This window comes from Xiphophorus couchianus, chromosome 23, assembly GCF_001444195.1.
Source record: "Xiphophorus couchianus chromosome 23, X_couchianus-1.0, whole genome shotgun sequence".
NCBI lineage: Eukaryota > Metazoa > Chordata > Actinopteri > Cyprinodontiformes > Poeciliidae > Xiphophorus > Xiphophorus couchianus.
The window spans coordinates 14,788,549-14,918,774 of record NC_040250.1 but is presented as its reverse complement, the minus strand read 5'-3'; the positions used below and the strand labels follow the sequence as shown (position 1 = coordinate 14,918,774).

The following is a 130,226-nucleotide window of genomic DNA, read 5'->3' as shown; positions in this document are numbered from 1 at the left end:
ATGGTTTACCTAATTTGACAAGAAGAAAATTCACTTATTAGTGCTAATCAGATTTAGTTAAATTAAATCAGGAGCCCTGTGTAGCCCTGGCAGCCTGTCCAGAGTGCTTAATGTGATTCCGTAAAGGGTGGATGGATGTAAAGATGCATCAAACTGGGACAACAACATATATTTAGACAGGAAAATGAGTTATACTTTAAACTTATATGTCACATTTAGCTTTAAAGTCAAACAAACTTTGCATTCAATTCAAAGCAGATATTTACCTAAGCTGCAAAAATAAAACAATAATTTATCCCTCATCACGTTAAATCAGACATAATTTATCTTAATTTAGATAACAAAAATCATAAGTTTACATAAACTATTATTACTACGCCTATAAACAATTTGGTCAAGAGTCAAGATGATGTCATGCCATTGTAAGCTTTCTATGCAATCATTACCATTATCTAAGTTAAATTGAGCTGCACTCAACGATGCATTTTAAGGCACTCTTCAAACAAAATAAATGTCAAGGTATCAGGAAATGAATTGCTGATCACCACAAGTCTCGTTAATCCGGTTCTGGAACATTAAATTGCCAGATGCTTGAAGGTGTAACGTTCATCTGTTTAAACAATCCTACGCAACTAAACACTGTGAGGTTGGCCTAGAGCTGCACATGTCTTGGAGCGAAAGATGTTGGTTATAGCAACTAAGAGACTCTTGTTATCCACAGCGAAAAGAGATCTGTGCTGACATGAGGATAAAACAATAGATTATAGTTTCAAATGCACTTAGGCACAAAGACCTTAATTTTTAAGGACATGTTCTGTAGATTGATAAAAGTACTGTTAAAATATTTTGCAGGGATCATCATTACGTTTGAGGAAAAAAACTGTGGGTTCCCTATAAACCGGTTCTGTCAGGAGGAATGGGACAAAATTCTAGCAAAGTTTTGCTAGGAGCTTGGGAACCCAAGTTAAATTAAATTTTTAACCCTCCCACAATCTTAAGACATGGGGGTCGTTTGAACCCCACAAGATTTTTACTCTGTGAGCATCCGGCATTTACTTTTACACATTCCTTTTTGTTTGGTATCAGAAACTGACAGTTTAACAGGACAACCCCCGCGTCCCAGCTGTCCGACCGCAATATTTTCTGCACTCCTTCTGAGTGTCGTGGTTAAAGAAAGACAACATTGTCTTTTCCTTTCTGACACTTACCAAATATAATTTTAAAAAATCCTATTTGACTTCAAACAGGAAACATTTAGTTTGATTATATGTCAAAACGATTGTCTTTTTTTTTTTAAGAAGACGTAAATTTCTTGCTTTTGTAGTTCAACCACAATAGAAAATGCCAGAGTCAGTCTTTAATTTTATTGAATTGTTTGTCAATATTTAACTAATGTGTAGAGTTTACCCATCCAACACACTGACATCTGTATTTCTATGTCACTGGACATCACAGAGGTGTTAAGGTGTTGCACTTTTTAGATGTATGCATTATGTGTTTTTGCACTGTTTGTGAACTTTTGTGTTTGCAAACAGCAAAACACAAAAGTTCTACTCTTTGTGTTTTGTGTTTCATTCATTTTTGTTTGTTCTTCAGTAGGTTTACTTCTATTCTGAACTGTTGCTGCAAAACTCTTGAGCTGTATGGAGTGAAACCCCATGATGGAAGTCAAGTGCAAACTGGAGTTATTCGATTTAATTTTTAAGTACAAATTATATAATCCTGCTTGCAAAACTGATGCATCATCTGTTACAACTGCCAAAAAGATCACCACACAGACTGAAACATGTAGCATGCACAGAACTTAGACAAAATGAATCTAAACAAATTTGTACAAGTTTAAGAATGTTATCCTCATCGTTTGCTTCATCCTCGGTATCTGCGTTTTCATCCACAATGGCTTAAGGATAATCAATTATATTCTCAAGTAGAAATGATTAAGCTGAACCTCTTGCAGCTGAGACATGTCTGATCATCATCATAATAATCTCACAGATTGACTTAGTCATGTACAAAATTCATAACAACAAACTCATCATGTTCATAGTGTTTTTAAAAAGAAACAAATCACTTTAAAATGTTCATGTTTGTGCTCCACCCAGTTGTTTGTTACTATTCTTGTCACATAGCCTCGGTCCATATGAACCCATATGACATCAGGAGACATGGATGCAGAAATAAGAGCGTTGTTATTATCTTACTGTTGTTTTATAATTATATATATCTTCCAGGTTTCAGTATAAGAATGTCACAGAACAGGCCAGTTCTTCTTTTTGATTTACCTTAACTATCTTTTTAGTGACTGTAAAAACAAATGAATTATTGTTTTGATGTTAGCAGGAAGAGGGCAAAGTCTATTTTTTTTAATGATGTAACATACTTAAAGAAAATCATTATGTCAATTTGTCTGAGTCTCCCCTCTTTCCTTTAAGACAAAACTAAATTGCTCTAAAACTCCACAATTTTGCTGTTCATGGTGGATTTTTTTTGTGCTATTCCCAAGGTTCTAATTCTGCCTGAGGTCTTTTATGGGTTTGCTCACTGGGTACTCTTGTTCTTCTCAAGGTCCCATTACAAGCCTGTTAAATTAATTGGTCACTACAAATTGCTCTTAGGTGTGAGTGTCTGAGCATGGTTGGCTGTTCTATGTTCCACTGTGAAGAATTGGTGACTTGTCCAGGTTCTACAGAGAGTTTTCACAAATTGTAAAGTCAATATAATGTATAAATCAGCAGTCATGAGCTTCGTAGCTTTATGTTTGAAAATATTACACCATAAATCCACCACAGATTATGCTCCTTGTACACTGACAACAGTACAAAACTATGTAGTTTCCTGCACAATGATGCCAGGTAAAAGTAATAATTTTATATGTGCATAAACAATGTAATACGCTATACTGAAGCTACACAGTTGCACTGAAAACAAAACAAAAAAAAGTTTTAGTTTGACCAGTTACATCTAGTTTCAATTCAGTTTATTTATTTGGTGCCAATTTGCAACGAAAGTCATTTCAGGACATGATATAAAACAGAAACAGATGGAGTTCTGCAGAGGAAAACAACAATCTGTTTAGTTAGTTATTTGATGAGATTAACAGTTTAAAACACATAGAGGGAGGGGGGGGGAACATGAAAATTTACAACATTCTTCTAAAATATACTTCTGTTTTTTCACAGTCCACAGCCCATAAATGTGGAGACCATTTCCTTTTGTGGTTTTCATTTCTTCCTTTCATGAGCCGTGTCCTCAGGGAACACAATGCAGTGCAAAATGGAAACTCAATAGGCACTAACAGTGATAAAAGGAAAAATAATAAAAACTACATTTAGTGTTATTTGCATTGGAAAAAGTAGCAAGATCATATACAGAAATGGATTAGTACTTGATCTGTGGCTTTAAAAAAACCACAATAGTCCATTCATTAATCAAACACATGAGAGCTACTGTAGAAAATACCCTTTGACATTTCTTCAACACAACAAGGCCTTTTTGACCGTCCTCCACATTGGCCTGACAAACACTCAACATAAAATAAACAATGTTACACAATGTAAAAAAGAAACACACGGAGAAGCATTATAAATGTTTTTTTCTAGATGAAAAGTCTATTTCAATATTTAATGGAATGTCTAAAACTGCAAACGTATCCAGTGTTGAGGAATGCTCTCAGTATCTTTTAAAGCACTTTCTCCTCTTTCATTTTTGCTGTATATCTTAACGACACAGTAATATGTGCTGCAGACAGAATAAAAGGGAAGCCAATGACAGTTTTTTTCAGTCTCTGCATTGCATTCATTTTTGAGGAGAGGTGGCAAAGACATGTGTCAGTTTATCATTCCAAATTTATGAGACAAGTTTTTACAGATGTCATCAGTTCACCCAGAAACATATCTCAAACATACAGAGAGATCATGAAAAAATAAGAAAGAAGAAAAAAAAGGAGGATCTACTATTGACTTACTTTCTTAAATATGTTTTGAAATAAATTCTTCCACTGGATCTCGTGTTCTTTCAAATTATCTCAGTGACTCACACAAGCAAGCCTTTTTGCTCAGCACACTGCTTTCATTGTCTGAATTTAGGAAGGAATTTTAGTTGAAGATTGTGACATTTTATAACACAAGATAATTTTTTCTCATACATACAAACAGTCAACTACTTATTATTACTAATTTAAGTGGTTAAAGCCTAGAAGGCGATTCCACCACACCAGATTGAATCAGTTCTCCGTGTATTAATTAACTTACTTTTCACAATCTAATGTGTCAGCCCATATCCGTATGTGCTGCACCTACAGGAAATGCCAAACTGTTGCTTAAGGAGTTTTGATCAAATCAAAATAGTCATCAGGTCCAGGTGCTGTGCCAAGTCTCTGCTTTGCTCAGGCCACAGAGATGCAACTTCCTTTATCCTGCGGGAGACAATAATCATACTCTTGCGCATGCACGCCACCAGTCATACCTCCAACGGTCCATCCCCATTTAATCCTCTGATTTTAGGCCTTACTGCAGTTTGAGTTGCCATGTTTTCATTGTTGTTATGGGCTGTGACTCATCTCGCGTCTGTTCTCACTGGCTGCCACACCTAAGGCTAGGAAACACACCCATTCCCACATATCTTTTTACCCAGCCGGAGCTATAAGCCACAAAGCAGTGACAGAGAGGATTTGGTTATAAAAACATGCAAAAAAATCAATTTATGTCCTTAATGGTGCACTTTATTTCCCATACAATGCCTTGAAAAGGGGTTATTACACCTTAAACTTTATAATGTTGCGACTTCGTGCTTCAAAGTATGTTAGTGGGATTTTAAATAATGCGACAACACAAAGTAGTGCACAATTATGAAGTGTAAGATAAAAATGCATTTCAATAGAAAAAAAAACTGTAAAAAATCTGAAAAGTGTGGTGTGCATTTGCACTTAGTCTTTCTGTGTTAATACTTTGCAGAACCACTTTTCCATTACAATTACAGCAGCAAGTCTATTGGGGTGTGTCTGTGCCAGCTCAGCACATTTACGGATTGAAAAGTCCAACCTCTTCTGACTAAGCTCAAGCTTAGTCAGACTGGATGAAAAGTATTTAGTAACAGTAACTATCAAGTCTTGCGACAGATTCTTAATTGGATTTAATTCAGGACTTTGCATGAATATTAATGTATTTTCATCTTAGTCATCTCATTGTAGCTCTAGCTGCATACTAAATCTATCGTTCTGGTGAAAAGGAAACATCCTCCCCAGTTTCACAACTTTTGCAGCCTCTAATATTTAATGTTTTTCCTGAGAATTGCCCTGCATTTATCTCCATCCATTGTTCCGACAGCTTGGTCATTATTACAAAAAAGTATTCCTAATGCATTGTGTTTTATGGAGGGGATTGTGTTCAGGTTGCAGTGCTACTTTTCTGCCAAATGTAGCATCTCTTATACAGCCTTCAGAATGGAACAGATATAAGATATGTTGTGATCTTTATGAGGGTTCATCACAGCAGCTTAGAATAGCATTTGGCCATACAAATAAGCTTTGATCTAAATCTTTCGATCATAGCTCTGACTCTATATTTAGGGTTGCTGTGGTACTTGAAAGTAAACTTCTGCTCTGCAAGTTTGTTGCTTCCTGAAACATTTTTTTATTTTTCCACTGTTGCCATGTATTTATGTCAATTAAGATTCCAACCAATTCTAATTCCCTTCTCGGTCTCCACAGCATGATACTGCCACCATCATGTTTGTTTGTGGTGTTATTGTTCTGCGAAGCATACAGTAGTGTTTTGCATTAAGGTGAAAATTTTAAACCTTGGTCTCATCTTCTTTTATGTTTTGCTTTGCCTAATAAATTATGTGTGGCAAACTGCAAACATCTTCCAGTAGACATTTTTTTCCTGTCACTTTTCCACAATGGCTAGATTTCTGAAGCACTTGACTAATAGTTGTCATGGTAACGGATTGTCTCATGTGATCTGTGACTCTGCAGCTCGTTCAGAGTTATCATGCCCGCTTTGGCTGCTCTCCTGATTGTTGCTCTCGTTCCCAGGTCCGATAAATTAGGTGGAAGGCCATGTCTAGGTAGGTTTACTGCTGGATCATGTTCTACCAATTTCCAGACGATTGATTGAAGATTGTCTCAGTGAGACATTCAAAACCTGTGATGTTTTATAACCAAAAACCAGCTTTAAACATCTTCACAGCTAAATTTTAGTCAATAAAAATGAGTGCATACATGTGCAAGCCACACGTGTATGATTTTTGTTTTCAAAAACCGTGACAACCATGCATTGTTTTTTCACAATTATGCAAAATTTTGTTTTGGTCTAGCACAATTACACTAAAATAAATTGAAATTTGTGGTTGCTAAAGAAAAAAAATGTGAATGAGCTACGGTATGAATAACTTCTGTAAGGCAGTTTAAAGATTAAAGTTGCTTTAATCTTTTGTTAGAGTTGTTTTCCAGCAGTTCTCGCTGTAACCTGCTTTAGATTTAATCCAGATAAGGAAATGAATAACAAAGGCTGCCATCAAATTTGTCCTCATATCAGTGTAGGAATTTGTTGTCAAGGAAAACTTCATTTACAAGCATAAATGCCACATTTACTGTTTGGCTATTATGGGACCATAAACAGTCACTGTTGAACAGTTGTTGAGTGGAAAACGGCTTTAAGGAGATCCCTGCTGTTTACATGATGTCACAGGAGTTTTGGTTCAGAAAGCAAAAAGGTGACACCCATCTTCAAAGGTGATGGGGCCCTAATCTCAGTTTATAAAGGGTCACACACACTCAGAGCTCAGCAGGCACTTGCATTAGAAGAACAGTTAGGAAAATAGTCACTGATTAAAATCTGAACTTATGCGTTAAAGAATGATTGTAAGTTACCACAGGTATAAGTCTATCATATAACACACTCCTTGATATCGGAGTTCAACAATAACTATTTTTATGTATGATTCTTTTGTAAAAAACAGTTAAAGTTCAAACTCTAAAGAAATACTACACTTCTCCGAGTTAATGTTACATACTGTATGTTGGGAATTGCTCTCTTTTATCACAAAGTACATACAGCAATAGAGCTCCATTTCCGCATACACACAAGAAGTCACTCTTGTTTTTGTGGAAGATCCTCACAGTGTTTTTTTGAGGGGGGACAAAACAAACCCCAAGCTGTCTTGATATGCAGCGTTGTAAAGCCGTAGGTTTTAAATATGAGCATGCACACGTCCAAGCGTCTGTACCACACCCTGTTCGTCTACCACAAAGCAGCGCGGCAACTTCCTCTGTTCCTGCCTCTTGCACGCTGTTTGCTCGTAGAGCACGAGTGTGTAGAGAGGAGATCGGCGAGAGGGCTATTTCAGATATGGTTAAAATTAGGAGAAGCAGTTATCTGGCACAACCGTTGAGTGACTGCATCTAAGAACAACATGAAATTTTCTATCCACAACTGGAAGTGTACATAAATACTCGAGTGAACTAACTGGCTGGGAAAACTTGAGCTGGGAAAGTTTCCAGAGAAGCTCGAGTAATTTTAAATAAAAACTATAAAACGAATAACATAAGGAGTACATTTTTCAATAAAAATTAGAAAAATTATTTACATGGGAAATAACATACAGTGCCCTACTCATTTCTTGAAATTGTGAAAAATCTTAGAATAAATGAATCTTTATTGCACAATCTCAAATTTCAGTACATTTGTTATTAGAAACATAAAAATTATTGGGAGCCTCTAAAAATACCAACGAACCAGATGAAACTACAGCTTTTTGTAATGCATATGTTACTCCATGTTTTACAGGTTTACATGTAAAGCAACTTTTAATAGAAATAAATTATGCCTATTTCTCATAGATACTCTTTAAAACTGGAAATATAACAGAACACTACTCAGACAGAAAATGAGAACACCATGAGCAACTTTATTTGTTTCAGTAATTCAGATAAAAAATGTAACCATTAAAAGTTATACAGGTGTATATTCGAAGTGTTAATTTTTGTACATTTTTATTATTGAAAACCCACAAGTCCGTTTTTTTTTAGAAATATTAATTACACAGAATCTATTAAAGTTTTGTTTTTAAATATAAAAATGTCGGCCTATTGAAACATATTTTCACATACTGTACCAGACAGTATATGCACTCAACAATTGGTCGGGATTTCTTTTGCATGAAATTAAGATAAGGTGTAAATTCAAACTGTGAGAATCTTTAGCTTTACCCGCATCATCCAATCACTACGTTACACATCTCCGCTGCTACCACCGGTCCTCTCTCCACCTCAGCCAATCGTAGATCAAGAATCCCTCTATAAGACTCATCTTCCATGGATCAACCTGTTTCCCAGCCGTGCTTCGACCCGTCTCCACCCTCGTCCTCCCAGGCTCCTTCAGCCTCCCCTTCTTTCCGGTCTCCACTCCACCACCAGTGTCCGGGCCCCAGGCAGGACAAAGACCCTAATCCCGACCCTAAACTGTCCATTCAAGCTGATGGCAATTCTCAGCCTGCATGTCTTCTACTGGCATCCGAGCGCTAAAGCACTTTCAAATAAAACCTTCTAATTGCTGCTTCCTCAATCTGTGAGTCTCCCAAGCAGAATTACTGCATCACTGCAACGTGAAGCCCATGCCGTGGCTTTGCCGAGGTGTGACCACATGATGTGTGAAGCATCTTTGAGGGACATGAAAAATGGGTTCTTTAACTCTGTCACTTTATTTCATTTAATGGAAGCCTTCAAGTACAGTTTGCTGTCAATAAAATGTTTATGTTGTGTGTTTTAAGGTATTTTGTGATATCTACAGTCTTCCTTATTTCTGCTCCTGGGGGTACAGCCAATCAGTGCCAATGAAAATAAATGACCCTCTTGGATTGGCTGCTTTGCAAACGCCAGCCAATAACATGTCAATTGCAACTCAATATTTCAGGTCACCCTTGCTTCATTCAATATTTTAGTTATTCTTTACAAAAAATGTATGGATTTTTCTGCGAATAATTTGGAGCAAAGTCCCAGAGAAAAATCCACAAATAGGAGGGAGTTGACTGTATTTCATGGATTCCAGGTCAGTGGTAAATTAAGCAAATGTGATTCTTTGGTCATGAAAGCAGGTATTAATATTGTGGGCAATGTGAAAAGGGTGTAAGTCATGGATTTGATGCAGCACAACTGACCAACACCAGCAGATGATTTTCTCCTGAAATTAAAAACATGTCTATATTTATTGTGAGACTAAAAATTAAAATGATAATTTGTCCTTGATAAGATGTGGAAATCTCCAAAGAGTGGTTTTAATAGTTTATTTTTCAGTTTTTTTATTACTGAAAAACTGGGAAAAACAATAAAAAAAAATAAATTGTTAAGTATTCTTCTTTGAATACCTAACAATTGTGGGAGAAGCTGTAATTTCTGAAAGTAAGTTAAAAATCTGGGTATTATAGTATGATGTTTCTGACATCGGCTTAAATGAAAGCAACACAACGGGTGGTGTTAGAAAAAAGGGCACTTAAGTTCATATGACATGGCCACTGGGAACATCAGAAAGAAAGGTTGGGTTACTCTGTTTTAGTTACTGAACTCCTTTAACCAGATATTTTAATATATACCCCAGCTGCTGATCCAAATACTCTCATATAACTCTAGGCAGATTTTTCTGCTGGGGTTGTTATTGAGCAGCAACTCTGTTAATGTCGTATAATGCCTTCCTTTATTTTTCCAACACATGGAAAACTGTGCAGCTTTGACCAATTTCCAAGTGTTTAATTTAACACTTGGTGTTATTTTCTTTGGCTGCTCTTGCATAAGAGCTTGAAGCAAAACTGTGCTTTTAAAGAGCTTTAAGCTTATTTCAAATGACAGTAGGCTGGAAGAGGAGGAGCGCCTACCTCATTAAAGTGTTTGACAGTGTATTTCACTGTGACTATTACAGAGCCATGCTGCAGTCACATGAGAATTTTTGGCACATTAACTACCATTACAAAGGGCAATTTATGCTAGAAAACATCTGCAAAAAAGAATGTAAAACCTGCATTTATTATAGTTTTTACGAGTCAAACAGCTCAAACTGAAATAAAAATATTTTCGTTTTTTCAAGTCAGTCATCCTGGGTGGCACTGCTCCAATGAAAAACTTTTACATAAACAGTTTTGCTTTCGAGTACAGGAAAGCTATTCATTTATGAGTCACTCAGTTAATGATAAGTTTGTATTAGTTTGTGTACAGTGAATTCAGTGCTGTTATAACAGGGTTGTGCTATTGTCTGTCATATGATACCCACATTGTGATGTGTTACACTGTGTCAGCATGAGATAAATACTAAACACGAGTATCACATTTAAGTACTTATACATTGATGGCAATGAAAATGTACACAAATATGTTTGAGAACCGTTTCAAAACTGTTGTTCAACCAGTTTCCATACTGAACCAGAACTCAGTCTTCTTGTTATATGTCTCTGCAGCCCTCTATGTGGAACAGTGGGTGGTCCCACTGCAAAGGACCACTCCCTCCAACAGGTCTCCTCCCTTGTATTCTCCTCCCTCTGCAAACCAGGAGCCCTACCCAGCTCCTGGTCCAACCACTCGGCTTAGCCCAGAGTAGAAGCCACACAGAGGAGGGGGGAAAAAACAAAAAAACAAAACAAAACAAGAGGCTTAAATCAACTCAGAGAAGGGAGGGAGGGAAAGAGGAGGGGGGAGAAAACGCCCTGCAAGTCTAAGTGGTCGAGAAATAGGAAAACAGAGACATACTTCTGACAGACTGCAAACTTGTGACAGTGTGAAAAGTGCTCTCTTTATGCTAGGGTGAAGGAGAGAAGACACGTTTTCAAGGATGCTCAGGCGGGTGTGAGGCTTCTTTGGCGCAACGATTGCGCACAGGTAAAGATGAACTTTTTCGCTTTTTTTTCTGTTTTACAGTATAGTTAATGTTTGCTTTTTGACTGCTGAAATTTGACAAACTGTTCTTTGTTTCATGCTTATCTGCCCATCAGATTTAGGTGTTCAGTCAATTTGAACAACACAATTGCAAAAGAGTCACTGTTATCAGTTTGCAGTCCTTTATTGTACTGTTAAAGGGCACTTGTTATGTCTGTGTGTAAGTTTACAATGACAGTGTCCTGCTTTATTACATGTGCTTATCTATTCTGATGTTGTCTGCTTCTTCCAAAAGAAAAAAAGTTGGGGTGGGGAGTTTCCAATAGAAAGTTCTGGGAAGTTTAGAATATTATTTTTTTGTTCAGTATATTTCTGTAAAGTGACAATCTGTATGGATCTCATTGCACATTCAAAACCTCATTTAAAGAAAAGCACGGCATGAGAAGTGGGTGTGTACCCACAGCCACATGAATGCTGAGTGTTTAACTGCAGTGGCGCACTTTATTTTCCCCTAACAGAAGAAGTTGAACAGGCATGAAAGTGTTTGATAAACTTTTTCAAAAGTGGTTTGATAATTTGATGCCTCTTTGCATTCATGCTATTCTGTATCTTGTTCCGGAAAGAGAACCTTTAAAGAGTAATTTGTGGATGGAATGACGTGGCAGCGGCTGGATAAAAGAAATCAGGTTGTGTTGATGTTATGGTTGATGCCTTTCTCCACCTTTTGTTAGATAGCAAGTGAAGATACTTCCCTGTTAGAGCCTGCAGCAACAAGTTTGGGTGTGGATCTCTCTCCTTCACCTCCTTTCTCCTGTTTCCTTTTTCTTCCCTCTCTTCTTGCTCTGCTGTCTCCTCAGACAGGCACACCCTTTTACAGCCAGAAAAAAAGGAACCCATACACACCATAGACAGTTGTCACAGTCGAGCTCTTTAAACATCCTGACTGGATAGTGAAGGGCACATGTTGAATGTTGTTAACTTTTATCTGTTGGTGTTTTATGTAAGCTTTCAGTTCAAAATGTTTTTTATGAAATGTTGAACCTCTGTGTAGAGTTTTTTTTTTCTTGACCAAATATGTACTTTATTTCATACGGTAGAAACGTTAAACCCCTGCAGCCGTGACGCATGTAAATCTTTTATGACTTACTCGTTTGTAAGTATTGGACAGAGGACGATTTCTCCTTATTTTCCCCATACCTTGGGTTACTTAACCTGGGCTCCATGCCAGGGTATGTGGGGGGAAAAGATGGTAGGAAGACAGGGAAAGAGAGTCAGTAAGCGTGTTGGTGAGAGGGGGATGGGTGGTTCTGGGGTGAGGAGGGGAGTTATGGAATGTAGTGGTTTGGAAAGACAAGCTAATTGAAACCAGGTTTGAGGCATAGAAAGGGGGAGCAGAGGCTTAGCACGTTGGAAGAATGAGGGAAAACGGTTTTTTTTCTCAGAAATCCAAAAACTGACAGAAGTTTTCAAACATCATTATGTTATCACCTTATATTTTGTGCTTTTCAAAACATGTATTGCCACTTAATGTTTCAATCATGAATATAATGAAACACTGTTTGAGTTGTGAAAAAAGGACAGAAAAAATAACACATAATTGTTTGCTGAACCTTAGTTAGAAGTTAGATTTGGCAAAGTACAGTCGCCTGTCCTCCGCAACTCCCTCCTGCCACACCCAAAACTCTGAGCTGCTTTTCGCACCACCCTGTACACTGTTTTCTACCACGTACGTCGAACCAACGTTTAGTGCCCCGCAGCAGTAAATGTCTGGCATGTTTTTAATTGCTCTTGTCAAGTTGATTGATTGTAACATGCACTGCTTATAGAGCCAAATTGAGCTAAAATGTATTTTTAGGCATTGTGTTGCGTAAGGGTACTCCTTTTAATCAAATAAAAAATTATTAGATTGGTTAGGAAATAACTGTGAAGGTGTGAACTTTAAATTAACATAATAATTCACTTATCAGGTCGTAATATGTTTTGTTCCCAGCTGTTAGATGCTGAAATGCTTGTCAGTTAAAACGGCCTCTTTGTGGCCTTGGGTGGGTACTGTTTGTCTCCATATGCGCTTGTCTGCCTTTCTAATGCTGAGTTGGTTTAATGTGACATCTGCATGGAAAAAATAGTCTTTAGTGAGCCATGTCTCATGACTGCTGGGAACCTTGACTTATGTCAAGATATTGGTCTACGCGCTACATCAGATACAGCTGCACGCACTCTTTGGGTGCTGCTGATTGACAGCAGCAATGAGAGCAGTGCTGTTTTTAATACTCTTCAGTGTGAAATTAAAGGAAACTGGTCTTCAGCACACTTCCTTTGCCGTTTCCTTGAGATTTCGTTACGTGGGTGGCTGCAAGAAGTCACAGTGTGTGTTGACCATACAAGAGGGTGGTGAATGTTCTGAAAAAGATGAAAGAAGAAACTGTAGATTATTTGTCTCTAAACTGGCTTTCTGTTAGATTTACAAAGCTCCAGCAATATCCACTTTTGAGGCTTGTTAAGGTTTTGTTCTCTTTCAGCTGCAAATAACACACATAAGAGTATAGTACACTTTTAGAAAGTTTTTTTAGGCAATCCACACAGAAGCCACTCCCTTTTCACCCATCCAGCGCTGCTTTGGATTGTTTCACCGTGCGCTCAAAACTCTCTGAGGAGCTTTTATCATTACTCTTGCATGGTCTATTGCTGCAAAATAGTGTTTTGAGAGTTATGATGATCTCGCCAGAAAAGTCCCACCCATCCATGTAGATTCGATTCAGATTTGTTTATTGTAGCTTTTCATTTGGCTGAACCTTTGCAAGCATAGAATTCAAAAAGGGTGTGAATGCTTTCCCATTTTTTTATTTTTTTTTTTAGCCCTCATAAGCTAATAACTTACACTACCGTTCATCCAAACATCTGCTTCACAGAACCACCCAGAACAATAAATCTTCCACAAGTGTTGCTTCACTGTACAATTTCACCTTGCTCCTCACGTTAAAACCTGCCATGTTTCCCCATGCAAGGAGTAACACGCTGCATCTGTTAGCAAATCTTTTAGCAGGGAGGGGTTGGGACCAGAATTTCAGGGAGCAGTGCCCGGAATGCAACGTTGGGAAAGCATTTGTTGTTTAGGTTTTTCTTATCTGGCGGATGATAGTCAAGGTTGGCATGGCTCGCTGTCTAAAATGCTCCAACAAATCTCACTTCTGTGCTTTATATACAAATGCATATTGTTGGCTCGAGTCATGATGTAAATTCTGTAGCTAAGGAACGTAGCTAGAGAATTATGTCTATAAATATATACATTCTGCTGCCAACTAGCTGTATTTGTAATTGCCTTGTCCCCTCCACTGTAAACGGCTTTAGATTACTTTTACTTTAAACATCAGCTGTAGCAAATTAAACAGTTTGACAAACTGTTTTGAAGCTGAAAAACAGCATGTTATGACATACGGAGATTTTCTTTTACAATATCTGTACGATTCAGTTTCAAAATTTATTCTCCTCTTACCAGTGTTACCAGAACAATAGTCAGTTAAAATTTTGCATCATGTCTTTATATACATATGTCTCCACATTAAGGAAATGGGTCTATGCTTTTTTATTATTTATGCTTTCATTTGTTGCTCAATGTTCTTGGCTGTGAAACAGTGTGCTGGCTTCAGCCCAGCATCACTTCTCATTTTAGAAAAGAGCAACTAAAGTGAAATTCTGTAAAATAACGGCACAGCTTCGTTTTTTCAATTCCAGTCTGTATTTTTTTTTTTTTATGGCTACAACGAAAGAACTCGTTGACTTTCAGAGTGTGGTAATCCCAGTCTTGTGTGCACAACTGATTTTGATGCTTTTCTTTGAAAGGATAGGAAAAACTTCCTGAAAACTCTTTGCACATATGGAAAAAGTTGTAAACCTTGGTGAGAGGAAATTCAAAGCGAGATCCTCCCCTCTTTGTTGTCTGCTGGTGGGACACAGAACAAAGTTTGAAGAAGGAGCCATGAACTGTCTCATACCTTTACCATTTTAAGACATATAAGTCAACGTTTTCCCTATGTCATGAAGTTTGAATGGTGGTGAAGGCATAGTTGCAGTTTACATTAGGAGGTGGTTGGTCTTGTTTGTGATCTTGTAAAAGAAGGAGAAGAACTTCTCAGTTTTTCCATTTGCTGTCGGATTCCTGCCAAAGTCCCAATGGTTTAATCAGCAGCCGACCGAGCTGGCGTCAGCAGACAGGCTTTGGTCGTATTCAGGACTTGTGGTTTCCTTCAGGGGTATGTGAACACTGAGAGGAGAAAGGAACAATTTAGTTTGATGCTCGTTCCTTTTATGTGTGTCATACATGCACAGGCTATCTGCTTCTTTGGGGAATAACCAGAGGCTGTGTCTCTCTTTGTGTTTGCTTTACGTGCTGCGTCAAACTCCAACGCGGCAAGGGGAAACAGGGAGCCCATTCTGTTTTGACAACAAGACTGATTTGCTCACTTCTCCTTGTCCTCTTTTTGCCTCACTGCACAGAGGTCTTTTTCTACTTGCTCATAATCAAATCTTATCTTTGCCCAGCATCACTGTTTGATATACTAAGCAGTGAGATGTAATCATTGTCACACTGCTTCCCTTCTCTGCACACCAAATTGATTAGATTTGGCAATCAAAGGAGTGGAGTAACTTCAACTCTCTTCATATGTTTCCATCACATTGTGACCTACTTACAGGGAAATTATGATGGCAAAACTGATATGTGCCTGCAGGAATTGGGAAAACCGGTACAAATGAAATTCAAAGCATCTAAAAGATTCTCACAGCGTCAACCAGGTGGGGAGAAAGATTTAAGTGAAATGATAACCATCACATCTGTGAAACAAGTTCACAGTTTTTTTTTAAAATGGTATGCTTTGCCTTGCTATTGCACTCACATATCTGGATGGATGTAGGGCTCTTATTCATCAGCACATAACCTAGAGTTTTAGGGGATATAGAGGGCTGACTTGCAGAGGTGTGAGCGACTGAGTAGGGTAGGGGGCAGGAATCAGTGTGAGAGAGAAAGAGGGACATTTCTCTGCAGTTAGTCACTGTAGGGAGAGGCTGGGCTCCCTTCCAGTTGGCCTGACAGCTCTATCAAGGAATGTGTGTGACTGGAGGCCTGGGTGGGGTTGCACACAGCGAGTACCTCACTCTATCAGCAAGACATATAGGCAAAGCAACCTGTTCTTCATCCCACATGTGTAATGTACTATTTGTATGTGTAGTTGCATTAGTATTCATGAGACTATTCTCACTACTGAGGACCACATCAGTAGTTATCTCTAGAGTGCTACCAAAGCTAAGAAGGTGTGGCAACCTCTTTGCACATTAGTTATCCAGCTTGCTTCTGTCTCATCTTATGTGCCAGATTGCTTCTATGACCATTAAAAGATTTGAGTCAGGAGGTACCTGAATGTTTTATGACAAGGCAGTCTGATTAATACCTAGCAGTAACAAGAGGATGGACTGTAAAGTGTACACAGCTGCCGTGCTGCCAGTCTCCCAACACAAACTGAGAACTCGATGTGTTGATTCCAGTATGAGTCACATTCAAAAACAAACAAGAAAAAAACTATATATGTAATCTTAATTTTAAACAACACTTTTACTTTCCTTATCTTTATTGCTGTATATTACACACATAAGTAATACACAGACTACTGAGAAAATGCTTCTATCTGATAAACCCTGTTATTAAATAGTTTTGCACTAAAGTGATGAGGACTTTAGTGCATATTAAAAACAGGGTGTTGTGCAGGAGGAAGTTAATGAGAGGGCTAGGGAGCTATTTGTCCTGATCGACATGTTCCCACTGGTAGATGCCTTTCTACACTCACATCAAGTCTGGTTCTGTTTGTTCTCTGACTGACAAAATGGAGGCTTTGTTTCACAATATGCCACTAGTTTGACACAATAATCCACACAAGACCTTTAAAACGTCCGGCCAGTTGCAGTGGGTAGAAGTAAGACAGACTAGGCCTGCCTACGGAAGATCAGGATCCGAATGATAAATGCAACTCCTACAACAATTGCTTTTTTCACTAGCATTGGGAGTCTGTCACTGGCCCTTGGTGGTTTTCTACTTTGTAGTCACAACCCAAGAGAAAGAACAGAACTGAAAATGTTAAGTTTAGTTTCAAACTTTACCTTAGTTATTAGGTGGAAAGGGTACAAAACATGTCCATTTGTCTACCCTTTCCTTTAAAGTGAGGCCATACCATGCAGATATTTAGATTTATTTACTTATAGAAATTTTTACATGATTACTTATATGGGTGAACATTGCTGTCACTGATTGGTAAACTATGAAAGTCTGAAGAGTCTGATTGGAGATGAAGCATTTGATTAATTTAGTACGAATAATTAACTAATGAGTAATTAACAATGAACTTAAACATTTGTGTCTGTTACCGAGACATATCTTGGTAGACTGACAATTTTTAACAGTTTAACTGAAAAAAGGCATCTCACTGTATAAAAGAAAACACAGATGGGTTTTTCTCTGTAGCCTTAACTTTATCTAGAAGTATATTCACAAATTACATATTAAATCCCAATTCTGTTTTTGTATTGCTCTCAACAGAAGTCAAAAAAGAAGAACACAAGAAGCAGACTGAAGCCCTTGGATTAGCTTGAGCAATCCAAGGTAAGTGTTCTAACACACCACACAATAAAGACAGCTAACTTACATATTGCACATCACACCACTCCAACAATACGTCATGTGACTGGACTCAAAACTGCTTCTGGAGTATCAGTTGCAAGGCTGCATTTGAACCTTAGTGGTCATGCCCGATCTGTTCAGCTGTGCAGAATCTTGCAGCCTGACATTTGGCTCCTCTGCAAGAGACCACCTGTTCTACTCTAAGCCTTCTTATGAAACAGTTCACTTAAAAGCCCGCCAAGCTTGTACTGTTTACTTGGTAGAAAAAAAAAGTCAAAATCAAAATATCCGCAACATCTTGTGGGTCAGCGAGAAGGCATGGACACCCAGAAATGTTTTGTGGTTATGCTTTATTATAAGAGGCTTTAGTCTGCCGTGTTCTCCACACCCCCTTTTCCCAACACACATACCAGACTGTAATAAAACATGACAGACAAGCTTGTCTGACTCCCTCTGTCCTTATTTTCACATCCTTCATGGTTTACTTCAAAGTTCCAAATTGAAAAACATATATCTACTTTTAAGTACAGAACGTAAAGTTGATTGTCATGTTGTCTGAGCTGTTTGAGTCATCCACTGCAGGCTTGTCTTATGATTTTGAGAACAAAGTCATATTTATTCAGCAGCTGTTTGCTGCACAGTCTATAACTAGTCATGTGATTTTGCTGCATCAATTTTATTGCTTATTGTCATTTTCAAACCATTTGATGAAATATTTAAAAGGTGGGCAAAGTTAGGACACCTGAGACTAAATTAAAGAAAGAAACATAGAAGGGGACTCAATTCCACTTGGCCCTTTGCATTTTGGTGTTGTTTTAAAGGAAACAAGTTGTTGCATTCAATTTAAGCAGATATGCTTCACTAAAATTCATTAGCTAAAATTGTACATAAGGCTGTTACTCCTCTTCATAGTCATTCGACACAGAGATAAATTCCTGCTTCCTAAGTTGTAGTTTGAAGTCTTCACTAATTAGCATTTCAAGCTTTAAATGGGTCACACTGAAACATTAAGTGAGATAAACAGCATGAAGAGGAAAGAAAAGTTGAAGTTTTAGTTACCTGCATTTGGTTGTCCGGATCTTTGCCAAAAACTCTAACCCACTCTTCACTAACATACAGTAAGTTACAATGCTCAGTGTGTTGTGCAGCCTAGAGTATTGGGGAAAAGCTATTCCAGATAGAGAGGTTAAGAGGGTTTAATATTACCTCATAGTGTTGCACACATCCCCGTGTGTCCTCAATTACATAGAACAAGTCTATTTATTGACTTGTTACGTTATGTCTTGAACAGGACTTTAAAAGCTAGAAAACCAAGGTTACACATTAGATTTGATTATTACATCTTTCTCATAAGCCTACAATCTTTAAGATTAAAAAGCAATTTAATATCAGTTAAAGATTCAGGTCAAAATGATGTTTTCAGATGATAAATGTACCGTACTTATGAAATGAAAAAGCAATTCAAACTAAACAGACTCTATGTGAAAACATAATTATGCCCGATATCTAATAACTGATTGGGCCATTATTGGCAGCAACAACTTTTATTAAGAATTTTTAATAACTGGCAATGAGTCTTTTACATTGATGTGAAATAACTTTGGCCCACTCTTCTTTTAATTATGCCATACTGGAATGTTTTCTAAAGTGACAGACTTGTTTAGGGTCATGGGATAGGACCCAAAAGATACAAGTCTAGAATTTGGCTAGGTCACTTCAAAGCCCTTAAATCAGAAATAGACTTACTGGTGTGTTTCTAATCACCACACAAGCTCCTTTGGGATATTTTAGGAGAGAGTACAATTCATGGCTTAACAGATACGACTTGTCATTAAAGTCCTGCAGGACCCAAGCAGCTAATAGCTAATATTGTTAGCTATACACCAGATGTCAAAGGATGCACCCACTGCAAGAAGTTCCACTTTTGTCTCATCAACCTAGAAAATATTTTCTTAAGAATGTTGAGATATGGAAGATGTTTTTGGCAAATGCATGATCTTACTTTAGCTCAGTAGTGGGTTCACCTTCAAAATCTCCCCTCGTCTGACATATCAAAAAGGTGGACCATTATTCAATTTACTTGAAAAGAACAACATCGTCTCTCTAAATATCCTGCCATTTACTTGAATGACCTTGGATTTAGGAAACACAAATTGGATGTTAAGACAGAAATACAGAGAACAGTGTTAGTTGATGTTTACTGAAAGACTGGAAGACGGTCTTTATAAAGAAACTCTTAGTAAAGACACTGAGACAATTTCCTATTTGCAGTACTTTTGAATTTATAGTAGTTTTCCACTTTGTCATTTGTCAATGTGAATATTTACTTTTAATAACAATAGCTTGCAACCTAAAAATGCATGTGTTTTCTGTTCAGCTTTCTGCAGCATATGTTTTCATAAAGCTGGACACCATCATTGTTTCTTCTATTGACTTTGAAGCTCAAAGGGTGTATTCACAGGATTTGCCTGCTTTCCTCAGGGCAGGGTGTGGTCTAACTGCACCCACATTTACAAAACATACCCTAACACTATTCTAAAAAGAGGGAGTTGTCAATATGGTTTTTGGAGGTAGTGGAAGCTATGTTGTCAATTGAGTTTTATCACCATCTAGTGTTCATACATGGGTCTCATATATTATTATCTTCAGTCATGATGAATTATTTTCATAAAGAAATTGTTTTAATTCTTTATTGTGGTTTTGTTTTGTTTTTGTTATATAGGAAAACAACAACAGCATTTTCCTCACACCAGGACTGGTTTAGAGGAAAACAAAATCAAGGTAACACGCGTTGGCTTTTGTTGCAATTGTCTTAAAGGCCATTTTGAAAAAAAGTGTTGTCCTCCGTTGAGTTTATTTTGATATGTAGTCACAGCCTAGAATGTCAGCTTGAAATCGAGTACCTTTACACTTAAGATAAACTCGTTCAAAAGATCAGGACATAACTTCAATAAATTGTATTTATTTCCTTCAAACAATGGGTGAGGAACTTCAGCTTCCATGTCCCTAGTTTGGTCTGAAATAACTCAAATAAATATATCTAATTTTAAAGATGAAATCAATATACTGAATTTTGGCACATATGATTAATTTTACACTTATTTGATTATTATCAATTGTTTCTGTATTTATTTCTAGTTAATTAGTTCCAATTAATGACTTATTTAAGAGGTTGTGCAAGCAGGACATTTAGACAGTGTTTCATCATTAAGCTGAATACATTTAACATTTTCTCTGTAGTAACAAAGTTTTGAAACATTTCACCAACTGAAGTGATCAAAAGTTGGCTAGACTCTGAATATTACTTAATTCTGCACACATTCCCCTCAGTGGGATTCAGCTGCATTTGATGCGCTCCAAAGCCTCTTGTCCAAAACTCTTCAATGTGCCACCGTCAGTTCTCAGAAAAAGTCAAGATCAGACATGATACTCTGGAGTAAGTTTATCGTAGAGCCTATTGATTGGGTTAGTGACTACAATTTATCTCTGTCTGAAACTGTCTGTGCATCTGCACCAAGTGGTCAGGTGTGTAATCTGTCAAAATAATGGATTGCCATCAGATTTTTCCATCATCGTTTAAAAAACCCCATCAAAGATGGAAAATACTCATTAACTTACAAATTTAGTATGGATTTTCATTAACTGAAATATCTGATTAGGTCATGATGTATACTACTTGCTGATTTTCCTTCTCTTCGTGACAACCAAACAATTTCTGATAGATCTTGCAGGTAGCAATAGACAAATGTCCTCTCCTGGAGCCTCTCGTGGACTAATTGTAATGCAGTATTTTAACAATGTTCAATAACTGATGTGAAACTCTTAAGCATGGTCAAATCAAGTCAAACTATCGATGCACCATCAGGCGGTTTTTGGTTGTTTGTTTTCACACAGCCCCTTACAGTTTGCAAGACACTTTGAGCCGAGCTTCTGTGAAACCCATCCTGCTGCAGTAACGTTATAGTGTTTTGCTATGTGTCTGGTTTACAAAGGTAGCCTACTGTATAAACAGCAATCATGGGAGAGAGCATCAATTCTTACACAAATTCAGAGGAGGAAATAATGATTGATACGCTGGAAAATCTCATTTTACTTTCCATGTTAGAAAAAAGAACGTCTGTAAGTTGTTCGCCCACTACATTGGATCAGAAACAAGCATGGGGCATTTAATGCTTCAGTATGCACTTCCAGGAGTTAGCCAGGGCAGTTGTGACAAGAAAGGGGGGACAACATGAGGCTGAGAACAAAATGATGTGATTTTGGTCACACAGCTGCAACAATGAGAACCGATTTCAACAGTTTGCCTCAACCATGCAGCCTTTTAGCCTACAACCATTTTAAGTCATCAGCATCACCTACCACCACAACCCCCAAGTGAATGTGATCTATTTTCTTGCAGCTAAACTCTCCTTCTATACTTCTAAATCCTAATAAATATTTCATTAAAAATAAAACTTAGTTCGTAAAAGTCATAGAGGAGGAACACAGACAACCTGAAAAATTACATTCCAGGTTTTCTTTGTTCCTGAAAACACAATCAAAAAATTTAATTTTACATACATTTTTTAATGTAAAAATTCTAAAACTTCAGTGTGCACTGTGGAACACCTGATATTATTATGTAGATAATTTCTGCCTGTTTTGGAAATTTCACCTGCAATATGTTATAACTGTATCCCACAGGAAGTTAGTTACCAAATGTGACAACCAAACGCATTTTGCCCCACTTTTTTTCTGTCTAAATAAATGTTTACTTTTATAGATGGCTGACGAAGAGGACACCAGGGAAGTGCTCTTTCAAGACTGGGAGGGCCCAGACAAAACTGGCTTGACCATTGAACACACAAGTGGAGGAGAGCTCCTCGTCAAAGAGGTGAAAGGGGAGTCACCTGCAGCACGATCTGGAAAAGTATATGAAGGTAGTACATTATCTTGATATCTTTAATAAACTGTGAAATATTTTTTCACCATCTATTTTGTTTTTAAGATTAATTCATAACAAACATTTAAACTTGCAGGCGATCAGATTGTGGGTGCAACTATCTACTTTGAAAATATGAGCTCCGAAGAGACAGCAGAGTTACTGAAAACATTGAACAAACACAAAGTTGGACTGAAACTACAAAACAAAGGAGACAAATCCCCGTGCTACTCACCCTTGAGCACACCATGTCGTTCTCCAATGGGCACCCTCACATGGGAAGGGAAGTCACAGTTTGGAGCATCAAGTCCAGAAATCATTCTCGTAAGTTATCTAAAACCAAAAGTTTGAGTTTGCTTAGAGATTACTACGATTATCAAATGGATAAAATATACAGTATACAGTATATACTATTTCTTAATATTTTAACAAACATGATATTGTATGTTGATACAGAGTGGAGATGATGAGGACTACAAGAGAATATACACAAAGAAGATTAAACCAAGGCTGAAGTCTGAAGATCTTGCAGAAGGAGTGGATGTTCGTACAGAGCGACACAGCAGCACTAGCAGTGATGGCAGTACTATTACAACCATCACTCGCCGCATCACTACTTACACAGTGGATATGCCAAGTGGGATAGGTGAGAAACTAGAACTTTCAAGCCCAGACTTCAAGGGACAACGGCATGAATCTGGAGATGGCTCTCCTCGTGTCAGAATATTGCATGGCAGTCCTACAGTTAAAGGGGTGGGAGAAGAGGGTGTTTTTGAGTCATGCAATGTAACCTATACTGGTCTAAAAGGTAGCTCAACAGAAACACATACAAGTGGAGATCAGTCAAAGACAATTATAAGAGAGGGAACAGAAAGAAGTAAGGACCTCAGATTCAAAGGACCTAAGTTTGGAGTTATAGGTCACGAGGGCACTAAAATCTTAAGAGAAAGTGAAGAACAGACAGCTGGAAGCACAGATGAGTCTGAAAAACAGACTACATCCGGTGAAAGTAAAAGCACTTTTATAAAGGTTGTTACAGTAGGAGGGTCAGCAGATGCAGAATTAACCACAAATGATGAAAACAAAAGATCAGCTAGTCTGTCTGTGTCACAAGAAGACATTAAGTTCCAGAGACCATCTGGAGACACATCCCTCCACCTGAACAAGGGATCAAGTTATTTTGATGTTAAAACGATTGGAAATTCTGCTGATTCTGGAACGGTATCACTTGTTACAGAAACTAATGCCAACACTGGTTATTCTTCACATCCAGACAGAAATTTATTGACAAGTAGCCAAACTAGTCTTCCAAGTGCAAAGCCAGAAAGTGGAGAAAAAGATGAGGGAGTTCCAGCAGCAACGAAAGTAGGGTTTAGATGTCCTGATATAAACACTGAAAGAAAAGAAGGTGATTTAAAATTACCACTTATAAACACATCATCATTAAAGACCACTAGTCAAGGCAGCTCAGAAGAGGCCATTAAATATCAAAAAATGGATTCAGACATTGATAGATCTCAGGTAACTGACAGTGATGGCTTTCATTACAAAACACGAATCATAACAGAGATAGACACGAGAAGTAAAGGTAAAGCCGACATGTCAGATTCAAAGGTAGGAGTTGATGTAAGAATGCCTGAGATGAATCTGAACTTGAAAGGTTCAACAATCAAAGGTAATGTGGATGTAGAAAGTGTAAGGATAGCAGAAGCCGACAAAAAAGAGTTTGAGTCAAAGCACGGATTTCCATTATCCCAAATTGAAACGCTATCAGTTAACAACAAAGACCAAAAAGTTGATGTGAGAGGGAAAAGTTGTAAAACTGAAAACGATATGTACATTACAGAGCAAAACATAAACAAAGATGTAAAAAAATATGCGGAAGTGGAGGCATCAGTCCAAACAATACCCAGCAAATCGGGAACAAAAATGTCCATGCCAGACGTAGATATCAACTTGAAAGGCTCAAAACAAAAAGGTCACATGGATGTTTCGCTCCCAAAGATAAAAACAGATATCAAATCACATAAAATTGACATCAAGGGCCCAGAAGTTGAAGTTGAAGGACGAAAGGGAGAAATTAAAATGCCTGAAATAAAAATGCCCACAGTAAATTTGAAAGATCCAAAGGTTGTTAACATTGACTTCCTTAAGGCACATACAAATGTGAAAGGACCTGATGTTGATATTAAAGGACCAGATGCAAATCTGAAAGGGTCCAAATTCAACATGCCAAGAATAACTGGACCAGAAAAATCCATGCAAGATGTGGATTTCACCTTGAAAGGCGCAAAAGTCAAAGGTGACGTGGATGTATCCAGTCCAAAAATGAAAGGGAATATCAAATCACCTGAAATTGACATCAAAGGTCCAGAAGTTGATATTGAACGGACAAAGGGAGGACTTGAAATGCCAAAAATAAAAATGTCTTCACTGAATTTGAAAGGTCCAGAGGTTGATGTGTCAGATGCTAATCTAAATCTGAAAGGACCTAAAGTAACAGGAGATGTAGATGTTAAGTTGCCAACGATTAAAGGAGACCTTAAAGGTCCAGATGTGGACATTGAAGGCCCAGATGTTGACATAGAGGGTCACAAAGGTGGACTGAAAATGCATAAGTTCAAGATGCCCTCATTCGGGAATAAAGGACCCAAAGACAAAGATCCAGATGTCGACATCAACCTCCCAAAAGCAGATATTGATGTGAAAGCACCGGATGTTGAAATTGAAGGAGCAGATCTTGACATTAAGGGACCAGATGCAAATCTCAAAGGGTCCAAATTCAACATGCCCACCATATCTGGACCGAAAATATCCATGCCAGATGTGGATTTCAACTTGAAAGGCTCAAAACTCAAGGGTGACATGGATGTTTCAGGTCCAAAGATCAAAGGAGATATCAAATCACCTAGAATTGACATCAAAGGTTCAGAAGTTGATGTTGAACGACCAAAGGGAGGATTTGAAATGCCAAAAATAAAAATGCCTTCACTGAATTTGAAAGGTTCAAAGGTTGATGTTCCAGATGTTAATCGTAATCTGAAAGGCCCTAAAGTTCAAGCGGATGTGGATGTTAATCTGACAAACATTGAAGGAGATCTAAAAGGTCCAGAGGTGGAGATTGAAGGCGCAGACATTGACATGGAAGGTCAAAAAGGTGGGCTAAGAATGCCTAAATTTAAGATACCTTCATTTGGATTGAGAGGCCCCAATGTGGAAGGTCCAGATGTTGACATCAACCTCCCCAAGGCAGACATTAATGTGAAAGCACCGGATGTTGAAATTGAAGGAGCAGATCTTGACATTAAGGGACCAGATGCAAATCTCAAAGGGTCCAAATTCAACATGCCCACCATATCTGGACCGAAAATATCCATGCCAGATGTGGATTTCAACTTGAAAGGCTCAAAACTCAAGGGTGACATGGATGTTTCAGGTCCAAAGATCAAAGGAGATATCAAATCACCTCAAATAGACATCAAAGGTCCAGAAGTTGATATTGAAGGACCAAAGGGAGGATTTGAAATGCCTAAAACAAAAATGCCATCACTAAATTTGAAAGGTCCAAAAGTTGATATGCCAGATGTTGACATAAATCTAAAAGGTCCCAAGGTTGAAGGGGATCTGGATGTTAATCTGCCAAAGATTAAAGGAGATCTGAAAGGACCAGAGGTGGATATTGAAGGCCCAGATTTTGACATTGAGGGTCACAAAGGTGGTTTCAAAATGCCTAAATTCAAGATGCCGTCATTTGGCTTAAAAGGTCCGAAAGCGGAAGGTCCAGATGTTGACATCAACCTCCCCAAGGCAGATATTGATGTAAAAGCACCTGAGGTTGATATTGAAGGAGCAGACCTTGACATTAAGGGACCAAATGCCAAACTGAAAGGTCCCAAATTCAACATGCCAAGCATATCTGGACCAAAAATAACCATGCCAGATGTGGATTTTAATTTGAAAGGCCCCAAACTCAAAGGTGATATGGATGTTTCAGGTCCTAAGATCAAAGGAGATATCAAATCACCACAAATAGACATCAAAGGTCCAGAAGTTGATATTGAAGGACCAAAGGGAGGATTTGAAATGCCTAAAATAAAAATGCCTTCACTAAATTTGAAAGGTCCAAAGGTTGATATCCCAGATGTTGACATTAATCTGAAAGGTCCTAAGGTTGAAGGGGAAGTGGATGTTAATCTGCCAAAGATTAAAGGAGATCTGAAAGGACCAGAGGTGGATATTGAAGGCCCAGATTTTGACATTGAGGGTCACAAAGGTGGATTGAAAATGCCTAAATTCAAGATGCCCTCATTTGGCTTAAAAGGTCCCAAAGGGGAAGGTCCAGATGTTGACATCAACATCCCCAAGGCAGATATTAATTTTAAAGCGCCAGATGTTGATATCGAAGGAGCAGACCTTGACATTAAGGGCCCAAATGCCAAACTGAAAGGGCCCAAATTCAACATGCCAAGCATATCTGGACCAAAAATATCCATGCCAGATGTGGATTTCAATTTGAAAGGCCCCAAACTCAAAGGTGACATGGATGTTTCAGGTCCAAAGATCAAAGGAGATATCAAATCACCTCAAATAGACATCAAAGGTCCAGAAGTTGATATTGAAGGACCAAAGGGAGGATTTGAAATGCCTAAAATAAAAATGCCATCACTAAATTTGAAAGGTCCAAAAGTTGACATGCCAGATGTTGACATAAATCTGAAAGGTCCTAAGGTTGAAGGGGACGTGGATGTTAATCTGCCAAAGATTAAAGGAGATCTGAAAGGTCCAGAGGTGGATATTGAAGGCCCAGATTTTGACATTGAGGGTCACAAAGGTGGATTGAAAATGCCTAAATTCAAGATGCCCTCATTTGGCTTAAAAGGTCCCAAAGGGGAAGGTCCAGATGTTGACATCAACATCCCCAAGGCAGATATTGATGTGAAAGCACCAGATGTTGATATCGAAGGAGCAGACCTTGACATTAAGGGACCAAATGCCAAACTGAAAGGGCCCAAATTCAACATGCCAAGCATATCTGGACCAAAAATATCCATGCCAGATGTGGATTTCAATTTGAAAGGCCCCAAACTCAAAGGTGACATGGATGTTTCAGGTCCAAAGATCAAAGGAGATATCAAATCACCTCAAATAGACATCAAAGGTCCAGAAGTTGATATTGAAGGACCAAAGGGAGGATTTGAAATGCCTAAAATAAAAATGCCTTCACTAAATTTGAAAGGTCCAAAAGTTGACATGCCAGATGTTGACATAAATCTGAAAGGTCCTAAGGTTGAAGGGGACGTGGATGTTAATCTGCCAAAGATTAAAGGAGATCTGAAAGGTCCAGAGGTGGATTTTGAAGGCCCAGATTTTGACATGGAGGGTCACAAAGGTGGTTTCAAAATGCCTAAATTCAAGATGCCGTCATTTGGTATGAAAGGTACCAAAGGGGAAGTTCCAGATGTTGACATCAACATCCCCAAGGCAGATATTGTTGTGAAAGCACCAGATGTTGATATTGAAGGGGCAGACCTTGACATTAAGGGACCAAATGCCAAACTGAAAGGTCCCAAATTCAACATGCCAAGCATATCTGGACCAAAGATATCCATGCCAGATGTGGATTTAAACTTGAAAGGCCAAAAACTCAAAGGTGACATGGATGTTTCAGGTCCAAAGATCAAAGGAGATATCAAATCACCTCAAATAGACATCAAAGGTCCAGAAGTTGATATTGAAGGACCAAAGGGAGGATTTGAAATGCCTAAAATAAAAATGCCATCACTAAATTTGAAAGGTCCAAAAGTTGATATCCCAGATGTTGACATAAATCTAAAAGGTCCCAAGGTTGAAGGGGACGTGGATATTAAAATGCCAAAGATTAAAGGAGATCTAAAAGGTCCAGAGGTGGACATTGAAGGCCCAGATGTTGAAATTGAAGGTCCTAAGGGTGGACTAAAAATGCCTAAATTCAAGATGCCGTCATTTGGTTCAAAGGGTGCCAAACTAGAAGGTCCAGATGTTGACATCAACCTCCCTAAGGCAGATGTTGATGTGAAAGCACCAGATGTTGATATCGAAGGAGCAGACCTTGACATTAAGGGACCAAATGCTAAACTGAAAGGGCCCAAATTCAACATGCCAAGCATATCTGGACCAAAAATATCCATGCCAGATGTGGATTTCAATTTGAAAGGCCCCAAACTCAAAGGTGACATGGATGTTTCAGGTCCAAAGATCAAAGGAGATATCAAATCACCTCAAATAGACATCAAAGGTCCAGAAGTTGATATTGAAGGACCAAAGGGAGGATTTGAAATGCCTAAAATAAAAATGCCTTCACTAAATTTGAAAGGTCCAAAAGTTGACATGCCAGATGTTGACATAAATCTGAAAGGTCCTAAGGTTGAAGGGGACGTGGATGTTAATCTGCCAAAGATTAAAGGAGATCTGAAAGGTCCAGAGGTGGATTTTGAAGGCCCAGATTTTGACATGGAGGGTCACAAAGGTGGTTTCAAAATGCCTAAATTCAAGATGCCGTCATTTGGTATGAAAGGTACCAAAGGGGAAGGTCCAGATGTTGACATCAACATCCCCAAGGCAGATATTGATGTGAAAGCACCAGATGTTGATATTGAAGGGGCAGACCTTGACATTAAGGGACCAAATGCCAAACTGAAAGGTCCCAAATTCAACATGCCAAGCATATCTGGACCAAAGATATCCATGCCAGATGTGGATTTAAACTTGAAAGGCCAAAAACTCAAAGGTGACATGGATGTTTCAGGTCCAAAGATCAAAGGAGATATCAAATCACCTCAAATAGACATCAAAGGTCCAGAAGTTGATATTGAAGGACCAAAGGGAGGATTTGAAATGCCTAAAATAAAAATGCCATCACTAAATTTGAAAGGTCCAAAAGTTGATATCCCAGATGTTGACATAAATCTAAAAGGTCCCAAGGTTGAAGGGGACGTGGATATTAAAATGCCAAAGATTAAAGGAGATCTAAAAGGTCCAGAGGTGGACATTGAAGGCCCAGATGTTGAAATTGAAGGTCCTAAGGGTGGACTAAAAATGCCTAAATTTAAGATGCCGTCATTTGGTTCAAAGGGTGCCAAACTAGAAGGTCCAGATGTTGACATCAACCTCCCTAAGGCAGATGTTGATGTGAAAGCACCAGATGTTGATATCGAAGGAGCAGACCTTGACATTAAGGGACCAAATGCCAAACTGAAAGGGCCCAAATTCAACATGCCAAGCATATCTGGACCAAAAATATCCATGCCAGATGTGGATTTCAATTTGAAAGGCCCCAAACTCAAAGGTGACATGGATGTTTCAGGTCCAAAGATCAAAGGAGATATCAAATCACCTCAAATAGACATCAAAGGTCCAGAAGTTGATATTGAAGGACCAAAGGGAGGATTTGAAATGCCTAAAATAAAAATACCTTCACTAAATTTGAAAGGTCCAAAAGTTGACATGCCAGATGTTGACATAAATCTGAAAGGTCCTAAGGTTGAAGGGGACGTGGATGTTAATCTGCCAAAGATTAAAGGAGATCTGAAAGGTCCAGAGGTGGATTTTGAAGGCCCAGATTTTGACATGGAGGGTCACAAAGGTGGTTTCAAAATGCCTAAATTCAAGATGCCGTCATTTGGTATGAAAGGTACCAAAGGGGAAGGTCCAGATGTTGACATCAACATCCCCAAGGCAGATATTGATGTGAAAGCACCAGATGTTGATATTGAAGGGGCAGACCTTGACATTAAGGGACCAAATGCCAAACTGAAAGGTCCCAAATTCAACATGCCAAGCATATCTGGACCAAAGATATCCATGCCAGATGTGGATTTAAACTTGAAAGGCCAAAAACTCAAAGGTGACATGGATGTTTCAGGTCCAAAGATCAAAGGAGATATCAAATCACCTCAAATAGACATCAAAGGTCCAGAAGTTGATATTGAAGGACCAAAGGGAGGATTTGAAATGCCTAAAATAAAAATGCCATCACTAAATTTGAAAGGTCCAAAAGTTGATATCCCAGATGTTGACATAAATCTAAAAGGTCCCAAGGTTGAAGGGGACGTGGATATTAAAATGCCAAAGATTAAAGGAGATCTAAAAGGTCCAGAGGTGGACATTGAAGGCCCAGATGTTGAAATTGAAGGTCCTAAGGGTGGACTAAAAATGCCTAAATTCAAGATGCCGTCATTTGGTTCAAAGGGTGCCAAACTAGAAGGTCCAGATGTTGACATCAACCTCCCTAAGGCAGATGTTGATGTGAAAGCACCAGATGTTGATATCGAAGGAGCAGACCTTGACATTAAGGGACCAAATGCCAAACTGAAAGGGCCCAAATTCAACATGCCAAGCATATCTGGACCAAAAATATCCATGCCAGATGTGGATTTCAATTTGAAAGGCCCCAAACTCAAAGGTGACATGGATGTTTCAGGTCCAAAGATCAAAGGAGATATCAAATCACCTCAAATAGACATCAAAGGTCCAGAAGTTGATATTGAAGGACCAAAGGGAGGATTTGAAATGCCTAAAATAAAAATGCCTTCACTAAATTTGAAAGGTCCAAAAGTTGACATGCCAGATGTTGACATAAATCTGAAAGGTCCTAAGGTTGAAGGGGACGTGGATGTTAATCTGCCAAAGATTAAAGGAGATCTGAAAGGTCCAGAGGTGGATTTTGAAGGCCCAGATTTTGACATGGAGGGTCACAAAGGTGGTTTCAAAATGCCTAAATTCAAGATGCCGTCATTTGGTATGAAAGGTACCAAAGGGGAAGGTCCAGATGTTGACATCAACATCCCCAAGGCAGATATTGATGTGAAAGCACCAGATGTTGATATTGAAGGGGCAGACCTTGACATTAAGGGACCAAATGCCAAACTGAAAGGTCCCAAATTCAACATGCCAAGCATATCTGGACCAAAGATATCCATGCCAGATGTGGATTTAAACTTGAAAGGCCAAAAACTCAAAGGTGACATGGATGTTTCAGGTCCAAAGATCAAAGGAGATATCAAATCACCTCAAATAGACATCAAAGGTCCAGAAGTTGATATTGAAGGACCAAAGGGAGGATTTGAAATGCCTAAAATAAAAATGCCATCACTAAATTTGAAAGGTCCAAAAGTTGATATCCCAGATGTTGACATAAATCTAAAAGGTCCCAAGGTTGAAGGGGACGTGGATATTAAAATGCCAAAGATTAAAGGAGATCTAAAAGGTCCAGAGGTGGACATTGAAGGCCCAGATGTTGAAATTGAAGGTCCTAAGGGTGGACTAAAAATGCCTAAATTCAAGATGCCGTCATTTGGTTCAAAGGGTGCCAAACTAGAAGGTCCAGATGTTGACATCAACCTCCCTAAGGCAGATGTTGATGTGAAAGCACCAGATGTTGATATCGAAGGAGCAGACCTTGACATTAAGGGACCAAATGCCAAACTGAAAGGGCCCAAATTCAACATGCCAAGCATATCTGGACCAAAAATATCCATGCCAGATGTGGATTTCAATTTGAAAGGCCCCAAACTCAAAGGTGACATGGATGTTTCAGGTCCAAAGATCAAAGGAGATATCAAATCACCTCAAATAGACATCAAAGGTCCAGAAGTTGATATTGAAGGACCAAAGGGAGGATTTGAAATGCCTAAAATAAAAATGCCTTCACTAAATTTGAAAGGTCCAAAAGTTGACATGCCAGATGTTGACATAAATCTGAAAGGTCCTAAGGTTGAAGGGGACGTGGATGTTAATCTGCCAAAGATTAAAGGAGATCTGAAAGGTCCAGAGGTGGATTTTGAAGGCCCAGATTTTGACATGGAGGGTCACAAAGGTGGTTTCAAAATGCCTAAATTCAAGATGCCGTCATTTGGTATGAAAGGTACCAAAGGGGAAGGTCCAGATGTTGACATCAACATCCCCAAGGCAGATATTGATGTGAAAGCACCAGATGTTGATATTGAAGGGGCAGACCTTGACATTAAGGGACCAAATGCCAAACTGAAAGGTCCCAAATTCAACATGCCAAGCATATCTGGACCAAAGATATCCATGCCAGATGTGGATTTAAACTTGAAAGGCCAAAAACTCAAAGGTGACATGGATGTTTCAGGTCCAAAGATCAAAGGAGATATCAAATCACCTCAAATAGACATCAAAGGTCCAGAAGTTGATATTGAAGGACCAAAGGGAGGATTTGAAATGCCTAAAATAAAAATGCCATCACTAAATTTGAAAGGTCCAAAAGTTGATATCCCAGATGTTGACATAAATCTAAAAGGTCCCAAGGTTGAAGGGGATCTGGATATTAAAATGCCAAAGATTAAAGGAGATCTAAAAGGTCCAGAGGTGGACATTGAAGGCCCAGATGTTGAAATTGAAGGTCCTAAGGGTGGACTAAAAATGCCTAAATTCAAGATGCCGTCATTTGGTTCAAAGGGTGCCAAACTAGAAGGTCCAGATGTTGACATCAACCTCCCTAAGGCAGATGTTGATGTGAAAGCACCAGATATTGATATCGAAGGAGCAGACCTTGACATTAAGGGACCAAATGCCAAACTGAAAGGTCCCAAATTCAACATGCCAAGCATATCTGGACCGAAAATATCCATGCCAGATTTGGATTTCAACTTGAAAGGCCCTAAACTCAAAGGTGACATGGATGTTTCAGGTCCAAAGATCAAAGGAGATATCAAATCACCTCAAATAGACATCAAAGGTCCAGACGTTGATATTGAAGCACCAAAGGGAGGATTTGAAATGCCTAAAATAAAAATGCCATCACTAAATTTGAAAGGTCCAAAAGTTGATATGCCAGATGTTGACATTAATCTGAAAGGTCCTAAGGTTGAAGAGGACGTGGATGTTAATCTGCCAAAGATTAAAGGAGATCTAAAAGGTCCAGAGGTGGACATTGAAGGCCCAGATTTTGACATTGAAGGTCACAAAGGTGGTTTCAAAATGCCTAAATTCAAGATGCCGTCATTTGGAATGAAAGGTCCCAAAGGGGAAGGTCCAGATGTTGACATCAACATCCCCAAGGCAGATATTGATGTGAAAGCACCAGATGTTGATATTGAAGGAGCAGACCTTGACATTAAGGGACCAAATGCCAAACTGAAAGGTCCCAAATTCAACATGCCAAGCATATCTGGACCAAAAATATCCATGCCAGATGTGGATTTCAACTTGAAAGGCCCAAAACTCAAAGGTGACATGGATGTTTCAGGTCCAAAGATCAAAGGAGATATCAAATCACCTCAAATAGACATCAAAGGTCCAGACGTTGATATTGAAGGACCAAAGGGAGGATTTGAAATGCCTAAAATAAAAATGCCATCACTAAATTTGAAAGGTCCAAAAGTTGATATGCCAGATGTTGACATTAATCTGAAAGGTCCTAAGGCTGAAGAGGATCTGGATGTTAATCTGCCAAAGATTAAAGGAGATCTAAAAGGTCCCGAGTTGGATATTGAAGGCCCAGACGTTGACATTGAGGTGCACAAAAGTGGGTTCAAGATGCCTAAATTCAAGATGCCATCATTTGGTTTTAAAGGATCTAAAGCAGATGCTGCTGATGTTGATGTCAATCTCCCTAAATCAAATATTGACATAAAAGCTGCAGATTTAAACATAAAAGGAAAAGGAAAGAAATTCAGAATGCCAAAGATTACAAGTCCAAAGGTTTCTATGCCAGATATTGATATGAAAACACCTGAGGTTAATATAGAAAAAGCAGACGTTGACATCAAGGGACCAAATGCCAAACTGAAAGGTCCCAAATTCAACATGCCAAGCATATCTGGACCAAAAATATCCATGCCAGATGTGGATTTCAACTTGAAAGACCCAAAACTCAAAGGTGACATGGATGTTTCAGGTCCAAAGATCAAAGGAGATATCAAATCACCTCAAATAGACATCAAAGGTCCAGAAGTTGATATTGAAGGACCAAAGGGAGGATTTGAAATGCCTAAAATAAATATGCCTTCACTAAATTTGAAAGGTCCAAAAGTTGACATGCCAGATGTTGACATAAATCTGAAAGGTCCTAAGGTTGAAGGGGACGTGGATGTTAATCTGCCAAAGGTTAAAGGAGATCTGAAAGGTCCAGAGGTGGATATTGAAGGCCCAGATTTTGACATTGAGGGTCACAAAGGTGGTTTCAAAATGCCTAAATTCAAGATGCCGTCATTTGGTATGAAAGGTCCCAAAGGGGAAGGTCCAGATGTTGACATCAACATCCCCAAGGCAGATATTGATGTTAAAGCACCAGATGTTGATATTGAAGGAGCAGACCTTGACATTAAGGGACCAAATGCCAAACTGAAAGGTCCCAAATTCAACATGCCAAGCATATCTGGACCAAAAATATCCATGCCAGATGTGGATTTCAACTTGAAAAGCCCCAAACTCAAAGGTGACATGGATGTTTCAGGTCCAAAGATCAAAGGAGATATCAAATCACCTCAAATAGACATCAAAGGTCCAGAAGTTGATATTGAAGGACCAAAGGGAGGATTTGAAATGCCTAAAATAAAAATGCCATCACTAAATTTGAAAGGTCCAAAAGTTGATATGCCAGATGTTGACATTAATCTGAAAGGTCCTAAGGTTGAAGGGGACGTGGATGTTAACCTGCCAAAGATTAAAGGGGATCTAAAAGGACCAGAGGTGGACATTGAAGGCCCAGATTTTGACATTGAGAGTCACAACAGTGGTTTCAAAATGCCTAAATTCAAGATGCCGTCATTTGGAATGAAAGGTCCCAAAGGGGAAGGTCCAGATGTTGACATCAACATCCCCAAGGCAGATATTGATGTTAAAGCACCAGATGTTGATATTGAAGGAGCAGACCTTGACATTAAGGGACCAAATGCCAAACTGAAAGGTCCCAAATTCAACATGCCAAGCATATCTGGACCAAAAATATCCATGCCAGATGTGGATTTCAACTTGAAAAGCCCCAAACTCAAAGGTGACATGGATGTTTCAGGTCCAAAGATCAAAGGAGATATCAAAACACCTCAAATAGACATCAAAGGTCCAGACGTTGATATTGAAGGACCAAAGGGAGGATTTGAAATGCCTAAAATAAAAATGCCATCACTAAATTTGAAAGGTCCAAAAGTTGATATGCCAGATGTTGACATTAATCTGAAAGGTCCTAAGGTTGAAGGGGACGTGGATGTTAATCTGCCAATGATTAAAGGAGATCTAAAAGGTCCAGAGGTGGACATTGAAGGCCCAGATTTTGACATTGAAGGTCACAAAGGTGGTTTCAAAATGCCTAAATTCAAGATGCCGTCATTTGGAATGAAAGGTCCCAAAGGGGAAGGTCCAGATGTTGACATCAACATCCCCAAGGCAGATATTGATGTGAAAGCACCAGATGTTGATATTGAAGGAGCAGACCTTGACATTAAGGGACCAAATGCCAAACTGAAAGGTCCCAAATTCAACATGCCAAGCATATCTGGACCAAAAATATCCATGCCAGATGTGGATTTCAACTTGAAAGGCCCAAAACTCAAAGGTGACATGGATGTTTCAGGTCCAAAGATCAAAGGAGATATCAAATCACCTCAAATAGACATCAAAGGTCCAGACGTTGATATTGAAGGACCAAAGGGAGGATTTGAAATGCCTAAAATAAAAATGCCATCACTAAATTTGAAAGGTCCAAAAGTTGATATGCCAGATGTTGACATTAATCTGAAAGGTCCTAAGGTTGAAGGGGACGTGGATGTTAATCTGCCAAAGATTAAAGGAGATCTAAAAGGACCAGAGGTGGACATTGAAGGCCCAGATTTTGACATTGAGGGTCACAAAGGTGGTTTCAAAATGCCTAAATTCAAGATGCCGTCATTTGGAATGAAAGGTCCCAAAGGGGAAGGTCCAGATGTTGACATCAACATCCCCAAGGCAGATATTGATGTGAAAGCACCAGATGTTGATATTGAAGGAGCAGACCTTGACATTAAGGGACCAAATGCCAAACTGAAAGGTCCAAAATTCAACATGCCAAGCATATCTGGACCAAAAATATCCATGCCAGACGTGGATTTCAATTTGAAAGGCCCAAAACTCAAAGGTGACATGGATGTTTCAGGTCCAAAAATCAAAGGAGATATCAAATCACCTGAAATAGACATCAAAGGTCCAGAAGTTGATATTGAAGGACCAAAGGGAGGATTTGAAATGCCTAAAATAAAAATGCCATCACTAAATTTGAAAGGTCCAAAAGTTGATATGCCAGATGTTGACATTAATCTGAAAGGTCCTAAGGTTGAAGGGGACGTGGATGTTAATCTGCCAAAGATTAAAGGAGATCTAAAAGGACCAGAGGTGGACATTGAAGGCCCAGATTTTGACATTGAGGGTCACAAAGGTGGTTTCAAAATGCCTAAATTCAAGATGCCGTCATTTGGAATGAAAGGTCCCAAAGGGGAAGTTCCAGATGTTGACATCAACATCCCCAAGGCAGATATTGATGTTAAAGCACCAGATGTTGATATTGAAGGAGCAGACCTTGACATTAAGGGACCAAATGCCAAACTGAAAGGTCCCAAATTCAACATGCCAAGCATATCTGGACCAAATATATCCATGCCAGATGTGGATTTCAACTTGAAAAGCCCCAAATTCAAAGGTGACATGGATGTTTCAGGTCCAAAGATCAAAGGAGATATCAAATCACCTCAAATAGACATCAAAGGTCCAGACGTTGATATTGAAGGACCAAAGGGAGGATTTGAAATGCCTAAAATAAAAATGCCATCACTAAATTTGAAAGGTCCAAAAGTTGACATGCCAGATGTTGACATTAATCTGAAAGGTCCTAAGGTTGAAGGGGACGTGGATGTTAATCTGCCAAAGATTAAAGGAGATCTAAAAGGTCCAGAGGTGGACATTGAAGGCCCAGATTTTGACATTGAAGGTCACAAAGGTGGTTTCAAAATGCCTAAATTCAAGATGCCGTCATTTGGAATGAAAGGTCCCAAAGGGGAAGGTCCAGATGTTGACATCAACATCCCCAAGGCAGATATTGATGTGAAAGCACCAGATGTTGATATTGAAGGAGCAGACCTTGACATTAAGGGACCAAATGCCAAACTGAAAGGTCCCAAATTCAACATGCCAAGCATATCTGGACCAAAAATATCCATGCCAGATGTGGATTTCAACTTGAAAGGCCCCAAACTCAAAGGTGACATGGATGTTTCAGGTCCAAAGATCAAAGGAGATATCAAATCACCTCAAATAGACATCAAAGGTCCAGACGTTGATATTGAAGGACCAAAGGGAGGATTTGAAATGCCTAAAATAAAAATGCCATCACTAAATTTGAAAGGTCCAAAAGTTGATATGCCAGATGTTGACATTAATCTGAAAGGTCCTAAGGTTGAAGGGGACGTGGATGTTAATCTGCCAAAGATTAAAGGAGATCTAAAAGGACCAGAGGTGGACATTGAAGGCCCAGATTTTGACATTGAGGGTCACAAAGGTGGTTTCAAAATGCCTAAATTCAAGATGCCGTCATTTGGAATGAAAGGTCCCAAAGGGGAAGGTCCAGATGTTGACATCAACATCCCCAAGGCAGATATTGATGTTAAAGCACCAGATGTTGATATTGAAGGAGCAGAACTTGACATTAAGGGACCAAATGCCAAACTGAAAGGTCCCAAATTCAACATGCCAAGCATATCTGGACCAAATATATCCATGCCAGACGTGGATTTCAATTTGAAAGGCCCAAAACTCAAAGGTGACATGGATGTTTCAGGTCCAAAAATCAAAGGAGATATCAAATCACCTCAAATAGACATCAAAGGTCCAGAAGTTGATATTGAAGGACCAAAGGGAGGATTTGAAATGCCTAAAATAAAAATGCCATCACTAAATTTGAAAGGTCCAAAAGTCGATATGCCAGATGTTGACATTAATCTGAAAGGTCCTAAGGTTGAAGGGGACGTGGATGTTAATCTGCCAAAGATTAAAGGAGATCTAAAAGGACCAGAGGTGGACATTGAAGGCCCAGATTTTGACATTGAGGGTCACAAAGGTGGTTTCAAAATGCCTAAATTCAAGATGCCGTCATTTGGAATGAAAGGTCCCAAAGGGGAAGGTCCAGATGTTGACATCAACATCCCCAAGGCAGATATTGATGTTAAAGCACCAGATGTTGATATTGAAGGAGCAGACCTTGACATTAAGGGACCAAATGCCAAACTGAAAGGTCCCAAATTCAACATGCCAAGCATATCTGGACCAAAAATATCCATGCCAGACGTGGATTTCAATTTGAAAGGCCCAAAACTCAAAGGTGACATGGATGTTTCAGGTCCAAAAATCAAAGGAGATATCAAATCACCTGAAATAGACATCAAAGGTCCAGAATTTGATATTGAAGGACCAAAGGGAGGATTTGAAATGCCTAAAATAAAAATGCCATCACTAAATTTGAAAGGTCCAAAAGTTGATATGCCAGATGTTGACATTAATCTGAAAGGTCCTAAGAGTGAAGGGGATGTGGATGTTAATCTGCCAAAGATTAAAGGAGATCTGAAAGGTCCAGAGGTGAATATTGAAGGCCCAGATTTTGACATTGAGGGTCACAAAGGTGGTTTCAAAATGCCTAAATTCAAGATGCCGTCATTTGGAATGAAAGGTCCCAAAGGGGAAGGTCCAGATGTTGACATCAACATCCCCAAGGCAGATATTGATGTGAAAGCACCAGATGTTGATATCGAAGGAGCAGACCTTGACATTAAGGGACCAAATGCCAAACTGAAAGGTCCCAAATTCAACATGCCAAGCATATCTGGACCAAAAATATCCATGCCAGATGTGGATTTCAACTTGAAAAGCCCCAAACTCAAAGGTGACATGGATGTTTCAGGTCCAAAGATCAAAGGAGATATCAAATCACCTCAAATAGACATCAAAGGTCCGGAAGTTGATATTGAAGGACCAAAGGGAGGATTTGAAATGCCTAAAATAAAAATGCCATCACTAAATTTGAAAGGTCCAAAGGTTGATATTCCAGATGTTGACATCAATCTGAAAGGTCCTAAGGTTGAAGGTGATCTGGATGTTAAAATGCCAAAGATTAAAGGAGATCTCAAAGGTTCCGAGGTGGACATTGAAGGCCCAGATTTTGACAGTGAGGGTCCCAAAGGTGGATTGAAAATGCCTAAATTCAAGATGCCATCATTTGGCTTAAAAGGTCCCAATGTGGAAGGTCCAGATGTTGACATCAACCTCCCCAAGGCAGATATTGATGTGAAAGGACCAGATGTTGATATCGAAGGAGCAGAGCTTGACATTAAGGGGCCAAATGCCAAACTGAAAGGTCCCAAATTCAACATGCCAAGCATATCTGGACCAAAAATATCCATGCCAGATGTGGATTTCAATTTGAAAGGCCCCAAACTCAAAGGTGACATGGATGTTTCAGGTCCAAAGATCAAAGGAGATATCAAATCACCTGAATTAGACATCAAAGGTCCAGAAGTTGATATTGAAGGACCAAAGGGAGGATTTGAAATGCCTAAAATAAAAATGCCTTCACTAAATTTGAAAGGTCCAAATGTTGATGTTCCAGATGTTGACATTAATCTGAAAGGTCCTAAGGTTGAAGGGGATCTGGATGTTAAAATGCCAAAGATTAAAGGAGATCTCAAGGGTCCCGAGGTGGACATTGAAGGCCCAGATTTTGACATGGAGGGTCCCAAAGGTGGATTGAAAATGCCTAAATTCAAGATGCCATCATTTGGCTTAAAAGGTCCCAAAGTGGAAGGTCCAGATGTTGACATCAACCTCCCCAAGGCAGATATTGATGTGAAAGCACCAGATGTTGATATTGAAGGAGCAGCCCTTGACATTAAGGGCCCAAATGCCAAACTGAAAGGTCCCAAATTCAACATGCCAAGCATATCTGGACCAAAAATATCCATGCCAGATGTGGATTTGAACTTGAAAGGCCCCAAACTCAAAGGTGACATGGATGTTTCAGGTCCAAAGATCAAAGGAGATATCAAATCACCTGAAATTGACGTCAAAGGTGCAACAGTTAAAACCAATGTTCCAAGTCTTGATATTGATCTAAAGCATAGTAGTGAACCACCAAAGTTTCCAACGATACCTGGTTCCAAACCCGCACTACCAAATGTTGACATAAATCTGAAGGGATCGAAATTAAAGGGCGAATTTAAAGGAGAGGGTCAATTTCCAAAAGCTGAACTGAAAGACATTGATGTCTTGGAAGTCACTCCGAAAAAATCTAAGTTTAAAATGCCAAAGGTTGGATTCAAGAGTCCAAAGATAAAGACCTCAGAACCTGATATTAAACTGGAGCATGGAGATGTCAACATTAAAGGAAAGACTGGGAGCCGAGAGGGACTTGATGTTGACATTGGTTTGTCTGGTTCAAAATCTAAAAGTCCCAAATTTAAGATCCCAAAATTTGGCCTCAAGGGCCCAAATGTTGACATGCCAGAAGCTGATCCTTCAAAATCTGCAATTGACATAAAAACCTCAGATGTCACGTCAGCAGGAGCAGGATTTGATGTCGATATTCACAGTGGAAAACGTAAAGGATTAAAAGATGTGGATTTAAATCTGACAGGTCCAAAACTTAAAGGGGATTTGAATGTGTCAGTTCCAGATGTAGATCTAAACCTGAAAGAAGCCAATATAAAAGGTCCAAAGTTTGAAGTTGAGGGACTGAAGGGTGGATTAGAAATGCCCAAGATCAAGATACCAGCTTTTGGCATCAAACTACCTCAGCTGGAAAATTCAAATGATACTTTAACCATTCCAAATGTTAATGCTGATACAGTAACCCCCAAAGTTGACATTGGTGGAGTTGATGTTAAAGGCCCCGAGGCAAGTCACAATGTTAAACTTCCATCAGTATCAGGACCCACCTTGCCAGACTTAAACATTAATCTTACAGGGCCAAAAACAAAAGGAAATGTTAATGTTAATCTCCCTGATACTAATATTGATATCAAAGCACCAAAGACAGAAATCAAAGGAGCAGGAAAAATAACACCACCTGAAGTTGATATCAAAGGTCCACATGTTGATCTTGGTGGTGGCAAAGATGGGTTTGAAATCCCTAAAATAAAAATGACATCACTAGACTTTAAAGGCCCCAAAACAGGGAGTCAAGGTGTTGACATCAACCTTTCCAAAGCCAAAATAGATGTTGATTCCTCTAAAGTAGACTTTAAAGCACCCAAAGTAAAACTGCCAACTGTATCAGGCCCCGAATGGGATATTAATCTGAAAGGTTCAAATGTTGAAGGAAAAGAAATTAATGTTAACTTTCCTAAAACAGACATTGAAATTAAAGGACCAAAATTATCCATGTCAGATGTAGACATGAATCTTAAAGCTCCTGATGTTGACATCAAGGATGCCAAGGTTCATACTGGAGGGCCCAAGGTTGGTTTTAAAATGTCCAAAGTCACACTCCCATCAGAATCAGAAGTTGATGTAAATTTTGCAAAAGCTGACTTTAACATTAAAGCACCTGAAGTAAACATAAAAGGACCAGAATTTGATTCCACTGAAGCAAGTCTTGATGTCCCTGACATAGATGTGAAGGGGAAAAAGGGAAAGTTCAAACTTCCAAAAGTGAAAGGAAAAGCAAGGAAGCAAGAAGCTGATATTAAAACACCAGAAGTAGACCAGGGTATTGACACACCGAATATTCATGTGAAAGGGACAAACACTAAGAAGCCTCTTTTTGGTAAACTTCATTTCCCTGATGTAGAACTAGATATTAAATCTCCAAAACTAAAAGGTGATGGATCTTTAGCTGAAGGATTTAAATCACCCGATGCAAATGTATCATCTGACAGTGCAAAGATTTGTTTGGAAGGCCCTGATGTTAATGTCAAAGGAGGTCCAGAGATTAGTGCAAGAACTTCAGGACAATCAGCTAGTGGCCTTCAGTATCCAGAGGGTACAATACTATTTCCAAAAATCAAAGTGCCAAAGTTTGGCATTCTTCAGCCTAAGGTGGAAGGCCAAGATGTTGCAGGAAAAGGAAAATCAGATGCAATGATGGGTGGAAAATTAGACCTGGAAGGTGAATCTGGAGTCAGTTTGTCAGCTAAGGGAAAGTCAGCCTCACTGGATCTATTTAAAAAATCAAAGCACCGATCTTCCTCTGCCAGTGATGAAGGTTCTCTTGGAGCTAGCTCTCCTTCAGCTCTTTCAGGAGCTGAATGTGGTGACATTTCAATAGATGTAGGAGGAACTAAGGTCAAAGGCAAGAAAGGCAAATTAAAATTTGGCACATTTGGAGGTTTTGGATCTAAGTCCAAGGGCTCATACGAAGTAACACTTGGAAACGACAATGAAGGAGAGATAGAGGGGAGTACAGATGCTTCTGTACCTCTGAAAAAATCTAGATTGTCGTCCTCCTCAAGCAGTGACAGTGGATCAAGAGGTGCTTTCAGGCTTCCAAAACTTGAGCTATCGGTTTCTCCAAAAAAATAATAGTAAGATCAATTAAACCTTCATGCACTCAAATACAATCTCCTAATGCAGTATAAGTTTTGAACTTTAGTTCTTTTAAATTTAATAGAACATGCACAATTATCTCTGTTTACCTATGAATGATAATTTTAAAGAAAATGAAATAGGAGAGAATTAGATTGTTAAAAAATTCTTCAAACTGTACATAAGATAAATGTATACTTTTATTAATGAATATTGTTTTGTACATAGTCCAGATTTATTAATCTATTGCATCACACAAAATTATAGGTCATACGTTTTGTTTCTTCTTTAAATGAATGATTTTTATTGAATGGTTGTTACATATTCGTAACGAGGGGTCTACTGCAAAGAACATACATCACAGTTGTTTCGAAGGAAAATGCTCTACACACATTTGAAACACAATTTTAATTAGTTTCCATTTTAGTACATGTACAATTATGTTTTTTTTTTTCTAAGCTTCAATAGTAGTCAGTGCAGATTGTATTTTTGCAATGTAATTTTGGCAACCTTCTGAAGATTCATATACTTGTATATAGCATAATTGCAAGGACAATCTTTTTGGAAATTCTTTGAAGTGCTGTGTGTACTTCTGATTGCTGTCTCTTCATTTAAGAAAAGTTGTAATTGCTAAAATTTTGTGTCACAATAAAAATTAAATTGCTTTGTTTATTTTAAACTGGTTTCTTAATCCTGTCATTTTTACATTCTAACAGTTAGTAATCCTTTATATTTAATTTCATTTTTGACACTTTTTGTTTTGTATAGACACCTATTCCGGTCATGTCACAGTCACATCTTAATATCATCTGTTTTCAAACAACTTCTTTGCAGGTAGAAAGATGTATACCATTGATATTTGATGGAGAGCATAATTTTTTGGATCCATGCTTCTGTGTGCATTCTGCCAACTAAATGCAATAAATGGATTTATAGAGATTATTCTTGTTTTTGAACTTGATTTGCAGTTTTTGTGAGTCAACTGAGTAATAAGTATTTTTTGAGTACTGTCACAATTTTATTTTACATAAATATATGAAAAAATTACAGGGCAGCTATAACAATTTACATTAAATACATTTACACACCTGGATTATAAACAACAAACCTGGTATGGTTTATTTGTTTTTCCTTACAACCTTTACGTTTGATGGTTTTTCATATTTAGGTCATTCCTAAGTTTTCACAAACATTTTTATTTTTCAGTTGGTATTTGTTTAATGAATAAAAACAAGATGGAATATGTGGTGCTATACATGTTTACAATTGCGGCAACATTTCAGTTCAGTTTAATTCATTTTAGAAATATAGAACCCGTTAACAGTCGATGCCGTCTTAACACACATTAGAAAACAAAAAGCTTTAAGTAATGTATGATTATATTGAATCCAGTTTGGTCCAAATTTGTATTCAAATCAATCCAATTAATACACTTATAATATTCATGTATTCACACTACTATACAAATTCAACTCAGAACAGTCAAAATCAATTAATCATAAAAGGGTAATTGGTATAAAACTGTTATGCAGATTGGATGAAGTCCATGACTTCTCTCCTGTGGAGCAAACATGTGGCTACAATGGTAAGGAAGGACTCCATTTTAACAAGAACAACTTCCAGTAGAGCCAGTATATGGCGCCATCTCTGGTGACGGGTAGCCACCTAACAAGACAGAATGCCAACTGAAGAAAAAAAACATACAAGCACGACTCCAGGAGTATTTCTACAAAAGAAAACAAACCATTAGAGTTAGGTAGCACTAACAACATTAGTATTTTTGAAAGAAACACAGCCAAACAGGGAAGCTCTGAGCCAGGAATAGTTGGAAAAATAAGAGTAAGTAACTGCGTTCCTCAATGGCTTCATACGTACATAAAGACAAAGTTAAAGATGGGATTCCTATTGTTGTCCATTATTGGACAACAAGAATGGGAATAAATATTATGAGAATATTGCATACAATAGAAATATACCACACAACGTTTATAAATTACTGACAAATTTCTAGTTCCTATAATTGAAGATCCTTATCAAGTTTAACAAAATTCTTGATAATTTTGTACATATCTTACATCAGTATGTAAGATAACCTACTGATAGAAGGATTGTCTTATGTTGCACTTTATTTCACAATATAAAACCATCAGCTACGAACATCCAGATTTATTGTAAAGAAGAAATATTATGCTCTTTCTGGTATTATATAGGGAATCATTTAAACTGACTCAAAACCAGCTGGAAAAGGTTTGGACGGTAGAGCTTGACATATCATGGGGGGAGATTCTTATCTTGGCATCAGCGCAGAGGAAAGAACTGTTTTCATTTGGGGACAACAAGTTATTGGTTACTTGTCTCATGTAATATCTGCGGTTTCACCATTGTCTGGATGTTATTGACTATGGCACTAAAGTATAATATGGAGAGCTCCACACATGTGCAAAGTTGATATTTCAATTTACATTAAGAATTACAAAATCAAATCACCTGCACTCCTTATTTGTTGTGAAATAATAAAATGAGAAAGTCTTATTTGGATAATAGTTTTAATGAATAACTTAAGAAAAAAGACAAATAGCTTCAATTAAAATGATTTTTGGGATGTACGTATTTATGTTTATGTTAGTGTTTGACCTACATGTTGTGTCTGACATCTGTCACTCACTTTGTATTGCAGCTCTCTTTTGTACCTGGGTTATTTTAGTGTGACAACCCAAGATTATTCATCACCATCATTTAGCCCTCTTCAAAAACGTCCTTAAAACACCCTCTGCTCAGCAGTCTTAAGCAGACATTTAATGTAAAAATTAATATTCAAGCATTTAAACCTTTAAATATGATGGACTAAATATTTCTTTGAAATCCATGGCTTTGTGGTCAACAATAAAATGCAAACTATTTGTAATGGGCCTGGTGGAGTGAATGACATTCATGAGGCTAGCTGGTGAAAACCATTATTGTATTTTCGACCTGCCATGGCCTCTCCTTGGCCTATTCAGAGAGAAAATGTACTATATCCATCAACCATTAACCAGGTAAACTTGAGACTACTCTCATATCAGTCCACTGCAGTTTCAGGTTGAAAACACAGCTATCAAAGCTACAAATCATATGCTAACTTTAGTTTGTAACAACAACAGAAACTGCTGCTAACGTTATTCAGTGGAGCTGTAACTTGAGGAACATGTTAGAAAGGTTAGCAATCCCAATCAGCTATTCTGCAAATTCATTTAAACATAAGTTAATGCACTTAAACATTGCTTTACCTACTTAGGTTGGGTAAATATTGTGCATCAGCACACTGCAAATTTGGAAGTGTTAATTCAATTCCTAGAGAGTTGAATTCAACACTTTGAAAGTGTCTATACTGGTCCACTCTTGATAAAGTAACACTTTTGAAAGTGTTATTTGTGATAGAGTTGAATCAACACTCTCAGTAGTTGAAATTTAACACACATCAGTGTTGATTTACCTAACACGACACTAGAGTGTAGTGCGAAAAGTTAACACTATGAATGTGTTAATTTCACACAGAAATGTCAAATATAGATCAACATAGAAATCTGAATTTTAAAACACTACTGCATGTCTTCCCCCTCTCCTTCCCCCTTTCCTGTCAGCCTACTTTTATATAAGGGACACTAGAGCCCACAAAAGACCCCCTGGAGGGGTAATATATATATATATATATATACATACATATATATAAATTCTGGATATATGTAATAATAAACAGTTTTATTTATAATGCCCTTCATATATCAAATTGAAATCTCAAATCAAATTAATTTGTGCAATTTTAAAGAGAAACATTATCTCATGAACCAACTGCACAGGAGGAATAGATAACATTAATTTAAAACAAAAAATGACACTGACAGTGGTGACCTATATCTGACGGTGGTGATACAAACTCCAACATTTTAATAAGATGCTTTCTAGCATAGTAATTTTGATTAAGACTTTTAGTGATAAAACTACTTAATATGTAACAGAATATATAACAGATAGATAACAATATAATAAATTGTCTTGTACATTTTTCTTCTGGATTGGGGTAAAGTCCTCAGGAATGTAACTTACCACAGAGCTGTCTGATTTTAATGCCTGTTTAAAAAGAATCTGACAGTGTAAACAAAAATTTGGGACAAGCTTAAATTGACCATAAATTAACAGTAAATGTTGCTAAAACCTACAAACATTTAGCTTGACTTTGATTTTTAATTTTTCTTTTTCATCTTTTCCTAATATATTGTAAAAGATATTTACAATATAGGATTTTTTCAGCAAAGCAAAATGATAGACTCTGGACAAGTGATTTTGTGGGTGCTCGCATGTAATAAAACCATATTCACTAAATTAATACCACAAATACACAAAATGCTGTATTTTTGCTAAAATGTCTTGCAGTATTAACCACAATTATATTTTAAGGCCTTTTAGAATAAATTTGCATTATTTTAGTGGGACTTGATTTTGCCAAAATCTGAAGAATCAATGACATAATTTGTTCTGTACTATTTTCCAATGCAACACATTGAGTGAAAGGTGACAAGTGACTAAAAACAGTTAAACAATGATTAATACTGTCGAGCCAATGATGGGGCACACAGGTATTTACTTATTCAGATAATCTATGTCAGCACTAATGCATCATGTGCAGGTGTTTTGCAGCTTAGCATAAAGCCAGCTAAAGGGGCAGCGGAGTTAAGAGAGGTAAACACCCCTGACCCCTTATGGATAAACGAGTGGTCAGTGGCACATTTAAACATACTTACTATCACAAAGTAAAAAAGAAATGCAGCTCTTTTAGATGGAATGGTTGCTGTTTATCTGAGCAGAAGTACAAGGGGTGAAACTGGTCAAGATATTTTTCTTAAAAAAAAGAAAAAGATTTTTGTTTTTTTCATTTTAAGTGAGCAAAAACATATATTAAAAATAATCTAACAGGAATTACTGCTGCACTTGGATTCTTGTAATAACACATGGGACTTGAGCGGATACATTGGTGGTGATATTGTTTTTGTTTTCGATGAAGTGTATCCATCCAGTTATCTTCAGTAGAAACATTATCTAGAAAACAAGAAAGAGTTGAGCTGACACAAGGAAAAAACAGTGCTGTGCCTGGCTAAGGGCCATGCAAGCTAGGCAGTAGATCGTCTATGTGTCTGCTTCATTCAGTCTTATTATTCACCTATTAAACAACTAAGAACAATATTCATTCTTTATTAGTTTGGGAGTCATAGAGGAGCACCACTGTTCTAAGACACACTTTCATTATTGTGTCCTTAATCATGTGACAGTAAATGTAAATGATCAGTAAAACTTATGAATAAATACCTGACTCCTATTCTGCCTATATAAAAGTAAGTCATTATGCAGTATTAAGTTCTGGAATTGCCTTTCCCTCACTTTGATGCCCAAGTTGCTGATCTTAGATGATTGAAGATTTACTTCTACATCATGTTTTTGTTCTTTTTTTTTTTTTTCAAAAGTGGTGCACTGTTTGGGGTATTTACATTGTTGTCAAGGGTTAGTTCTTCTCCACATATAGGCCAAAAAAGTAAAATTTGTTTTAATTGGAACAGAGCATCTTATTTTATTAAAATGCAGGGCATAATGGTTTAAGATTAAGCATTGTTTCTAGGGTCAAATTCACACAAAACATTGAAAGATTTATAAACTTTCTCACGTTTCATGTGTGAATAGGTTGCTAATTCAGACAAGAACTTGTCACTTATTATTAAACTATCAAAAATAACAATGCCAGCAATTGTTAACACTTACATGCAATGGTAGAAATGAACATTTGAAACTTTATGTTGCTGTTCAAACTTTGTCTCAAATTGAACATGTTTCATAAGTGGATAGCAATAATGATTGAATTAAAATAACTATGATTTTTCAAAAACCTTTCTCAATACAACTAAAACAGTTTATACTTGACTACAATAAAATGCATATTGTTGAGTTCTCTTTTACAAAAACATTGACAATGTGATGTGGTACTTAATACTTTCAGTTAGCTCCATGAGACATTTTTACTGGCAAATGAAGTCCTTGAAGTTGCGTTATTATATGAAGCTTTAAAACTTTGTTCCTGCTTTTTAAACTTTATAATAATTTAAAATACATACATATATTTAAAAGCAAATGCTGATTTCATTTTAGTGGTTCTAACGAGCATCACTTCAAAGTCCTGCTTATATTAGTGTTTGCAAGATAATTCTTTGCAAAAGCAGTGTTGCTCGCAACACAGGATGTGTTTCCAGAGTTCCTGGTTCTTTGAATGCAATTGTTTTTCCAGTGCAGAGGAAGGAAACTAACAGGAGTTTCCTTTGAAAGAGGAAGGTGCCCACTTCCTTTCTGTTGAAGAAAAACATGTTTGTAGTGAAGGAGGGACGTGGGACAAGAATGAGTTGGAAAAGACTCAGAATCTGTTTGCCATTCATTCTAACAACAAGTTTCAAACGGACAAGCGCATTGAACCAGGCGGTTTTACTGGTAAGAAGGCAGGCTACTAAATCTGACTTAATATATTCAATTATTTCAAGTTAGTAGTTGTATGTCAACATTTTTTACCTGTTACTGCAAAAAAGAAGAGAGCTGAGCCAGCTTACTTTTTAGTTTTGTTCATTTACCTCATTTTAATCACAGCATGGATTTGTGCTGAAGTATGGTCCTCATTATGCCTAGACGTGTTGCTACTATTGATCCAGGAGCTACTGTTTGTTAGCGCATAATTTAAGACAACTCATAAATATTGCTTCTTCTTTAGTGTGCGGATGACTGCATTCGTTATTTACTTGTACACCACTCAATTAAGATGCTTTATAAGATAATTAAATGTATGTCTAATGGACTGCAATATTTAAATCATGGATTTCTGTGCGCATAGCTCTTTGTGTGTTTCTAAATACTGTGTATGAGCACTTTAATTTATTTATTTTTCCTTTGATGTTAGCTGCAGAGCTGTGATTTCTTAGTCCTTGCCTAACAAAGCTGGGAGAATCGTGTGCTTTTGACAGGTCTGTCTTTCATTGTCTCACAAAGGATTTAGTCAATAATCGTGCAAGGATCATGCAGTTGTGGCTGAGCTTGGAGGGGGATTCCGTTCATGTTTTATGTATTTCACACATCCTCAGAACAATCCAACCTAGTAATTAATGCTCAAAATAAACATAACCATAATGCCTGTTGAGAATTTGAAAGTGTAGCAGATTCCATAATATCTCTCAGTAATGGAAAGGCATGGATTTTGTAATTATGCTGCCTTTTTAACGGATTTCATAGCAGTAATATGTAGTGTTCGTCTGTCTTGCATGCTCCAGGAATATCTATCAGGGCATAGAGGTGTGTTCACTGGGGAGGCAGACGTTAGATGGTTTACCAAACCACCCTGACATCTTGTACCACATCTGTTATGGAGCAGGCAGATGGTGTCCTTGACTCCTAGAACAGTTGAAGAGCATTGTGTAATAGCTTTTTACTATTCATAAAGTCATATGTTACTACAATTGACTTTTTAAAATGGAGCAAATATACAGTTGGTGCATAGAATATATTAAAAAAAATGTTAGGCTAATGTTTGGTTTGTACTTTCTTGTAAAATCATAACCAGTCATTTATGTTTTTGAAAGGCAGAAATAAACAATAGCTGTTGGAGTCCAAATCTTTTGTTGCAAGTGAAGTGGGCGAATTACAGTTGTTTTAATATGAGCTCTTTCACTCACTGTAGTCGTGAAGGAGGAGATCAAAGAGAAAACAAATCAGGCTGTGTTTAGATTCATGTTTGTATTCACAGTATTAAAAGTCTAAAAACTAAGAGTGTGGAACTGTTTTAAAGAACCAAGGTGGATTTCTTTTTTTATTCGATGTAGTTTGTCCTTAAAAAATGTCTCGACAAGGAGCTTTGAAATATTTAGTAGGTGAAATGAGGAATGGTGAGTTTATTTAATAAATATATTTACAATTTATTTAATAATTCCACAGTTTTTACAGAACAAAATATACCCTTATACAATTTAGTTCTTAAATTGGCCATGCTTTTGATTAAGAGACATGTCCCCAAATTATCTGAACAGCACTGTTTTCTCTGTGCTTCTTACTTTGAAGCTGAGAGTTTAGGTTTTGTACAATGGGGCAGTTAAAGCTGCGGATAAATGTCAAAAACAAATAAAGACAGCTTTCTGATGCTCTGACTGTGAAACTGACAGCTTACTGACCTTGAAGGTTCATCAGTATGTAGCTTTTCAATTGTAAGCGCTGAGGCTTTCAAGAAAGGGACCAAAAGAGAATATTTTTTCTGCATGGCTACCTCACATTGAGACGTTCTCCCCGTGGGATTCTGTTTGATGTGTGACTAACAGACTGCACAGATGTGTGCTGGTGTGAAATTAATTTATTTTTGCCTTTGATGGGGTGAATTTATGTCTGTTTTTGAACACATAAGCTGTGAGTCGTGTCTCACAGCTTATCTGTTTATGAATGTATATGCATGGATACAGAGATGCTCAAATCCAAAATTTTTGGTTTACCTTAAATGATAATGTCTAAGTTCAAGGTATCCAGCCATTGCTGATATTTTCGGATCCAGAACACATTAAAGTTATGATACAGAACAGCAAGACCTGTATGCAGATTGCTGAGACCAAGGGGGATGAGGGCATAATGGACTTCCAAACTTACAGTATCTTAAAAAGTCTCCTGCTTCAACTCTTTAGTTTTAATGAAGGTACAACAATTTATCTGAAAAAGCCACTATATTAATTCACAAACACACCTTCATGACAAGCTTTTATGCTATGAAAGGTATTATTTATTCAACAGCTTAAATTTGAGAGTACAAGGAGTGCCACAAAGCAACTTAATACAACAAATGTTTTCACTAATATACGAAGACAAGAACACATGATGGTCAAAGTTTCAAACTGTTTTCAACAATTGTAACAGCCTTTCTATGTAATTTCTAGAATGTAAATGCGTGTATCTACCTTGTGTCTGTTAACAATTGCAAGTTATGTAAGCTCCACGGCAGATAGGGGTTGAAAATGGAAAAAAAGGATGCATTTAGGTTGGCTTTCCTGTTGCCTGGCAAACACCCTCCACCCTGGAGGTGTGGACTTTATTGAGGTTTTAAATTTTACCCAATTGCTAATGTTTGCTCATGACGCATGTAATTCGCCAGTTCAATGCTAAGAAGCTTACAGAAAGTCGCTTGCACTGTAAACAATCATCCTCCACTGCGAAGAGAGAAGTGCTAATCCACACAAGGCAGCTGTTAATGTTCATTCAATATTTGGAAGCGTGGCCAACACAGACGGAACCTTCACTTCATTAGCTGCTTTTGGCAAAACTACAAGCAGACCACAATTCTAAAACAGCAAAGAGAATTGTTTCATTAAGTTATTGCTCTCTACAGCTCCTTTTGTTCTCTGATTGGCCCGGTCAAAAATTGACCGGGGATAATTCAAGTCAAGGGGAGAAATCCCAGATTATGCTAGAAGCAAGATTTTTTTTTTAGCTGAATTACACAGGAAAGCAATGGCCAGGCTGGTTTTTATGTTATCTGCTTGATGTCATAGTTGGTTCCCTTCTGAGATAACTTCTCTTTGACATAACTTACTCTGCTCTAGATGTTTACACAAAACATATAAAAATACACTTCTTTTGTGTCTATTTCTTTTTGAAAACAATAACATATCTGAAGACAGTGATGCTGCACAGCATGGGACTTACCCTGCAGCAGCAATGCCCACTGACAGAATCCTTTCATATTATGCTTCACCATATGTGTAAACCTAAGGTAACCTGCCCAGTAAAAAAAAAAAACATTCATTGATACATTAGAATTTTTTTATTATTGAGAAAGGCTAAACGTTTTAGTATTATTAACTGTAAGTATGCAAAAATGTTTTGGGCTGTTACCTTAAAGATCCATAATATAATCAGCTCCACTTGATATACAGTATATATATATCAAGTACATATATATACTGGGATGGCATATGACTGATCCTGGTCCTGCTGGAGGACTCTTTCTGATAAAAGGACTAGCCAGTGTTGTAGTCAAGACCACCTAACCCAAGACCAAGACCAGAGTGTATCAAGACCGAGACAAGACCAAGACTTTTAGTGTCCGAGACCAAGTCAAGACCAAGACCGAGGGAAATCGAGACCAAGTCAAGACCAAGACCAGTGCCCCGCGCTACAGGACACAATAAAATGTGAAATATGATCAAAATTGCTAATCAAATTGATCTGAAAGATTCACATTCCCATAAAAACACCTAGATATTAAATACTTAGAGCTGAAATAAATTTCACCAACATTAAGCAGAACTCTTTGTTCTGCTTATCTAAAAAGATAATGCCCTGGGCATTTGCCCATATAATTCATGTCAGAAATCACCACTGTCTGCACCATTAAACATAGCAATTGAGGCAATGCCCTGACGGTAAACTCAACTAAGAACACTGACCAAAGAGCAACAAGCAAGAAGTAACCAAGCACAAGGCGCTCACCATGACTGTTCTCATCCTCTCTCCCACTGCATGAACCAGGCAGCACAATGCTGTAATGTCTACCATCATGGCAGGCATTACAGCTGCCACTTTGAACGAAAACAATTCTTGTGTTTTATTTATTTGCTAATTAAATAAATATCAATATATAATTAAATAAAATAATAGCTACTGAAGTGCACGCAGAGCATTATAAGAACGAAGAACGGCTCTCAGTGAGGCTCCAGTCCTTTCTTCTTAGTAAAGAGAAGTTCAGAAGACTCGGATCGTTCGTGAATGTCACGTCACTATATTGCAGACTTTTGGACACACTGTTGTCCCATACATGCGACACGTCAGTCATAAACCTCCGCACAATAATTCAGCGCAGCGAGTGACTTTTTATCCCATCGCAAATGCTTGTGTGTCTCTGCACAGCTAGCTTTGCTAACGTCATGTCAACGGAGCTAACCTTCCTTTGAGCTTCTTTTCTAAGTGACGAAAAAAGTTAGACGTAGTCCCCACCGTCTATGAAAGCGAAGCGCTGCTGAATTAGCTGTCGCCATCGGATGTCTTATTATTTATGCAGCGCAATTCTATTACTGACGATTAGACAGACACCTTCTGCCGCTCAAAGGAACCCACTGCGCATGTCTGAGAGCGCTGCGTGCGGGAAACAAGTAATTGATAAGTCACGTTATTGCTTGGATTTTAATCGGTGCGTTTTGCATCCAGTGAAAACAAACATGTTAACAAATAAACTTGACAGTATGCCGTAAGTTTAGTGATATTTTCACAGTTGCGGTCTTGACTGGTCTTGAAATAAAATCCCGAGTCCTCAGCGCCCGAGACCGAGACAAGTCCGAGACGAGACCGGTCTCTAATACTACAACACTGGGACTAATTTCTTTCTACCCTAGTCTCATGCTTGCTCAAGATAAATGGTTGATGCCAAGTTAAGCACCCAATCATTGGGGCTGTTTTATAATTGGCATTGTAAATCAAATATGACTATAGCTTACTAAAATGCATAGAATTGTATTTATAAAATTGGATTTGAATCAGTTTATCTGACTGGATTGATCTGATTGTATGTTTCTGTACAGAAATTGAACCTGCTTTTCTTGTAAAGTGAATTAATGCAAAAATACTGTCTGGGATATTGGATAGTACGGTGGAATCAACGAGATATTTAATCCAAGAATGACATGAACCAGATTTGATACCAGTATTGGATCTGCTCAATCCCACCAACCTTATGAGTTTATGTTAATTGTTTCGAAGGTTCTTTCTGGGCCACTCCTCAAATAGGCAGTGGTTTGCTTTGTTATGATGTGACCTCATCAGCCTGACTCCATGATACTCCACCTTCTCTGAGCAGCAGGAGCAGGCAGTCACATTATCACTCAAATACACAGAAACCTACAACTACCCACACAGAGCAGAAGTAAAAGAGTATAGGAAGGGCTTAAGAGATCTTCTCATTGAGATTCCAGGATATATGTGCCTGTTTCTGACAGAACGTGTGCAGAGTGTGTTACTGTGTGCATAGGAAAGACAAGCAGGATGTGTGAGAGAGAGTAAAAGAGAGAGAGAGGGAGAGGGAGAAAGCGAAACAGAGGAGGCACAGGGGTGGGAGGGTAGATCATGCATGTGCATTATCTCAGCTCCAGCGGCACAGCAGCAGCAAACAGAAACAGCAGCAGCACAGGAGGGAAGGAGAGAAAGAGAAAGACAGGAGGGAGAGTCTGAGGGAGGGTTGTAGTCTCAGGCAAAGGAACAAAAGCTGCAGAGAGTAGCTTTCCATCTCCGCTAAAAAGACCAACGGTGGTGTTTTACAAAGAGGAGGAGGTGGTCATGATAATAGTGAGACCGTAACGAAACAGAAGAGGCACACTGTAATCAGTGCAGACTGAAAGCAAGACTCTTCTCCTCTTTGCTCTCCATGTTTTTGGGGACTCAGCATACCACTGCCTGCGTCTCCAAACCCAGAAGAGGATGTCTGTGTCAGGGAAGAAGGAGTTTGATGTGAAACAGATCCTCAGGCTCCGTTGGCGCTGGTTCAGCCATTCATCTCAAGGTTCTGCTGGTGGTGGAGGTGGCAGTGTGGGAAGCTACATCCAGCAGGATGGCCTGGACCACAGAGGAACTCCTGTCCAGGGACGACTGAAGAGCCACTCACGGGAAAGGGGCATCGGAGGATTGCGGAAGACCAGCAGTCCTGTGCACAGCGTCATGTCGCAAACGCCAGGGCCAACACCTGTCTATGTCAGGACAGGTCATCAGTCATGGCATCATCAACCCAACACCATCCAGGGCCTCCAGGTCAACGAGGAGTATCCAAAGAGCATTTCCTCTCCCAGCACAACGAGGAAAGAGGAAACAAACTCTGGCCAGGAAGTAATGATAAGCAGCACAGAGGAACCTGCAGAGGTGGAAGCCAGAGACAGGTATGACTACTGATGGGTGTCAGTAAGCTTGGAGGCAGATATTGCTATGCCTCATTTGTCCCTTTATAATATGTATGAAAATAGGTAAAGATGTGATTATAGGATTTTATTTCCTTTTTCTTTCTTATTTGAAGAAACAAGTTAGCTTCAAAATAAAAATGTTATCTTAAGAAAAATGTCTGAACCCTAAGGCAACATCAATTATAAAAAAATTAAAATGTTTTCATTTGCTAATGGAACTAAAATTCCTTTTAAGTAAATAATTCTTAAATCTCAATGTCACATTTTCTTAGTCATGTCAGAAAAACCTTCTGCTTTTTTAATGTTTTAGTGCTAAACCAAGTATTAATATCCTTTAAATAAGCTAAATGAGGTCTACCTGCACAATATGTTTTCTGTATCTTTTGCTAGTCAGCTAACATCATGGCTCACCTGAGAACAACTATTCCTTACTGTCCACAGCATGTTAGGCAGGGTAAACCAATAAAACACCTTTTTAATTATTTACAACTGGGGTCTTTTCTGCTTCCTTTTTCATTTTGTGGCCTGGATCACACTGAGTGCTCCTTTGCATTATTCCTATAAGCACTTCATTTTTTACACAACACGCTAATGGATTTTTTCCATTGAGTTAAAAGTGGATAGCAGGAAAGATTCATTAGATCATCTAACATGTCTTCGACCTATAAAAAGAGGTGGTAATGAAATAAGATGATTTATCCTTAGAGTCAGCCACAACTCTGTCCTGTTCGTGTGCTAAAAGCTAGTGTAGCTTCAAACAAGGTTAAAATCTTTTGACAAATCCTTATGCTAAACCAATTTAGTTGTAAATACCTTCCTTTGCCTATAAATGTTGCATTTCTTCTACACGTTTTCTTGTGATCCTACATCATCTTCAAGGAAGTAAACAGGTTAGAGATGTACCTGTGAGTATCAGCCTGTTTGTGCGCATGCTGTCTAGCAGAACACTAAGAGCACCTCACAAGATAGATGAAAAGACCAACTCTCCTTTTATCTTGGCTGTGACATTCTGAGGTGATTGGTCCTTAAGCTCTGCTGATTCCCCGTGTGCCTTTGTTCCGTGCACCTGGTGATGAAATGAACAATGATGGTAAACCTGTTCCTTTGTTTTAGATAGAGCTCAGTGTGTAGTGCCAAATGCGTAGTCTGATGCTCTACAGTGAAAAATGTGTCAGTGTGGATTGAATGAATGCCACAGGCAGTGGATGGTTGGGCTCCCTGAACTGAGCATGAATTATTCCGAGTTAAGATACGGCTTTAGAATCAACTCCACATTCTTCTCTTCATGTCGGCATAATTGGCAGATGTTCATGTTTTGGAGTCCCTGTGTGTGAAAAGGGCATGCATAAAAGATGTGCCTCACAGTGAAAATGCGTAGCTCTCCGACTCCCAGGAACCTTGAGTTCGTGTTGGCCAGCGCATTTTGACAATTATACTGAATTATTGAAACATTTCTGTTCTATTGGATCATAAAATCCATCCTTGGGCTATGTATTCACTACAACACTGATATTAATTTATGTATTAAACAGTGCTAGGCTTTTAACAACACCAAATTGTTTTATTTCTCACATAAAACTAGGCAGTTTGGAAATTAGAGCGATTCAGAGGTCATCCTTTGAAATGCAAGGTTTTTGTAACATGTAAAAATAAGAACATCCTGTACAATACAACTTAAAAACAAATACATTAGGACAGTAAAGTGGACAACCTGGTTGCACAAATGTGCATGTACATATTAATCCCATTTCAACACCAAACATCAGTTATTGTATTCTGAACATATTATAATTGTGGTAGAATTTATTTCAGATTATTGCTCATTGAATCCATCCAAAATCCAGAGTTTGAAGAGCAGTTACAAAATATTAAAAGCATTTCTTTGAACAAAGGTATCAATCAGGAAAGTGGCCTAAAGTTTTTTTTGTTTGTATGTTTTTTTTTCCAGTTTTGAGCCATGACATTCAGGTGTCTGAGAACTAAAGATGAAAAGGAACTTTACTTTTCAATATCACACAGTGTCCAAATGTGTGTACACAGATCAATAATGGAATGACTTCATCTGAAGAATCTTAAACTTTTGTGCTGACCCAGACAGAATATGAAACAAAATCTGACAAAAAATCAGATGTGAATAGGACTGTGCCCAAGAAATGTTTTCACAATTTCAGAAATTGTTGGAAAATAATGACATCAAAATGTAGAAGCCTGAGAGATTCCTTTAAAGAATACTGAATGCTGAAATTAAATAAAAACAATTAAATTAAGCATTTGTCTTTAAATCCTCCCCCTCCCCTCATTCTTTTATCACAATATAAGTTGGAAAAGTGTTTACAACTAATAGTTTTCATGTTATCTAATTTTATTACACCGCAAAAATCTAGCATTTTAGCAGGGATGTGTAAGCACTTGAAAGCCGCCGTATACGTCTGGAGCATTCAAAATGTAAAATAAAGAAAAAAGTTTTCAAATATCAGTTCATCTATAGCTGTATGTTGCATCAAGCTGCTTTTAAATGCTGATCATGCCTCATGGAAACACAGCCGCTCAGTAGCTTTGGTATAAACTCTCCATGTTGAGATGTATAACGCAAAGCCAAATTAGACCAGTGACTGTGTGACACATCATGGCTCACGCATTCATCTGTAGCTAAGCAGATGTGGATGGCACTGAGATATGTACATTTATTTACCTCACCAGCTGGGTGGCCCTAATACGTCTCACATCATAAATCCCTGACACGTAATTTGTCACAGTCTCTCAGGCTGAAACTAGAGAATGCTTCTGTTGCTTGTCAGAAAAAAACAAAAGTTCAGCTGTAGTTTGAAAATGTGTCAGTCATTTTTTGGTGTGTGTGTGTGCCTCTCCATAATTAGCTTCATTCATGAAGTTGCTATAAATAGACCGCCCCATTAATATGATTTTTAAAATCAAACTCGTTTCCTGCTTGTTCATGTAATATTTCAAGTTACTCTCAAGTTGAATTAACTGATAAAAACAATGAAGATTCCCTATTGAAATATCCCTTAATAGAATATAGTAACAGTACAGATTTAGCTTTAAATGCACAGTTTCATGTTGCAGCAAAATAATTGCATGGTAAAAATTGTCTTATGTTTACTTGGTACATGAATGTATTTGAGTTTTAAATGGACATCATGTCAGTGCTTTGCAAAGGTTTTCCCTTGAACATATTGTCACATTATGAACAGATATTAAAGGGATTTCTTTTCAGTTTTCTCTGATGGCAAAACAAATTGGTTCATTATTGTGAACTCTAAAAATTCATATATGGATAAAAATTAAAACTTGGAGTATAGTATCCACACCTCCTGAGTCAATGCTAATGGTTGAAGAACTTTTCATAACAATTAAAGTTTTTTGGCAAATGTCTCTACCACCTTTGGACATCCAGAAACTAAATTATTTATTCTTTCTTATGTTCAAGAAAACTCAAGTTAACATGAAAACTCAAGTTAAGTCTAATTAGATGCTGTCTGTGAACATCAGTTTTCAAATTGTATCTGGCCCACAAGATAATTTCCTATGTTCACCATTATTACAGTGCTCACCAGTCATGCAACATATGTTCATATGTTCATATGATGTTTGATGATCATTGCTATCCTGCTGAAAGGTGAACCTCCACCTTTGTGGCCTCTAACAGTTTTTCCCTCTAGCACTACCCTGTATTTACCTCCATCTATCTTTCTATCAAATCTGATCAGCTTTTCTGTTCTTGGTGAAGAAAAGCTTCTCTGCAGCATGATGATACCACCACCATGGTTCGCCAGTGGGAATGATATGCTCAACATAAACATACAGTAGATACAGATACAGATTAAACAATGTCTTCTTGTCAATCTATAAAATTTCAGACTCACTGGTGTCCTGACAAAACATGTGTCCCACCTGGGCTGTGGAATCTCTGCAGTTCCTTCAGAATGATCTCATGCCTCTTGGCTTCTTCTTTGATTAATAATGTGGACAGCCATGTCTTGGAGGTTTTTCAGATGTGTCATAAGCTTTCATTTTAGGTGATGAATTGAACTCTCTGAGATGTTCAAAGTTTGGATGACTGTATAACCTAACTCTGCTTCAAACCTCTCCACATTATTCCTGATCTGCTTGTTGTTTATCCTTGGTGTTGCTGATGCTTATTGCTCACTAACTGGTACCTAAAAACCTCTAAAGACTTCACTGAATAGCTGGATTCAAACAGAGATTACATCACAGACAAGTGGACTCTTTGAACATATTAGATGACTTCTGATGGCACTTGGCTGCACTGGATATTATTTAGGAGTATTAGATTAAAGGGGCCCCTACCACACTTATATAGATATTGCTTTTATTGGTCTGTTTGTGAAATACATATGTTTAAAACTTTATTGTGTAATAGTTCTAAACCCCCTTGAGGTAAGATGTCAGACGTTATTAATGTCTGACAAAGTAATTTCTTTCTTTGTCGTTAGATATAACATTAGTTTATATAATTTTCCTCTTCCAAGTGAGTGTATCAGTCCATTCAAGCAACATCGTTAAATTCTGCTCATAAACTGAAATGGGGTTCAAATTATTTCCGTGCTTTTTATCCACCTTGTCCTTTTGTGTCCCTACCTATATACTTATACTTGTTATATCCTCATGACTCTCATCCAAATAACCTCTTTGCAATATTTGACAGAGAATATATGACCAAAGTTAACCTGAGTGGAATAGAAACCCTGACCTCTTGCACATAAACAGTAACAGAGGCTTGACTCAGCGTGTTGTTAGTTTGAATGATATCTCAATTCCCACTCCACCACCTTGGAAAAAGAAATACTACCACCTCTCCCCCTGTCAACAACAGTAATTGAGGTGTTTGTCGAATTATCAAAATGCCATGTAATAGGATCCGGTAGACACAATAAGATGCTATAAGTTGTAAATTTCACTTTATCTATTGTAATCTTAAATTACATCTACACAGGTGATATTTTTTCTCAAATAACCGCAAAGGACGTGGATAACAAGGTTAAGCTAAAGATGAAGAGAAACATCAAAACAGTCTTTGTCTTTCTGAAACAAAGCTTTAAAGTGTGGTGAATGGAAATACAACCACATTAATGCTGGACACATCCATCAGATATGTTCTGTTCAAATATGGATGAGTCAATTTCTCCTCAAAGTGAAACTAATTTTAAGAAAGTAATCTGTGGCTCTGTTTTCTATTAATTTATTAGTAGAGACCATGGCTTTATTTAACCAGTGTCCCAAGGCACATTAGAAATGAAATCAGGAGGCTGGGATGAGGATGTAAAACACAACATGAAAGAATTTAATAAATACGTGGCTACATCTTCAACAGAGATGAAAAGATATTTTTCAAAAAAATAATTTGGTTTATAATGGGATTATAATATACTTATTAGAAATTAGAGAATAGGCTAAATATGATTCAAATACATTTGTGGCCCCAAACTATAAAAATGAAAATGCTAAATACAATAACTTAACACATATATTAATTCCTTTGTAAACTTTTGTGTCAGGTTGAACTAATAAATGGCCATAAAATTAGGACTTACAAAAAACTAATAAACAATAGTCATTTGATCTCATTTTGATTATTAATACATAATCAAACCAAATCATGACATCAAGAGTTTCCTTTGAACTCTAAAAGCTTGCTTTTTACATTTTTGAGGAGACTGATGTAACTCTGCACAATAGTGCCCCTTGCTAAATTTCTTTGACCGAGAAAAATGTTTTAGCCTTCCAGTTCTTCTCTTAGGTTTATTTAAATGTAATTATCTCGTTTTGTTTTATTTTGCTCCTCCTCATTAATGATGCTATTTTGCATTGATCAAAAATATTGATTAATTTAGTCTTAATATTAGCATTCAAACAATAAAAAAAGCTTCCTATAATCTATTCATATTTGGTATAATCTGTATGTACAACTTGAGCTATAACACTGCATATTAATATGTTTATACACTAACTTCTAATGGTGATGACAGACTCATTTTCTATGCAAGTTAACCTGCCAGCAGCAAAGAGCTTTCTGCTAGGATCTGCACATTTTTCCTTTACAGAACGCCTCCAAACCCCCAGCGCACACGTTCACGAGTCTTTCTGTCTTTGTGAAGACCCTCATTGACATAATGCATCCTCTAGCTGCAGACCCCTTGTGTAAAATACATTGCAGCTTTTCTCTGAATTTGGTTGCTGCCGTTTGCAGTTTTGGTCAGGGCTACTGTTAAAGATCTGCAAGGTCATAGACAGACAGATAGACAGACAGAGCCAAGCGTTACACAAGCAATTTCAGAAAAATCTGGAATTAGAACATCTAGAATTTTTATGAACGACATAGCTCTATTCTTGCTCACTTTCAGATCACTGAAAGTAGAAAGCATGTTGGAGCATGTTTGAAGATTACTGCCCAAACATTTGGACAAGCTAATGAAATGTTGGGAGAATAAAGTATTATCAGACTATGCTGAGGTTTAATTCTCTGGATATAGTTGCATGCACCATGTTTAGAAGAATAATGGCATTGCACATCAACCCAAAACCACCAAACAAGCAGTGCAGTTTGAAGATGGGAACATTGTGGTGTGGCCTGTCAGTTAGCTCATGGCTCTGGTGATCTTCATATGATTGATGGAAGGATGATTGAGAAATGCACGGAATACAAGAAGGGTATTTTAAGATAATCACTTCAATTCATTTGAAATCTCAGAAAAGGAAGACAGGAGGACCCCAGAACCTTCCAGGTTTGAAGACCTTTTTTGTGGAAAATTTGGTCAAAATCACATCTGAACAGTACAAGTAATTAGTTCCTTCTTATAGGACATGTCTTGAGGATTTAATATCAAAACAACATTTTATGTTAAGTACTTATTCCCTGTGCCAAACTACGTAATTACCCATAACCTTATTGTTAGGATTTTTTATTTTGATGTCTAGGGCACTTATCGACTTCTGGTGTAACTTTCAAATTACTAGGTCAATTAGAAATATATTTACTGAGAAAAACAATGTCTTTTGGTGTATGTAAGAATATACAGAGAGAAAAGTTTAAACATCATGAGCATTCGTCTGATCTTCTCCCCAGATCAAGTTGCTATAGTCGGTGAGTTTGTCTCTTAACACAAAGCCCAATGGGAAAAGAATGATTGTCAAAGTACAGAGGTTGAAAGATTTCATGAAAGACACAGATTTGGCACATGATGCAAGAAGTTCTTTAGGAATTTTTGGATTCCCAACCCTGATGAAGCTGCTTAGTGGCCTTCAGGGAAAAATGACTATTATAATCCATTTTGAAAGATATTCTTCCCATTTGGCCCCGCCAGGCAAGACTTTCCCTCTTGTAGAAAGATGGAACTGATACTGCTCGGAAAAAGACAGAGATTTTCAGCAACAGCAATCTGCTACAGCAATCTTGGCAATGCAAATGGACATATTATGTCCTTAAAGATATCAAATCTTAATCCACCAATGTGTTATTACTCCTGAGCTTTGGATTTGTTTGAATCTTGTGGTAGAATTAGCACATGGTGATTTTGTAAAACAGACTTGAAAGCGGTTTCTCACCTTAAAAAAAGTGTAAAATACTGCAAATTATCATCCGCACTTGCATAGCCTGAGATAAGCTGTGTCATTTGAACAGCTCTGCTGCAGTGAGTAACATTATGGTGAGAAACCTCTAAAAGGTGTGAAGACCAAATGGCAGGTTTTCAGGTGACATACGCTGTTTGCATAAAATCTACTCAGAGATAATGTGCAATAATTTAAAAAAAGCTAAGTCTCCTATTTTGGTTTAGTTTTTTAGACCAATGTATTTATTTTTTTTTGCTTATATATAGCCAGTTAACTTTTTTATGGGCTCTCATATTTTTTGGGAATTGCTGAGTAATATGGTCATGTGCTTGAGCCGCACTGTCCCAAAAGCAGTTACTTTATTGCAAGGCATTTTGGAGTTTTAGTGCCTTAATAAAATTGGGCTATACCTCTGATGAGCAGCCCACTACTAGGAGCACAATATACACCTCGGCGCAAATTTACGGCTCCCCTGAACGTGGTACCAAAGCAATTAGTGTCGGAGAGATTGGTAGGCATGAAAAAGCCCTACAGCATGCCTCGGAGCCAATAGAAAAGCAATGGATCTGTTTTATGGCCCAATTGCTTATTCAGTCTTGTTTGGTGTTCCTTTGCGAGACTCTAGAGTCAGTGGGGAATACACAGACAGGGCAATAAATTACTTTTGGATTTAGCATAAAGTCACCCAATAAAGATTAGACTACAGGATACTGCAGTGACTGCAGAACAACATTAGCCATTCCCAGAGGAACCATATCATTGCTTTTGGTAAACAAAGAAAAAAAAAAAAAGTTGAATGTTTTGAGCCAAACTTCAAGACACCGTGTTAAACGGGACATCAATAGGAGCCCTAACCCACTCCATCTTTACTGCGGTATAAATCTCTATGTGTGCCAATACATTATGCTGCCACGCATTACAGTTTGGATTTGCAGTTTACTTCTATTGACAAATGTGTAATTTAACCAGTTAAAGCAGCTTTCATATCAGTGCATGAGAGACGATAAATATGGGCACAAAGTGTTTCTTCAACCAGCAAAACTGTACTATTTTCTTGTGCACTATCAGTCTTCGCACAGCAAAAAGTCCATGAGATGATGGGAATTTCTTCTGGAGAGACAGCTCGGTTGTTTATGTGGCTTAGCAAACAACCTGAAATGTCAATGAACACACTTTCTCTGTGAAGGACACCAGAGTGACGCGTTGCATTATTTTCCATGAGTGTGAGGGATTACTTGGATGCCTGTAAAACAGCGTGTAATCTAACAGCCTGTGGGGACTGGGGCACTCAGCCTTGCCACAATGTTGCAAGAGACAGACTGGTTCGCTTGTTAAGTCCCTGTTTTCTATGGAAGACACACTCACACAAACATGTTGCAGATACACACGGGAACAGCAAATAGGAGTTTACATTCTGGCTGGATCCTGGTGCAAAGATAGGGGAGTTTTCTTGTCTCATTGGACAACGCACTTAGCTATCTCCTCATGTACAGAGTTTATACATAAGAGTTTTAGTTTCAGCTTAGCACAGCACGGAAGATAGATTTGTGCTGCAGGGAAAAGGATTCAGGGGTGTCATGTGCCAAACTAAGCTTCTTTTTTGCTTATCTATATGTGTACAGCCACTGGCTTCTTGTTTATTCTCAGACGGGATAAATAATTCATCTAATTAATTGCTCTAAATTAAAATTTCCAAACTCTTTTGTCTTTATTCTCACATGCCTCTCAAGACTGATTATAATAGTTTGCTATTATATTTTATTTTATTTATGTAGTGCTTTTAAATGGCGTAATGTCATCTTTTTAGTTTTTCACTACCTGTGATTTCAGATCATAATCCGGAAGTCTGGGGTAATGAATCTCTTCCTTCTTTGCATCTTGTTTTCCACAGGTTGGTCCTGAGCAATTTGTCCAGAATGAGCACCAACTCCTCCGATGAATTTTTCCAGGCCACAAATCATGCAGAGCAGACGTTCCGTAAAATGGAGACCTACCTCCAGCACAAGCAACTGTGTGACGTACTGCTGATAGCAGGGGATCACAAGATACCAGCTCATAGGTTGGTGTTTGTGCTTCTGCCTGCTTTCATTTCATTAATTAGTCCTGCATCTGCTATATATTAGAGGTGAAGCTGCCACTCTCTGTGAGGTTCATTAAACTAGTGAGGGATGTGTTAAAGCTTTGGCATGGGTCTTAGTTTGCAACACACTTCAATAATTCCAAAGAGTAATTGGATGATGTTTGAAATGCAATGCATACATAACTGTACAACTGCACTGATCAAAGATTTGGCCTATTTCTGAATTAATGGTCTCACCAATACCATTTTTTTCCTATCCCAATTTCTCCTAAGAAACAAAATACTGCTAAAAACGATTATGTATTTTTAGAGCATAAGTTGTTTTGTACCAAAGCTTTTTTTTCTAGATAAAGTGACCAACACTGCAAAAGAATGAAATGGTGATGGTAGGAAATAACAAGCACCCGTAAAGGTCTTGCTCTTTGAAGGAGTAGCCTAAACAAACAGCCAAACAGCATTTGAGCTTACTCTGACTTTATTTTAAACCATTGACAGACACTAAAAATAGGTTCTTCCCTCAGTAACATACTGACAAGTATTGATTAGTACAACTTGGAATGTTACTTTTAGGAAAGGAAAAATAAGTGATCAAGCTCACGATTAACCAATTCCTGTCACCCTCCATCTTCTTGGTGCATCCTTGAATAACAAACATGTTTCTACATTTATGCAGCTGTGATCTGAGTACACCCTCTGTCAATTCTTATTATGGCTGATGCAAAGAAAAGCTGCGCTCCACTTCACAGAGGTGTCAATATTTGTCCACTGGGTCCTAATAGCCTGGTAGCAATTGTAGTAACTGAAGTGAACACATCACATGATGTACTCTGAATGGCAAAGGGCTCTTTCTGATCAAATTAGTCCATATGCCAATTGGTATTTTGTTTCCTCATCCAAACAGAAAAATATATTCTCATATGCTAACTGTTTTCAGCACCTGCTCATCTTTATTTATGTTTACTGTGAAGATACGATTTAGGAATCAAAACATTGTTGCCAGAGGTTATAGTTTTATTATTATGCCATCTGATCTTTCTGACTACTATGGAAATAAGTAAAAATGGAAGTCCAATTATTGAAATGAGGACAATACTTCACACAAGTGCTTTTTCACATTTTGTCACCTTAGAACCACAAACTAATGTTATTAATGTTAAATAGTGCATAATTTTCAAATTGAATTAAAGGGATACATCTTGTTCAATATTGTAAAATGTGTGCCACTGATTTCCACAGATCACCCATAAGTCAATCATTTGTACAATCACATTTGCTATAATTATATCTGCAAGTTTTTGGGGGTATATCTGTGGTGGTAAAACACCTCACATCCAGTGATGAAGAGAATCTGCGAAAAATGTTTTTCAAGGTTTTAACACAGATTCTGGATTTAGGTCTGAACTTTGACTTTCTTTCTTTCTTTTTGTCTATTCTAACATATTTACAGTATATGTTTATCTAAGCTATTCAACTTTTGCTCTATCTCTATTTTGCTATCTGGATGGCAACCCCAAACCTCAGTATCAAGAGTATCTCTTGCAGGTTTTCTTTCAGGAATGTACTTTATTTAGTCTAACCCATCTACACCATCAGCTCTGAGCAACAACCCTTCTCTGGCTGATGAAATTAATGATGCTGCAGCCATATGTGCTACCTTTGGTCTCACCTGACCAGAGCACTTGTACACATGTTTGCTGTGTCCCTTTCACAGGCAACTAGAAACACTTTTTTCTCAATAATAACTGGAAATCCTGTCAGGAGGAGCAGGTATAGAATATGGATGATGGATCTTTTTTTTTACACTTCACAATTATGTTCTTTTTTATATTCATATTTTACATAAAATTCCAATTCAGTAGACTGAAGTTTAGGGTGTAAGGTGAAAAATACTATTGTGAGGCACTACATCCGCCTGCAGATATAAAGATGGCTGTTGGGACCATATAATGTAATCATTCACTGACTAAGTAGACTTATGTAGTTGAAGGGAATTTCTTAGTGACCTTGAAAGGCATAAAACCACTCAAGCAGCATCAGCACAGCAGGAAACATCGGACAGTAGCTACATAATATATGGTAATTACTTTAACAGAACATAATCAAATAAACTCTAAAGATTTGCTTTTATATAAAGTGCAATACTTAAAGAAACACAGTCTTTACATTTTATCCCATCCACGTCTCCCAGCAGACACGAAAACCTATGAAGAAAACCATACTAAATGCTCTTTCTCCCCCCTCATGACAGGCTCGTCTTAAGTGCAGTTTCGGACTACTTTGCTGCTATGTTTACCAGCGATGTGAGAGAGGCAAAGCAAGAGGAGATAAAGATGGAAGGAGTGGATCCTGAGGCCCTCAGATCACTGGTACAATTTGCCTACACTGGTGAGTGCCTATAAAGGAATTCACTGGCTTTGGTATGATGTTATGAGACCTCTGTAATCCTGCATGATTAAAATTGATCAATAAGATAATTCAACAATTGGCTTGCAAAGTGAGAATAACTTCAACATAAGATCTTTTTTTAAATTTTGACAGACAAATGGGCTCTAATAGATCTTCTGCAAAGTGCAGGAAATAAACTTTCTTAACAGTTTATTTCTGTATAAATAACACCGCCATGTTATTTGCTAAGAAATAACTTAACAAACAATGTCTACACAACCTGAAGTGGGTGTGTTTTGCTTTTAAGCATTTATTCACATAAAAATGTACAATCCTTTAGATTTTACTATGACTCCACAAATGAAGCAGCATATTTAAAGTGTTGCCTTTAAATACACAGATGTTCCTCCATATACATTAAGTGCGGGCGAAAACTTAGAAAGGCATGGCATCATTGTCTTAATTGTTTCAGACTGAATGTATGCAAATTCTTTAATTAAAATAGTAATAGTAATTTAATTCCTTATCTTAATTCTGGTCTTTAGGCAACTATAAATGATTTTAGTAATCTCAATTTGTCTTAAAAAATATTATATCTTTTTCATTTATTGTGTCCAAATATTTGTTTCAACTGTACATTTACTGTGGTAAGGTTGCGTACCCATCCCTTTAGTACAAACTGCTTTCGCCAGTATTCTTATTTATCATGGAAATATTCTGCCGTGAAATATGATGTTGATTTCTATGCCATGACATTACAGGTGTCCTTGAGCTGAAGGAGGAGACCATTGAAAGCTTATTGGCGGCAGCATGCCTCCTCCAGCTTTCACAAGTGATCCAGGTCTGCTGCAGCTTCCTCATGAAGCAGCTTCATCCGTCCAACTGCCTTGGAATACGATCCTTTGCAGATGCCCAAGGCTGCGTCGACCTGCTGAACGTGGCTCACAACTACACCATGGTATGATGGTAAACAGAGCTAGATAGCAATTATGTGGTGAACTAAATTATTCATTTTGCAATATGGGTCTTTCCTGCAGGGATGCATATGGTCAGATACAACAATAAAAACTATAAACCGGTGTTTAATGTGGTAAATAAACCAAACCAAGATTTTCTTTTTCTAACATTATCTCTGAAGACTACCACTTCAATTAAATTTTCTGTTTTATATGAAAATATATACTCTAAGTGATTTTTCAATGCATTTCTAAATTTTGTGGTCCTTATTTATTTTTTATTTCACATAAAAATCCATTCTGTGTACATAGTTTATGATGCAAATTGATTTGTTTATAGATGAGCTAATTTAAATATTCAGTCATTTTCTGTAACAGTATCAAGCATTGGTACCTCGGTTATTTACATCTCATAATTTAAGCAGCTGGTATTTCGACAAGGGAATATAATAGAAACGGAATAATTTCACGCTTTAACTTTATGTAATTGAGTTGTATGCTGTCAGAGCTGCACCGCCATGTGAGCCATTTCCATCTACTTCTGCAAGGAATATTTGCACTGGATTAAGATTCAGCCACATATCCGTTTTTTTCCAGCTTTGCAGAAATGACAGAATGATGCAGGCGTTATCTCCTAAAGGACATCTGCTCGCTCGGTTTACATAGCCTCCATCTGAGTCCAGGAGGTTAATCTAATCATCAAACTGCACAAGAGGTCCAGCTTCCTGTTCAATGACTTCAGTAATGAGAAGGGAGAGCTGTGGACTTCCTGGTTACACCATCCGCTGCATTCTGAGTGGACTGAGTTGTGTTTTGATAAGCTCGGTTTTCCTGTTTGAGCATAAACAGCCAAGCCTCTTAACATTCTTCCTTTATGAAACTATTTTATATTTTATGGTCGAAAACATGCAGATATAGTTTTAGACATTTTTAATCATTAATCAGTATTTTAGAGCACAACACAAGCAGTCTGTTTTTGCTTATCACTTCAGATTGAAATCATATTTTTAAGGCCTTGCAAAAGTATTAATACCTCCTGTCACATTCTGTCATGTTCAAACCCAAAACCTCAGTTTTCTTTAATTGAAATTTTGTGACTGACCAACAGAAAGTATAGATCTGAAGTGAGAGAAAGCTCAACACGTTTTGTTATGTAACGTGAATATTCAGTCCCCTGATGCCTTTTAATAAAATGTAATCAATTGACTTTAAAAGTAACCTAAGCTGAGCACATTTGTTTGTGTTTTATTGTCAATATAAATACAGCTGAGCTATGTCGGACTCAGATGTTTTTATAGAGAACATTAGTGAACAAACACATAATGAGGACCAAAGAAAACAGCAAACAGGTCTGGTAAAACACTGAAGAGAGGTTTATTCCAGGGTTATGTTATAAAACAATATCCTAGACAGAAGGTACACTGCAAAGACATGTTTTCCCACCTAAACTGAAAGGCCAAGCTACAAGAGTCTTAAAGCATGTTTCCGCTAAAAACCACTTTTTCCAGGAAACATGGCTTTCTGGAGCTATTACTACCCTGTTGCATTTTAACTGCATTTGCCAGTGTTAAAATTAATGACTAATGAGATTTTTTTCAAAAAATATTCCCTGGTATGGTTAGTATTTTTTCTTGAGAAGATAGCTAAGACTTTCAAAAATGGTATTTTTTTCATATCTGTTTAAAATAGTCTGAAGCTCATACTTGACTTATGCTCTCTTAACTCTAACTTTATAAACATCTGTTAAAAGCTGTCTATGCCAAAAAGAAGGAATGCATTCTTTTTTCAGAATATTTTTTTTTACTTAAAACCATTTAGAGACAAAGGCATACATAAAAACAACCACACCCCCTGTGGATCATTTACAGATTTTTAAGAAACCATGTGTTGTTGCTACAACTCAATGTGTGTGGTTAATGTTCCTTTGGAAACACACCCAACCTCTATTTATTAAATACTTCTATGAATATGGTTAACATTTTGTATCATTTACCCTTTTAATCACTGCTTTTATTTGCTCTATAACAAAAACACCTTGATAGAATATATTGATATTTGTAGTTGTAATATGACAAAATGTAAAAAAAAATCAAGATCCTACTTTTACAAGGTTCTGTAGACTGAGTGTTCTCCCTAAATAATTAAAGGAACTCCTTTGTGAAAAACACTCCCATTACACTACTACTGTTTAGTAGTACGAGAAGCATAAACTCTTTCTCCCTGCTGATCTTGTTTCCCAGGAAGATAACAAGAGGAGCAATTAAAGACACAGCGTTTTAAATGCCCAAACAGCAAACTTGATTTAGCTTCCAGTTTTATATTCACCTGTGTTAAACATGCAAGCAGGAATAACCAATCTAAAGTGGCATCAAAGGCTTGGCTGAACCTTCTTCCTCAGCTTTACCACCACAGATCAATACATGCTCCTCATTTCATTAAGCCTCTCTGTGCAAAGCCTCTAAAACCTGCTCTCATGATTGGATCAAGTAACTATAATTTGTTGCACGTTGATGATCAATAGCATGGTTGTTCTTTTTAATTTAAGGGCATTCACTCTAAAGTGAGCACGAAGTTGCTGAAGCAACTTGGTAATTAATGTTCAGCTGGTTTGTTTGAAGAATAAACAAGGCATGCTTGCAGCCAAACACTGCTCAGTATGTCTTTCAAGTGCTTGAATCTTGGATGTGGTATGGATCCACAGAGACAGGAAAGCCTTTTCTACAGTATATTGTCTCTAATGGAAATGCCCACAGACAAAGACCTTGAAGATGTAGCCATGCAGTGCTGTCATATTGGCTGGGCCTCTGGCCAATAGATGGAAGATTAATCTCAAGAAAGGAAAATAGAAGACAAATCCTGGAATGCTTGGAACTCGATACGCTAGTTGGAGAATGGCAGTCATTTGTATGTTTCTCATAAAAGGCTTTTAGAGGCTTTTAGTTATTAGTGTGATTTGTAACCTGTTATTTAAATAAAAAAAATATAAAATTACATTCAGCAAAAGTATGACTATAGTTTTAGTTATACCACGTAGAAACTTGAGTAGAAATATTACTATCTACCTTTGTTCATTTTTCTTCACCTCACTGTCCTTGTTATACTTGATCGCCACAGCCTTTAAAATGCCACTCTGACACACACTCACACAAGCACACACTCTCTGCAGCGAGCGTACTCGTCGGCTAATAACTGATGATTATCTGTCTCCTCTGTGTCTCCTCTCTGCTCCAGGAGCACTTCCTGGAGGTCATTCAGAACCAGGAGTTCCTGCTGCTTCCCACGGCTGAGATTGTTAAATTGCTCTCCAGCGATGACATCAACGTTCCAGATGAAGAAACAATTTTTCAGGCTTTGATGATGTGGGTGAGATTTGATGTCCAGCATCGACAGCAGGACCTCGGGGTTCTGCTCTCTTACATCCGCCTTCCTCTTCTTCCTCCACAGGTGAGAGAACTGAGAAAGCCCATTAGTAGGGGACAGTAAGTTTTTATGTTCCACCAGTTGACTTTGAAAGTTAGAACTGAAAGTGTGTTTTTTTCATGTAGCCCAGTGCATTTAGATCTTCATAGAATATTGATTTGGATTACAATTTTGATATAATTTTATTTATTAATTTTGTTGTCTCAAGTGCTTATTACGCAGAATAACTTTTCTCTTCTGTTGTTTTGTTCTTTATAGAGCATATTGCATAATAAGAAAATTGGTTACTTTGTTTCTCATGTATCACCTTTAATGTATTTAGTCCACTGCAGTTGCAGTTTCATCTTTATGCCTACAGCTGGCCATTGCCTATACTTACATTTTTAATTCAACTATATCACTCTCTTAATGTTATCTTATGGTCAAATTTTAATCTGAAATAAGTCCATCTACTGTTGTGACACAAATGTATTGTGTGTATGATTCTCTACATATGATAATTTTTTTATTACAATTGTAAAATGTTTGTTAGAGATGTCGTCATTTTAATTTAATTTCAAACATGTTACATATTTTCTAGAATCTCTGTCCTGAATAAACCAAACCATGAAACAGTGTACTGATCCATGCCATGCCACTCTGTGACAACCAGGCATAAATCTGTTTTAAAGAAGTATTTTAATACACGTAGATTCAAACTTATTCCCTCTTTTGTCCTTATGGAAAAAAATGTCCCTCTCCTTGAATAATTTATAGCTTTCTACAACCTATTATGCACAGAATTTTTACCATTCATTTTATTATAAAATGGAGAGAGGTGGAAAAAAAACAAAAACAAAAAAACACCCATACCACTAGTGTTTGCAAATGCCCCCGCCCCAAAAAACACTGCAGCAGATGGTTTAATAAATAAAACAAAATGCTGAAAATATGATCTAATACACCAGATATTTCATCCACTTCTTTGGGAGAGGCTGTTCTCTGTGAGGCAAGTAAACAGAAAATAAATAACTGTTATTGTCAGAGCTGGAAGTGTTGCTTTGAATGAATAATTCTTTAGGACGGTGTGTTTTTAAAAGTACTTGCTGGCATGGGAACATGTCAGTATAAGTACACAATTTTAATTAATTGAAATAATACTAACACGTTTTAGTATGCCATTTACCATTTTTCATCTTGTAGTTTCTGGGCTAAATGGATTGGTGGGAGTGAGAATTTTTCGAATAGTACAAAAAATAATATATGGTGCAGGACAGTCCTCCTAAAGTAGCTTGAAAAATGTCTTGGTTATCTCATATAAATGTCCAAGTTGAAAGTAAACAGAAATAAAAAATGTGCATGACAGTCACAATAATGCTGGAAATAGAACAAAAATTGTCACTGTTATGACAGTCACTGCAGGTGGCTCTTTGACTATTATTTTATCATTTTTGGCATGTTCTGCCCAACAGAACAGGGATAAAATATAATGAGACATTCCCCAGATTTCCAAGACTATACAAACATAAGAGACAGAGCATGACAAGGTTATCTCAAGTAGTCTGAACTAAAAATATTTTAGAAAAAGAATGTTTAACCTTAGGTTAGAAAGAAGACAGACTGGCTATATCATAAGCCCATAACTAAAAGAGAAAAATCTACAAGAGAGCATCAACAAAATCAAAACATCTGCCTGCCTTCTTAAATCACTATTAAGAAGTACGTAAATTAAAAAAATAAATAAATAAATTTCTTCATGAATTAATTTATAAATTAATTTTACTTTGACAAAATGAGATAATTATTATACATAGAGTTCTTCATAAAATTCTGACATTTTGTATATTGTCCATGCCATCCAGCTCCTTGCAGATCTAGAAAACAACAAGATGTTCTCTGATGATCTGGAATGTCAAAAGCTTCTGATGGAGGCCATGAAATACCACCTGCTGCCTGAACGACGGCCCATGTTTCAGAGCCCAAGAACAAAACCTAGAAAGTCGACAGTGGGTGCACTTTATGCTGTGGGAGGAATGGACGCTACGAAAGGTTTATAACAATTCATACACACTGTTTGCCAGTACAGACTGATTGATCAATTACTAAAACGGTATTTGGTGCTTTTCTAGGCTCCACCACCATTGAGAAGTACGACTTGCGAACAAATACTTGGGTCCAGGTTGGAGTCATGAATGGACGGCGGCTGCAGTTTGGTGTGGCTGTGATTGACAACAAGCTCTACGTAGTTGGAGGGAGAGATGGGCTGAAGACGTCCAACATGGTGGAATGCTATAATCCTGTCAGTAAAGTTTGGTCAACTATGCCTCCAATGTCCACCCACCGTCATGGGCTTGGTAAGTGTTGGCAGTGGAAAGGTTTGAACTTGTTTAAATTAAAAGGAAACAGTATAGACGAGTCTCGATAAAATATCTCATATAGGACTATATGGTCAATTACAATAGGAAATTGCATGTGGAAAAGTTGTTATTTTTGGCATGTTTGTTATTGTTAGTCATCTAATTACATATATCAGCTTATCTTAGTCTCTGTTTATGGTTTTAGCATCTCAGTTAAAGTTTTGCATCATTAATATCTGCTGGATGAAGTTCAGAAGGGTCAAAAATAGCATGCTGTAAAAAAAAAAAAATCTCACTATTCCCCCTGGACTTTTGATATTTTCCCGTACCCCTATCAAAGATTAGCGAGCTGTACTGACCCTGCTCTGCCTTATCATTCCCTGCCCAACACATCTCATATCAGAAGCGTTTTGATTTGCAGTTGAAACAGGTCCTGCTCACAGAACAGGGAGATCTTGTCAAAGCATTCAGCTCACTCGCCCAGTGTGGTAGGAGGTATCAGCGAGCCCAGGAGAGCACACTGTACAGATTACCAGCGCTGTCTTTGATCTTTTCTGAAGCAAAATGTTTCTCACTGCTTTTGCTTATTTTGCGCATATTTTCAGTTTGAATACATTTAAACTTGGTGACTGTGAGCACCCCTGCATGCCCGCTCCCCGCTGTGCCCGTTGTGGGGAAAGACAAGAAAGTGTTGGTGTTCTTTTTCCATTAGAAAGGTACCAGTTGTTAGAAAAAAGGACCTTTATTAAAAGCCATAGAGTCTCTCTGAATGAGTCTGGAGCCTAATGTTCCCTGGAAATAAAGAACTCTCACCAAAGGAAATAAGGGTTATACAATAAAAAAATCTATTGTGTTCAAAAATCCCCCACATTGTTGCTGGTGGAAACCACTTTCCTCTTAGACTGGAATGAGAAATAGCAATGCTGTTTTATAGTCTTTATTGTTTTTAAGAAATTTGATCTGCTATATGTCTCAACTTGTCTCAACACAAGAATTATATCCCTGTGGAGTTCTAGTCAGTAACTCTTGGAAACATATTTGCTTATGTGTGCTTTGTTGTTGGACTGTTTGTTGACTTTTGAACCAAAGGCGAATGGTTGATTATACGTTTGAGTAGAAACATTCGTTGTTATATCGCCAGCAGCATAAAATCACAAAAAGTCAAATAAATTAACCCAATGCTGCTTCTATGTATTTGCAGGATTGGGTAAGGTACATTAAACTACATACATAAATGATGTCATAATCTACCAAAGACCCACACCAGGATAAATTCTTCACCTCTCCATTAAAAGAGGATTAGATTTCTATATTTTCTCAGGGTTAATCGTTATTCAATTAAAAAAAACAAACAAGGAAGATTAACACCTTAACTGAAGGCTATTTTGGTCAAAATCTGACAAGGTCCGGTATTATAGAAATTAGGACCACTATAGAGCAATTAATTTCTAATAAGCTTTTTATTCAAAACAGACCTTCCATTTCCTGAGGGCATCAGCTTCATTCATACAAGGTGGGAAAAACCTTCCCAGCAAAACAGAAGTAGATGTTGGTGAAACTACAACAGTAAGTTGATAGGGGAAAAAATATTACAGTTTGAGAGGTCAGTACAGCATCATTAGTAAAAATAAATTCAGCTTATTATAGTTAAACCCAAAATTAAACCTGTGGCAGATTAAGATTTAAAATCATTTTCATTCAACCAAGTTTATTTCTAAAAGGAAATCAGACTGGTATCTTTCTAATGATAAAACATTATTTAAGAGTGAAAATTAGAGTAAAAAAATAATTAAATTTTAAGTTAAAAAAAAGAAGTTTTTTTTCCTGCATTTATTAAACAAGATATACATGTTTAAAATGATTTTTACCATTTTCACTAATGGGAAAAAATTTTTCTAACCATTACAGTAATTCAGCCCATCTTTGAGCTACTGACTGGCTTTTTCCATGTTTCCATGGATATGTTTAGGATTTGTCTAATGCGATGTGTGACAGCATGGAAAGCCTCTCAGTCGTCAACATAACCTTGAGCTTTTTCCACAGTCACTATGGCTAGGTCATTCTAAAATATTAATATTATTTTCCGCCAGAAGAAACGTGATTAAAGCACACAACACACACATTTTGTTTGTGTGTTGCTGCTAGTCTTGGCCAGCTCTCTCTTGAAAAAATATTTTTGATCTGACTGAGACATACCTGGTTAAATAAATGGTACATACAGTTTGAACATGAATTTATGGGGACTATTAATAATTTTGGTCTTAACTGGATTTTGTGAGAGTTTCTTCGCAAAATCCAATTCAAATCTGTGATTTGGAAAATCACAAAATTGAGAAAGGCCAGTTGAAGTGGACAGGAGGGCAAAGGTCAGCATTAAAGCAGTATTGGTTGCTTTTTAGTTTAAAAGATATTAACAACTTCAGATTACATCAATATTGAAATATAGAGTTCAAACTTCAAATTAATGTTCCAAGTGATATACTTATACGTTCTCCTCATTCACATGCTACCTGTACTTTTCACTAAAACATGAATCTCTCTGGTTTCGATTAGGCATTGCGGTACTCGAGGGTCCCATGTATGCAGTTGGAGGCCATGATGGCTGGAGCTACCTCAACACAGTCGAGCGTTGGGATCCGCAGGCCAGACAGTGGAACTATGTGGCCAGTATGTCGACGCCACGAAGCACCATGGGAGTCACAGCACTCAATGGAAAGTATGTTCCACCATCCTATTTTCCCTAATGGGTCTTTTATCATTTGAGCAACAATGTTTTTCAGTTGCGTTGTGCAACTGAAAAACGTTGACCAAATTAAAGGTGACAAAAGTTTTCAGTAATTTATCATGTTCTCAAAACCTGTGTGCGCTTTTCACATGCACTTAGATTACATAGTTACTCTTTCCATGTGTATTTGTTCATGTGCAAACTCTATAAAATAAGATAAAACTGAAGCTTAAAAACTAAACATCCCATCAGTCAAGCTGGCATTAGTCCAATACAAACAGATGGACACTGTCACTTTAACGGCAACATACTTGCTAAGTTTGTTTCTGGTCTAAGTGTGAGATGCCACCAGCTCACAGGAAGTGCTGTCCTGTGGTCACAGATCAACTCTGAACATAGTTCCAGTGTGAACATCTGCTGAAGAAACAGGAAACCAGGCTGCTTCTCGGCTAAGCTTCATTCACTATTCGGTGCCAAAGCTCTTTTAACAGTTAGGTCAAAAATAGACAAGAAAACAGCTTCACTAGCATCTATGATCTATTGATAGGCCTGTGAATAACAAGCATGTCATACAGTGATGTAATCTTTCCAGGGATAAACATTCTCAAGGAAACAGCCTTGCTCTTAAAAAATCCAATCCTGTATTTCTGAATTTCTATCAACCTCTCTTGAGTTTTTTACTTATCCAAGTTTATTTTATTGCATTTTGCGGAACCATATGTCAGCATTATAATCTTTTCCCTTTTATTCCTCAGGCTGTTTGCAGTTGGTGGGCGAGATGGCAGCTCGTGCTTGAGGTCGATGGAGTGTTTCGATCCACACACCAACAAGTGGAGCATGTGTGCGCCAATGTCCAAGAGGAGAGGAGGTGTGGGCGTAGCCACATACAACAACTTCCTGTATGCTGTGGGTGGACATGATGCCCCTGCTTCCAACCACTGTTCCAGACTCTCTGACTGTGTTGAGAGGTCAGTGAATTCTCCACAAACACAATGCTGTTGTTTTGCCACTATTCCTATCTCATGAACAGAGTGGAAAGCGGCTCCTGATCCCCACCCTGTTCCTGCATTTTTTTTACACATGGTTGTACTTTAATGACATGTTACTCAACAATGTGGAGATCAGGTTGCACATATGGTTGAATTTCATGGAGTCTGGCACCCTCTGGTGGTGATGAGGCTTTACTCCCCTTTTCATTCTTTTTGTCTGTACTGACAGTATTTTACAGCCTTCTCAAGCATATGGGTGTCATTTATGTGGAGAAGTTTTTTCAGAAATGCAAAATTTAAGTGCAGATGAGTCAGATCACTCAGTTGCTTTTTCCAATTTACAGATATGATCCAAAGACGGACACATGGACCACTGTGTCCTCTCTCAGCGTTCCTCGGGACGCAGTGGGAGTTTGCTTGTTGGGTGACAGGCTCTATGCAGTTGGTGGATATGACGGCCAGTCATATCTCAAAACTGTAGAGTCCTACGATGCACAAAACAATGAGTGGACTGAGGTAATCACAAGCTTTTGTTATGCATTATCTTAGTTAGTGCTATACATTTTGACATCCGCATTATAATTTGATAAAATAGCATGTGAAAACTTTAAATGGAGGTCTTTTCATTTAAATTGGCTCTAGTTTAACATTTTTGCTGATTTTCATTAATTAGGCTTATTTGCTCCTAATTTGTTCCCAAATGATTAGTTATTTCAAGTTATTTCAAGTTTTTGTGTGTCTATATTTATTGCACTTTGAGTGTGAATTTTATAGAATTTTCATAAGTCAGCCTATTTCACTTCTCCTCAAACTCTGAAGTGGTTCTGAGGGACCGTTAAAAGATTCAAACTTTATACTGGAAGTGTGTAGCTGTAATAAAGTTGCTCCTTTCATCAAAAATCAGCTGTGTCAAATCCTGTATTTATTATATGCCCCCCCGGTAGAGGATCACGATGGCTACACCCAACCTCTATGCAGCAGAGTTGTAAATGTGTCCCTTGTCCAACACACTTGAAATCAATAGGTAAACTCCCTCACTAGCATGTAGTCAAATACTACAGAGTTCTGTTAATGAGCTAATATTAGAGCCAGGTTTGCTCAAGTAGAGAGACAGCTAAAAGTTGCAGGAGTTCGGCTCTTGAGAACTGGAGTTTGAGACCATTGGATTACAAAAACTTTCTTTTAGCACTGGCCATGGCAGTAAAAACAAATATCAAACAAAATTATATAAATGTTAAAATATAAATAAATGTTTCCAGAAATAATTTGGTGACAATAAGTTTATCAATTGCGATACTGTAGGTATACAAATATTTGAGACATTTATGGTGGATTTTTTTATTTTTTATTTTTATTTATTTTAAATCGCTACAAGTATATATAGTTACTTTATTTAAACGTGAATATACAAAAAAAATACTACACATATTATTTAGATTATACGTAGCATGCCATAGCATTTATAGTGTATTTTTTATTTTTTTATTTTTATTTTAAATAGCTATACTTATTTAAATGTGAATATGCAAAAAAGAAAAAATAAATACCACACATATTCTTTAGATTTTGATTAGTCAGTGTATAGTTTATCAGTTTCATAGTGCATCAGTATTGACATTTTTGAAAAATATTTTTGTGAAAACATTTAATTAACAGTTAAATTTTTAAAGCATTAAATTATCTGTCTTAAAAATATATATCTTAAAAAAGGTTACAAGAAAACCTCACAAAAATGATATGTCATCTACTGAGACATTTAAATAACTCAGCTGGAATACTGTGTTCTGCAAGAATCATGCAAGCTTAAGGCTTTCGTTTAAATCCTTCAGCAACAGAAATCTGATGTAGGTACTGGGCCCCATGAATATTTTATTGCTGATTTTTTTCTTTTTCACAGTTTTTTCAGTCTTGGCAACCAAGCCTTCATCTGTACATCAAATGAAGCGGGATTCTTTTGAAAAGAGACGCTCATGAAACGCTGCATGTCAACCTCTCTGTCTCCCTGTAGGAGGTCCCTCTTAACATCGGAAGGGCAGGCGCCTGCGTGGTGGTGGTGAAACTGCCGTGAGAATCTCGTCTCAACAGCAACACAGAGGGCCTAAATGAACGAGCGGCAAAGTGGAGTGGACAAACAAAGCAGCAGATTGAGGACACATCCTTTGAGGGATGAATTATCACATTTTCTTCTTTAACTTGGCCATCCAGATCTTTCACTGGGAAATGCAGGCAAAGCCTTGCCCAAAAACCATTGTTTCTGTCATTAGTTGATTTGTCTGCCCAGTGGGTAGGACTGGAAAGACTGGAATGCACTGCACATTCCCCACATTCTCAAACGATTAAGAACTTGGCCAAAAACATTGCGAATCAGCGCCAAGGATTTGCTATACTGCGTTCTAAAACCTAACTTGAATGTCCTCAGAATTTTATGTAACATTTACACTCTAAAAAAATGAATTCTGTTAGTTTACAATTAAACAAAAGCATTTCCTATCAGTGCCATCTCAGACAGTATATTTTTTGGGTTTATATGTCCCTTTATAGATACTACAACAACAATTCTTATTCTTGTAAATATAAACCACTGGGGTTTTTTATTTTTAACAAGAGTGGTCTGAAATGATTGTTACTCTTTGGCAATGAAGACCACTGTGAGTAAAACTGCAAGTGAAGAGTTTAAGATACAGGAACGAAACACACTTATTTGCACCAGTAGCAACAGAACACCAAAGTCATTCACTTCTTTTAGATGTCTTTTTGTGCATTAAATAAAGGTTTGCAAATCTGTGAATCAAAGAAAATATATCATATTGATATTCCATATTTCTGTGTACAGATTTCTGTTGATGTTCTGGAGCTGCATTTGTATTTGTAGAATCATAACCCAACCAATGCTGTCTTTATTGATTGTTCATTTAGCTTCAGAACATTTTTTTACATTTGCAGTTGGATGTCTTGCTAGTAAAAATGTATATTGTTAGCGTGTTCACCACTACAAAAAAACCCCAAAAAACAAAAAAAGTCTAACTATAATTATAATGGGTTTTGGAGGCCAAATACTATTCTTTGCTTTTGGTATAATTTTGTACAGCATGCAAGCCAATAAAAATAACTTCAGTTTTCTTTGCATGATTTAAATACAGTATGTGGCCTCATAAAAGGCAGATTTTTTGTTTTTCTTCTTTGTTGTGGTCCTCATAAAAAAATCTGATCCCATAACTAAACAGACTTCGACTCCAACTTTGACATCTGCATTAATCTCAGTTTTGTTCTCGCTGCAGTACAGTCTTCTTAAATCAAACAAGCATGTTTGGAGATATTGCTCTGTTTTACTCGTCCATTGGCAGAAAACTGCTTCTCTGTGGCTTTCTTTTTTTTTTTTACTGTTTACCTTCTAAATAGCCATTTCTCTCCATCTTCCCTCAGCTTGTTTGATGAGATTTTGATTGCTTTTTTTGACAAAATAGTGGATTATCTGTCCACACATGAAGGTTTTAGCCATAAATCTGCTTGGTGTCTCGGAAACACATAATACCTGACACATGTCAGAGTCAAAGCACTTCTGCATCCACCATTTCACAGATGCAAAGAAAAATATTCCCTTATATGCCTCTAATCCTGTTTGTCTACAGATTTCTATTCCAGAAAGATCCAATCAATTTTCTACTTTGGCGTTTTTCAGTTACATTTAAGTCCAAAATTATTCAAATTCAGAAACAAGATTCAATAAAGAAGGAAATGTGACACCACACTCAAAAATGATAAGAAAAACATGTAAAAAAAAAAAAAACTTGAAATAAAATGATATTTATGAAGGTGTTATATTTTCAATTTAATTTTAAAAATGGCTGTTCAAAATTATGTAATATGTATATTTACAATTAATGAAAAATTATTTTTCAGCATTACAGCCAGACCCTTCTAATAAATGCTGACCTTTTTTTTTTGCATGTTTTTGCCAATATTTTCACCATTTATCTGACTCTTTGAAACTGAAAAGTCATCATGCCAAACTTTATCCTCCACCAAGTCCTTATCAGGTTCAGCTTGGGACTTTGAACTTACTTTCAGTCAGAATCAACATGATGGTGAAATTCTAATGTTAATTTAAACCTAAATCTGTCAAGGGAAAGAGTAATCAGGCTTTACTGTACATATTCATTTCAATGTTTGAATAAAAGTGAAATCCTCAGAGTGGTGAAAGATAGTCAAACTCATTTCCAGTAGTTTTAGCAAAACACCCAACACCCACTCTAACTAAAATACCTATTTCCATAAGATGTAATGTATAAATAAAACATATAGTTCTTCACATAAAACTGTTGTAAAATCTGTTGCTGTTTTCTCTGCTAAACAGCATCTTGTTCTGTTAATTTAAGCTGAAAACAGTGACAACTGTCTTGAGAAAGCGCAGACATTAAATTAACAAAATTTTGCATTCTAGACTGAGCGTATAGAGCTTGTCAGTTTGAGTTGTTTTGCATTGCTAAAATCATTTCTCTTGTGACAAGCTATCCACTCTGAAGCTTTCTACAAACTTACTATAAACGGACAAATGTCATCTGCAGGTGAAGGAACTGTTATTGATAATAGTGTCACAGATCCTCATTTCATATGATGCCTCAAAATATTCAGAGCACCTTTGGAGTATTACCTTGAACCAAAATGCATTAGTATTCCAAGACTGAGTCCCCAAATACACTGTTCTGGATGTTTAGCAATTTCTCCTCTGTTTTTGACACAAATCTGCATCCACTTAGATACATATTTGTATCTATGCTGTATTACTTATACTGTGAAAACAGATGGTAATAATATTAATATTTAGATGATCAGAAGGGAATAAAAAGAGAGACTAAAGCCATGTCAAGGTAAAGATTCCTTCTAAATATTCATAATTAAAATTGTGCTTTGGTGTAAAAAAACTTCAGCTGAGGATCCAATAAATTATTTTGATAAAGAATCATAAAGACTGAAAAAGAACAGGCACTAAACAACGCAGTAGGCTATGTTGCATTTATAATCTGTTGGATTTTTTTAGGTTAATATCATTTTGTAATTATTTAGAGTTAAGATGCTTCAACGCCATCCCTACTATTAGCTGTTTTATTGTAGATGAAACAGGACAACTGATAATGTAAATTTCTTTTATTAAACCTGCTTAGTTATTTAGTGTCACATGCTTTTCTAAAAGATAAAACAAAACAAAGCAAAGACATCTTTTTTCATATTCTCAGAATCATCAAGCATGATTACAGATAATTAATGTAACACTTTTTATGATGTAAAATGGAATACAAGAAATATCTCTTGCTAAATTCAAACTTTTAGCATCTTGTTTTTATAAGGTAAAAATTCTCAAGTGAAGAAAGCTTAGTTTTTCTTTTTGGCACTGTTTTGTCCTTTCAGTTTCTCGTTCTGTGTTAAATAAATTCAGATATTATTCATCCCTACATCCATTCATTTTCTGTACACATCAAAGAATGGAGAAACTTTGATTTTTAATAGAGAACGATGTTAATTTCATACAACTTGATAATAGTAATAGCTTTAATCTGAAAGTTCACTGTCATCCTGCAGACAAACTTCAAGGTCCTGCATTGTGACGTAATTATATCCTAATTTTTCAAGAGAGGGTGCTGTTGCACTGCAGAGGAAGCATTTACCTTCGCCTAAGGCAGATCAAAATCTCCAATGCCATTACTGCTCATAAAAAATGTCAAACAGCATTAAGAATGCCAAGGACAAATACTTGAGCTAATAACCCTGCATAATTATCGAGACACAATGATGAAATGTTGGGAAATTGGACGTTAAGGCATTCTTTTCTGTTACTTTCAAAATGAGCATGTTGCTGAGTTTAAGGGAAGCGTGAAGCCTGAACAAGATAGATTCTGCTCAGAGCGATGATTTGTCAGGTTTTTAAAGGGATTTTGGCATCACAACATTTGAACAATGTCTCATTATTGTATGACAAAGCTTGACAGATTGTTATATTTTTTCTGGCTCTGCTGCTAGCCTCTTTGGGAATTTATTTTTCAACTAGAGGAGAAGCTTTCCCTTGTATTTTATCATTTTTGTGACAGTGAACAAAGACTGAAAGTGATGGGAGGAAGACACAACAACATGGTACGAGTTGTAAATATTTTACTGTACGTTGGTTCTGAAGACAAAATATATGGTTAAAGTCTTAAACATTATTGTATGAGCATTACAATAGTAATGTAATAGTAATGCTCAGCAGGACAAGAAATAACATATTTCAGACAAATAATCTGGATTTTACCCCACATATTGCACCAGATAACTGAAAACACTACATTTGTTGTTTTTATTTTCTGGTTTCTAGTTTTTTTTTATGTTATGCTGTCAAAACACAGCCTCAGAATTCAAAACAGAGCAGCCAGCACACTGCTCAATTAAGATGCCTGAAAAGTTTTTGGCAGGATTTGTATGGTTTATATGTCAAAACAGAACACTCTAAGAAAGAGTGAGAGTTTCAAATACAAAACAAGCATGCAAGAGCTTTTCACCACAGGAACTAAAGACAAGCGTCACAACAAACTGTCAACTGAGAGTAAGATTCTCTTGTCATGCCTGCTTAACTAAGCCTTTTAACATGGCACGTTTGACGCTTTGGAAAGGGGAGCGACGGCAGGCAAAAACGACGTGTCGTCTCTCCCTGGTTATGGCAAATTGATTTTACTGCTACAATTTTCGTCAAGCGGCTGACTTCAGCAACATATTTAGTATATCAAGCTTTTATTCAGCTCATTTCCCTGGTGAGCTACGCGCGGGGGGAAAAAATTTCACCTGAACTAGAAAGCAGGTTTGCTTGAACAAACTTTGGCCTTCTGGTGACACTGAGAGCGATGAAGTATTTAGCTGAGCTTTTATGTGTCCAGCAGTGATACAAAGAATGACAGTTGCTTTTCCTGTTTGATCAAAGGCAGCAGACAAGTGCTGGAGAACGTTTCTCCCTCCATCCCTGCCTCTGAAACCCTGTCTCTGTCTAATCATAGTTGAATACATTGTCATCTCATTATCTTTGAAGAGGGGAAAGATCCCTCCCGTATGAGTGGGCACCATGTCTCTTGCCCTCAGTCGGGCCCAAAAACTGGTGAAGCGCATTCTCGTCTCATTATGTTGAGTGAGAGATATCAGACACGTCCCCTCTGCCCAACGCCCTCCACACACATGCTGCTGTACTGCAGCCATACAAGCTGGAACTGTTCAGCTGTAGCTCTGTAATGCAGCAAGGAAACCAATATTCAAGCCGGGTTTGGACACTAATGTTAACGACATCAATGCTTGGTTAAATATCTCTGCCACAATGAGCAGAACACAGACTTACTTTTGATTGGATTAGTTCAAGTTTGGCAAGGAAAACAACCCTTGATTACTCAAGTCACTCGTTGAAAAGTGAAATAATATTATAACTTATCTGGAGATGCACCAATCTGAGATTTGTGGCTGATTTCTGATCTCCTGTTTTTATAAAAATTCAACAGGCAGATATCACTTGTAATGAAATGACATCAGACATATATAACGCTGTTCTTGAGCCTCAAAAACACTTTACAACGAAATTAGTTATTCCAGTTTACGCGCACATCTACACGCTAAAGGTGGAAAGATACAGGATTGCAGCCCGAAGTGAGGCTGCCACATACCAGCAGCATCTGCCCTTCTGACCACTACCAGCAGGCAAGGTGGATGAAGTGTTTTGCCCAAGGACACAAGATGGAGACGGACAGAGACGGGTCTCCAACCGGCAGCCCACAGATTACAGGAGAAGCTACTAAACAAATATGATGCATCTTCAAGAACCGTATTTACCAGTATAGCACAGAATATTGTTATTTTAGTCATCTTCCTGTAGTCATTAATGATTTATTTTAAAAATGAAAGCAAGGTGATGAAGTGTAAAACAGGATTTTGATTATTTTTAGCATCAGGAGTCAGCATTTAAACTCTTTAGTATGTTACTGCATGTTAGCGATACTGTGTGAAAATTCAGACACTTTTCTTAATTTTGAGATTTTCAAAAGGCATTTTTAAATTAATCATGTTTCTTAACAGTCAAAACCTAAAAGTTCAAACGGTTATCTGATGGAGTTGCTTTCAGTCAGTTTGACAAAATGTCTCTAAATATATAATGTAGTTTATTGCTTACATTTTTAGCAATCAAAAAAAAATCCTCTGGAATAAAAAAGAATAACAGTTCTTAAAGTTTACATAACAAAAAATACATAATAGTTAGACACATCAAATTACATTACAGGTTTTAAACAAAAATAATTGTGTAATACCCACCAAGATAGGCTCTTTAATTTGAAAGTACTTGTCCAACTATCCTGTAATGAATGTATGGAGCCCGATGCCAAAAGCCAGCAATAACTTGTGACACAAAAGCCAAATTGGTCCCAGATTCTCTCGACTGGTTCTAACAGATGTCATGGGCTGGTTGCCAAAACATCTTATTGTGGACACACTACAGCGAAACCACAACACTGATCTACATGATGGATGTCAGATCAAAATGAATCCAGCCATGGTTTTACCAGCTTTGAATTCATGCATGGGGAAGCCTGTCAGGGGCGAGAGATGATGTGGACGCCCGCTCACACTGTTTGTCAAGATTTTTCATCCCTACCCCCCTCACTCCTCGTTTGAAGCTAGTCATCTGCTGTCGAGCAGCTTGCTGCCAATTCACCAGAGAATCTAGATTCAACATTTGCAGACTTTTCTTAGGAATGGATGCAATTAAACTGCTTTGAGGTTAGAAAGCCCCAGTTTCCGTACACCTTGCAAACCATCATTCTAATAGGCCACAAAGTTTCTGGAGGACATGGTTAAATTTTGCATCTGCACTTGTTAATGTGTCTAATTCAGACAGCAAATTGGTGACCATCAGAAGCATATTTCTTTTCACAAACATGCCACTTCAAGAGGCTTCGACAAAGGAAGAAACAAACGAAAGTTGAACTTCAAGTGATGTTTCAACATCAATTGGAATAATGAGGATACATCAGTACATCTCATGCATTTAACCAGCTCATTCTTTAAGAAAGATGTTTTTTTTTGTATCCTGAAACAGAGATGACAGCACAGCTATCCAACTCACTTTATGTCTTCACAGCATTCCCGAATTCACAGAATTATGTCCACTTCAGAGAGAATGGCTCAGTGGGGTGGAAAAAAGCTCACTATCTACATTTTAACTGCTTCATTTTCAGACACATTCATATAATGTCCAAAGAAGAAGTCCAGCCTTTCTTGCATGCCACTATTGTATCTCTTGCTCCTCTTACCCCTATATGGTCTGTCTCTCCGGCACATTACTGCTGCCCGTTGAACGACCGCTTACAAATTGCCTCCAGAACTAAATCACTTCCTTTGTCAGACCCGACTGCCTTTCTTTCCAAGACCCACAGCTTACTGCTATTGTTAGTGAAGATGAACAGCCCACGACAATTAAAGGTGTGGACCATTACTTCTGCTGTAAGGAAGGTTAGGCCCAATGCTTTACAGCCAGAGGGAGAGCACCAGCATATCTCCATCTGTCATCTGCGCCCATAATGGAAGGCCTTGGAATGGATGAAGAGCCAACAAATGTCCGCTGAATTGCACACTTAGGGTTTGCTTTATGCGGCCGTCCTGGACGTAGAAAAATATTAAAGGTGAGAATATTATAGGTGGTAACGTAGAAATTTCATAGAATTCAGTCTGCTACAACAGAATAGGTAAATGTAGCGTGTGAAACAAAATAAAACAGTTTGTTTTATGACAACACTTATGCATTCATACACTCTTTCTGATGTAAAAAATTGCAGAGAATGCCTTTTACGTTCAGAAATTTGAACAATCAATATCAATCTTTTCTAAAAGGTACAAATTACTACTGACGTCATCTGGGAAACAAGTTTCACCACACTGTCATACCCGTTAATTAAGGTTGAAATACAATGTAAAAAATTATTTCAAGCAAGATAAATTACACTCATAAATAAAGATACTTTCAATATTAAACTATAAACATAACTTCCTGATAAGAAACTACAGATATGAGGTACACAGTAATTTACAATCCCACTTGATGCCTGCATCAAGAGCAAGTCAATTCCTGTCAGTTGTTTACAACCAACCATCAAAAACGTGTTTGAATCAGTAAATAGACAAATACATAAACTTTGACAGTCACATCAGACATAAACTTACCTAGACTCAAAATTTGGAATAAGATCATTTTAACTTGCTCTGGTATCTGCGCTCAGGGCATCATGTTTGACATGTGTGTTTTAGGGACCACAACATTACAGGTAGCCTCCAGATTTCATGGGTGTTTGGGACCACAAATCAGCTAAAATCCGCAAATGCTTATTACTGCTTGTTTTAACTATTCAGACCTGATCAAATATTTGTAAATATGCATCAGTGTGCACAGAGGAAACTTCTTGGCATGACTGGAGAAGCTAACGTCCACAGTTTTCTTTGCCTCTTCTTGAAGGAGTACAGCTGATCAGCGACAATGAAAGTGAATGGCTTTCCTGACATAGCTTCGTTCTAAACTCCCCCCAATAGTGTGCTAAGTTGTATTGAGACTATAGGTCAGCTTTCAAACTCTTCAGATATGCTCCATGAAAATGAGCAAATAGGTACATTTTCCACAAATATTCTTTTTATTTGTCTTTAATTGTGACGTGATCTTTAGTCCGTACATGCTGTGTTAAATTCCTGCCTATGAATTGATGTAGCAGTATTCCTCAAGATTTAGATCCTAATGGCTGCAAAACAACACAATCGGCTGGTTAATATGTGTTTCTTCCACTTTGCAATAATCGCACAGTTAACACCTTATCACAAGTATTCTTGCTAAACGTTTCTAGCTCATTCTAGCCTTGTGCAAATCTATGACATCTGATATCAGGAATATCAGATGTCCCTGATATCAGTTGGCAGCTTTTTGATCTTGTCCATGGTGGTGTAGTGGTTGGAAGACAGAGAGAAATATGTTCTTTATATAAAGGCTTGTGGAACAAGAATTTTGACTTGTTTGAAAGGAATTTGACTGTTTTTTTTATTATTTTGGACAATCAAAATAAATTAAATAACCCAATTCTTAATTTTTAAGTAAAGTATTTTCTCTTCAGATTTGTTTAATCTTTCCCTAATTTTTCTCTAATCTCTTCAGTATAAACTTAAAGACAGTTAATTTATTATAAGTGAGCAAACTTTAGAAAAATCAGCATAAAAACACAAGATATTGAAGGTGAACATTTAATTTGAGAACACACTATTTGCAATTTCAGAGCAGCAATGAATGTCATCCTCTCATCAATGTTCATCTTTTCAAACTATATATATTGAGCAAATACTTTGCTAGCACACTTCCTTATATTACACTTAATTGCCACAGAGGATGGGATTTGATGTGAGTCAGACTGTTTCTAGCAGAGGAAAAAAAAAATTCCCAGAACTGGAGTCCCAGATTGCCTTAATTAATGTTACATGGTGTATCTAATTAGCTGGCGTGGAAATTTAGCAACCAGTGGGCATACAAGAGTCACCTGAGTGTTGCTTGTAATAGTTGTTACATGCTGAACCTTGCAACTTTCCAGTAGCAATTTTCCAACGATGGCCACATTGAAGGAAGAATTGCAGAGCAATACATTAAACATAAGAAGAAAATGTCAATTAGTGTATAAAAAGTAAAGAAAGTAGTGATACATGATGAGCAAATACAGTTTAATTCAAAGTGTTGTGGTGTTACTTATATGTAAATCATATGTATTGTGAAAAATAGACAAATTATCACATTTTCTTCTACTTTATTCATTGTGCACCCAAGGTTAATTGCTTGTAAAAACTTTGAGGCACGTAGATAGAGCCTTAGCAAAAAGGCTGGACTAGATCTGTCTAATATTTATCATTACTTCTTTTTTGTATTTTTTATACAATATGGGAAAGACAAGATTTTTTTGAGCATACAAAAAACAATTAACAATAAAAATAAATTTAGGTTAATTGAAGGTGGATTACAAACAGCATCAAGTGTAGTGCAGTTTCTGGATCTTAGTTTTAATTAAATCTTTTGACATATCTAAAAAAAATTCATGGTAGTCTGGCTTAGCTGGTGATCAAATTATGACCACTAGAATGCTCAATGGCTATTGTGCTGATGCTAGTGCATTGTCCAGCGAAGGCAGCATATTGTGTCATGGCAATGAAAACAAGGCAGATACAGAAAAATGCAAAAAGGGTTGCAGTGGTAGATAAATATAATATATGACACTATTTCAAATGTTTTCTGTGGACAAGCCATTTGCTCTTGTTCTAATAGATGATTTTCATTAGTTTCACATATGATTTTTCTTTCAAGCAGTAAAAAAAAAGTCTCTGTGTGGGCACAGCTTTTCTTTTTAATGCTTGCCTGTCATGTTTTCATAAACAGTGTTCATGGTATCTAATGAAGATGTGGTCACATTGCCAGCGGTTGTAAACTTAAACTACTCCCAAATGAAAAGTTAGCCTTTGTCCACTGACAACTATTTCCTTATTATAACAGCTGTACAGGAACTCACATCTCAAATCTATTACATTGTTTATCAAATCTAGTTATGATGAGCCTTTTCTGTATTTATTTTTTGAAAAAATTTATAAAACACAGAATAGAAAAAATGTGAGCTAGGAGACAAACAAACAATGCAGTGGTCTGCTATGTTAATTAAAGTTAACCTCTAACAGCTCCTCTGTAACTCTAATAATTCATACAGCTTGTTTTCATTGTAGATTAAATCACGGTCTGTTATGTGTGTAAACTGTGGAGTGAAAATATCACATCAACTTCTTATGCTAAGTATAGGTGAACGTGTAAATTAGAGCTTTTAATTTCCATCCATTCATTATCTGAACGCACGTATCCTTACAGGGTCATGATAAGAGCTGGAGCCAATCTCCAGGGTTCATCAGGTTAATTTTTATTTTTATAATGGTTTCGCAGATACACAGGACAATATACACTGCTCAAAAAAATAAAGGGAACACTCAAATAACACATCCTAGATCTGAATGAAAGAAATATTCTCATTGAATACTTTGTTCTGTACAAAGTTCCATTTGCACAACAGCAGGTGAAATTGATTGTCAATCAGTGTTGCTTCCTAAGTGGACAGTTTGATTTCACAGAAGTTTGATTTACTTGGAGTTATATTGTGTTGTTTAAGTGTTCCCTTTATTTTTTTGAGCAGTATATTTACACATAAGATTATCACTAAAACATGCTTCCTAGATATTTGATATCTCACCTGTCTTTCTCTGCCCTGTCAATTTATTCAGCTCACATTTTCATTTTCTGTTGCATTTGACTCTATTTCCTTGGAAAAAGTAAAAATAAATACAATCACACATACTTTCACTTAAGTAAAAGTGAAAATTCGCTGCCCATACCAAAGTAAACATGTATTTGGTAAAAAGGTTACATAAGTACAGAGAAACTGGTCGTAACATCTAATTTGATATTTTAAATGATGTTATTAGACAGATAAAAATTTAAGTAGATACCAAAATAAGGAGGTGCTGTGCAGAGCTCTACAGGATCTGCTAATGGGTGGACTGGGGTAGAACCAGTAAAGAGCGGAGAAGTGACTTTTTTATGCTCTCTCCCTTGTTAAGCTTAGATATTGAGAAAAATATAATAGCTATTTATTGCTTTCTTACCTGCCAAATTTCATATTCATAAAGGACACCCGGCATTTGTCTTGGTGGTCTGGCAGTTCAGTCCCTGTTTGACCTACTATATTAGTTCTGGAGGAATTAGCTGCATTAATGTCCCCAAGTCCTAATGGAAAGACTTCTTATTGGGGAATAGGAGAAAATCCATGTTGTATTTCTTACCCAGGTTTTCTGTTTAGATTAACTTTGTTGCCCTGGACATACTTTTTGTGTATGTGGCCACAGGACATTTTTTATTGTGTCTTTCTGTTTAAATGGGGGTGACAAAAAAGGCTCTTTTTGTTTTAGAAGAGTGCATTTTGAAAATCCTTGTCCACACTGAAAATTTGAAAAAGGATGATTATTTATCAATCCACAAAACTTTGTAGGAGCTACAGAAGTAAATTCTAGATTACTAGAAGGTGATTTAGCATCTCATACATCTTAATTTGTCATATATTGTTTCATTCTTGTTTTCTCTCCTTCCCTTCTATATTCTGTTTCTGTGTATGCTGCAATCCAAACATAAAATTTATGAACCTCATACCCAAAGCATGCACTAAACCAGATCAGTTTACAGAATATTCTGTCTGAATATTTACCTGTTATGGGAAATGTAGTCAGCAAAGGTTACTTTGACCTTGAACTTTCATAGGACCGAATGGTTGTCTGCAAGCTGCCTAGTTCAGCAGCTCAGCAGAGCTGGAGAGTCTACATCAATGTAATTTCTTAGCACACTACCTAGTTTGCTTAGCTTCTATTTTATGGAGTCTGTTTTTTTCTACACTTTTATCTTCATTTCACTTCTGAATCGTCCACCTGGAATCTTCTTGAGAATGCTTCTAGATTGCTCTTTATTTCTCTCCTTATTATATAATCTGCTCATTAATTTATTCTCCTCCAGATAATCACATTCAAAATGTTTCTGTTTTTTATCCATGTTTTTTTACATGAGCCATTTTGTTTAGAAAATGTATTAAATTTACTAAATTTCATCTTCTGAGAGGTTATTTATCTCTTCTGTATATACATTTGTCTTCAGTACTGAAGCATAACCTTGTCATAAATATCCCCTTCAAAGTCAAGACATTTCTTGTTAGAGGTGATTCATTGCAGGTAAAATGTGCTCTACCCATAACAATATCTCAAAATATTTACTGAATGCAAACTTTACAGATTTTAACCGTTTGAATTTTTATGGATTTGCTAAAACAATAAATCTAGTCAGTTGAATACTGGCGGTGCTTTTCAGCTGGCCATTGTTTCTAAAACTGCTTTAGATGGCGAGTCACATTCCTCTGGTTATACAGGATCAGGAATATTACTAAAACAACTATAGACATAGTTGAGATATACAGCAGATTCGTCTGTGGAGTCCTGCCCTCCAGACAGGAGTGATTTCAGATACAAAAAAGATATTACATAGAAAAGGATTACTTTAATCTTCAAATCACTTTAAAATCCTTCCCATCCATGTAGTGTATTACATTTTTTTATTCAAAAGCCCATGCAAAAAGAAAGCCAGGTCAAACTTCTAATTTAATTCACTACATAAAAACATGCATACCACAGTCCATGTACGGGGGAAAAAAAAGACTTTTATGCATATGAGGGGAAGAAAATTAAGCTTCAAAAGAAGGATAATAATGTTTTAAATAAATAAATAAAATAAACAATTGTTGCTAAACTGAACATTCCTGCCACAAGTTACAGCTTCAGGCAACAGTCCATACCTACCAAACCAGTGGCATCAGAACAGAAACACACTATGGTTGATTTAATCAATTTTTAGAAAAATGCTTGCTTAACCCCAGGCAATCAGTATCACACTGGCAAAACCCACATTGCAACCATATTGCCAGAAGGATTGCCCACGGTGGACAAAAACTGAGCCTTTTTATATCCTCCTATATCCTGGTGCTGGAGTCTGATAGCGTACATATGCAGATAACAACTTCAAAAGATTAATTCTCATCTTCCCAGACATTTTTTTAAACAGAAAATCTTCTTGTACTCAGAGAAGCTTGCGTCTTTTTTTTCTTCTTTCCCATATAGCCTTCAGCTTGGTGAGAAACTTTCCTTTAGAATGCAACCCGAGGCTGATTTCTGATACGCCTGTTTGATATGCAGAGGTGCTAAATTATTTAGGATGAATTTGTATTTTGTTGTGGAATGAAAGTTGAAAGGAATATTAAAACACGTTTAGCTGCCATCTTTAAAGGCTACTTTAGGTAACGTTAATGCCTGATATTGACCTTGAAGATTGTGCATTTTTAAATCTGAGGTTATATAACTTAAGGTTTCCGCTGATTACCCCTGAGGACATCATATTTTAGTGAAATTATTGCTTTTCTCAATAATTTGAGAAAAGCAATGGAAGCTGCCACTGAATGACTACCACTTCTCCAAAACTGAACACATTTAGATAAGGCACATTTTTAGTGATGGGCAATCTGAAATGAAACAATTGTGACTATTTTAATCAATTCTGTTTTTCTTTTATTTGTTTCACTATGAAGTGTGCCCTGTGTTTTTCACAGGAAAACCAGACATCCCAGCATGCCACGGGCATTCCAACATAGCTGCCAGCAGGATGCAATGCTGCAAACTGAGCTGCCTCTTTAAGTCTCCTGTGTGGCATGTTAAGCAATGGTAATCTGCCGCAGTGCAGACAGTAAATTCCACTGCATAACTAGTGTCGCCATGACGTCGTACCTGGATGGAATATCATAAAGGCAGATGGACGGATTCCTGCAGACAGCCTCCTGCTCGTGCATGATGTATTCATATCAGAATACACAAAAGGAGAAAAAGGCAACCACCACTTGCAGCATCTTCTCTTGTCCTGCTTGAGAAGGAAACAAAGAGGACTTTGCTTTGGTTATTTCATCTGGTCAGCATGCAGTTCGTCTACTCCCAGCAACAACTGAGCCGAAGACTATGACATATATGAAGGCCTGGGCTGTATTCCCAGTTCCCACAAGCTTAATAGTGTGCCATGTGGAGTGATGTAATGCTGAAACATTGCAAAACTTGAGTGCTTACCAGCTTTGGTGAGGGTGGTGGAGGGACAGAAAGAGACAAACTACAGACAGAGAGGGAGAGACAGAAGAAGACTCAGAGGACCTGATTATTGCATATCATCTACAATGCAACTTGTACTGGAAAAAATCTCCAGTGAGATTCTCATACTGTTAGAGGATGATAACAGCTACAAAAAAAAAAAAAGCTGGTTTGTGCTGTGGTTCTCTTAATGCGGCTGCCTTACACTGTCAAAGAAAGCCATGTTCACTGCTTGACGTAGAAGGCGACTCTGCAGATGTTTGACAAACTGAAAGCCATTTCGTGCAGTCACAAGTATTTTGGAATACCCTGTAGCAAAGACCTTTAATCCTCTGCAAAAATTATATTATACACAACAGTATGAAAGAGACACACCAAAACTGCCATGCTCTAACTGTGGGATTTGCTTTTATGTTTTGATCATTTTTCTCTCTTTTCATAAAATACATTAGACTGACTTTTTATTCTTTTCCCCTTCTTTCAGCTACAGAAGATTAAAGGGTGGAGCTCTAAAGCAACGCTTGATAAGACTTCAGCAGTGCAGACATTGCATCTTACATAAGGAAAATAGGCTATGCAAGTGTTACAATGTGACAGCAAACTGTCAAACAAATTTCAACACTAATTCAACAGGAGACAAAAGTAAATAGTAGTTATTTTGTGTCTGTAATTTGTGTGTTTTCAAGCACACAGTTAAAACAGAGAGTATTAATGTTTTCAAACACACCAGTAAATTTCCAGATCAATAAATCTTACTGAGAACTGGTGGTAAGATTTACTGTTCAGGTACTCCATCCTATCTAACTGAGCTTGTGCAGCTTAGTAAACACCACACACCCCAAAACACTGTAATTGCTGCTAAAGGTTATTCTTCAAAATACTCACTCAATGGTGGCTCGGTGAATATAAAGGGGAGGCATCAGATTTTTAGTTGCAGAAATTGCTAAACCAACCAAATTTTCCCTTCTTCTTTCTGGGATGAAATACTGGTATGGGAATATTTTCAAGGCACTGTAGATCCACATTATGTTAAAATGTTTCTTAAAAATGTTCAAACCACAAATTTATTTTAATTCAAAATGTTTGTGCAACCTACATATGTTCAATTCATTATTGAAATTACTCGAAATTTAAAATCTGATAAATGTATTTTTAGCCACAGTCTGCGGACTTATCCCATGTGGAACAAGCACGTGCAAGGAAGAGATTTCCAATACATGTTGTAAACCGTAAGCTAACATCCAAATTACATTATATCATTAAGGAAACATAATTGCAGTTTGTATTTTCAATTATGGTTTAGAGAAAATTATTAGATCCTAGTTGTAATGATTTGATGCTGTTAAAAGGTCTCCTAAGGATACTTTCCTTCATGGCAAGTCTTTATTATTGCACGGCACAGAAATCAATTATAGTTTTATAGAGATTCATGATCCCTTATGAGAAATTCAGCATGGAGCACTTTGCATTTTTACAGGTCTTCATAATTGAGAAAGACAAAAAAATAGTTCAAAGGATAAGAAAGTGCAAACATTATTAAAAACAGCACTATGAAGCAGAAGAGCTCAAAATGAAATACTTCTGTGGGATTTCTGAAGTAGTGTGACAAACTTGATATCAAACCTTCAAAGTTTTCTATTTCTATTCAGATCCCCAGGCAATTTGTTGCAGTCCATAGAAACATGCTCTTTATTATGCATGGCGTTCTAATACCTTTGGCCTTTCTTGGACAAAAGGCAGAGCAAAGAGCCAGGGGCATTTCATTTCATGCTCTGCCTCCTCGACCCCAGATGTTCACCTCAAAAACATCTCCACTGATACAGGTAGATGCTTAATGGCCTGCAAATTGCTCCGAGCTCAGGTAATGAAATGCAACCTCTGTATAATTTTAATTGAGAACTCTGGCTGGAAATCAAATGATAATGTATTGCATGCATGGGAAGTTTTCAAGTAAAAGTGAAATTTGTGCCTGGTGTGTAAGTGCAGTTTGAGCTTAGGGAAATGACTTTTTAAAACATTTTATTGCTGTAGAGCTTTTTTCATTTTAATTGTAGATTGCATGGTATAATAACCTGCTTAGTCATGACTTAACATGCGGCAAATGAGGCAGAGTATGTCTACACCTCTGAATGAACAAAGGTTCTCCATATTTACAATTCAATCTGATGAGCCTCAAAGCTACTCAGCTGCTAGATACGATACCTTAAATAACTCAGTGTTCATCTCGATCCCACTCAAAAAGCAAATATGCACACATCCCAAATTTAAGCACTTGTTTTAAGTGTGCCCTCATTTTCATTACTTAGATTTCCCCCTGACCCGCCCAACTTTTTAATCTTAAGTTTTAACTTGAAGGCCAGCAAAAAGGAATTGCAATTTATAATCATATTCCTGCAGCAGGGTTTTTATGGAAATGCAAGTAAAATGGCCACTTGTCCCAAAAACCTTATGAAAAAAAAAAATTGAAACCATCTAAAGGTACTGGTTTTAAGATAATCAACACATTCAATAAACACATCATTAAGGCAGGGATGATGGATGACAGGATTTCTGCAGGTTTTCTAAGACATTTTTAAGACCATTGTTTACTGAAATGTAACCCTTGTATCCTGACAAAATTTAAGTTCAATTTATTTAAGGCCAACTTTCATCTTCTCTAATGAAGTGAAGACATTTTAATGCCTTAATTTGAGATACATTAATTTATGTTTTTTTTTTTTTTAAGACTTTTTAGGATGCGTGCATACTCTGAACGACATGGATCATTTTAGAGATAACAACAGGATTAAAGGATGAGAACAATGAGAGAGGATGAAGTTCCAGACTGATTTATTGTTAAGTCAAGTTGAACTGAATCTGATGAATTTGACAGGGTGTAAATGATCCTGCAGTGATTTTACTTTGTGCACTACTCCGGAGCACTTTCTCTGTGAATTACTATTATATTACTAAACTGGGAACAACTAACCTGCCGTCAGTTGTGAAAGGGGTCAAAATAAGAGACATGAGGAGAATGACAGAGAACAAAAGAGAGGCTGGAGGATGAACAGATGAAAGGATGAGATAGACAAAAGGTGAGATCATGTAGAAAACGAGGATGAACTCCATTTTTGCAAAAGATATTTCTCTGCTGATGACAGAGGAGTTGATAAAAGCAGTAAAAGATATTCAGAACTTTGATTTTCCATTGTGTAGAATATAAAAATAGCTCCACAGTTAAACAGTCATGGGGATGCTGGTGTCCTCACAGAACCTGTGTCTGACATGTAAGTGTTGTGGGGGTGACAGTTAAGGGGTTAATTTAGCAAACCTTGCGAACTCCATCCTCCAAACAGACTGTGCTAATAAAAGTGGGTCACAGTCAACAGGTTTCAACCATGCAGAGATGCTCTGGGTGCACCGCACTGCAGGAAGAGCTTGAAAGACTCAGAGACAACCAGATGTTGTCAAGTTTTCAAACGAACCCCCCACCTATGTGACAAATACAGTTGGTGAAACTGCAATTCAAGTGACAGCAAAATAATTAAAAAATGAACATGTTTAAAGAAATACAGTAGCTGGTATCTTTAAGGTGCAACATAAGGCAAAGTTGTTTACCAGAAAGATGAATTACATGTATTTTGTTGTATCATTTGACATATGATGCAAAAGTGCAAACCAGAATCCCAGAGAAGTGCTTTCTTGTTGTCTCTTTCTTCCCTTTTCAACAAGAATATGAAATTTATGCACTGTCTGCAAGACAACTCTGAGGTGCTTCACACATTTATGCAAGCCCACGCACACACACACATTTACACACACGTTGGTACATTCTCTTAGAGCTTGGTGTGGACCATATCCGAAAGCTCGTTGACAGGCAGCAGGTGATGACGCCAAGGCCAGCTGCCGCTGCCCCACCTCCGCTCAGCTGTCCGAGCTCAGAGGAGCCTTTGAACAGCCTATTACCCCGACACATCACCAAGGGAAAGCAATCAGCTCCAGAGGTACACTTCTCTCACACCAGATGGCGCGGGAGATGAATCGAGCCATTATATTAGTGCTGGATAATTCCTCAGATGAAGCTAATTAAAAAGAAAAATAAGTGCTGTCCTCCCTTGTCTTGCTTCCTTTGCATTATTGACTGGAAACTCTGCGGACACCCTTTATCTTCTAAAAAATAAAAAATAAACAAAGACAGAGGGAAATCAAATGTTTCTTTGTAACTTGTGAAAACACACCCCAAATAATTAGATACAGTGTGATGCTTTTTTGTCTTGGGGGGGGGGGGATGAAAGAGTGTAAGAGTGTTTTACTACTTAGGTACAGTGCTCTTTTATTTATCTTCATATAAAGGAGCACAAATGTGTCAAATGTTGGAAAAGAAAGAGATGAGAACAAATAGTAAAAAATGGTTCTTTCATTCACACTGTATGTCAAAACACACTAAGAAGGGGCCCTGCATGCATAATTTTTCATGGTCTGGATATTGTTGAGGTTTGTTGATAACAAGATGAGAAATTAACTTTGTCTGTTAGAGTTGTAGTCAGAGCCTTTCTGAAAATACCAGACAAAAAAAGGAACCGTGTCAAAGAGCTCCGCAAATACGGTACCTGCTCCGGCTTAAACCCGAGCAGACAGAGACAGGTGACACCGGAATGGGGATCTCAGTTAGCTTCAAAGGATTTAGGTAAACTCTGAAACAGTGCTTATGGCTCTCTTATCCACTTTTGTGTTAATGAAAAGCATGTCCTGAATCTGTCAGTGGAGATTAGGTGAATATCATTACTATTGTCCTTTTGCCAATGTAGATTCACTGAATCCAAAGGGATTACAGTCGAAACCATCCCAACTTGTATTACCTTTCTCCGCCAAGGAAACTTGCACAAATTCTGACTTATCCAGGCTCCTATTTCATGCTTAATTTTAGCATCCCTAAATAAATACCATGAACATCAAATTGAAGGTAGAACACCTTGACAATGATGTCTGTACTCCATTTTAAAGCACAACAATTGCCCTAATAGATTTGCTGGGTTAACGAGAACTACTAAGGCTTTTTAAAATGAAGTAAGATAATATAAACTGCAAAAATATTAGAATTAGAATTTAAAAATATTGAAAAAAAATCTTTAATTTAAAGTAGTATAACCTCTTTCAGTTTCAAATTTTATTTAGACAACATTTTTCATACTTACTCCTCATATTAAATAGAACTTCTAAAAGTAACACATGAATTTAGGATATTTTATCTTATCGACGAAAAAACTGTTAACACTGCATATAAAAAACAAAGAACCCTTAAAAATTTAGAATTATCTTCATTAGCACTATTTTTATGTAGTTTTTTTCTTTTACCACTTTCTGTTACACTTTTTGAACATCTGGAGGAAATATGGTCAGAAAAACCTCTATTGGACATGAACTTTTGTGGGTATTTATTAAAACTGCTCACCCATGTTGAGGTCCAATCCTGGAATAGTTTTCTGCATTAGAGTCATGTTCTCTGAACAAGTTTGGACAAAGATTCTTCACAAGAGATTTTCCGTCCGATTTGTTTAAATAGTGCAAAGGGCACTAAAAAAAAGATCAAATTCATGTAAGATTTAAACTGAGTCCAAATTGCGTTCAGATCAATTTGACTCATAGCAATATAATACAGTAATATGATCACACATAGAACCAACACCATACAGAGTAACTGGATAATAATGATCCAGTACAAGAGGAATAAATCAACAATATAATAACAATTGCTTTTTTTTTTACTGAAGGAAGTCCAGTCAGCTGCTTTGACTTGTTGATTATGCACCAATCCTTCACCCAGAGTAAGTATATGGAAAGATGTTTCTCATGTTTAGTAGACAACGAACATCCAGTAGGCTCAGTATGAATATTCATATTAAAAAGAAGGAAAAAACTTTGACCGTAGAACAGATAGAAAATTAAGGGTAATTAAGGGACATGATGATTCTAGCTTACTTTGATATTGCAGCTTCACGGTTTGACATTTGCTACTTTAGCTTTCTATACTTCTTCTGAAGACTCTGCGAGGATGTTTACATCTTGAATGTTTTCCTATTTGTTAATATCATATACACAGACTTTCTTCAGTGATGGGGTGAACGTCTATTTACCTTTTTATTTAATCAGACTAAAAGCATTTTCCTCAAAGTTAATTCCTTATGGTGCTCCTTTTTAAATGTTAAAAAAAGCAACATGCTCTGACACATTTTTAAATGTAGCATAAAGGCAAATAAAGCACACTGCCAACCACACTGAAAAATGTAAGATATACAGAAAACATGTATTATTATTTAGTTTACAGCTTCACCTTAGAAAATCGTGCTAAAGACACAGCAAAATACCTGATTTAACTAAAAATTAATTTTCCCTGCTGGGAGAAAAACAGGTCAGAACATTAAGTTCAATAGAAAACAAATTTAGTTGTGAAAATAAACGCTTACACAGTTTGACTGCCAAAGATAAAACACACGTATCAAATTATTATCAAATGCTGCTTGAACAGAATATCAAAATAACTGAAATCACAGCAGGCTAGTAAGGGAAACTAATTTGCCAGAGTGACATTTAATGCTTTACAATGCAAACTCTCTCCATTGTGATAATTTATTTTAAATGTTGAACTGTGTATTTATAATAATTTCATAATGATATTCTTTCCCTGTGGGTTTAACCTGGCAAAACCTTTTCTACCATGTTAGTTAGATCCAAGAAAATCTCATTTTACATTAATTCATCATATCTTACTTTAATAGAAGCAGAGAGACAATGCAAAAATGCTTAACAGTGGGGCCTAAAAATGCTTAAAAAAATATCTCTTAAAAATTGTTATTGTTTAGCAACAAAATATTTCCTTGTTTACTTTCCACCTTGTGAGTTCATTATTCTATCTTATAATGTAAGGTCATACAGTTCTGCTGCATGTTTTCCACATGGGGCTTTTAGCAATGTTCTTCAGAGTGAAAACCAAACCAATAAAAAGTTAAATAAAAAAAATAATAAATAAAAACTCCACAAAAGGCTTGCTGACGATGTCAACTTTAAATAGAATAAAACTGAACACATCCACAAAATGCAAATTAGCCAATTATGTAGTCTGTGTAAGTCCAACTTGGTCTAAAATACATCACAGACATGCCAGTGTCTGAAAACGTAACGCCACCCAAACTTTATTTTAAGGCTCGTGTGAAGTGGTCAGCAATCAAAAGGATTCAGCAGAAGAGTTAAGCTCAAATCCTTTATTGAAATCCTCCTAAATTCTGAAGCTCTGTTGAGTATAAATCTGCAATTTAGTCCTCCTCACTATCTGCCTCTAGTTTATACAGGCAAAAAAAAAATTCAACTCTTTGGTTTGTCTCTTTTCCATTAGTGACAGACAAATGAAGCCTGTTTTGGAGACTCACCCCTTCCATAATGTCTATTAGCTGGAATGCAAAGTACGTGAATGTAAAGCATGAAACAACCTCTCCTAATGTATGGAAGATGTCTACAGAAAACTGTAAGCTACAGCAGAAAAAACAATATTTGTCTTTCACGTAACAATGCTCATATATTGAGCATTAAAAGAATACAGAAACCTATCAAGAGAATTTGGGTAGTTCAAATTAAGTTCAGAGCTTCATAGAAGACTGAAGGCATAAATGAGAGTGGCAGTGCGGCTTACTGGCTACACCAACAGCTAAGATGAGTTTAAAAATTCATAGAGTATCGATCCTTTCTGTCCAGCAAAGTAAAACAGTAGATTTAAGGGTAGTATCGGTGTATACAGTACCTGAAGTACAATGTTTAATGTACAACTTGAGGAGGCCATATATTGTTGATCCATCAGGGGGTCAACTGGGGTCTTAGCGACTACTTATGTAATAGTTCTATAGCCCTTTTAGTTTTTCATTGATGGTGACAATTAACAAGGGTGGGATAAGGTGTTGATCTTTCTGTATGGTTGGATAATATAAAATAAATGTTTTATTACAATTTTCATAAGTAAATGAAGTTAAAAGCAGATGATTATATACACTGTATTAAGACACAATCAGTTTTTTCTTACTGTCTGACCTAAAATCAGACTACACCTTATGTTTATGTCAGTTTAGATTAACACAACTATTTCTATTTGCTGAAATTATTTATTAGTTATTCAGCCAGATAATGATAAATCATTATGTGCAGACTTAATGAACGGCCACTGAGCAAGAAAGAACCAATTGCTCCAAAAGTAACATAAATTGGAGACAAGTCCCATCGTTAACTAAACTGGAAATGTCTGGGCATATTGACCATTGTTGTAGTTGGAGGAAAGTGTAAGAATCTTGCAAGTCTGGGAATGCAGGAGGGAGCGTCATGAAGAAAGAACATGATGCGGAAATACTGAGGCATCTGCTCAAGACATCAGTCAGGAATTTAAATCTTGGTCACTGTTGGGGGCCAAGCATAGCTTAAACAGACATGCAGATCAGTTACAAAATTGGTTATGCAACTTCACAAAGTTCTGATTTCAGTCTCTGAGAAGAAAGGTTGTGGGAGGATCCCAAAAGTGTTCGATAAAATAATGTAATGTAGTTAGTAAAAAATACTAACTACCAAATACTCGGGAACTGTAGGTTAAACTCTGAATTTAGAGAAAGTTGAAAATAAAACTCATTTTGTTTATTATCCTATAATTTAGCAAACACAAATACTTTGGGTAATACTAACCTAAACTACAAAAGTTCCCACTGATTTAACTGGTTACATGTCTTTTTATGCAGTGTACTTATACGTGCAGTTTTTATTTTATCTGTATGTCTGAATTTGTTTTTGTGGGTAACAAGAACCAAAATGACAAAAAAAATATGGAAATAAATCAAGGAGTCAATCTGAACAAGCTCAGATTACTGTTTACAGAATAACCAGTCATGTTATTCTGATTTTTTGGGGGGTGTAAAAGGATGTAAAAAACAAAATTTATTAGAATGGTAATTTGTTTCAGTCTGTATAACTATAATTCCATGTCAGTAATTTACCCTGCCTGCCAATAACAAGGTATCATGCAAATAGCTTTGGAAGTGCCACTTTTGTCACTTCAATAAATGACAGGACACAACACATGCATCTTCCAACACCGTGCACACGTCAACAGAAAATCATCAAGCACTCATACTGGAATGTACACTGTAGTCTTTGAATGTCTGCACAAGCTGCAGTTTCATCACACAATGCCTGTTACACGTGATTGATATCCAGTCAGTGTTGAAAATGAGTCTTAAATGGCCAAGCTCTTGTCCGAATTGTAATTTCCACTTGACGATGTGATTACACGGACTTGCTGAATGGATGGGAATGTTGTTGTTGTGCCTTTTTTCCAGTGCTTTTCTTATCAGCCTGCTGGACAGCACATTATTTGGAAGGTTTTTCTTGCAATTTGCAAAACATAAACCCGCTGCTCGCGTTTGAACGCTAATGCTATAATTATTAAAAAAAAATAAGAGAGATTTCATCCATAAACCTCAACTTTCAACCAACAGTGTAGGAGCAAATTAGGAACACACAAAAATAGTATATGCAAAACAGATAAGAATATGTTGTAAACGCAACCTTGAAATGCTAATACTGTTGCGAGTCTCGAAACTTTCTCTGACAGATATTCAGCACAATAGCTTGATGTTTATGTAAATCATATCTTGCTGACAGATGTAATGCCATCTTTGTGTCTTTGGCTGGGCAAACAAAAGGAAAAGCAGGAAGGGGAGAGTAACTGCTGAAGAGCTCGTCTATTGTTTCGACAGCTTGTGTCCCTAGCATCTGGCATCAAGCGGCAACAGCACGTCAAGTTTAATGAAATGTTACTCTTATTCATCTATGGCATGCTGTACAGTATATAAATATATACGCCTTTAAAAACTGCAGGGACACGTGTAGTGCCCAGCAGTTGGTGGGTGTGCTGTCTCCGTTTAGGAAACTTTCTGAACTTTCAGGGCTGCAAACTCAAAAGACGAGGCTTCAGCTGTACTGTACCACAATTTAAAAACAAATGCTCAGCTCACGGTTTAGCGACTAGATAATCTTAATGTCTTCCTCGCTATATACTGAAGCTTTAAATTCCAATCAATGAAGTGAAATTAAAGACCATGTGAATGACTTTTGGTGCGAGTCGACTGAGCGGACTTGTTAGTGGGAGCAGGGCCACGGTGACAAGAGCGTAACACAGACTGCTCCCTCACTTTCCTCTTCCCATTTAATTTTCCAATCCACTTCCCCCACATAGTTAGGAGAAGTGACTTTTGTTCTGGTTTGATACACCATCTAATGAGAGCTACTAAGAGCCTGTTGAAATCACTCCTTAATAACACATTCTGAATGCTCTGAGTGGGGAATATTTTTTTTCCTCTATCTCCCCATTCAGGGCTTAATATATTATTTCGCTCACATTTTTCCCAATTTTCCTTCCTTTGTTTTCATTAACTGTACTTCTGGTAGAAGAAAATATGTTTTGAAAATTATCACACTTTGATTTTATATGATTTTAACAAGTAATGCATTTTGGTTTCACTGGCCGAGCTGCACAGGCATCAGCAGAAGATCATAAAATAAGCCGCATATGGGTTCGGGATTTTCTCTGCAAAGATTCACTGGAAGAAATATTCATGTAAAAATAAGCTCTTATCTCAATAAAGCCACAGGATTTACCAAGTAGACTTGATTTGATCCCAAATTGGCAACACATCTGCCATGAAAACTTATTATAATCTCGTTTTGAGGCAGGCTGCATACTGTAAGGGAATGTGATGCTTTCTATAAATAATTAATTACTCACCACTATGTGTAATCACTAGATGCACTATTGAACTGATAAGTACATGACAGCAGGGCTTATCCATCCTTAATCTATTCCACTTGCTTGACATACTCCATCTGTAACAAGAACAAGTGACTTGACCTCTCTGGCAGTATTTCTGTCTGCTCGAAACTCCTCTGTGATTTAAATGTTATCTGTTTCAAAGATAATGCACCATTTCTTCCACTTCCCCAGGCTGTGGGTATTAGTTACAGTTGAAACACTGGTTGGTATTCCGCTTCGAATCTTGGAATTGTGTCGGCACCTTGAGCTTTGATTGGATCTGTGCAAATACATGTATATGCAAATTTGCCAGACATGAGTTCTTGCTCAGGGTGAAATGGAAAACAGTGGTTGAATTCTGACGAGGCTTCTGCATGGACTTTCTCTCTCCTCCTCCTCTTTTTCTCCTTAGAGAGCAGCATTTGGTGATCTATAAATTCCCAGTAAATCTCGGAGCCTGGGTGCCTTCCCTGACATTTCCACACTCCCACATAGCATATTTTTAAGCAGGTAAAATCCATAATCTGTGTCAATGGTATCACACGGTCTATTCACAGGGGGCCCAGTGTGCACTAAACTGGCCAAGAAAGCAGTACAGAGGCTCAGAGAAGGTAAAAAATGTTTGTTCTTACCTCTGTTGTTATACTCATGTTTCAAGGGCTACAGCATTGCTACTCTTACAACAGCAGAGACAATCCAACAGTCTGCCTTTAACTCTATTCATATCACCAGACTAAATCTGACCACATTCAAACCAAACGTGTATCTGTTTGGTTACTGTAGACAGTGACCTCACTAATCTGTCACACGGAAGGTCAAACTGTCACAGATTTTGAACAATTAAACCTTTCATAAATCAAATCTTAAATAGAACAAATAAAACAATTTTTCATACAGAAACAATATGGCCTACACAAAGTTGACTTTAGAGTTGTCTAGTTATCTTCCTCTACAATAAGATTAAGCCTCAAAATATCATTAACCTATAATATGGTTGCTTACATTTATGAAACATATAATTAGAAGGTTGGGTGGAAGAAAATAAATGTGACAGAAAAAAGGTAAGCAGCCAACAAGAATACTATTGTGATGCAAAGGCCATTTCAGAATTTGGGAGCTACCCTAACTAAGCAGACAAAGACATGGATTATAACTAAAGTGGGTCTAAAGTCCCACTTTCAGAAAAAAAGTAAGTTTTGGATTTCACCTGTCCACACTGCCAACAGTACTAACACCTGTTTTAATGACCATGGTATTACTGAGTGTGATAAACCAGCAAAATGACCTGACCTTAAAACTCACACAGATTCTATGGTCTACTGCTGCCATTAAATCACCCTTTGGTTCTTTCGCTCTTCAACAGAGCAAGAGGCTGAACTTCACCAAGCCACATTGTAACAGTGATTCACACATTAGGAGGCCAGTAGGCATCAAGTTTATATAATATAAATGGAAATACTTTTGAGTCTGCAGACATTTCTGTCTTCTGTTAATTTGCAAGTTTGGTTTTCTATTAGCTGTAAGCTACAACTATGAAATGTAACACTTAAAAATATTATTCTGTGTAATACATCTGTAAAATATTTGAGTGTCACTTTTTGATTTTAATTACTAAAAATATGTTTTCCTATATATTTTAATATACTGTATAAATAACTGTATAATTACATATGTATAGATTGTGTCATATTTATGTTTAAATATGAAAAAGCCATGATCAAATTTCACTTTAATACCTTAGAAATACACTCTAAATGCCAGATGTTTTTTAATTGAACAATCTGGGATGTCCTCAGTAGAAGCAGTTCTTCAAACAGGCTGCAGTACTTGAAAAATATTGCTATGTGGTTGAAAATAGCACATAAAAGAGAGCATTATGTGAAAATCCCAAGTGAACGAGAAACAGTTTGTTGATTGTCTTCAAGTTTGAAAGGTTCATTTTAGTTCCAATAAAAAAAACACTGGTTTGATATTTTTGTTTTGTACAGAAATTAGTGGATGGAGTTTTTATTGTTATTATGTCACAAAGCTAATGATGATTTATTTCCTGTCTAACTAAAATAGATGAAATGATAATCTCAGTTATGCAAAGCAGAAATAAAAATATATTTGTATTTAAATTTGAGTTACTAAAAATACTGATCTAATATTGTATATCTATAAGTTGTTAAAGGGCAGTCTTATGTGTTTTCCAGATTTGCCATTTTATAGCACAATCAAGTATATTGCCTTCAGTTGTATATGTTTTACATAACTTAAAAGAAACCTGACTTCTTAATTTGACACATTGAAATTGGACTTCTGTCTCTTTAAGAACCTGCTACTCTTTCCGACTCCACATTCATCATGTCATCACATCAAATGGTCGTAAACAGTCCATCAAACTGATTACAACCATTCTTAGGAGTGTTGGGCAGAGAGGTAGCTCAGTAGGCTTGCAGTTCCACCTGGTTTTGCTAATTACTACTGCCACTAGTCTGAAGGTGCTGTGTGGTAAATTTGATTGGAGGGTTGCTCTGTGAGGCGGCAGCTCAACTGGAGACAACAATTAGAAGGAGGAGCTGTGTGGAAAAGGAAGCGCTTTGTGGAAGCAAGCATTTAGGCACCATATATGGCTGCCACAGGAGGTTCAAGGATTCTTCAAACATTCATGAAAGAATTATAGCAAAACTCAAGGTATATTCTTGATTGGGGAATAACATTAATTACATTAGTATATGATGTAAAGATAAAAAAAGTGAATTTTATGTAACCCTCATTAAGAAATGTTCATGCTTCCTCTGTTTTCCTACTTTATGGACAGGATAAACTTGGTTTATTCATATTTTTTTCTTATCCATTACCTTTTAAGATTGATTTATCATTAATAGGACAATTTCAGCATATTTTTCTAAAGCTGTTCTGCAGTGGTTTGAAATTGTCCAGTGACATGTCAGCAAATTATTTTTTTCCTTCAACAAAAGAGTTCAGCTTAATCAGTTAAAGACTGATATTTCCATATCTGTTGCAAGAGACTGCCGATCTTTGTTCTCTAGAGAGAACATGTTGCCAGGTCACATCTGATCCTGTTTTTTTGATTTAACTCAATTGCATTTGACCTTGCCTACAAAATTAACTGTTAATCCTGGAGATTTACACACTTTTTCTCAGAGCAAATGTGCATTATTGGATCAGTTCTTGTCAACTGTGTTTAACTATAGTTGACTTTATTTTTTATCTTTGGACTTGTGCAGACACATCAAAAAATAAAAGAGGGCTCACACATTCTCAAGATCAACTACACATATTTATAATAATATTTCTAACTGGTACCAAATGATGATTAATTAAATCAACCAGTATCGAACTATATCATTAAAACAACAAAAGCAAGGATACATCATTTTAGGTGTAGCAACTGAATACAAAGAGACTATGGAAACACTTTCTAGCTTTGTACCATTATTCTTATATGACATCCCCATGCATCCTCATCATTTTTGTAGTATTTTAACTAGCTGCATTGCTCCCTTTATTGCCACCCATTCAGGTAAGAAGGGATAAACACATATGATGCACTCTAAAAAAGTAATTATCACACTGTGTGCATGCATCCCGGTATTGTGATGGTGCTAATCATCAGGATATCTGTCATTAATCTGTGTCGACATGATAATTCCTGTTGGTTCTGTTTAAGGTGTTTTTGAGAACCTTCACGCAGCAGGGTAGCATGACAGCGTGTGTGTGAGTGTGTGTGTGCGTCTCTTTTTCTGGAAGAAATAAGAAGCAGATGCACTCAGTGTCACAGCCTGTTAACACTGCACAGACTGTTAACGGAAAAGATTGTAACAGACCTTATGTTTCTTTCCTTTTTTTTGCCCTTATTGTGTCTCTAACTAACAACTGAAAGGAGAAATTACCTGATTGATGAACAAACTCATTCCTCACATGTAATTAATACACTACTAATGGCCGACCATTTGTCTTTCATGCTGTGCAGGAAGAGATGTAGGGCAAAATGCAATGATGAAGTTTCCAGACTGAGCTTTCTGGGATGTGGAAGATTGGGTTTCTTCTGCAAGATTTTGTTACTTAATGGCTTTTTGGGAAGCCTTAGGGATATGTAATGGACCGTGTAATGGATAAAGGATGATATTGATTGGCATGTGTTGACTTAACAATTTTGATGTGGAGAATTTATATTGATAAATGGAAGAGGATGTTACTGTGAGAAACAAATGCAACTTTTTTTTGTTGTTGTTGTGTGCAATGAATAGTTAAAAGCCAGAGTCATAATCGATGACATTGCCATAGAAACAAATGTGCGCAAAGAGTAGATAATGGAGGATAATGTGGAAACTGGTAGGGACCATGAAGATGAAATGCGTAGGAGTATAAGGGCCACGCTTTAAGTTTTCTTGAGCAGCACAAATATGGCACAAAACAAGAAAGTGCTATAATGAGGGGCTATGCCAAGTGAAGTTCACAAGATAAAGAGGAGAACTCTGCAAACAGACATTCAAACACAATAAATGAGGAATCAAAGAGGAACTTGCAACAGAGCTAAAATTACTGTTTGATTAAAAATATGTTCCCTGAGGGATCAGTGCAGCTCAATGATGAGCACAACCCAGAGAATACAAAGAAACAAACCCTTCTGCATTTCATTTAAACTTTTAAATAAGTCGGATTATTCGATCAATAAAATACATGGTCAGTTGGAAAGGTGAAGGGGTAGTGCACGTGTAATCGAACTGTCTGACTTGGCACGATGATAGTGATGGAACAAGTGGAGAGAGAAAAAGGGAAGAGGAAGAGAGAAGTGAGAGATGGTGATGGATGACCCAACATCCAGCATAGTATCATATCTCTGTGGATTAAATGCTCTGGGAAGCTGGCCCCAGAGTGTGCTTGTGCATATCATTAAGGCCCACGAAGAGGAGGAGGGCACGTTGAAGCTACTGCGTGGCCAAGTGCACTGGGAGGCCACATCTCACAGCTGGTGCTCAGACTACGAAAGGTTTGTGAAAAAGGATAGGGTTTTATAGCTTGTATACTCTTTTTTGTTCTTCACCGAGTATTTGAGATGATAAACATTTCATCTGGACAGAGGGAGAAAAATCAAAGTAACCCTGCAGGACTGGGTTGTTGTTTGCGTCTGAGTGCGTGGGTTGCTTGCGTGCGTGCAAGGTTTAGCTCGTGTGTACTTACCTGGTGTGCTTGCAACCCATGTTGTTCTTCCGGAAGGCACTTTAAGAAACACACTATGTCAGATATTGAAGTCTACTGTATAATTTGGCGGGTCTGTGCACGGAGGCCGGCTGTGGTATGAGTCATTGATTACACATCAGCTTAGTATGCTGCAGTGCAGACCCCTACATTGGTGGAGAAAGCAACTTGAAGCCCCCAATCAATAGCTGCAACCCTGTGAAGCTTTCCGTCAGGTCCAGAGCGAAGGACTTCCCGCCTCTTCTGTGCGCCTGGGCCTAACCTTTTGCAGGGAGAGGTGATAAAGAAGCTCATCATTTCTAATGAGGAATTAGTGATTGGGCCAGAAGAAATGACTGTCAGCAGCACATTAAGGAGTCCAAAAGCTCTTGGAGACTGAGAAGCTCCAAACTGCATTCACATGGGAGCAGGAGATTTTTTGAGCAGCAGATGACAGGGATTAACGGCTGTGCAGGAAACCCTAACGATAAAAAAACATATCTGTGTTCTGTTCTTTATTTTAACTTTGTCAATTCATCTTGAAAAAATTTATTTTTACAAGGTTACATATGCTTTATTCAAGTCTCTTCTGGATTATTGGAATTCTTTTTCAATCATCCCTGTAGCGTTAACAAATAGTCCAGAATACTGCGGTTTGACTTCTAACTGGTAAAAAAGAAGCATGAAAACCATCTTCAATGGCTTACTGTCATTGCATCGTTTTTGGAGTTTATTTGCTCATTTTTAAAGTTCTAACTGGCCTAGTTCTACCCTATACATGCTCTCCATGACATCCATGCATCTGCTGTGGCCACCACAATACTGCTCTTGTCTTTTATCCAAGAAGCATTTTTTAGTTTTAGTTTTTGACTAAAACTAAAAAAAGAAACACTCAACAAAAAAATTACAGTTGTGCCATTCATGAATTAAACATATCTAAAGAGAGGTTCCTGCCAATAAAGAGTGGGAGGTCCAACTGTTTTTGTTTTTGCTGTGTTTCACTCAAATTCACACAACACCACTACTTTTCTTGTACTTTGAAAGAACAGGCACAAGGGGATGAGAAAAGCTTACTTCTTCAAACCAAGAAAAAATCTGCTGGATCTAGAGACTTTTCTGATGAGAAACGAACAAAGAAAAGTATATTTCCCTGAAAAACATATTTTTTGAGTAATTTGCTCAATTAAAAATGTAAAACCCAAAGGTGAAAATAACAGGAATGAGAAGAGAACCACCTAATACAGGGGTGGGCAACTCCAGGCCTCGAGGGCCGGACTCCTGCAACTTTTAGATGCATCTCTACTTCAACACACCTGAGTCAAATAATGAGGTCATTAGCAGGACTCTGGAGAACCTGACTGCACTTGGGAGGTGATTCAGCTGCTGGATTCAAGTGTGTTGGACCAGGGAGACTTGCAAGAGTTGCAGGACACCGGCCCTCGAGGACCAGGATTGCCCACCCCTGACCTAATACTAAGTGGTACGGTAGTTCCTAGTAAAAAAAAAAGGACTTTGTCTTTTAAATGTATAAAGAATGGATCTACAAATTCCAGCTCACTTTTAAGATTCATAAAACTATCTGTACAGATCATTTCCAATTTTTCACATCGGTGGAACTTTGCTGGTTTGACTTAGCTACGACTTATAATTTTTATTTTAAGCATTTTCACTGGATTTTACTCATCATTCTAAGTATTGTAACATCAGTTCTAGTATTAATTTTTTACCTAACCTAAAATGAACCTATTTCAACCCAAGATATATAAACACTTGCATAGCCCACTTACCATATGCTCAACACTTGCAGATAACTTGGACTACAATGTTGGATTTTGTTGGACTTTTCTCATAAAACACACTTGCATAAATTCCAGGATGAGAATTACTAGAATATTGTTTGTTTTGTGTGTGGAACACATTAATTCTGATTCTTGTGGTGGGCTCCCTAGTGAGTTTTTTGCATACATTTCTCTGCAATGCTTGATTTTGACTGGTCATTTGTAAGTTATGGTAACTTTTTCTTTCTCCTGTGTAGCTATGCTGATCAAATCCAGGAGAGCTGTGTTGCTCTGGCTGCTTCTATCCCCATCAAGTGGCAAATGGGACTACAGAGTCAACCTGTTTTACCTGATGTTCAGTGGTGTAGTGATACAGTCGTTGCCTCTGAACGTTGCTATATGGTTAATCAATACTTACCTTGTATTTTTTCTGTGCTCCTAGATGACCCCAAACCACACACTGACCTAAATAAGAACAGCAGCTCTGAGCATCATCCTTACCCAACCGCGATCAGGGAACTCACTTCTTACACAAACGTCCACGGATTACTAATATCAAAACATTGTAACCATTTTTTAAGAACCATACAGTAACCCTATGTAACCACAGAACAAAGCAACATCCAGAGGACTGAACTTTAAAGACAGAAGTTTTAGCAAAGCAGAAACTCACTGAAGCTCTAAAATCAGAACCAGTGTAGTTGCTTGAAATCACATGATGCATTTCATGGTAAAGAGATGAATCAATCCAAATGACAGAAACACATTCACAGCTAATTAAAAACGTAATTGCGTGCACTTTACCCATTTAGAGGAAGATGAATGTGAAATCATTAGGCATCCTCTGAAAACCAGATGTTCATTAAATTATGTCTATACAAGTGCCATTGTTCAATAGATTGCCAGAATATATGCTTACAGTAAAATGCTGGCTAATTCACCCCTTAAAGCGCTTTAATTGATTTGAGCCTGCAAAAATAACATTACCAGCACAAATACCCCATTTCTACTGCACAACATCAAAAAACCAGAGCCGGCATGAAAGTTAACTATTATTTCTTCCATTTCTTTCTGTGATTCTAAAGCTCATCCATTATTAAGATCAATTCAAGAATCTGAAATGAATCGTGAATGAATAAGAAGTCTGATTAGTCTCAAGAGAAGGATCCAGTTGCCAGGCAATGTTACTTTTTAATAAATAATATCCTTAACCTCTAAACTTAAGAGTGTAATATGCGTTTGATGCATGGTAATCACAGCAGAGACAAGGCTACATTCTGCTTCTTCTGGCCTCAGACAAAGACATCTCTGGAGAATGCAGCAATTGGGCCTCACTCTCTTGTGCTCTCTCCCCTCCCCCTTTTCTCTCAATTAGCTCCCACTGTGCAACTCATTGGCTTTGCTGTAACAGTCCCTTAACAATACTTACTCGGCCTAGTCATTACTCAGTTCTACAAGGCAGGGACTGCCATCTGCATATTTAGAATGGATAAGACAGAGTCTGATAAAGATTATCTCAAATCCTGGGGCTCCCTGTGAAGAGTAAGAGACAGGCATTTTCAAATTTGCACCAGGGATGCCTACAATTTTTTTTCTTTTCTTTGTAAAGGTTTCTTCACTAATAATCCTGGGTGGAAGACCAAAACCAACAGTTATAACAGAATTTCAGAAATTTTATTTAGGAGTGGTAAAATTAGATCCAACTTAGATATTTTTTTAAAACAACCTAATAGGAGTTAGCAGTAGTGGTTCTTAAATGGATCCCAACTAGGCTGATCCATATTTTATGAGACACTATCTTCTATTTTTTCCCTGAATACTTGTAGCACCCCATGGATTGTGGTGCCCTGAGTGGGAAGCCATATTAAAATTAAAAACCATCATCAGTCTCTAAGTTTTATGTTTTCAAATACACACATACAAAAGCTCTGCTTATATGATATCTCAAAAAAAGATTTTTAGTGTCCAGAAAATTTGGTAACCATGGGTTTTAAGACCAGTCTTAATTTTTGACCATTGCTCATAGACAATCAATCAATCTGTCCATTTCAGAGCAGTCCCACAAATAAGAAATACATATTAAAAAACAGGCACTGAAAAGAACCAAAAAAGTGAGTAATAATAAAAACTAAAGCATTAAATGTTGCAGTTTCTAAAAGCTTGTCCTTTACCCACTTACATTTAAGTGTGTCTGATTGTGGGGGAGGAGGAGGGAAGGGACGACAAATATACGGTAATGCCCACTGTGGTCTTGCCTTAATATCATTAGTGATTTTCACAAAACTTAATCAAAAATGTTTAAAATTCTTATTAAAACCACCTACATATTTATTGTCTTCCCTTGAGATCTTACCAAGTTAAGATCCAATGTTGGCCATGAAACACAGATTCTTTGTTTTAGACTGCCAAACAGCAGTGACAAGCTGGAAACCAAAATCCTCTAATTTTGTCACTTTCTACTTTTTTATTTTCTCTTTTAGCTCGTGTAGATATTGGATATTTTCAGCTCTGAGACAAGATCAAAAGCTATGTCTCTGGATTGTTTTACTGGTAGACAAAGAACAATGGCCTTCTTTTACATTTCTTATTTGCACTTGCATATTCTCCTCTGTTATCCATCTTCCTTTTGTGCTACAACAATTGTAATGTGTTAGAATGTGCTTTTGTTAGTCACAACTCTTGGTGCTTATTTGCCTAATATACACCAATCATGCAGAACAGATGAGAAAATAAAGTCAGCCTGTCAATATTTTTTACACTAGTTTTTTGACTGACTACTGGCTAATCTAAAAGTAAAAATGCTGGAGTAAAATAAACAAATAAATACATGTTAGGGATGAGGTTGTATGTAGAGGACCCAGATTTGATTTTTTTAGCTCATATTTTTGCTTTTGTTCCCTTTATTTTGATTAGTATTAACTGAATAACTGTAATTGTTAATGGGAGAAGGTTGTCTGATTAAAAGCTCTGCAGATATTGCTCCTAAGAAACTCAAACAACATGCCTCTAAAAAGGTTGTGTAAAATTAAGACTCAGATGCCATGTGCTGAGCAACTACCTCTCCCAGTCGCTGCACTTGTGGAGCTTATAAGGAGGCCTGATGAACATTCACTAGGTGGCAGTCAAGTAACATCAAACCAGCTGGCTAACATATGCTTCCACGCATATATCAAGAGAAGAGAGATGGACTGATAATATGGATTAATAACATTTCTCTGTTTTATGGTTGTATCAAAATGTATAATTCAGTTGCTTTTTTTTAAAGAAAAGAAATAAGTTTAGATCAAGGGCTTCTGACAAGGCTGATCATCTGTTTTTCTTATTGTACATCAGACTGTCAGTGTTTTTGTCATGGTTGGACTTGGCTGCAGTAGGTCTGCTGAGGAGAAACTCCCTCTCCGTCTCTCTTTTTTTACTTTAAGGATCTGTAAATTGCGCAAGCTGTGTTCCTTCCTCTGATATCTACCCACCTGAAACTGCTGTTCCTACACTTCACTGAAGCTGTTATAGAAAAAGACGTTGGTAGATCAATGAAATCCCCTTTAGATGAGAGAGAGCCATACAGGCATTTTGATCAATGCCAGATCAATTCCACTGTTTTGCCCAAACCTTGAGCCAAATAAAAGTGAGACTTCTTGTTGAGAAGCAGCAGTTGCCAATAATAATAGCAGTGTCTCTGTCAATGGCAGCCTGTATCTGTTTTCTGGCTACAGTATATTGTCTCCATGGCTAGGTTCGGGACACACCTGCTGGTCTCACTGTCTGTGTGTTTCCCCATCTTCTTTCTTTCAAATGTCTAGCAGTGACAGGTGCTTCAGCGCAATCTGAGCTGGCAACTTACATCAAAGCTCTCAATGTTTCCTAAAGAGGAACTGAAAGTCTTCATTAAAGAGACTCTGCATGGCTACATCTGACAAGACTAAGTGCTGTCTGTAACTGAGATGGCAGCAGATTGAGTGAAGGAGTTGCAGTCAAATTCATTGTCACTGTGTTATATGTTCCTCATCAACAACTACTGACAGTACAGTTTGTGTGGATTAGCATAATGCATCTGGCTAGTGTTGGTGGAAAAGTAAAGAATGTGGAGAGAAGCTGCAGTCTTGCCTGCACAAGACTGCAGCTTGTGCAGTCTTGAAAGTCTGGATTTTGTGCCGTCCAGACTTTTATTGTAATTTTTACTTCATAAATAAGAGAGAGTTTATCAGGGATTACACTATTCTGGGCATATTTCTGAGTTTTCTGTTGATAAAAAAATAACATATTTTCCAGCTCACATTTGGCTAATGCTGGAGTGAAGCAACCTTGGATTTTGGCTTTTTACACAACTGAATCTGCAGCAAACACCACTTTATCCCCAGCTAAACCAGGCTGCACTCGATTTGTAGGACTTTTTGAAAAATTCCATTGCATCAGAGATGCCACCCTGAAACATTGTTTACACTTTACATATCCACTACTGCTACTGAGTAGATGCAAACGATACTCTAATGTTGCTGCAATGCCCCAGTAATAACATTAATTAATCTCAAACTACACTATCCAGATCCTCGGCCTGCACTAACAGAGATTCAAATATTGGGTGCCAAATAAATACTAGCAAGTAAGACTGAGCTGACTGCAGCTACTACTGTCTTTGCATGGAGCACATGTTCTCTCAGGTGAGGCCCTTGACACCACAGAGCTGAATATATCTGCTTGAACTGAATCTCAAGAAGTCAGGAATAAAAGCAGAAGAAAAAACAACAAATATAATATAATTTGCTTTTTACATTTACTAATAAGTAATATCATAACAGTTTTCCAATATCTCCGTTGATAAATATATTGGGTTAGTTGTTTCCACCTTAAATCACATATACAGTTGTTTATTTTTATAATGCTAAGATCATTAAAAAAAATCCAAACACCTTCTTTAGAAGGAGGGAATGTTGATTGAGATTCATCAACAAGACATTAAGATAAATTTCATTATAGTTTTTGGCTATGTTTGTTGAATTGTAGTAACATTTAATACATAAAACAATTAAAGATTAAAATCTTTTAAATGTTGTAAAAACAACTAAAAAATGAAGACATTTTAATACTAAAATACCCTGTATGTGAACTTTGCAGAATTTATCTGAAAACACATGGGCTATGTAGAATAATAATAAGAAACTTGGTTCATGCAATTAAAATTTCACAATATGCAATTTATTCCTTAATCCTTGGACACTTACAACTCATTTTAGATACATTCATTTATATGGTAAGCTAACAAACAGTGTGTCTGCAACTTATTAAAAACTTTTCCATAGTGCTTTAAATCAACTTGTCTGACAGTTTTGAAATTTATTATATATGTGATTATTTTTTTATTTCCAATATACATTAAAAAATATTTTTTGAAGCTAAAAACTTGCAATATTTTTTCTTTCACATTTGTTGTTAATTTTATCTTTACATCCTCAGCCTTGAAGTTAGCATTGGTACCTTTAACAGAGAATGCCCGCAACTATTATTATTGTTTTTGCATTGGAAACAAATCCTCTGCTCTGGTCACAAAACACTTGGACCCCTCTGTGGACTGAAGGTTGGAGAACAGCATGGCAGTATTTGTAGAGTCAAGTATGCTCATCCTGTGCACTGCACCAGAGCAATTCAGGAGTTGTTAATACATTTCTGTGCTTCTCCAGCTGTCCACAGCTTCACAATTATATATTTCCACCAGTTGAAAACAAGAAAAATACATCTGAGGTCTTTAATAATGTAGACAAGGGAGCCACTTTGCCACACCCGCACAATGCATCCAAAAATTAGTGTCAAATTCATGCAGAGTTTGAAATGGCTTGGCTAGAAAAGACAGACTGAAAAATAAATATGTCAAACGTATTGGCATTCAGCATGAATAATGGATATTCTAATACATGAGCCCGTTGTATTGTATTGCAAAACAGCCATATGAAATATACATAATCTAATTAGGCAATGTTCTCGGACATGGCACAGCCTGTTTTTGATCAATATGTAATAAGATCTAGTATCAATTAGTAATGGTCAGGGGAGATTTAGCGGCAGGAGCATTGCGACTCTAAAAGGTAAGTAAAACTGTTGGAAAGCTACTGCAGCATCCAGAGCAAACTAATCACACAATAAAGAATTAAATGCACCATTTATAAGGTGCAATATTGAAAGTTCAGATTTACTGCATCATTGTATGTACAGCTCAGCTATGCCCACTCTATTGATTAAAGGAATTATGTCTGTTTGGTTTCCGACTCACATTTATGTAGTAAAGACTTTCCATATGTAAGAAGATCGCCTCGGAGAAAGTGATTATAAAGCCATTTTTAATAATATTAAATGGATTTATGACCAGTTTTCTTTTTTCCTTTTAAATGTTGCTTGAGTTTTCAATACACAAACTTTATTTCTAAATTGAAAACAGCAAAGAGATTACATATGGAAAAGTATGACAGTGTCACTGGATGACTAACAAATCAACTTGCCATACAGGATGAGTATATTATAAAGTGCTGGTATAAGGGTTATGCAGTCCACTTTTCAAAGTTACTACCCTGCCTTTTCACTCAAACTGTGAGATTAGTCCTGAGTTATATTCATATCTATCAATCCTCTCATGGCCACAAATCAGTGTGGCTCAAGGATCTCTGGCAGGGACATGCTGAAAAGTCCGATTGCTATCTAACCTGTTTCACTGCTGGAGGAGGCGATCGGCCTATTTCTAACACAGGGGCAATGCGTTTGCCTGCTTGCACTTGTGTACGAGAGTGTGTGAAGGGAAGTCACTGAAGCAAAGACAGAGCGTGCACTTGAATGATTGAGGTTACCTGGGTGACCTCATAAACCAAAACCCATGGCAGTCTCCCAAGGTGAACGCTGAATTATGCCGTCATTAAAGGACAGGCCCAGTTGCCAAGGTTAGTATGTAAAGTATAATCATCCTCCTCCCTCTTCTTCCAGTCTCTCATTAGTCCACCTCACAGGGCCAGCACAGATTATACCTTGAACTTGCTTGCCAATTGCTCTCTGCTCGCTGGGATTGGTTCTGCTACAGGCCATTTAGATACCCTCCCACAATCGACAGCGAGCCGGACCTACAATTGTGCAGGTGTAGAATTTACATGTGCTTGCAAAACTCTGCATGTACTCTGGGTATGTGTGTGTTCTAGGCTGCAATGAGCTCACAGCAGACAGATCACAGAATTTGTCCCATAAAAAATGAGGGATGATATGACTTACAGCCGCATTATGTCCTAATTTATAAAAGAACTGCTCGGATGAGGCCCGCTGGCATTTCAACCGTTTGTTGAAATTAGGATCATTTGTTTTGTTTCCCTTGGCACTGTGTGCTGATTCAGATCCTTCACGCTAAAAAGGGTCTCTGTAACGTTTTAAGTGCAATACCACATAAATACTGCATGTGTCAAATGCAACCTCTCTCTTCGAGAGGCTATGTGTTGAAAGTACTGGCAAACAAATGCTTACTACTATCAAACATGGACACATTTTGGTACTAGATCACAGTGGCATACACAACAGCTAGGTTAATGCAATGCTGGAAACCATAAAGATTTTATGTTAAAGAAAATTAATGAATGAACTAATTATTATTACAATTTTCTTTTTGTCTGTGTCACAGATAGAGTAAAAGTAAGTGTTGATTAAAGCTAAAAGGTTTTTGTTTAAATTGTTTTTAATTACTATTTTCTTTTCCAAAAGATGTTGATTTGTGGCTCATAAAGAGAGGTTATATGAAGTAATTGTATCAGTACAATGCAACTAACTGGAATAGAAAGCAGCTTAAATTAAATGATTTCAGCTTAGAAAAGCAGAGAGAAGTTTTATTCAGAGTTAAGTCACTTCAGTGTGTGGTAAGAAATCCTAGTAACTTTCTGTTGCTAAACTAATGCTGTTCAAAGTAACCACAGTTCATGGCACTCATTTTAAAAATTCAGGTTTTATTGTGGTAACCTAAGCTCACTCTCAAAATGAAAAAAAGAGGCACCAACAAGAACAAAAACATTATTATATAATGTGGAAGTAAATCCCATGCTAAATATGGTTATCTTGGACAGAATTACGGGTGGCAAAAATATTCTTTTCACTTTTTTAATTCATAAGTTATAGAAGTGACATAAATGTAAAGTAGTGGTTGCATGAAAAACTATGAAAGTTATGAAATTTAGATCTGTAAGAGTTTATAAGTCCACCCTGTTCTGACTTGTCAACATAATTTTTTTTTATTCAGACATTTGTGTGCTGACAGTAAAACACACCGACGTTTAATGACTCCACAAAATCCCTTTCAAAAAATTCGAACTACACTTTTAATGGTTTCTCTAGAGAATGAGTTTCAGTCTCATAGAATCTTGGCACAGTTATGTCTACAGACTGTTTATGTTTTCATAAAAGTGATAGATAATGTTTATCCACTTTTCCACTTACTGTTGTCAATTGCCTGCTAATCTTGGTATTGGACGTCAAGAGCGGGTATTCATTTCAAAATTGGCTGTCACACACAGCACACTTCAATCTACACGCGCTTTTTGGTTGGATGTACAGCTGCTAAAAAGTACCACATTCTGGCTCCGTTGATGTGTCTAATCTGAGTGCCGTTCCATTTAGTCAAACTCATTTTTTCGTGGCTTTGCGTAGAGGCTTTTAAGACAGAACAGAGCTTGTATATCAGGTAACTGTTCTATTGTACTGTAGGTCCAAAACATCACCGATTTTGACAGCGCAGCCCAAACCCCTGAAGAGAATAAAGAACTGTCTCATTCCTGTTAGGGTGTGAAAAAGTAGAAGGATGATCAAGATAGCTGATTTTTAGGGGAAGGATAGAGAAGAAGTACAAGCTTAATCCTCATGAGCAAAACTTTGGATTTTAATCTGCTGTTTTGAAGAACATAATACCTTCTAATGTAATATTGATTTTAAGACAACAACTATGATGTAAGCAAAGACCTATAGTTAAAACAGACTTTGATGTATTGCATGGTGTTTATGGTATATTTCAGTGTATTATTGTATAAAATCTTCACTCCATGTGGAACTGAATACTGACCCTCAAAATAGCAATGAAATAAAACTTTAAAATGTCATGTTAAATGTACAAATATACAACAGTGATGCACATTTATATTTTTTATCATTTTTAACAATATTTATTGAAGTAGCTTCAGGAATTTTGACATATCACTAATATACACCCACTGGCCACTTTATTAGGTACACATATCAGTCATTCACATGCCAACTCAGGTTATTTAAGAATATATAAGATGTTGCCAGTGTTTAAATTTTGAACATTTTCCCCATTAAATTGGGGAAATCAAATGACTCTGAAGATGGCTATTGGTGGTGTTGTGGGTATTTGAGTTTTTCAGAAACTGTGGTGCCACTGGGAGTTTAATATACAACCTCTTGGGCTTATGGAGAATGTTCCATGAAAAAAAACCAAAAAAAACCCCCATCTCGGAATAAAAATGCCTTGTGAATGTCAAAGGTTAGAGGGGAATGGCCAGGCTGATCAAAAAGTAGCTCAAAGATCCATTTGTTGCAAGTAGCAAATGTGGAAAGCCATTTCTAAAAGCACAACACATCAAACTTTAAGGCAGATGGGTTACAGCAGCAAAAGACCACAACTGGGCCGCTGCTGTCCATTACGAGCAGAAACTTGGACTGCAGTTTACACAGGCTCGACAAAATTGAACAATAACAGATTCGAAAAAAGTTGCTTGGTGGGATGACTCTTAGGTTTAGCTCCCATACACTCAAATAGGAGCTAAACCTAGTAGAGCTTGAATTTTGGTGAAGCAACATAGCAAACAACATATTCAAATCATGGAGGTGCATAGAACAAATCTGTCATTTCAATATGGAGAAAAGTCTCAAAAGTAGGTTATGGATATCTAATGAATCAATGCCATAATAAATTAAAGCCATACAATCTTCTACTAGCAAAGAGTTTCTACCAATAAAGTGCCAGGTGATTGTATTCATGAAAATTTGATAATTCCCTAGTTTTGCTTCATCCCTTTCAAATAGTCCAGAGCATATTAACTGATTTCCAAGGAATTCCCACAGCTAGGCAGGACGAGCTCAGTTAAACAAATTAGAGTAGAAATTAAATTTTTGATAGCTGTGAATAATGATCCCCTCCGACTGGCAAATGTTTTAAACTGGTTATTGTGAAGGTGAAGTTAATTAAATTAAGGTCACATACTAGAGTCAGCGGAAGGACATTGGGGGTGTGCATGCGTGTGTGTATGCATGTTCTGTGGCTTTTTCTAAGCAGAAACATTGTTCTATCAAATTCTTCCAGGGATAAAACTTTAAATCATTTCAACTAATATTTAATTTTTTAATTTTCTGCTATATTCTGCAAACAGTTCTGAGAATGAACATAGCATATAAAAAATTACACTTTTTTTGATATGCTGTCAGCTTATTCGGATGGGTGTTTACTTCAGCTCACCTAACAAATCTGTGTTTGTCTGTTCACTTGTTCCTTTAAACATGACATCAAATCCCCACTGAATTCAGGGCAGCAGGTCAGTCAGTAATAATTTGCTGTGCCTTCTCTGAGAAGAAGCTGACCAAAATAGGGTGGCCCTTGTGTTGAACATACAAGTGCTTCTGCAGTGGCCAGTATCTTGAACTCTCAAAACATCCTTTAATGCCTAGTGCAACCCTGAAGAAGCCCTGAAATGTCCTGCAGCAACAGCTGATGAATGTGCAGGGGAATCGAGCACAAATCTTCACCACACAGGTTACTAAGAAGAAGGTATGATGCGCGAACAACTCTTGAGGAAGAATCTACTATAGTGGCCTCTTTTTATATATACCATCTTACATGAAAAAATTATACCACCTCTCTGTATCTGCCCTTGTCGTCTTTTCAGGTGAGAGGATTGATTGCATTCTCCTGATGTGTTAAAGTTAAATGTTCACAAACAAGAGGGAAGAATTTGGTTTGATGCGCTACTTAGACCTACTTTTTTCTGCATTGCAGAGTTGCTGAAAGGTACTCAGAAACACGTTCCCTCTTCGTGAATGTCAAAGCAAGTAATTACACCATCTTAATTGCTAGTGACATGAGAAATGTACCAAATGTGCTCAAAAAGGCCCTTTAGGAACTGTGATGCTCAAGTGGTAATGTGTTTCTAAGGAGGACTGATGAAAAATAACTCTGAGAGACTTGCCAGACTTCTCATACAGATATGTATTATCTGGATAAGGTCCAGTTCCGTTAGAAGTATCCAGAGCAGAATATTTCTCAACTTTTTTATGTTTTTTCTTAAAGATAGATATTTTTGGACTGAATTTATGTTTATGACAACTAGTGGTTTGCTAATAACAAACAGGTTTTATTTGCAACTCAGCAGAATGCTAAGCAGAATGTCTAATTGTTGAGAGCCTAGGAGATTCAAAAGATGTTAATTTGTATGTCAACGTTTATTTATTAGGCAAATCAATGTGCTTTACAAGCAAAGCTATATTCAAGCAATAAACATTGAAAGAATAAGCAACTGCTTTAAAAGAAAGAAAGAAACAGTGAAATGCACATTATAACAAATTAAGACAAAAGACAGGAAAAAAATAAACTGCTGAAATTATGTTTGGCCTTCACATGAAAACTGCAGTATGAAAGCTGAAGGCGTGACTTGTAATGAATTAAACTTTGTCCTGTTTTTTTCCCGTTTTGTGCTTAATTCTCTCTCTCCTAGAAAAATTGCCCTACTAACTCTGTTACATTCTCTTTCATGGCATGGATTTTTTGCTTGCTTAGAGCTTTTATGTTTAGCTGTGTTTCTCTCCTACATAAAGTTACCAATAGAGCTACTGTTACCAATAACTTAAAAAAAACACAGGAAGTACTCTGGGACAAGGGCTTCTCTGTTTTTTTTAATGTGTCTGCTCTATTTTTTGTAAATCCCTGATAGGTCATGGCAGATGGCCACTCACTCTAAGCCTCGTTCTGCTGCAGGTTTCTTTATTAAAAGGGACTCTCTTCTTTCCAATGTCTCAACATGCATGCTGAGAATGAGGGATTGCTGCAAAGTTAACCATTTAATCGACTGTCTTTTCTTGCTAAATGCTTGTTCAGGAGGAGTAATTACTGTAACTTCACTACATTGTCTTATAACTAGGATTGAATGGTAATGTGGTATGTACAACTTACTCACCGTGATTTGATTGAACTGACTATATGTTTTTTAAGTATAAAGTGTTTTTTTGTGTAAATCTGTGCAAACATTTGTTGTGGAAGCGTGCTGAATAAATCAGGTGAATTTCAACAGTTCATGTTGCGGGTTTCAAGTCATGAAGAGTTTCTGTCTTTCTCTTCATAAGCATCACCTGTTGTATGTGAGTAAAAAAGAAGAAGCTAGGGAAATTCACATAATGCTTTCCAGCATTCCCAGAAAAGAAATTGAATGAATGAATAGTAGAATTTAATTTAATCTAATGCATTTATTATCATTGTGTGTCACATAAAATGAACTTGCTGTCTGACGCACACAGAACAGTATCTCATAATTATTCCTCTTAATATCCAAGCCCCAAATATAAACAGTTAATAAAAAACATTAAAATAGAAAACCAAAAGAAATAAATGCAAACGTTTCCGATTAAGTGCAAAACCTGCAAGTTGTACAAAAGTACCATTAATTGTCACTGCTAATTTTGGGGAGTTTAACAGGCACAAGATGGGGAAAATTCACCTCTCTGATTGATATCAGATAGAAACTCTTCAGAAATCTGCATATTTAAAGTGACATATATTTACCAGAAGACAGCAGAGTAAACATGTGTCTAAATGAATAGGAAAAGTTCTGCTGCAACTTCTGGAATGGTAGATCCAGAGGGGGCAGAGGAGGGCCAGTGATCTCCTGTGCCGTTTTCCTCATCCTCTGTAGAGCGGATCTGTCAGCTACAGATCACTTACATTAAGTTAGAACACCTCCCACTGACCTGTGGAAGAAAGACTGTAGCCGGGTGGAGGCAGATAGGTTTTACTCTTTCGTTCTGAGGAGATGGAGCCTCTGTTGAACCTGAACAGTGTTCACATATCATTTATGATCCTTGCTGAAGCTCATACCCAGAAATTTAAAGCTTTCTCCCTCCCTACCTCTTCAAAGTCAATTGTACATAGATCATCACTCAATCTCTGTGATATTATGGTAGAATACAGCATAATACCAGCATGCCCAGTAGCAGTGACTGATGTTTATCATGTCTACCAGGTTTTGATTTAACAACATGTGTTTTTTAATAATTCAACTACTGTTGTAAGGACAAGAAATGGGGTTCTTCCAAAGGACAATCACTGCAGCAGTAGCTCCTAATTAAATCTATTACTTTCAAAACTGGTTGATTGTCCCTTTTGGGTCCTTGCAAAACAATCTCCCAGTGACATAAGTTTAGGTTGTTTTGTTAAATTATAGCTTGAAAAAAAGAGCAGAACTTGATCAACGTTTTTTTTTTTTTCAGAGTACATGTGGATCTGTTTTCTGTTATGATTATATTAGACCGACCATGACATGTAACTGTGTCAAAGCTATCTGACACTGAGCGATATGCTTTAGATCAAAACTGTTTGATAATCATCTGATTTCATTGGGCTGTTCAAAGAAAACATTGTTTGGGGCCATTTTCTCATTGAATGGGGCTGTTTGAATCAAAAAGACTCTTCCCGATTCAGCTCTGCTCTGATCTGCTTTGTTTTGAGTTTTCTGTCAAGATGGACAGAACTGGCTGTTTTAGCATTGTGCCACTTTGCAAAGCTCTAATGATACTTAGAAAGAACACAGACTTTGGCTCTGGTTTGCAGAAGAAAGAACACATCTACCACACCGGTTCATGAATGCATTCATAATTCCTTGTTTGTTTTTACTTCAGTGTTCCCTGTGCTCAAACAGGGATTAAACGTTTTACCACTTTTGAATATTGGTTCATGTTTGACACGAAAACTGGTCAGAAGAAGAATAATGTAATGTATATACCTGTAAATAAAATGCACCAATGAGGAAAAATACACACAAAATTTTTTTACCACATTTGCCTTAAACGTTCTACAGCATTTTATGTTGTTGGCAACAATTCATGTCTTGAAGATGTGCTAAAACATGCTTGAAAAACTCACTGTCTTGGAAATATTGAATGGAAATAAAAGCTTTCCTCCTGATAAATTCCTGGTAACCTGAGCAGTTGAAGTAAAAAAGAAAAACATTTATTTTCTTCAATTGCTTGAGGTTATTTATCTTAAAAGTCTCTGTTTTTTTATTCAGAAACACTAGGTTATTAATGCACACAGAAGGGCATGTAACTAGTAGAGATAGCTAACTTCTAAGAAAAGTTATTCATCTGCTACTATGGAAGGTTAACATTTTGATGTCCAATATTTGGGGGGCAAAACATAGAGTTTACTATAAAGTATAATGTAAATGTTCAGTAAATTCAAGAGTCTGGATGGACTATGCAGGATGATAGGATCGATTGTCCTGATTTTTAATTATGGCTTGCAGCATAAAAGGACCTTGCAGATAATTTGTTAATAGGTTTAATTCTTAAATTTGTTCTTGTTATTTAAAAAGAGTCAAAATATTGACTAAATTCTGCAGCTCCACAGTTCTTGTTTTGTAAAATAAATCAGATTTTAAAAAATGTTAAGAAAACAATAACAAAGGGCATCAACCCACATAATAGAGTAATTTCCCTAAATGAGTTGCACTCAAACAGGCATTATTAGAAGTCAGTGGAAGAAAATTGTGTAGCAATTGAAAACTGGGAGTAGAGAGCAAGTATAACATTTATGTCTTTCTATAGGTTTAAAACATTACATACAATAGAGAGAAATAAAATATGTTATATATATATATATATATATATACGTAAAAAAGATATTGCTTTGTAAGAGTAACATGTTTAAAGACCTGGATTGAGTCTGCAATCTGACATTACTGCAATGTAATGTGCGGCACTATTTTACAGATAGAAATAAAACAAAAACTATTATGTATAGGAAAAATTACTTAAATTGAAGGTTTACTTAAGTTTGGCTGACACTAATGAAAACACACTTTATTAATTAGGCAACAGGTTGCTCACAATTCCCTGGAGAAATATTTTAAGGCCATAAATTTTAAAGTGCAAAAGAAAAATGTTGGTTAAACTGCAATATCAGAATAATTCATTGCCTGAGTGTTTTTGTAATTTGCTCCACCTGTCAACTGAGTGCAAGTCTTATGAAGTTTCAATTGTCTCCAAGTGACATGTTTGTTTTTGCTTTTTTATTTTATTTAAGTGTTTTTATTTGTTTTCTAGGCACCACACATGACAAATTGTTCTTAGATTATAACAACACATTGTACAGGAAAAATCATGGTTGGTTACAGCAGGGTGAAGATTTTCTTTCAATGAAGGGCTAAGCTTGGCAGAGCCCAGCAGCCTGTTATTTCCTGCTCAGCAGCTTCACTGGAAGATCAACAAGAATAAGTTGATTGTAAAAGGTCAGTGCACTGAAGGCCAAAAGGGGAAGAATGTCAGAAGCCTATGACAGTAAAAACCAGACTCTGATGTTTGGACACAAGAATCCAAGATGTGCTCCAACCTTGGGGCCATGCTTGTAGCAGATTTGACAGAATGATAAAGAGACACCAAAAAACAGACCAAAAAAAGCTGAATAACAAATGACATGATAGGTTAAACAACTGGCATCCTAGTTGGCATGTAAATGTCTAACTAAGTCTAAGATTTGCATTACAAGAAAACAACATACAGTGGCTTGCAAAAGTATCCACACCCCTTGGACATTTCCATATTTTGTCACGTTACAATCACAAACATAAATCTATTTCATTGGAATTTTATCAACCAAAAAAAGTTGCATACAATTGTGAAGTAGAAAGACAATCATACATGATTCAAAACATTTTTTTTACAAATAAAAAGCTCAAAGGCGGCGCTCCGTTCACCCAGGCGTTTTGCACATGAACATTTCAAGTCAACACTCCAGGTATGTTTTTGATGAGGGAATAACACAAACATGATGTAAAGTTCAAAATGTCAATTTTACATAATACTGTCCCTTTAAAAATATACTTAGTATGTCTGGGTAATATATATGTTGATTAATATCATTAGATTTTCTTTCTTTTACTCTATGCTGTAGTACTGCAGATTTGAAGCATTGAACTAAAAGGTGTTAGAATCCTCCATTTTCACGTTGACTGTTGACAGAGTGATGGCCTAACGTTGATGATTTCATATTAAACTTTACATTATGCTGACACCGGAGATGGGATAGCTAAGCCGTGAATTAAGCTTAAAATCCTTTTGATTCCCTTGGCCAGCACTATGCTCATCACCATTACTTATTCACCAGAAATAAAATTAAAAAAAGGACTTCCAGGGTAGTAGCAGTCCTTTACATGCACTATATCCTCTGAGTCCTATCTACCTGTTATAATCCTGCATAGTGGAAAAGTGTAATGTCACCTTGTGTGAGAGGCAGCTCTCTCACTGAGCAGGAAAAAAAGTAATTTAGCACGAGTGCAGATCACATTTAATTAGAGAAGAGGATTTAAATTGCCATGCATCAAACACTGCGGATGACCAAAAAGGAAAGAACTTGGGCCACGGGCCAGATTCCATGAGCTCCTCCATAACCCATCAAAATCCCCTGAGCTATGAGGGGTCAATAAGTCAGAACATAGCCACCTTAATTAACAATGGCCATAGCTGGGAGGAGTGCAGAATTTCAATGACTGCCACCCACACTTCACTGAACTATGAACAAAATGTATGAAATAATGAGTTTTTTCACAAAAGTGCTATTTTTGTTTTTTTTGCTGAGAAGTCCCTAATCTATGGTCTCCGTCTAGGAACATGTCACTAAACATCCTCCTGTGTAGGAAACGCGAGATGATTATACTGCAGTTATTCATTACATATATAAGATTGATATCTTTAAAAGCCGCCACAGATCAAATGAGTTTGATGTTTCTCATTCTCTAATGACTTCAGTCCAGAGGTAATTTTTTCAGCATGTGTTAACCTGTCAGGAGTGGGTGAATATTTTTACCATTTAGCTGCCAACTATTGTTGGGGAGTAATTTCACTTTCATTATGTTTTTCTATCAATAATAGCCGCACAGCTGTCAGAGTCCATTAAGACACATCTACATAAGGACGGGAGCAAACATTCACGCGTACATTAGTTTGAGGCATA

At 37.1% G+C, this 130,226-nt stretch overlaps 2 protein-coding genes and 1 long non-coding RNA gene across 4 annotated transcripts; 2 read left to right on the top strand and 1 right to left on the bottom strand.

The window, feature by feature from the left end:
• The first annotated feature begins 10,718 nt into the window (after positions 1 to 10,718).
• On the top strand, positions 10,719 to 43,923 carry ahnak (AHNAK nucleoprotein). The gene is made up of 7 exons (XM_028008188.1): positions 10,719 to 10,861; positions 17,442 to 17,504; positions 20,245 to 20,303; positions 22,285 to 22,441; positions 22,541 to 22,767; positions 22,900 to 28,897; positions 29,060 to 43,923. Exons 4-7 carry the CDS (start codon positions 22,285 to 22,287, stop codon positions 42,976 to 42,978), a joined length of 20,301 nt encoding a protein of 6,766 aa, XP_027863989.1. The 5' UTR covers positions 10,719 to 10,861; positions 17,442 to 17,504; positions 20,245 to 20,303; the 3' UTR covers positions 42,979 to 43,923.
• Positions 11,912 to 20,231, bottom strand: LOC114138768 (uncharacterized). Its single transcript, XR_003594294.1, has 2 exons — positions 18,582 to 20,231; positions 11,912 to 15,119 (listed from the first exon to the last, which is right to left on the bottom strand). It is a non-coding gene; the product is annotated as an uncharacterized LOC114138768 (long non-coding RNA).
• Positions 43,924 to 49,366: 5,443 nt separating the features above from the next.
• klhl4 (kelch-like family member 4) lies at positions 49,367 to 81,679 on the top strand. Of its 2 annotated transcripts, XM_028009035.1 has the most exons (12): positions 49,372 to 49,485; positions 55,448 to 55,934; positions 65,437 to 65,604; positions 67,874 to 68,010; positions 68,772 to 68,968; positions 72,198 to 72,410; positions 74,228 to 74,414; positions 74,495 to 74,719; positions 77,276 to 77,438; positions 78,203 to 78,415; positions 78,781 to 78,952; positions 80,445 to 81,679. In XM_028009035.1, the coding sequence occupies exons 2-12, from the start codon at positions 55,483 to 55,485 to the stop codon at positions 80,502 to 80,504; spliced, it is 2,187 nt and encodes a 728-aa protein (XP_027864836.1). In that variant the 5' UTR covers positions 49,372 to 49,485; positions 55,448 to 55,482; the 3' UTR covers positions 80,505 to 81,679. The 2 variants fall into 2 exon arrangements, with proteins under 2 accessions (XP_027864837.1, XP_027864836.1); XM_028009036.1 differs by lacking the exon at positions 55,448 to 55,934 and having other exon boundaries at positions 49,367 to 49,485.
• Positions 81,680 to 130,226: the final 48,547 nt, after the last annotated feature.

What these genes read in the sequence shown, in the direction of transcription:
- ahnak (XM_028008188.1), top strand. Translation starts at nt 22,285, where the DNA reads ATGGCTGACGAAGAGGACACCAGGGAAGTGCTCTTTCAAGACTGGGAG. An exon ending in ATCTGGAAAAGTATATGAAG is followed by an intron (nt 22,442 to 22,540) that starts GTAGTACATTAT and finishes TTAAACTTGCAG; the next exon opens with GCGATCAGATTGTGGGTGCA. An exon ending in GATTAAAGGAGATCTGAAAG is followed by an intron (nt 28,898 to 29,059) that starts GTCCAGAGGTGG and finishes TTGATGTGAAAG; the next exon opens with CACCAGATGTTGATATTGAA.
- klhl4 (XM_028009035.1), top strand. Translation starts at nt 55,483, where the DNA reads ATGTCTGTGTCAGGGAAGAAGGAGTTTGATGTGAAACAGATCCTCAGG. An exon ending in GGTACAATTTGCCTACACTG is followed by an intron (nt 68,011 to 68,771) that starts GTGAGTGCCTAT and finishes ATGACATTACAG; the next exon opens with GTGTCCTTGAGCTGAAGGAG. An exon ending in TGGCTCACAACTACACCATG is followed by an intron (nt 68,969 to 72,197) that starts GTATGATGGTAA and finishes TCTCTGCTCCAG; the next exon opens with GAGCACTTCCTGGAGGTCAT.